Source organism: Leuciscus leuciscus, assembly GCF_965113295.1.
Source record: "Leuciscus leuciscus genome assembly, chromosome: 24".
NCBI classification, from domain to species: Eukaryota; Metazoa; Chordata; class Actinopteri; order Cypriniformes; family Leuciscidae; genus Leuciscus; species Leuciscus leuciscus.
The window spans coordinates 8,407,615-8,521,232 of NC_138723.1; the positions used below are offsets into that span (position 1 = coordinate 8,407,615).

At 38.8% G+C, this 113,618-nt stretch overlaps 1 protein-coding gene across 3 annotated transcripts; it reads left to right on the top strand.

Annotated features, from left to right (window-relative positions):
- The first annotated feature begins 15,590 nt into the window (after positions 1-15,590).
- On the top strand, positions 15,591-103,288 carry adamts6 (ADAM metallopeptidase with thrombospondin type 1 motif, 6). Of its 3 annotated transcripts, XM_082157415.1 has the most exons (26): positions 15,591-16,029; positions 16,268-16,513; positions 17,649-18,048; positions 20,979-21,343; positions 25,927-26,095; positions 26,319-26,536; positions 26,669-26,752; positions 27,799-27,944; positions 37,114-37,157; positions 41,567-41,672; positions 43,360-43,506; positions 48,943-49,084; positions 58,431-58,538; positions 63,322-63,467; positions 66,978-67,041; positions 71,876-71,978; positions 73,862-73,995; positions 77,090-77,213; positions 80,000-80,080; positions 83,294-83,457; positions 84,707-84,845; positions 87,192-87,321; positions 90,455-90,659; positions 90,750-90,926; positions 95,800-95,956; positions 99,154-103,288. In XM_082157415.1, exons 3-26 carry the CDS (start codon positions 17,961-17,963, stop codon positions 99,261-99,263), a joined length of 3,351 nt encoding a protein of 1,116 aa, XP_082013541.1. In that variant the 5' UTR covers positions 15,591-16,029; positions 16,268-16,513; positions 17,649-17,960; the 3' UTR covers positions 99,264-103,288. The 3 variants fall into 3 exon arrangements, with proteins under 3 accessions (XP_082013541.1, XP_082013542.1, XP_082013543.1); XM_082157416.1 differs by lacking the exon at positions 16,268-16,513; XM_082157417.1 differs by lacking the exons at positions 15,591-16,029; positions 16,268-16,513; positions 17,649-18,048; positions 20,979-21,343; positions 25,927-26,095 and having other exon boundaries at positions 26,469-26,536; positions 26,664-26,752.
- Positions 103,289-113,618: the final 10,330 nt, after the last annotated feature.

Consider the following 113,618-nt stretch of genomic DNA (forward strand, 5'->3'; position numbering starts at 1 on the left):
TAACACCGATTTTATCATCACTGCATTGGTTACCTATAAAGTTCCGTATTAATTACAAGGTATTGCTACTGACTTATAAAGCCCTAAACGGCTTAGCTCCAGTCTATTTAACGGATCTTCTATCGCCCTATAATCCATCGCGCTCTTTGAGATCACTAAATTCAAGGCTTTTGGTCATACCTAGGATATCCAGAACCACCAAAGGAGGGAGAGCATTTTCACATTTGGCTCCAAAACTCTGGAATAGTCTTCCTGATACTGTTCGTTGCTCAGACTCGCTCTCCCAGTTTAAAACTAGATTAAAGTCGCATCTCTTCAGCCAGGCATTCATATAATCCCACAGTTCAAACTACAATCCGGCCTCTATCCAATGCCAGAGGAGAACTGGCCCCCGACTGAGCCTGGGTTCTCCCAAGGTTTTTTTTCTCCATTAAGGCACCTGATGGAGTTTTAGGACACCATTAGGTCACTTGATGGAGTTTTTCGGTTCCTTGCCACTGTTGCCTTTGGCTTGCTCAGTTGGGGATATTTTGGGGATATTTAATTTAATTTTATCAATCAATAAATTCCTCTTGAAACAAACTTTGTTGTATTATTTTAATTTAATACTGTGAAGCTGCTTTGATGCAATCTGTATTGTGAAAAGCGCTATACAAATAAACTTGACTTGACTTGACTATAAAAACGGGAGTGTGACGTCATGATTGACAGCTTCTCTGAGTGAAATAATCAATAAGGCACCAACAAACTTTTTGGCGGATTTTTGGGAGGAGATTGGAGCTTCAACTTTAATGTCTATATTTCCATAACTGTTTGACACCGACATAATGAGTTGTTCTGCAATAAACTGTACTAACAGTTTCTACGAGAGTGTGGGCGGGACCTTGATCTTGACGCGCAGACTCGGGTCCCGTGTTCACTACTACGCAGAATCAGGGTAGGGTTGCACCATTACGGGTTGTACGTTTTTCCTTAAATTGGAACGTAAAGTCCACACTAGAGGAAAAAGTATGTAAAAAAATAATCTTGCATCACAATAAGTGTATTGTGATTGTCAAAACATTTTAGTAACTAAACTGAATTTTATTAGGTTTAGTGACAACATGTTACAATGTTTATATGGTACAATTTCTGGTAAGCTACGTTTTTTTTTATTATTGCTTGAAACAAATTTCAGGATTTCAATTCAGTTCAATTCTTGTGATTTGATTTAATATTGACTAATTTGGATAAATATTAGGTACACAAGATAGGCATACATTTTTCTCAAGAAAAAAAATCTCACCTAATGCTGTAAACATACTCTATCCTTATCAGCTGGTAGTATTATTTAAGGTTAAAATAATGTGTTTTTTATTATAATAACAACTTTATTTAATGATATAAGTAAAAATATAATAAATATGTAATATAGTACACATATTTAGCTAAATACTCTCTATAGCTCTTTTTTTCTAGCCAACTAACATGCTATGTATAGCCTATATTATGGTCATCAAATGGCTTTCCTGGGGTAAATGTTATGTGACATAATTGTTCTCCAGCTGTTTTATTGACCCTTTCCACGGTTGAAAAACACTGATTGATCGATATTATGTATGATGAACATACATTTCGGTAAGTTGTACTGTTTCTTTTAACATTGTTCATTCGTGTTTATTTACTATTAGCTAGAAGAGATGATCGGTTCACGTGCCGCTAGGGATCTGTCACGTCACATTTACAAACGCCAAAACGGTCTTTATTGTTTGAATTTCGTAATAAAATTGACAGAATCTGAGAGCTGAGATTTTTTTATATCATAACTAACCTGCTCTGTCTAGTCTGTCGGTCTCCGTGTCCTCTTTGCTTCGCGATTTTTCTGTGCGTGAGAAAATGGATGTGTGGCGTGAGAGCGTGTGAAAAGTGTTAATTGAGTGAGTCTCACGGTGAATGCATGAGAGTTGGCAGCTCTGTAGTGCTCTGTAGCTTTATATCCAAACAGACTAGGTTGTTAAAGCTTGCTTCTATGCATGCGCGAGTACGTGTTACGGTGATGAAGTTATATGCTTGCATGTTAAACTCCTGCATCTCCTCTAGTAAAGTAATCTATGTTGTTAAACAAATCTTTATCTTGCCGCTCGTCATTCAACAGTTACAAATAAAAACACTTATGTTATTCATGATTAAGTGTCGTATTTAATGGAAACATATTTTTACTGTTAGTTAAGTGAGGCAAAAGAAGTTAGAATGAAGGATAAACTCAAATTCACAGCATTTAAACAACTTCTGCTCGCGTATTTAAAGCGTATATCAAATCCATTCAGCCGATCTCCGGGTCTGGCGGTAGCACTTTTAGCATAGCTTAACATAGATCATTGAATCTGATTAGACCGTTAGCATCTCTCTCAAAAAATGACCAAAGAGTTTCGATATTTTTCCTATTTAAAACTTGACTCTTCTGTAGTTATTAATTAGTGTACTAAGACTTACGGAAAATGAAAAGTTGCGGTTTTCTAGGCCGATATGGCTAGGAAATGAAGCTAGCGCAAGTTCTGCCAGGAAGACTCAATCGTTCGCGTCATTAATTACCTCCTCATCTATCCAATTATATCACTTACTGTAGCTTAAAAGGGCAGCGCTTACACATGTCTGAGTTCGCAGATGCTGTCACTCCAGTACCTCCATCCTCCCCGCCTCCACCAAGATGGGATCTTTCCTCCAACTCCTCTACTCAACCAAGCTGGGTCCTCCCTCTATCAACCCCAACACCATCAGTCAGGCTATCCCTTCCATCCCGAAGACTTCAGATGTCTTTTTCCTCCATCCACCCCACCACCACCAGATGGCCCCTTTCCTTACTCCGCCGGGGGGTGAGCGGCGCCCCCGCCTTCGTCTTCAGGCGGGACTCGCAGATTCAGTACCCTCTGAATGCGAGTTATGAACGGGGCCTACGCCAAAGAACCTGATTGCTTGCTGAGCTCCTAAATAAATGTTATTGTTACAGTATTAATTCTCCCGAGTCTTTCTGGTAGAACTATACACTCATTCCTGCGTAATAATCAAGGAACTTTGCTACCGTACCATGGGTGCAGCAGGCGTAATGATATATTGCAGCATCACATTGGAAGTTACCTAGCTGGGGACTATTTTCAGGCGCTGCGTAATATCATTGTGCTTGCTGCACCCATGGTATGGCAGCAAAGTTCCTTGATTATTACGCAGGAATGAGAGTAGAGCCCGACCGATATATCGGTAGGCTGATATTAGGCATTTTCCAAACTATCGGTATCGGCATTTATAATGGCTGATAAATTAATATTTAAAAAAATGAAATAAAAACGGACGAAACACGACGACGACACACATGCATTATATTGCATTGCATATAATGTGTGCTGGTCAACTACGGTAGTCTAAAATTAAGAAACCCCTAGAAAACAGTAAAAAATTTAATTAAATAAAAACATAGGAACATTGTGTACAATTAAGATAGGCTACTTAATTTATTATTCCAATATCCAAATATGATACTAAATACCACAGGGAAAGGGGCTTCTATTTGTGACGTGCTGTCTTTGCATTTGAACATTGCACATTTTAAACAGGACACGCATTAGCTGAATAAATGTTAGCCAATACAAACATATTTATAGAAAACAGCTGTCAATGAATAGACAGGAGTCCAATAATAGCATAACGAATCACTTATTCTAAAAAGAATATCAAGTATAAGTTAGACGAATCCGACATATTGGGCTGTGTTAACAGTAAAACGTCCGTCATTTAACGAATTTTAAAAACACGGATGGATAATACAAAATGCTTTGACATTTTGACAGAAAAAAACCAAGCAAGAACAAAATTTAAACTTAGCTCGTCAATTTTCATTTTACAATTACCTTTTTGTGAGAGAGAGCTCGTGCAGCACTGATACAACGGTACTTTTTAATCCATAAGTAACTAACGCGCTAGTTTTCATACAAAATAAATATGTAACATAATTAGGTACTTTAGTTATAATTAAGACAATAACGTAACACATGAAGGCTACGTTTCTCAACACGGAGAATGAATAAATAAACGTCTGTTTCTCCAGACTCGCGCTTTTCAGCAATCCACAAATCACATCACTTTCATAAGCACTAAGCCATAGCGATTTCAAATTTATTAAAGGTCCCATGACATGCTACTTTTTGTAGGCTTTAATATAGTCCTTAGTGGTCCTTAGTACTGTATCTGAAATCTCTTTCCAAAAATTCAGCCTCGGTGCAGAATTATAGCCACTACAAGCAAGTCCCAGAATGAGCTTCCTTCAGACGGGCCGTTTCGGTGTCTGTAGCTTTAAATACTAATGAGGAGGAGAAAGGCAGCGCAAGGTGGAGGGTGGGTGTGGCCTTGACCATCTTGCGGCAACGGTACCATGCATGTTTGTTTATGTTGGATATATTGCAATGGCACGAAGACACGCAGTCGTTCAAGCATTTCAGTTTGACCCAGAATCTGATCCAGATGGAGAAGAAACTGATGAAGAAGTTGCAACTCAGCGGCTCCAGCAGGACGTTTCCGAATGGTTAGTTTAAAATATTATGTCTGGATACGGTACTTTTTTCGGATGGTTTACAGTTATCATCATGTAGCTAACGCTAACCTACTGTTGCCTTTTCATGAGAGATCTGTAACGTCTGTCATTTATCTTATTACAATTACGCCATATAACCAACAGGGAAACGGTTATCCAAATAACAAAGAAATGTACAACACTCGCATTACAGTATGTGTAACTTGATGCTGTCTATCTTTACATTAGCGCAAGTAACTGCATAGCTGCATAGCTAATGTGACAGGGAGACACAGCCTACGTGTAAGAAGCTAGGTAACCATAAACAGTAAAGCAACACACTTATATATAATTTGTTGACTTGGTCGACGTTGACCCGACGTTCAGCAAGCCCAGCTCTGTATTGACCATTCGATGTTCATTTGTACATCCAATTATTGAGCAATTATTATGCTTCGCTCGCTCAAAAGCCATGATATCTCTCGTGGACAAACTAAGATCGCGCGCGCGCGCATTCTACTTCCTAGCTCATTTTCTCATGGGCGAGAAATATTCTCTGGGCGGGCAAAGCAGAGAAAGGGGAGGTAACATTTCTCCTTATGACATCATAAGGAGGAGATTCAAGATCAGCCCGGTTGAGCCTCCATTTTCTCAAAGGCAGAGAAAGATAGCAAAAGCTCGATTTACACCGATTAAAAATTTTAGAAACTTGGGGACCATATACAGGCTAGGGGAACTCATATTAATGTTAAAAAACCTCAGAAAGTGGAAATTTCATGTCATGGGACCTTTAAGATTTATTGTTCAGCGTTACTTGAGCATTTTATTATTTGCATGGCTGAATGATGTCCTCCTCTTTTCTGTGACCATGAATAACGGAGTATTTTAAGATAATCCATGCGATCTGTGTGATCATCGAATCCATAAGATTAAGTTAACTCAATACAATCAACGTTCCACATCCACCCCAGGCCGTTTACCTTCAGGAGGCAGAAGTACTGTGACTACTGTACTGTCCTCGCTTATGAAATCAGTCAGACGGCGGGCCGCGGGAGTGGAAGAGGGATCGAGCGGGATTCTTTATTGGTGTCGATTTTCAGTCTCTTTTTACTGTCTTTTTACCGCTTGCTATTTGGGGAATGAACCCAGCGATATGATTGGTCGAACTCTTCTTCTGTACTGTCCTCGCTTATGAAATCAGTCAGACGGCGGGTCGTGGGAGTGGAAGAGGGATCGAGCGGGATTCTTTATTGGTGTCGATTTTCAGTCTCTTTTTACTGTCTTTTTACCGCTTGCTATTTGGGGAATGAACCCAGCGCTATGATTGGTCGAACTCTTCTTCTTTTGCTGTTGTTTGATTTGAGGACTGCGCGTGAACAGAGGCGTCACCAGGATTTTGCGTAGTTTAGAGTGACAAATCGTACCAGCGTACTTTGAAGTCAAAATGCGTATCCGTTGCATGCGTACAGGTTGGCAGGTCTGCTGTATTTATAACTAGCATCATGTAGCTCCAGTCCCTGCATTGCAAAACGTAACAAGATGTAACTATAGAAAAGTCAAGTTTTTAATAGGAAAAATATCGAAACTCTTTGGTCATTTTTTTGACAGAGATGCTAACAGTCTAATCAGATTCAATGATATATGCTAAGCTATGCTAAGTGCTACGCCAGACCCGGAGATTGGCTGAATGTAATCGAAAATGGTAAAACGGTAAAAGTTTAACTCTAGGGGAGTTGGAAAATAAGCCTATTTCCAAAAAAAAGTTGGACAACGGAATAAAGTACAGGGGCACGTTCAAGTTCAAAATGCTGTGCAACGTTTTGCTACGGTTTCCGGGTTGAACGTCATGTTTCCTGGAAACGGCGTGCACCGGGGTTTGAGATACGTTTTCTCTTGTTTGGTGGGTGTGTCAGAACTGCAGTCCAATCAGCAGCAACATGTAGCACGCGGTATTAAAGTGAACTCGCACATTGTGTTCAAGGAAAGTAATTTACAAATGTGTTCGATGCAGCTATGCAACAACTGAGGATATTAGAAGACATGTTTGTCATAAGTTTTATTGTAAAAATATAGGATATCAACATAATGATGTAGTTTTTTATATTTTTAGCTTCATTGCAAGTGTTTGACATTTGGTATAGAAATAAACAATGGTAATTAAGTGCTTTTCCTAAAAATGAGAAAGAAAATACAGGGTGTTAAAACAGTATGAACTAAAAATAAAGTCAGTATGTGAGGCTAAATAGATGTGTTTTAGTCTGATTTAGGTAAGATGTGTGCTTCCATTTCAGTTTCAGCAATCCCTTCACTCGATTGGGATGTTCTCTTTTGTTCTGGGCGGCAAGTGCAGTAACTGTAACATCGGGCATATTTTGTAGTATTAAACACATATTTATGTGGTTCATCAGGCTCCGAAAATTCTTCACAAAGAACACAAAGAATGGCCTTCTCAGCTGCCATAGTTGCAACTCTTGCGTCATCAGAACAGTGTTCAACGCATCACCGTTTCTGTTTAAAAAACGTTGTGAAAGCGTTTTGTCGGGGTTAGTTACAAACTAGCTAGTAACGTTAGTTACTAAGCCTTTAGTGTGGACTTTACGTTCCAATTTAATAAAGAACTTACGAACGGCTGGTGCAACCCTACCCAGGTCCCGAATCAGCGCCATAGACCAACGCTACTTTTGCGTCATCGAAGGGTAACGCCCCTTTTTGGGGGAAAACAAACGGATTCCCCTGAGAACTGGACTCGCTCGCTCTAGACCTGCAAAGTTTCTTGATAGCAAAAATCGCACAAACATACACTCTCTTTGGACTATTCAGACATCTACCACTATCTCGTGGAATCACCAAGTAAGTAGCCTATTTTTTTTTTTTGTCATTAACACACTCACAGTATGACAAACTAGACGATGAGGCCATGTCAAGAGGAGTCGGTGGTTTACTTGGATCATATTTCACTTGATTTAAGCTATTGACAGTTTTGTTGTCGACTAGCTATAACTTACTAGTTAGAAAGACGAAGCTGCTAGCAGCTAACTTACGTGATTAACGTTAGCTCTCACTAGGCACGCTACCTAGGCTGTTAACTGATTTTACTGTTGAAATAGTGGCAGGCTAGGACTAAAGTGGACTTGGCTGGTTTCTGCTTGTGTCTAGAAAGTGCTAGGACTTTGAAAGTTGTAAAAAGGTTTACAGTGTACGGCAAAATATGTATGGGACATGTTTTTCATTGTCTCTACCCCACTTAAGGTACGGACTATTTATGTTTTTAGCCTCTGACATGATTGTTCTGATTATAGTGTTTGAGGGTTTCTTACTAGTAAAGCTAGTCGACAACAAAACTGTCAATAGCTTAAACCAAGTGAAATATGATCCAAGTAAACCACCGACTCCTCTTGACATGGCCTCATCGTCTAGTTTGTCATACTGTGAGTGTGTTAATGACAAAAAAAATAGGCTAACGTTACTTACTTGGTGATTCCACGAGATAGTGGTAGATGTCTGAATAGTCCATATTTGGCCACTGCGTGGGGTCGTTAATCCAGGTTTCGACCATTTCAAAGGGACACCCCCTATCCAGTAGCTTCTTTAAATACCGCTCACGGTCCTCGGCCGGCAAAGAGAATGTTTGTGCCATTTTTGCTATCAAGAAACTTTGCAGGTCTAGAGCGAGCGAGTTCTGTTCTCAGGGGAATCCGTTTGTCTTCCCCCAAAAAGGGGCGTTACCCTTGGATGACGCAAAAGTAGCGTTGGTCTATGTTGGACTTTAGCGACTTCAGGGGGGGAGTCCAAGATGGCATCCTGCTAACTTAACTTTCGTCGAGCTCTGCTGACAATCTTTAATAACGGCATAAATATCACTCCTTATAGTTACTTTTATGCAAAATCACCCACATCTATATTTCTGCTTTCTCTGACACTCGAAATATGAAGTCGTCCGCTGACAAAAGGAAAGATATGTTGCGTGTTTCGCGGCAATCTGACAAGATGGACTTTCACAACTATGTGACGGTGGAAGAAACTCTGCCTGGGGCCAGAACACCACTTCCAGATAGCCCAGCTAAACCTCCATCCAAGAAGGGCAAAGCAGATGATGATATCTCCTCTGTTGTTTCGACGCTCTCCAACTTGATTAATACTCGCTCTGACACCTTAGAGAAAATGGTGAGTGAAAATGCCCTAAAAATTGAAGGTTTAAAAAAAACAGTGGACTTTGTATGTGCTGAACTAAACGACATCAAAGGCCAAGTCAGTCACGTTGAGAAAAGATTGAACACTGAAGAGAAGAAGATGGGATTCTGTGAACAACGTCTCACTGACTTGGAAAGATACTCCCGTCGCTGGAATCTACGATTACACGGTGTTACTGAGAAGGAAAGAGAGGATGTAAGAGCGGAATCCATCCGTATCTGTGAAGCCACTTTCCCTGAGGGAAGAAGCAGCCTAGCTGACAAAATCGATACAGTTCATCGCATTGGAAGGAGGCTCCAGAATAATTCACGACCGCGATCGATCATCATTCAATTTTCTTCGCGAGTTACGAGAGACGGAGTGTGGAAGGCAGCGAGGACGTCGGAGTTTCTTCGTGCCAATCAACTTCGCTTCACTGAGGATCTCATCGCGACTGATCGAGAAAGAAGACATCTGCTTTGGCCTGCTGTAGATAAGGCTCGAAAGGAGGGAAAGAAAGCTCACTTCATTGGAGGTCGCGCCTTTGTTGATGGATCTGAAATTTATCCACCTTAAGCATGGTAAACCAGTTTATTTTTAGTGGGTGTAACATTTCATTTTAAGAAAGCTCACTAACTTGATTGACTGAGTTCATGCCGAAGATTTACCCGACACTGTTAGTCAGCTACTGATGCACTTTTTTTCCCTTGAGGGGTTCTACTACTGGTATTTTTGTTCTATCTCTTGTTCTGTTCTTTTGAATGTCTATTTCAATTGTTTCTCTCAATGCCAGGGGGTTGCGTGACAATGTAAAGCGCAAAGCGTTGTTTTTGTATGCTAAGTCTTTTAAAACTGACTTTTGTTTTTTCCAGGAGTCTCACTCTGTTTCCAATGACATTTCTTTTTGGAAAAGCCAATGGGGCAATGAGGTTTGGATGGCTCATGGTTCAGAACATTCTGCTGGTGTTATGATAGTGAAAAACCATTTTGCAGGTTCAGTGTTACAGAGTTATATAGATCCTATGGGACACTTTCTTATTTTGGTAATTTGTATTAATAATATATTTGTTTTATTGGTAAACATTTATGGGTATAATACCTCTAGAGAAAATGACTTGTTACTTGATGAGATAGGAGACAAAATTTTATTATGGTCTAATAAATTTCCTGATGCTGTAAAGTTTCCAAATACTAAATCTTATACATGGGGTAACAAGAATCGCTCAAGACTTTCTCGTTTAGATTATTGGCTTGTACCATATTCTTTCAAAGATTATAATGTTTCGGTTAGTATTCTTCCCTCTCCCTTAACGGATCACCACACTATTCTTCTTTCTACTCCTCTATCCACAGGACACTCAAATATAAATTCCAGAGCCTCTTACTGGAAAATGAATTCATCTGTACTTAAGCATGATGATTTGAAAAAAAGAATTTCCTTTCTGATTCGATATTACTGGGTGAAAGCTTCTTCGGAAAAAAAATTCAGCTTAAATTGGGACTTGTTAAAATATGAAGTCGGAATGTGTATTAGACATTTTAGCAGCAATTTGGCAAAACAGAGAAGGTATGAAGAAAAGAAGGTCATATCAAAGATCATAACACTTCAGAGCAAAATTCAGGTAAGCTTATCGGAAACTGATCTATCAGAACTTGCAGAGCTCCAATCTAAATTAGACAATATTTATAAATACAAAGCTGAAGGCTCTTATGTTCGTTCAAGGAGGAAATGGCTAGAACAAGGTGAACAGAGCTCTGCTTATTTTTTTAGAATGGAAAAACACAACTCTAGGAATCTTTCTATTAGTTCTCTGCAAATCAATGGCATTTTGACAGATAATTCTAAGGATATTGCATCTTTTTGTAGTAACTTCTATTCAAAACTATATAAGTCTAATTACTGTAAGGACTCAGCCTCCCTTTTTTTTCAGTCATTAAAGGAGGTTAAATCAATATCTAAAGATGAGCAGCTTGCCTGTGATAAAACTATAACTATTACTGAAGTAATTGAGGGGATTGAGGGCCTTAAAAATAACAAATCTCCTGGAACCGATGGCCTAACGGCCGAGTTTTATAAAAGCTTTGCTGAAGAATTGGCACCATTCCTGCTAAAGATGTTTTTGGTGAGTATTCAGTCAGAAACTTTGCCTTCTAGCTTAACTCAAGGGCTTTTAACTCTGATACCTAAACCTAAAAAAGATACAACATTGATAGATAATTGGCGACCCATCTGTCTTCTTAATAACGATTATAAAATATTAGCTTGGGCTTTGGCCAAAAGACTTAAAAGTGTTCTGAGTTCAGTTATTGATGAGACTCAATCAGGATTTATGCCAAAAAGACATATAGCAAACAATATCCGACTTGTTCTAGATTTATTAGACTATAGCGAATTAGTTGATGATGACAGTCTTATTCTTTTTGTAGATTTTTACAAAGCTTTTGACTCTCTTGAACACAAGTTTATTTTTCTAGCTCTCCAAAAGCTTGGGTTTGGTGATCCATTCTGCAAGTTTATAAGAACTCTTTATAATAATGCCAACTGTTCCATCAACCTTAAATCGGGTACCTCGCCTAGATTTCAACTGTCAAGAGGAGTCCGTCAGGGCTGCCCTGTATCCCCTTATTTATTTCTTGTGGCTGCACAACTTCTTTCTTCCTTTCTTCTGAGTACTCATCTGCAAGGTATTACTATTGCCAACAAACATATTCTTATTAGTCAGCTAGCTGACGACACTACCCTGTTCTTAAAAGACGAACTACAGATTCCGATTGCAATCCAACACATTAAATTTTTCTCTAAACCTTCCGGTTTAAACTTAAATCTTAATAAATGTGAGTTGCTAGCTATTAAAACCTGTCCTTCTCTCTCTCTTTACGGTATTCCAGTTAAGTCACAGGTGACCTATCTGGGTATATCCATATGTAAGGATGACAAAGTTAGATGTAGACTGAACTTTGACCCAGTTGTTGAGAAAGCTAAAAGGAAATTCAATTCATGGTTACAGAGAGATTTATCTCTGAGAGGACGAACTCTTATTGCTAAAGCTGAGGGTATCTCAAGAATGACTTACCCTGCTCTCTCCTTATATGTGGATAAAGCTGCATGTGCAGATATTGATAGAATGCTATTTGATTTTCTGTGGAAGCATAAGAGGCACTATATTAAAAAGTCTGTGGTTATTAATAATTATGAATGTGGTGGTCTAAACTTTCTAGATTTTACTTCTTTAAATAATACTTTCAAGATAAATTGGTTAAAACAGTATTTAACTAACCCTGATTCATTCTGGAATACTCTTCCTAGTCTTGTTTTCTCTAAGGTGGGTGGTCTCCCTTTCCTATTGTTATGTAATTACAATATCACCAAATTGCCCCTTAAATTGTCAAATTTTCATAAACAAGCGCTTTTGGCCTGGCACCTAATTTATAAACACAATTTTAGTCCTCACCGGTACTTTATTTGGAATAATTGTGATATTATCTATAAAAATAAGTCGTTGTTTTTCCAAAACTGGGTTAAGAATAATTTTATTTTGGTTTCTCAATTAATTAATTCTGATGGATACCTGTATTCATATTCAGAGTTTTTGAACAAGTACAATATACCTGTCACTCCACGAGAGTTTGCTATTGTAATGGATGCCATCCCTTATGGAGCAATAACTCTTCTCAGAGACTCAGCTAGATCCCAGATTTCTTTATCAGTTGCTCATCCTTTTGATACAACGATTGGAAATATTTGTTTTTTATCTAACTCTTGTAGTCGGAACAGAAAAATTAGACAGCTATTTCAAAATGAGATTGTTTCTCTCCCATACATTGTGTCGTACTGGAATGGCCAGTTTGTCAATATTCCATGGAAGAAAGTGTGGACTTTGTCATCTAAATATTTAATAACCAATAAGGTTAAGGATGTGTCTTACAAATTACTTCATCTTTTTTATCCTGTGAAGCTTTACTTAAAAAAGATGTTTCCTGATATTGACACTTTATGTTCTTTTTGTGGTGCTGAACACGAATCCATTTCTCATCTCTTCTGGGAATGCACATATACAAGTCTGTTCTGGAAGGATTTTTGTATCTTTGTTCGCTCATTTTCATCACAGAGCTTTTCTTTGTTATACAAAGATGTTTTATTTGGTCAGCACAACTTTGTTAAAGATGTAAAGGACCAATATTTTTTGATAAACCTGTTTATTTTTCTAGCAAAATTTTTTTTACACAAATGTAAATTTCAGGATGCTAAGCCCTACTTTTTTATTTTCTATAAGGAACTTAAATCCTACCTGGACACTCTCAGTACATCCAGCAATTCCAAAGCCCTTAAAACTGTCTCACTGTGTCATTTGCATAACATTCTCCTGACTATATAATTTGTAGCTGTACTCGCAATTGTATTTACCCCTGGCATTGATTTTGTACGTTCTTAGCAATAAAAAAAAAAAAAAAAGTGAAAAAAAAAAAAAAAAAAAAAAAAAAACTTTAGCGACTTCACTTTTCACCAGTGGAAGACAGTGAAGGGACGTCGTCCATATTTTTTACAGTCTATGATACATAGTAATATGAGTGCACCGTCTTTGTATATTTAGGTTTTAGAACAATCCTTAACGTTTTATAAGTACTAAATCATTTAAAAGTAATTCAAGTGTAACGTTAATTAACCGGTCTCTGTTACCTGGCTTGTCCACCGTAACTGTGCTGGTTCTCTTTCGACGGGGGAACTGCTAACTTCGGCCGCTACTCTTCGTTTCACAACCTGCCCATAAACAAAACAGTGCACATTTCTGACAACATATTTTAACATCCAAGGTAATTATATTCTGTGTCTTTAGGAAAAGAAGTTATTTGTTTTATGCAAGAGATTAGGCGTTTCCATCACGCGAAAAGGCCGATGCGACAGTCGTTTAGGATAGGTGACTGACGTTCCTATGTTGCTTCGCATAAAATAAAACGATTAACAACACACTACCGATTTTATAGATTTAATAAAACATACACACACACCAGTGTTTTACCGTAGAAATGGAGCAATTCGGCGGAAATGAGAACTGCTCTCTGAGGAGGAGGATGAAAAAAGCCTGCACGCAGAAACTGAACCGTTGGGTTTACTACGTCAGATGATCGTGGGGGAGGGGGGCGTTTGTGGCCTTCACGCTATAATCGGACATTTCCTACTTCCCACTTCTGAAGTCGTGATTACGCGTTCGCCGCATTCCAGTGCTTTGTTGTCGGAAAGAACAGGATTATAATATGGAGGACACCAGGTTTATTCGTGCCTATTTATTGAGGAAATCGTTTAAAAGCCTAAATTATATTTAGCGTCTCATTCATTGAAAACCACAAACATTGAATTTCAGTCAAATACCCAAGGCTATTTTTGCTGTGTATAGTATAATACATACTATATTATTATATATTTATCCTTGCAGTACTTTAAGGACAAGAAAAGGTGATGTAGCTGTTGTGAAAAAATAATAATAATAAAAAAAATTGCAAAGAACAGCAGTCACAGCAGCAATCGTTCACCCCAATGATGTTTGCCCATCTCGGGAACATTGGGTATATCCCCGAACTTCCCAGGGGTAAATACTACTTGAGAGACAATTTTTAACTAGGAAACTCGTATTATTTATTATTGTGCTATTTACAAAGCCACACAATTTTTGGTTTTGTTTTTTAGAGAAGAGCTCGCACCGCTGAGTGTCAATTCTTAAATTCTATCCACAATTGGTGATGTGAAATTCAATGCTTTATTTCGCATATGCATAGTAGCCTACTAATTTCATATGATTAATAAACTATCATTGAATAAGTATGCTACCGTAAAAAAAAGTATAGGCCTATGGGGTGGAAAGAGCACATAATGCAGAATCATTCCTAATGAACCTTTCCCTTATTTATCATATAAAAACATGAAAAATAAGTAAGAAAGAAACTTCAGTTTAGTTTAAAAATAAATTAGCCTATTAAAAACATTCTAAAAAGGATATGTTGAAGGAAATTCAGATAGTTCTAGTAGATTAATCTGTGAACTCCAAATAGTAACAACCATAAATGTATACTATTTTTTCCTGAGACTATAAATTCGTATTATTGGATGTGTAGGCTATTATTAGCCATAGACTGTATTAGCCCAGTAAATCATCGCACCGTCACATGGTCACCACGCGGCGTCGCTGCAAACTAAGCAACAATTCCCTCTCAGCGTTCAAATATCCAACGGTGCTAGTAAATGCACATGAAACACCAGTCCTTTTCTTCCGAACACTTTATTTATTATATTATATTTTTTATATTATAGATATAGATAATGATAATGATAATAATATGCATGTAGCCTATTTATTTTTGATTTAATGTCTCCGTGTGCCACTGTTGTATTAAAGGCTATGTCTGGAAAAAGAAGACACCTGCACTTTAGTTAATCATGATTTTGCTTTTATTGTCATTCATTGCGAATTAAACATCACGATATAGCTACATAAAAACAACCTCGACGATCAAAAATGAACCAGGCTTGACTTTGCAAACCTAACCCATTGGGCTATAGTGTCAGTAACATGTGTGTGTGAATTTGAAATGTGCTTAATTGTAATTTATTGTGAAAATAATGTCGTAATGCAAAATAAATAAATGATCAACATATGACTCCGATTCGGAATTTGACTTAAATTTGTTATATTCATCCGACGTGTTCTTGATAGGTTTGAATGTTAAGCATATAGATGTTTGTTAATCATTAACTGATTAGAAAAGTTCTCGTGCACTATATTCACTTGACTATCCGAATGAGCGCGCGCGCACCGGGCACATCTGCAGTGACGTCATGTCGATCCTCCCAGTCTCCGTCCTCGCGCTGCCAGTGTGTGAGTTTGAGTTTGAGTGCTGGCTCAGATCCGCGCACAGTATTAAAGACTGCAAGTCTCCTGCATGCGCACCGGTTCAATGTGCATTACTGTTATTATTCATCTCTGGTGAATCAAAGATCACGAGACCAAACAATAAGCCATCACACACGCTGGAAACTTGAACAGTTAAACATTTGCTGAGTTACACAAACTTATTCAACAACTTTTTCATATTTTGGAGATGGGTGCATGGAGTTTTTTTTTCATTGCATTGCTGATGCAGTGAGTTCATGAAGAGCTTTTTTTTTTTGGTGCTGTACAAGGACACAACTACATTTGTTGGCATGAGAGGTAGAGAATGGCTTGAAGCGAAACGAGAGATTTGCTGAAGAATGCACTGAAGTGGATTCAAGTGAAGATTTCTACTGTCTGCATGTGTTCAACAACAAACAAAAAAAGATGAAGACGGTAACTATCATTTTTTACGGTCTTTCAGACAGGAAGGATAGTCTGGGCATTCCCAGTGGAGTTTAAATTGAAAATGTCAATATAACGGAGTCTGTTTTTAATAGTAACCCTTTGTAACTGCTTTATCTCAAGCGACGACATTAATGACTACTTTATCAAGCAATAAAAAAGAAACAAAATAGAGTCCCTTGGTGCACATTTGTAGTCCTCTGACTGGGCTTGTGTGTTTTTATTTCAGCGGTCAGTGTAATAGTGTTGGGCTGTTGCCAGCTGTCTGGGTCAGACACGTTTTAGACTCGAGCTGCTGTCTGAAGGAAGCCGCTTTATTAAACTCATGAATGTTCGTCTGCACAGTAACTGCCGCTTCTGCTGCGATAGTAAGAAATACACGCAAAAGGAGGTGATATACAGGATATATCTGTTGGAACTGGACGACTCTTATGCTGGATGTTCGAGAGAAAAGCCGGCATTTGATGTTCATCCGGTGAGTTACTTCTTGAGCTGCTTTACTATTATCACATAGAGCTATAAAACATTGAGTCTAGCAATGGTACTGTACTACAGTCATGCTTGTGCTTTATTATGATAGATTGATAGATAGACAGACAGATAGACATAGATAGATAGATAGATAGATAGATAGATAGATAGATAGATAGATAGATTGATAGATTGACAGACAGACTCATGTCGTTCCAAAACTGAATGACTTTCTTTCTTCTGTGGAACATAAAAAATGTCTCATTCTTTGTTCTGTTGGTAAACTGTTTGGTTAACATTCTTCAAAATATCTTCTAAAAAATGCATACAGGTTTGGAATGACATGAGTGTTAGTAAATGTTGACAGAATATACATTTTTTTGGGTGAACTATCCCTTTAAGTCACACTTTGAAAAAGTGTAATTTTGTGTCAGAAATAACAATTTAAAAATCAAATAAATAATAAAATAGAAATACGCTGTTCAAAATGAAAATATTTTGGCACTTTCTGGATGTCAGTAGTTAGCGGATCATGTTCCGCACCTGTGGTTTCTCTGATAGGACGCCTGTGTGAACTTGAGAACTGGCTTCATACATCCACTAAATCAGCTTGAGACCAGATGATAGTACTGCAACACTGCAAAAAAAACAAAACAAAAAAAACCAACTCAGAAACCTTAGATTAGTTCTGTTAAAAGCTCTAACAGCATTCGAGTGTAGATGACACTTTATTTCATACTTCGTACATTAAATAAATACGTGTGGGTCCCATTTACACATCAACAAATGTTGCAAAGTTCAAACCGGCTGGTGAAACTTCAGTCTGATCATCCAGTCATGTTATTTGTAACAGGTTTTCATGCCTTAAATCGGAAACAGGCAGGGTAGCTAATAGTCAAGTGCAGGTGTGAAAATGATAACCTGAAGTTACGGCATCCCACTCAACACCTATGAGCTCACCATTATGTGTGTGTGTGTGTGTGTGATCAAACCTGTTCAAGTCCAGATGTTACAGCTGCGGAATTGCAATCTGCTCTTGATGTTTGATGAGACACAGTTGAAACTTTTCTTCATTTTGTAAGATTAGAAACTGGCAATTTTCCACTGACAAGGTTTTTTCCACTCTCATTCATTTCCAGGCAAACAAATGGATCGTTCGGGACAAGCTCCTAATATAGATCTGCTGCTCTGGAATAACATGAAGAGAGTTCTTATGGACTCTTGCCCTGCTCATGGCTGACAAAAGTGCAGGCACAAGTCCTTCCTAGAGACTTCACCTTTAGGAAGACTTTTAAACCTGGGATTAAGTGTGAACTGAGATTCGAATGTGTCGAGGATGCTTGTCATGGATATGTTATGGTGCGAAGCTGGATTGATCATATCGCTTTAATCCACTTGTAGCCTGCCCTGACCCCCCTACCCCCACACCCATGTCAGATCTTCCCTAAATTATGGAACTTTTTTGGAAGACGCTGACTTGGATATTTAGCCTGGTCTTGGCCGCTGCTGAAGCTCAGATCCTTTCATACAACTCTCAAGGTAAGTTTAACAGAAAGTGATGTCTGTAACTGTAACAGCTGATATCATACCAGTTCTGAAAATTCACCAGACAAGCCATAACTCATTTCTGCTTACAATGATGTCATAAGGACACTTTAAGCTCTACCCAGAGGAAACTTTTATTGCTCACTTATGTTTCATGGAAAGTATCAAGCTTGTCTCAGGTGATTCTCCTAAACTTCCTGAAGAGATATTGAGACAATCATTGACATACAGCAAAAGTGTGGGTTGAATAACTCAGATGATATGATCTTTGAAGAAGTTCATGAGCAATATTTGAGTTCATTTTGAACACTGTATGAGACATTTTTGAGATCTCCCCAAAAACTCTGCAGGAGAAAAATCAGAGAAGCCAAGATGCCTAGTAGAAACACATCTCATTTGTTTCTTTATTATATGAACAGATTAGTAAAATATCTCTTTATTATGTCATTTGTTTCTCTTAGACATCAGTGAGACAAAATAGAGAGCAAATGGAGTAATCCATTTGGAGTAAACCCCTCAGTAATCTCACTATTCTTCTTGAGTATCAAAAGAGATCTCAACAATGTCTCAAACTGTGCTCAGATTTGCCAGTCCAGAGGGAAATTGTATTGCTCTTGCATAGCATCAGATGTAACTAGCACCTTAACACCTTTATCTCAGGTGTTGCTCCTGAAAAACATTTACTCCCGGTTTCACAGACAAGGCTTAAACCTAGTTTGAGACTAAAATGCATGTTTGAGCTGTTTTAACTGAAAGCAACTTGCACTGATATATCTTAAAATATGTCAATGCCATTGTTTTGTCTTAAGATGCACACCAGTAATGTTTTAATGTTTATAAAAAAAATTTTTTTTTTTTAAGGCTTAGTCCTGGCTTAATCTAAGCCCCATCTATAAAACCAGGTCTAAGAGAAATGTCATGAAAAGAGTTGAGACATCTGACTTTCAGCTAATCAAATTTGACCCTAGTTTGAGACAATGTTGTTCTACTCTGAAATGACAAGAGGCGACATGTGAAACGAGACATATGTGAGATTACTGGGAGAGAAATCTAAACACAAAAGTCTCCATTTGGTCTCTTTGAATATCACTGCTGTGAAGGAGAAACAACTGAGACATTAAAGAAATGTCTGCAGTCAAATTTCAGATATTCAGACATTTCTCATCAAATTCTTCAAAGACCAAATTACTTTATAATATCCACATTCATTTATGTCTATTTTTATTTCTCTAAAGCAGTGGTTCTCAACTGGTTTGGCCTTGGGACCCACATTTTCCCATGGCCATTATGGCACGACCCAAATTTTTAGGAATTTGAACCAACTAGCTAATTTATTTATCAGAAATGCATACACACAAGTGCTGTCCCACTTTACTCAACATAGGCTATGTTTCACTAACAGTGATGAATAAACAGTATTATAAGGTAAGGCAGCAACCCCAAACTAGTTAGTAAGTTAATGTTAATAAAACATATGGACACTGATTCTAATGAATAGAATGAACACCATACCTGGATACAAATCCTTCCCAGCTTACAAACGATGTACCACTTACAGTACTCTTTGGTAATTTTGGTAGTTGACAAAGAAACTACGACACTGTATGCTCTTAATTTTGACTGCAAAAACTCATTCTGTGTGAATTGGCCCTGACAAGTTACAAAAATAACATTAGAATACAGACACTGACATATAGCCTGACATATTTCAGATAGTAAAACAGGACAATGCAAGAAGCCGGTCAGTGGAACGGAAAAGAACCTGCAAGGTGTAGACTTTTTTTTTAAAGGCCCCCTGAAATCAAAATGTACGTTTTTTTAGCTTTTAATATGAATATGTAAGCCTTAAGGGTTATGAATAAGCTGGTGTGTTCTAAAACAATGACAGAATTTGCATTTAGGAGATATAAGCATTCAAAACTTACAGTCTCTCACTTCCGCTAAAATGGATCAGAGATTTTTATGACATCATTGCGGACTTCAGCTTCTCGTCACATCTTCTGTCCAATCAAATGCTCTCGAGAATCTAAAGCTCCGCCCCCTATGCTATAAATACCACCTGGCCAAAGCGACCGTTGACACGTCACGGAGCAATATGGGTTGGAGATGTGTGTTTGTTTGCTCAAACGTTCAAGTTTTATTCCATTTTCCAACTGTATGTTGGTTAAGAATGAAATGGCTAGAATTTATTCACACCTGAATCCAACGTATCATCAGTGCTCGGATTCGCTTCCATGGTGCTGTCAAGTACGACTTGCAGTCTGTGAGGTAAACTAAACGCTTTTGGCTATTTGAAAAGGGGGAGGAGCCATTCAATATGTCCCGCCTTAGCTTCCTGTTTCAGTGGAAATTGCGTCAACACATCATGCAAAGTTGCGCGTTTCAAGGCACTTCAGTGGGCCTTTAAGGTTTAACTTTTTTCTTAACTTGAGCACCTTGTTTTTAGTACACCGTGTCATGCACGAGACACTGCAAAAGACACGAGCACAACGGTCAAACGCCCCCGTCTAGTGCGGAACAATGGAATAGTAGCACAGTCATATGGAAAACCGTGTTCCGTCTGACAGAAAATCAAAGCCTTTGCAGAAGAGTGAACAGCATTCACGGCACGCACACCTTTCAAAATAAAAGTACGGTTTGTTGTTGTTTCTTTGACTACACACTCGGCGACCCACCCAAAACGGTCTTGTGACCCACTTAGCAGTTGAGAAACACTGCTCTAGAGGATTTTTAGGAAACAAAGTTGTTACACTTAGAAACTCACAGAAGCTGTGAAAGATCAACCTCTAAGCAATTAAACCTTCCTCTGAACACACCTGCCACTTACAGTGCTGAAATTGCTTGTTGATTTTTGGTTTCCCATGATTACCCTCCTTTGTTTTGCTCACTGTTATCTGCTTCACTTTATTACCCAAAACCAAAAGCGGAATTCCTGTCCACGCTGGAGCACTATCAGCTGACAGTCCCAGTGCGGGTGGATGAGAGGGGCCAGTTCATGAGTTACACTGTGAAGCATTACAGGCCCGGTCGGCGGAGACGTGGACTGGACCAGGCTGAGCTGGACCACACTGAGACCAGGCTTTTTTACAAACTCTCCGCCTACGGCAAGCACTTTCACCTGAATCTGACTCTCAACCCCAATCTGGTTTCTAAACATTTCACAGTAGAGTACTGGGGCAAAGACGGACTAGACTGGCAGCATTCAGTGGTCGATAACTGCCACTATGTTGGATATCTACTGGATCAATATAGCACTACAAAAGTGGCATTGAGCAACTGCAAAGGCTTGGTGAGTACAGCAGATTTTGAAAATCTTCATGCTTTTGGCTGTATGAGAAGGTAAGTATGCTGTTTTTCTCCAAAATACCTCAGGAAAAGGCACACTGTTTTCTGCATAAAAGAACAGATTGGAAATTGTACATTCACACAGGGATATGAAAGCATGCTGGCCAATGACATGTGGAATATGCATTGCATTTTATTGCCCACATATCTAAAGATCTTCAGCTGAAGTGTTTACTTCCTCAAAGGGCCCCATATTTGCTGACTTAGCCTTTTTTTTTTTATGTGACTGATATGCTGTCCTTACTGTGGATGGTTATTTCTAAACCCACGAGAATAGGTGCTATTACTTTTAGTGATTGAACTTATGAGCTTCATCTGACAAAAATGCTTTATTTTGCACTAAGAACATCTAGAAAAAGTAACCGCAATACAACGACTCAGAATACCTTAATAACTGCGAAGCAAAAATATAGTTATAGTCGAAGTGTGTAATTTCTGCAAAAGTAAAGGTTGTTGTCAACCAGGTTTCCTGAACACTCTGCTGTTTGTTGGACAAATCGATAATCCCGCCCAACCCTCACGGCATTGGTTCAGTTGCTATACAGGGAAGCTGATTCCCTTTCTTGGGAATCAACCTACAAATGGCTTCTTTGTTGTCTATTAAGCCTATTAAGCTCAGATAGGAGACAGGATTTTAACATTGAAAAATGTAGTTCATTGTCCCTGTCAATGTCTTGCTCAGCAGTTTAACTCCAGAGCTTCAGGCCAGCGTCCAAAGTGAGTCAGCGTGTCTATATCACATTAATAAAGCTTAGGCAGCTTCGAGAAACTCATGCCTCATGTTTGACTAACACAAGAGAGAGAGAGAGCTTAAAGCACCTTGTCTGTGTTGCTGCCAGAGTTCTTATCTATGTCCCTGTCTCTGTGTACACGGCTGCTTCTGCTCACTGTTAAAGTGACTGCTGAGTGACAGCAAAATATTAGCTTAGCTGTCTCTCTGCATCGGGCTTGAATCCCTCTTGCACCTGCAAGCCCGTTGCCAGCTGATTCCTATCTCACGCTGAGCATTTCATCTGGAGGGGACTTTGACGTTGCTTGACTAAACCACGCTCTACACGGTTGCTGTGAAACGTGGCTTCCTGTGATGCGATGTGATTATTGAAATGTTAGATCATGGCTCTGACTAGTATAAACTAGTTTTACATTTCAAATTGCCCTAACAACTAACTTCTGTAGGAAATTTTTTTGCCCATACAGTGAAAGTCGGTGGGGTCCGAAACAATATTGGACCCCATTGACCTCCATTGTATGGACAAATAAAAAACATTCAGACATTTTTCAAAAGATCATCTTTTTCCAAAGAAAGTAATATAGGTTTGGAACAACATTGAACTTTAGCTTTAACACGGCTACCTTAACGCAGTTACCTTTATCTACTTTTCCAAAATGGTGGCTTGACTGTAGTTTAAATACTTTAAATTATGAGTAGCTTGTATCTTGGCAGGCTTCAGTTTTAAAGTAGCTTCCCCAGCATTGGAACTTAGATATTTGTGCATGTTGTGTCTTTAACTTGACAAGAGACTGAGGGGAAAATTCCCAAGCGAGCCGGCCCTGTGCAATTACCTTAAACTGGTGTGTTCATGTGGGAGGACAGGCCTCGATATTGGATTCCACCCTGGTATCAGCAGCACCCTCGCATAAATCTATGAGAATTTAGAGTGGCTCTGCTGGTCCTGAGGCATTTCCTGCAGTCACTGTGTCTGCGTGCAAACACAAAACCTTCTCCCTAAACCACTCTGCAGACCTATAGTTTCAGGAGATCAGTACATAGCCAAGCCTGTAGAGAGTTTTACCTGAACCCCTGAGTTGGACATCGCAAGAGATAAAAAAAAAAAGATGATTTAAACAAGTTTCAATACACCTCAGGATCTCGCGGCAGCATTTGTGACGTAGTGTTGAGTACCACAGCAAATAATTTTCTGTTCCTTAGTTTGCTAAAAACATCTCAATGGCAGTGGTTTGGCTGACACACGACCCCCGGGAAGCATCCGACCTGTTTGCTGCTCATGGGCATTCGGTTTTCGTCCAATTTTGTGGGCAAATCACTAATAGCTTTTGACTACTAATGACTCACAGATTGGTTGATGGCACCACAAGAACAAGCAGAGGCTTTCAGCAGTAACTAATCGGACCTAGAAATTAAAAAAATAAAAGTCGGTTTTAAGCTTTAAAGGTTGGGTAGGCTTTTTTTTATAAAGACTTTTCATTATACTGGTTGAAACTCTTCCCATCCTTATAGCAATCAATAATAGAAGTGGTCTAAATATAAAAAAAATTATACGTATTCTGTGGAAGTCTCAGGACCAAAAAATGTTGGTCCAATGTATCTCCATTCCTCCGCGCACCTGCTCACGCAGTCATCACACGTCAGTGCAGAGTTGTAGACAGACGTCAGACACAGAGCACCGCAAACGAACAGCAGCCGTGTTTATAGTTCCTCCTGAACCAAAACGATGAGCTTATGCTGGGTTCACGCCATGTCATAACCGTAATTACGAGACGGCAACCCTTGACGTTCTACCCGGAGCTGTTCATGTCCTCAGACTCGGATTAATGCGTTTCTATGTCAACACTATCAATGCCGAAATGAATATGCAGCAGTCAGATGGTACAAATCAGCGATCTAAGATGTTTACATTCATTATTGTAATGTTATGTGCTTTGAGACATGAGGTAATCTAACACGTCTCATGAGGCTTTGCAGACGCTGCTATGTTCGTTCATGTGTTTTGAAGGAGGCGTGGCTTTGGAGACGCTCTGAAGGGAGGGTGTGATCTCATACATCTCATGCATCTTAAAGCTAGCTGGCTATTGCTAGCCTTTCCTACATTCCTACCCTACCTTTAAGAGACCAAAAAATGGTTACTGGTTAAACGTCTGCTAAATTGACTTGCAAAAGCAAAGCACATTTTGTCAAAAAGGAGTTATTGACCAAAATCGGGCCTCTTAGATTATGATCTGTCCCGTTACGGACTGTTTTTGCTCATTTACACTTAGTTTGCGAGGAATCAAAAATATAGAAAAGCAATTTTTCTCACAATCAGTGTTGGTGTAGTTACTGTGTTTTGGCTCTATAGAATTTGCAAACAGAATGATAGTTACAGCATCTACCAGCATTGGCTCTCTGCTGATGCTAACAGGCTAACTAGTAAAAAACAAGCAAAAAGTGTTTACAGTAATGCACTTACTATGAAAGCCTATGAGAAAAGACATTGCAGAGAGATGTGCTGTTAAATCTTCCTTTCTTTTTCATTTTTTCGTTTTTTATTGGTGGTCTGTTGGCTGAGTTCCCTGTGTTTGTAAAGGTTAAAACTTCTGCACTAGTCTTATGCTAACACTTTTGTTTTGTCTGTAGACAAACTTTCAAAATTGTGTATATTTTAACATTTATTCTGGTCTATTGTCTTGCCCCATAGATTTCCGTTGTAAGTCACTTGTAAACATGATGTTCATTCACATCTGCTGTCAATAGAGTTTAGAGATTGTTTTAAGACATACCAGCCATCCATCTTTCCATTTCACGTTTTTGGCCACATAAAAGAGTCCTATATGACCACAACCAGTTAATTAATCTAATATCATGCATCACAACTGATCTCATGTAAGTTTGATCTTTCCCAATGGCTGGGATCAAAACTCATTCTGAAAGTAAAAGCAAACTTAATGTTCCACTTCATTAAATCATCCACAAAAGTTTTAGCTTGTAGTCCTTGAGAAATTCCAATCATCTGTGCTTTATCAGGTTCGTAATATTAGCTTTTTCCCCATAATTCCCCTTTAGTTAGAATGGAGAACGATACAGTTGCAATGATGCTAAGATGTTAAATTATTATTGTTGCAGCCAAAAGTACTGGCTCACTTGACTTAATAAATCGAGATCTCTGCATTGCCTCAGTCATTTTATTGAAACCAAAAATGGAAAAACAATCCTTTGAATGCCTCAGCAGTTTTCGCCGTGCATCACACAGCATACGGCTTATATCAACTGTGCTTTTGTTTTGCGTGTGCAGCGTTTGCTATTTCTTTGTAAAGATTTAATTGGTCTCATTGTGGAGTTTTACAGACTTGGAGAACATGCCAGAGCTTTTTTTCTTCTTCTTTTTCTATAAACACATTTCTGAGGCACTTTTTGAATTTATGTTAAATTGGGGGTGATCAAGGGCGCAGATCTGTGTGCTTTGGTTCGAGTCCAGGTAATTACGGTGTTGTTCTTTATGTAATTGGTGGTTTTGAGTGATTTATCTCGTTGATTTGTATTGTGGCATGTTTTTGCATTTGCTTGCAATGCTGAATGATATGAAATCACTTGAAATAATACGAGTTATAATTATCTGCGTTCTGGTATAATCTAAAGAGACTATTTGTAGAGATGATAAGCATGTGATGCAGCCATTAAAATGCTTTCTTTTTTTTTTTTTTTACAACCTTGTCCGTGACATTGCAGATGGAATATTTCAAATCTTGTCAATGAACAGATTTCCCTGTGTGCTTTTGGTGTAACCTATAATTTTCTCTTTTCTTATCAAGCATGGTGTCATAACCACAGAGGACGAGCAATATTTAATAGAGCCATTAAAAAATATATCCAGAAATTTCAGTGATGTCAACCACGAAGGACAACCACATGTTATTTATAAAAAGACTTCCATTCCCTCTCCACAAGAGCCAAGCGAGGAGTTCAGCTGTGGTGTTTCAGGTTGGTAAACCTCCATTTGGCCACATTGTGACATAAACAGCTATTGATAGCAGTTTAGGAAATGATGGTCAGTGGTTCAGGTTTTGGCTGGAAGTCTCTGCAAACAGCCTCGTTGAGTGAAGATCTACTCTAAAGTTCAGCTGAACCTCATTTTTACTAACAACTGAACTGCTAATTAATCATTTTTTTTTATGAAAATGTGAGTCATATTTGTTTTCTCCAGACCTCACAATAAGCAGGACACCCTGCTACGATACCAACCCTGAAGAGAACCCAACGTACCCAGTCCCGGGCAGCGACAGCTCGACGGGTGGCCATCGCCAGCGCCGGTCCGTCAGTTCTGAACGCTTTGTGGAGACCCTAGTGGTGGCGGACAAAATGATGGTTGGCTACCACGGTCGCAAAGATATCGAACACTACATCCTGTCCGTAATGAATATTGTAAGTTTGGTCCTGCTTTTCTCATGCGTGTTTGTCTCAAATGCATGTTCAAATGCCTTTTTAAGGGACCATCGGAAGAACTCGAACAGCATTTGGCTGACTTTGTGTCTTTTCTTCTTTTCTGGAGGTCAGGTTGCCAAACTTTACCGTGATGCCAGTCTTGGAAACGTTGTGAACATTATTGTAACCCGACTGATTGTTCTGACAGAAGATCAGGTCAGTGTTTTTAATGTGATGGAGAAGTTTTATGCTAATGTGATTCAGAAGTCTTAAAGGGACAGTTCACCCAAAATGTAAATTCTGTCAGTGTTTACTCAACCTCATTTTGTTCCAAACCTGTATGACTTACTTTCTTTTTTGGAATACAAAAGATGATATTTTAAAGAACATTCATCTGTCTGAAAATCAATGGGGTCTAATGTTGTTTTGGACCCCATTGACTTTCATTGTATGGATAAAAAACGACAATACAATTGTCATTTTTGTGTATTTTATTTTCAGAAAAACGAAAGTCATACAGGTTTGGAATAACATGAGGATGACCAAATTTTCAGTTTTGGGGTGAAATATCCCTTTAACTTTTTTTTGCACTGTTCTGCAAAAACAAACCATTTAAACAGTTTACAGCTGCATTTTGGTTTTGCAAAAGGTCATTGTTTTTCAGCAGCACTTCCCAAGACTAGGCTAGGTGACATTTTCTCCCTAGGCTCACGCACATGCATTACTATTCCTCGTTCTTGTCTTTTGTCTGCATTAGCATTAAATGAGTGTGAGCTCAGAGTATTTTTAGAAGCTTAGAAACACACCTCACAGTAGTCTGCTGTTTTATTGGCCTGAACAAGACAGATGGAATCATGAATCGTCGGACCACTTTTAAACATAAAAGTTATTCGAACAGATATGCCTAGACATTGTCCCACAGGGAAACTTTGTAAAAGATTTTGCATTAATATCTTTAATGAAAGAGCCAGGGTGTTTGACTATGTTTTTTTTTTTTCGTTTTTTTGTTCTCGGAAGAGTCAAATAACTCTTCTCAGACTGGGAAACCAACCAAAAGATCCAACTACCACAAAGATGATGTCATTAGAGCTACAATTCACATTGTACCAGCCAAATAATATATATAATATATTATATAAAATAACAACTCAACAAACTGAAGCATCCTTTGTTATATTGTGACTTCATTTCAAAATGCAGTGGGTCAGATTGTGTCGTCTTAAACAAAGTTTGATATGTTACATTGGTGTTCTATGTTGCAGCTCAACTTGGAGATAAACCACCATGCAGACAAATCTCTAGACAGCTTCTGTAAATGGCAGAAATCCATTCTTTCTCATCAGGGGGATGGAAACAGTATCCCAGAGAATGGGATCGCCCATCACGACAATGCTGTTCTCATTACAAGGTCGGTTACTATTATTTCCATCTGATTTTAGGGGTAGTTAATGATTGGGGTTGGGAATATGGTTAGGCCTATGTTTGTTTGAAAGGAATGTTCTTCCAGGACCCAGATGGAAGACACCAACACTTCATCTGTTTAAAATCATGTTTGATGACAAACATTCAATTAGCCAATATTTGATAGATTAGGTTTGTAAATCCTAAAGAATTTTACTACGTTATTCGTCTGATGAAAGTGCAAATACTTCACTTTCATACTTCACATGGTAAAATGATTACATTTGATATTCAGCCTGATTTTAGTATTTTGCTGAAGCAGAACTAGTTAAAGAAGACCGAATATGCTCTTATGCATGTTCAATGTCTGTTGAATGTGTGTAATGTTGCTGTTTGAGCATGAAAAAGCTCTGCTAAGTTATAAAGCACAAAGTCTCTCCAAAGGCAGTTATTCTCTATATCAATGTCACTGTTTCTGAACTCCCTGAAACGCCTCATTGTATTCTTGAGTTTTCTTCCAGAACACTTTACAATATTAACTCATTTAAATAATTACCACCCACAGCATATGAAAATTTAAAGGGAGGAGGCCTGGTTGAGTTAGTAGTGTGTTGAAACTTGTGATGAGTAAGGGGTATGGATTTTCCCAAACATACTTGTAGCAGATGACCAATCACAACACACTGATCCAGCCGACCAATTAGACCACATTGTGCTTTTCAGAGGAGGGGATTCATAGAAACAGGAACTAAACTGAGCCTTACTGACAGACTGGGAAGAGAGGTTCTGCATCAATGGAGAATATGTGAAAAATAAATGTTTTTTGAACAGTCAAGCATGAAAATCTATTCTAGTAGAGCCCAAAAACAAAGACTTTGTAAAAGGGCATAATAGTAGGTCCCATTTAAGAACTAAATTGTCATTACAGTTGTTTCCACAAAACCCAAGCCAACAAAACATGTTAACGTCTCATTGAAAATTGACTGGAGGTTGTCTTTTTTACTTCCTCTACGGATTTTCCTTTGAGTCAGTCTATGTTGTTAAATTCATTATGTTTATCCAGAAGCCAAAAACGCCTTACAGTAGTTTGTTTCAGTGATTAGTTTGTGGGCGATCAATCTGTTAAATGGCAGACAGCTCTGCGATTTTAACATTTTTTACCAACTTCCTCAATTTAGCTCAAATTAGAGAAGAAAGGCTTGTTTTAGGGCTAGCTGACATTTTGGCATTCAAGTTTGACAGTTTGTACTGGAAACATATATTGGGTGGGTCATTTACAACTGAGACTAAACTGGTTATTAATGTCATTGTTAATTGCTGTTCACTGGTGCATGACTGTGTGGTTTGGACAGGTGTGAGCCTTGACGCTGTCAGCTGATACTGTAGACGTCACTCCTTGAGCAGAGGTTATTGGATATTTCTATTTATACATATAATTTGTTTAACTTCGTAGTGTTTTGCTAAACACGTAGAGGCCAAACACCTTTTTGAATTGACTGAAACAGGCGGTGTGTCTAACGCTAGTCTACAGAAAGTTTCATTTTAGGTTTATTCTTCTGAACAGACAGAAATCTGCCAAAGTACGCCGGGCGGTAAACAACTAGCCGTTGTCCTGATAATTTCTGGCAGACTGGTTTTGAGTCTGGCAAACAAATGCTACTGGTTCGCCGCTATAAAAGGATTTCGTTCTGAATTAAGTGCAGCTTTAAACTTTAGTCAGAGGTTTTCTTTTAGAAAAAAAGGCTTGTGTTGTCTTATACTACATGTGGTGGAGGAATTGACATTTCATACTTCAGTTAAATATAAATGACTCCAAAGTTCATATTGTATTCTTTGGATCTACAGCTATTGTTTTATGAGATCTGTTCTGATTATTTGAGGCTTTACTCAAGAAAATGAACAATAGTTGAAGTGAAACAGTGAATAGCTATTAAATCCAAAGCCGAGAATGTTCATTAGCCCACCTCCCGGGACCCAGGAATGGACTTTTGTCCACTGTAGTGGACATTATATTTTAGTGAATTTCTCTGACATCATACATGTCACATGACACATCCTGGGTGTCCTGTAAAGAGCACATTCAGGACTTTTCAGAGACACCAAATGTTTCACAGTTTCACCATGAAAACAACTTCTCCTTGGTCTTTAAAAATGTCTGACATTAATTTAGTAATCAAATGTAGGAAATATGATAATATATTGTAATTATAATTTAAATCGGACTACTTTTCAAATTGTATTTCATAAACCAAAATCTCAGGAAAATGTTATGGGGTTTCAAATAAAAAAATTACTTTCTGTTACAGAACAGGGCGTTGATTTCATACGTGTCCACTGTAGAGGACATCAGGACTTAAATCATGTTTATCAGGCATTTTGGGAGACACAACAAGTGAATATGGAAATAAATTATACATCAATATTCCTATGAAATATTAAATATTATTATTAAAATGTTGCTAATTATTACTCCAATTATTACACTTCTTTTTTCATTAAATGTTGCTCCAAGAACACATTAATGTGCATATTAGATACAGTGTATAGATACATTGCATTGAATGGGAATATTAATTTATGGCCATTTTACCCACATATTGCATGAAGTAAAATGGTGTATCAATTCATTCCATTATATCTTTCATAACATAATAGAGAATCATCTTTCATCTTTCAAAAATCCTGAAACCCCAAAATTTATTGGTGATTGAAAAAAAAAAAATCCCATTGTTTTTGCCTATACATATAATTTCATGTCATTTTATTTTTTAAACAACTTAGTCCTGGTGTCCACTACAGAGGACATAGCATAACGTATGAATCAAACATTATTTTTCAAAAATGTTTTTTTACCATTTGTTTCTTGTGCTCTAAACAATGTGATGACATGAAGAAAAAAAAACTAAATTCAAAAAAAAATTTTTTCTGGGTCTCAGATATATAGACATGCAGATTTTGTTGTTGTCTCCAACTCCAATCTATTTAGTTTTTTATAGTCTGAACAGAAAAACCACTTGTTCACAAACTCGATCCAGACCACATTGATATGTGGTTTGCAATCTGTCTGACTGAATGTTCAAATTGGAGTTCTTTAAAGAAAAAAGAAATATATTTATTTATTTAAAATAAAGTATTTTTTCATCACTCTACATTCTTGCTGTTGTGGATTATGTGAGATTAATTTGTAATTACGTTGTGAATGAGTGACTGAGTCAGTGATTTTTGGACCCAGCTGCATACGGTTATATGCATATGCATATGAGCGAAGTGTCATGATAGACATGAGAACATTTTCAGTGTCAGCTACTGTTCTATTAGAAAATCATTTGACATACATCAACTACACTGTATGAATGAACAGATCAGATTTCATCAGCTGTAAAATGACAGTGTAGTCAGTCCTAGAATGGATTTGAAAAACAAATCTGATTTATGAGCCTTATTTACGCAAAGGCTAATGTGCTGATCTGCTTGTGTGGTCAGTGTATTATTGAGTACCCCTGCAGCGATGTGATTTTATGACTATAGCAGAGCTTCATTTGGAGACATTTATATGGGGTGAATTCATATATGACTAATAATAGCCTGGAGGAGAGCTTAACAATCAGAGTGATGTTCCCTCGAAAGCCTGTTAAAGTAAACACAGGATACCATACAACGTAATGACTCTACATATTAGCTCTCTAGCCAGTTGTGATTATTTGTTTATGTTTGGTGAAAGTCAGCATCACAACTTGTGTTCTTGGAACATTAATAGCTTACTGTAGTTCTAACTAGTCATGCAACAATAGTTTATGAATTTTACTAAAATGATTATAGTTGCAACTTACTGTACAATGTTTACTACAATTTCAAAATGTTACATGTTCTGTTTGTGTTTGGACTTCCTGTGTTCATTTGTTCTTTTCCCGCCACTCCTTAGTTGCCATGGACACATTAATCAGTCATTGTCTCGTTAGTCTTGTCAGCTGTTTCTTTGATTAGGTCCCTGTGTATTTAAGCCCTGTGTTTTGTATTTTGTATTGGCCTGGTTGTTCTGTCCCGTGTGAGAGGTTTCCTAGTATTTTGAGTATTTCTGTAAGTTTGAGTTTATGATTAATAAAGACTGCTGCATATAGATCCTGTTTCCTAATTGCTGCAATCAGACCCGTAACAGAAAAGTTGCAATAGTTTATAAAGTTTACTAAAATTGTGGTAGTTTATGCTGCTGTAGTTTATGATTGTGATAGTTACAATAGTTTATGAAATGTACTATATTTAACTAAAATATCACTGTATGTAAACAACCACAATATCATATTTCAAGTAAACTTTGTAAACTGCTGCAACTCTCGCAATTTTTTGTAACTTTGTAAGTTGTTAAAATCCCGCTGTAGTCAATTTTATCCCTTAAACTCATCAAAATTACATATTTAAACGTTTTTCCTTAAAAAAAAAAAATGTCTTCATGCCTTAAAATAGCTTGAATGTAACTCTACACCCTTGCCTCATTTAGTATACGTGGTTCTATGAATATGCAAATGAGCCCCACCTCCACTCACTCGCACCAGCTCAGAGATCCACTCGTTGACAATCACATGTTGACCAGGGGTGCGTTTCCCAAAAGCATCGTTGGCTAACTATGTTCGCAAGTTCCATCGTTATCAGCATAGATCAACGAGTCTGTGTTTCCCGAAACCATCGTTCCAACGAACATTCGCAAAAAGCATCGCAAAATTGTGTGGGTGGAACGACAGCTCTCGACCTGTGGTTAGAAGCATAGTTTCTAGTTTGCATGACATGTGGACTTAATAAATCCTTATCTTGAGCCAAATAAGCAAACTGACATTCAGTACAACCTGTGTCTTTAATTTAGAATATATAAAAAATTAATTTACGTCTTTTAGTTTGTCAAGAGATTTAAAGCACCGTTTTTGAAGAGTGCGCATGTGTGAACGTGCTCGACTATGTAAGAACGAGCCTATGATTGAATCTGGAAATTAAGCAAAATAACTGAGAAAAATTAGAAATAGTTCTCAAATGCCAAGTCTGTAATTTATATCAAAACAACTAGCGTTAATTCGATCTCAAACAGTTTCATTAAAATAAGTTATTACTCCTCCACATGCGTGACATCATTAACCAACGTGGTTGAACGACCAATTTGCGACAATATGGTTTCGGGAAACAGTCGTGACTAGCTAGTTGATTTCTTCAACGATGCATCGGACTACGGTAGTTAAGCAGCGGGTAACGTCGTTGTTCGGGATAACGCACCCCTGATTGGTTACAAGGTAGTTTGTCAGAAACACCATCAAACCGTGTTTTTGAGACTGTCTTTGGTTCACTGCAGTTTTAAGGAGAAAATACTCAGCAATGGTGTAGACTTATGAATTTACACATGGTTTGTCTTAATTAAAAAACAAAAAAAAACAAAAAAAAACATAGACATATAAACAACATTAAAAGCTTGATTTTCACCACAGGGGGACTTTAAAATTATCTTAATTTTAGTATTACCGTAACTATCACACTTTTAAAAAGTTTGTTAATAAACGCAAGAATCCTATTTATAGTAAATCTCTAAACTATTGTAGCTATTACAATTTTAATAAATGTCGCAAACTATCACAATTTTAAACGTAAACTTTATGCAACAATTTTAGTTGCAACTTTCACAATTGCAGCAACATACAACATTCCTCATATAGCACACTTTGTGATATTCACTATGTAGTTTGGTCATATATGAAGTTTGTAGCTTGTATGAAGTTTACAAGAGAATTATTGTTTTATAGGTAATTACTAAACGTGTTCATTTCCATAGTTTACAAAGTGTCCTAAAGTTCCAGTAGTTTGTAATTTGCCACATTTGCTGCAGCATCGCTGCGGGTGCATGAGGAAGAAATATTAGCAGGATAAAGACCACATCATCCTGACGGACGGTCCATTCTGACCTCTCCGGCGATGTTTTTCCAGTCCTAGACTTTTGGCCGGAGCATGACGGCGAGATGCAATATTGCTTGTTTGGAACACGATCCGCTGTGAGAGCTGAGGGAAATTAAAGTAACTAAATCAAAATAAATCGATGTCCAAATGAGGCCAGCTTCATGAGACAGTACCTAATGCTGGTGAGTTTGCTCTGCTCGGGGAGTCGTGGGATGAGGAGGGAGCCACTAAAATTGAATTTGCATTGTCCTCGGATTTCTAATACATTAAAAGCCTGTCTTCAAGGCAGAGACCTTGTTCATCATTCCTTGTGGATGCTGTGTATGACATTGCTTTTTTATTATTATTGAATTATCAGTACAGTATATACATCAATTAGACATCAAGCGAAACAGTGGGTCAGTCACACACACACATTTAGTCTTCCATCTAATTTACTCTGATGTTTAGTATGCTGTTTTGTTTGAATTAACAGATAAGAGTTTAATAATTTAATAATGTATTAGTTATACATACAGCTTTAGCAATCTGATGTCATGCTAATGTTATGTAGTTTATTATCAGGCATGTACCACCATTACAACACTGTTATAGCGGGTTGAGTACAGGACTGAATATTCCGGGTTCAGTACAAGTTCAATCGACCGTATTTGTGGCATAATGTTAGATTACCATAGAAATTTTTACTCATCTTTCATTTTCTTATAAAAAAAAAAAGAGAATTAAGTTTACAGTCATGCACTTACAATGGAAGTGAAAGGGGCCATTTTATGGAGGGTTTAAATGCAGAAATGTGAAGCTTAAGATTGTATGAAGTCACTTAGATTTAATTATTCTGTTAAAACTTGTGCATTTAAGCTTGCCAATTTAAACGGTCATTTTATAGGTTTAGATGTTAGATTGTAAGTTGTAAGATTGAATATAACTTTACACAGAAGAGGTTAATAAGAGATTTAATAAGAGATGCACATAATTTTATTGTGGCTCTACTATTGAAACACTAACAAATTGGCTCCATTTACATCCATTGTAGTTTCCTCAAGAGGGACAAGTTGAAATTACACAGCATTATGACATAAATGATACTTGAAATCACAGAGCTTGTTGAGGAACTTACAATGATAAAAAAACAAACAAAAAAAACCTATAAATTTACACTGAAGAAAGGTTCTGAGCAATATCTAGCGGCCAGACTTATCATAGAGACTTATGGGTGGGCTCTTTCGACTTGGCTAAGTAAGTTACCACCTAGCAACTGCACAGCACGGCAACAGCCACTCACAACACCTTAGTAATTGCATAGCAACGCCCTGGCAACCACTCACAACACCTTAGTATTGTGCAAGAATGTTTTGCATGGGCAAGTACCACTCACATTTTCTTAAGAAATTGTGATCAAGTTTATATGAGCATGATCTCACAGTAAATAAAAAAAATTCACAATTTATAATTTGTTTAAGAAGCGTATTACTTGCTTATAAACTGTGCAAAGGAGCACAAAGAAACCCTTGTTTTGATTATTTATTTTTTTGGCTGCAATATTCCAGTATGATTTTCCAGATTCAAAGATCTTTTGGCTCCTCTGACCCTTTTCAGCTGCCACAGTAAACAGAGCACATGGATATCTTCAGATCGACACCAAAATAGAAGGCCGATAGGAACTTTCCAACTACCAGTCTGACTGAATACGTGCATAACGTCTGCGCCCCCAACCCAAGCCCCTGACGCAAAACACAAAGCTTCTAAGATAGTTTAATATGATTCAGATCAGGCACTGCGTCTTTCCTCTGCGCTGAGGACAATGTCAAACAAAGCCTGGCTGCCTGCCTTTGGCAATACTCAACAGCCCAAACTGCTTGTGATATTTTTCAGGAGGTGTTAAATGCCCCATTTGGGGAATAAGAAAATATTTGGCATTCTTTCATATAGGCCTGCCGTCGAAATCGTCAGCCGACTGATGACAAGTCCCATTGGGGAAAAGAAAGGGTTTGGGCTACAAAATAAACAACAACAACAACACACACAAAAAAGAAAACTAAGGGAAGAATCACAAACAGATGTTAAGTTATAATGGATGCTGTCAATAAAATGTGGGAAATAGATTTTGAATATTTGGCATTAAGGTGCGGTCATATTTGCATATTTGCATAAAATGTCCATTTTCTGTTGTCATTAGTGTAGTGATATATAAAGCACAGCACACACAGAAGACACTGTCAGATCGAGCTGCTTTCTGTTGACCAGTGTGGCATTGTGTGACCAACTTGAAATTGAGCGAAATCCTCAGGAGGACATTTTTTCAGCCACCTGAGGAAAACAAACATGGCAGCGTGCATCGGATGACCGTGTTTCATTGATATATTAACATTATTGTACTTATATGCCCTATAAACGTTTATCGTGGTACTTCTGTGATAATTTGTGTGTCTGTGATATAAAATAAAGAAATACTACAGAAATTAAAGTAATCAAATGTAAAATAACACTGGATAGTCTTCATTGTAAAAATTAAATACAGATTAATGCTTAAAATTAGTTACAAAACTAAGTTAAAATTAGTTTAAAAAGCAGCGAGTGATTTTCTTTGTCTTTTGTTCTTTGATTAATATGACAGACGGCAGCAGATTTATTAGTCACTTTAAGAGTTTATGCACAGATCCAATATACTGTTACACGACATGCGTTATCTTTCTCAACTAATTAGGTTCCAAAACTGACTGTGTTTAACTGAATACTGAGTGAGTGAGGGGAGGCTGGTGTGTGAGGAGAATGCTCAGCTGACGTTATTGCCTGTGCCGATGGCAACAAAATGGACCGGCTCAGAATCGGTAAGACGTGAGACTGACCGACCGGTTATCGGTCCGGGCCGATCATGTGGAAAATAGGCCGATTCCGGTCCCTGGCCGTTCGATCGGTGCAACTCTAGTTACGGACATGAACCATAATCGCATAATGGGCAAATGCGTTGTGCTAATACTTATGATTTTCACAAGGCAGATGATAAAATGGGCGAAAAAATTTGTGGACTTTGTAGCATAGGAGTGTCCTGGGTCATATCTACGGGAACAGAATATCATAGAAGTCAAATCATATCACCCAGAACACCTTAGCAACCCCATTCGAACTCTCTGGCCAGCGAGTTTTGCACGGGCAAACACCATTCATGTTTTCTTCACAAGTTACCGCATGGAGAACCAATGAATTTCTGTCATCTAAAGACCTCACTTTTGATTTCTTTTCTCTCTTAGGTATGACATCTGCACCTATAAGAACAAACCCTGCGGTACTCTCGGTAAGTACCCGAAATGAATCCTAAAACCAAATATTCTTCGATTTAAACATACGCTACTAAACGCCAAATGCTACATGCTTTGTTTTAATGGTGTAACAAATAATTCTGCGTGAGTTTTGAGAAAGACTTCACTGCCCTGTCTTTATTGAGCTGCTTGGCTCACGTTGAGCTCAAACATGGCTCAATGCCTGCCTGCCTCTACAGACACCGCTGTCTCTTGTTTCATTTCCTAACATTCCCACTTCTGTCTGCTATGGGACGGAGGTGTTTACCCCTCCCCTGTGCAAGCCAAAAAAGAAAAGGAGTGAAGAAAATGAGACTATACAATACATAACAGAGAACAACATGATAAAAGAAGAATTAACAGTTTAAAGAAGTCGGGATAACTGAGGAAAAAGCAAACACCCTAAATGGTCTGTCAAAGCCTTGTCTTATCTGAACCAGCCTCCTCCAGGGCTGAACCGTATATCTTAGAAGTAATATTGTGACTCCAGGGGTGGTTTGACAGATTGACCGCATTCGTCACATTCCCCGGGTCCCTTTAATTGCCCTGGCATCTGCTCTGCTTCCTTGCTGCCCCCCCCTCCTCTTTCTCCACCTCCATCTCCACTTCAACACCCCCCACTCACCCAGAGGCATCACCATGATCTCGGGTCAACGTGTTGCCCTCTGGGGGTCATCGCAGAGTGGGGATAATACCAACGCGACCCTCGGCTTAGGAAAATAAGCCCCACCAGTGTGCTTTCGAGTCAGCCTGGGCCCACTAACCCTCTATATCCTGTATCGCTTTCCTTTTTTACCCTTCTTGCCTCCAGTCGGTGTCTTATTAGCCTTTGATTTGCATGTCCGCTCTTGTTTGGGCCTCTGGATAAGGAAGATAAAGAGGCCAGAAGTGCTTTGTTGGAGCGATGGCTCCCAAACAGTCACAAGCCTCCCTTGGTATCCCATATTAGGATTCAATATCTTTAATAATATTTTGCCCACCGGGAGGTCAGGTTTAGACCTTTTCAATACTCTTTTGTTATATTGTCAACTTTAAAGGAGTAGTTCAGCCTCATGCCATTCCAAATCTCTATTACTTTCTTTTGTTCACCTTTTCTCTGTGGAACAGGGTTCAGACGTGCTTTCTTTCTTTCTTTCTTTCTTCAGTTAATACATCTTTAATATAGCATGATTTTAATTTCTGAATTAAAATTATTTTTGATATTTATCGAGAAGCATAAAGTGAAACAAAACTGCTTATTGATATTTAAACAGCCCACTTGGTGCGAACAATAATGTCATGTGGTGCAACCAATTTGCAGGAAACAGTATTATAAAAAAAATACGGTAACACTTTATTTACCTTGTCTTTGTTACATGTACTTACCATACTAATAACAGTAAAATATGCATAATTACATGCAACTAACCCTCAACCAAATCCTAATCCTACCCTGACCCTATATGAAGTACATTATTTAATTAACATTACTCTGTACTTAAATGTATTACAACACTGTAACACTGACACCTTAAAATAAAGTGTAACCAAAAATAACCCTGAAGACTGTTAAATTATTACATAATTTGACCATTTTTATGAACACTGTACAAAAAAAGTTGCTGTCTTAAATAAAGTACAATATAAAGTACAAGTACAAATAAAGTACAACTTGGATGTTTAAGCCATTTCATCTTAAATTACATTAAACTGACTTAAAAATATTTTGAATCTGAAATTGTTGAATATTTGGAAATTGCAACTTATTTTGATGAGTTAAAGCAATATAAAAACATATGTTGTAATAACATATTGATCATATAATTTTTTACAGTGAATTATTATTTAAGGCACGGTTAGTTCAGGTTGTAAAATGTCATGTGGTTCGACTCCACAAAACCTAATGATGTTTATGAATTCATTATACTTGTAAAACATACTTTTTTGAATATCATGATTAAAATGTGTACACTTACATGTATTGCAAAGTGTAAAGAATATGTTATTACTGTTTACTCATTAAACTGAAGAAAATGGTAGAAACTTTTTTTTTACTTAAAACCATATGAAACCAACAGGAATACAAAGAATGCATGTCGAAGAACTTGGCATACATGTTTTAAACTTTTCCATATACAATGAAAACATTGTGTCAAGCCATAACACAAAAAGGACAAAAAAGCAGCACAAAAGTATCATAAGATGAGTCTATACAACTTGTGGTAAACATCCATAGTCATATATGAGGGTCAGACCGGAATTTAAGTTATTCACAGATAATTTTCCAACATGGCTCTTAAATTTGAAATGAACCTGTGCATTTTCAAACTTCAAGACGTGTTAAGACCCCAAACACCCTTGGTTCTCACGTCTCGCAATGGATGTGACACAAAAATGAAAATTGACATTTACTTATTGTTCTTTTAGTTCTTGCGCAGAACCTATTTAATATTATTAGCCCCCAAAAGTAGGCACTTTTACCTTTAAAGGATCAAGGTCTCCTTGTTGATTTCAGTTTGCAAAGATAAACTACTCACCACATGTTTGATCCAATCAGAGGCCAGAGCAGGCTACAGTACATAGATCTTGGATGGTCCTCCATACATCTACCTTTAGGGTTTTGTGTGTTTTTTTCTCACCAATCACCAACAGATGTAATCTGGTGAGAATTGTTCTTCTCTCCCAGGCTGGGCAGAGGGGGAAAAAAGAACTAAGAGACACCTGGATTTTGCAAAAGCCCATTTCCCCACTTCATAGCTTCAAGGGAACCCCCTCCCCTTAACAGAAGCAGCTGGCTTTGAGACTTGAAGACTCAATCTTTGCTCCATCTTCTTCTATGTCAGGAAGAAACATCTGATGTGTTTTGTAAGACATGATGTTAAATTAAGACTTCTTTAGGACAATTAAAAGAATAATTAGTTAATTCTTATTGCTTAAAAAATATGGAATATAGTGCACAAGTCGTATGGCCTACTGTTATGATAATTTTGTGGTTGGATTCTTTTTGATGTTTGAAAGCCCCAATAATTGCACTTGCGTGGAAAAGAGCTACCAATATTTCTCTGAATTTCTACATTTTTCAATTTTGAGTGAAGTAAAAGTATTTTTATTTGAAGTATTTGTAGTATTTCACAGTATCATCACAATTAAGCTGCCAGATTTTTGTGGTGAAGCCAATCCCAGAACAAACACAGTGGAAAAAAATAATAGGAGAAAAAATAACTCATAAATATACTTTCAGCAAATTCATTCTTTAATATTAAATATCTAAAATGTATACAGATAAAACATTGCTTAATCTAATTAAAATTGACTATGTTGCCCAAAATTAGGTTTTGTGCGTGTGTGTGTGTGTGCGTGCGTGCACGCGTGTGTGTGTGTGTGTGTGTTTCTATGTTTACTAGAGTAATATGTTGTTTAGGTTAGGTTATCAACATCTTAACCAAAACCTCTATTTAAATGAATTGTGAGTCGAGTCTCCACTGTACTTCGCATAATGTTGTTTGAATGACTTACGAGTTGCTGTCTATGGAGAGTGTTTTAAATCAGTCAATTATGATGTTACATTTCAGTTATCGTGTATGTAGTCAGAGGACAGAAAGACTTGAAAGTTTTATGAGATTAAGTGCCCTATGCCAGTGCTGCCACACAGAGGTGGCTTGCTACAAAAGTTACAACATAAAAACAGAGTAGATTTAATGTTTCCTTCATTCCATACACATTAAATAACAGGCCTGTTTATTTATGGCAAGGAAAATGACAGTGCAGCATAACGCTTAAAGTACAAACCTCTCAGAAAGCCAAGTCCCTGTAGGCTGGGGACCAAAACACTGTCAGTAGTAAATTTCAGCTTATGTCAGTTTTGCGCTAATATCCAAAAATTGTCAACTAAATCTCATTTGGAACAAAACAAACTTAACAGGATTAAGAAAACAATGATTTCTTTGTCTCTTGAAACCTTGAATAATAAAAACATCTATATTTTTTGGGGGGCGCAAAGTGAAATGTTTTCTTGAATTCTGAGCTCTGGCTTGCATTACTAGGTGGTCCCTTGTTACCAGATGTAGAATTTATAAATCTAACCCCCTTGTCTAGACATTTTCCAGCTACAACATCAGTTGTTTTTTTATTTAATCGTCTAGCCGTCAGTGTTGACCCACCCCCTAGTGATTTAAAAAAACTTTCGCATAAACTTTTCACCAGCTTCAGGTTCAGTGGTTTCGTGGTTAATGTGAAGAATCTCATTTTATGGTGGTGACTCAGTGTAGCACTTCTACACCTTGACCTGACCTCATCTCTGTGTGTTTGTGTGTGTTTGTGTGTGTTGTGTGTGTGTGTGTGTGTGTGTGTGTGTGTGTGTGTGTGTGTGTGTGTGTGTGTGTGTGTGTGTGTGTGTGTGTGTGTGTATGTGTGTGTGTGTGGCCAGGTTTGGCGTCCGTAGCCGGAATGTGTGAGCCAGAGAGGAGCTGTAGTATTAATGAAGATATAGGCCTTGGCTCTGCCTTCACTATTGCACATGAGATCGGACACAAGTAAGTATATTTTCTCTTTCTATTTGTCTCTGTGTTCTGGCTGACCATTTGTGACAGTAATATCAGCCAGACATACATTGTAATGTTAATTGTTGTTAATTAGTAGTGTTTGCTAAGGCAAACATCTGTTTCTATTGTTCACAAAGTAATTGAACCTTAAATCGTCTTGTTTACAGTGAGTTTATACATTTTGTGGTCTTTTTTGGTTGTTGTTGCCGTTTTCATCCATAGAATCAAAAACCTAGGAGAGGAAATAATTGGGAGATATATACAAGAATGTTGCAAGCCAGATTGAAACTCATTTTTCCTGCATAAGCACAACGACTCAGTGTTTTAATTCAAATAATGACATTTTCTAAAAGAAAACCTAAAAAGTATTTTGATGTAATCTTCTGTTTTTATTCTTGGTAAAGAAAAGTATTCATTTAAAAAAACTTTTATTTGCCAAATGAAGTTCATGTGGTGCAAACATGCAGATACATGGAGACCCTCATGACTGAGTCAAAGCCAACAAATCTCTTAAAATGTCAGAGAATTTTACTTTCTATGACAAGGCACAGTTTATTCAGGCTGTAAAGGGTCATGTGGTGTGAAAAACTTTTCTTGATATGTATAAATGAATAAATGTAATGATATTTGTAAAAAATATATACTTTTTATACTTAAAAAAATATATATGTAAACACTTTTTTTGAAAATAATGATTAAGATGCGTTCAGGGTGTAAAGTGAACCCTTTTTTCTAAAGATTGTTTGGATAGTAGGATATTTGTGTTTGGATTGGTTTTATTGTGTATATTCCTCAAGCCAAAATGCAAAGCATGTACTGCCTGCACACACATATTTATGCAAATGACAGTCTGAACAAATGAACCCTATCCTGAAAGCTTAGAAAAATAACCATGATCTATTGGTCTACGTAGCTTTTCGGCTAAGTTCAGCGAGATTGCAATTTCCTCTATTATGTCTTGCGTCTGCTTCTGTTGTGGATCAGTTGTAAAAATAGCCGCTACTTCTTGTGGGGAAGGTTCCTGCACTGATTTATATTGAGAGTAGAGTGAAATGTCATAAATGTGCGCCTTAAAAAAACACAGAGGAATTGTGTTAGAGGGGTTGTTATATGCATTAGAGACTGATTTTGGATTTTGGATAGACCCCGGCCGGCAACGAAAGCTTCGAGGTCTTGCTGTAAGGTGATCTAACTTTTTCATACAATATCCAGACAGATATGTAAGGGAACAAAATTTGCACGGCTCAAATGATGTATTTGTGGAGTTGCCGGCAAGGAATGTGGCTGAATGCTTCAGCAGTCTTGTACACCGATGGCCCGTGAGCAGATGAAAGCAGCTTGGAGGAAGGGAAAAAGCAGGCCAGGTTCATTAAGAGATGACTGTCCAATTGAGGTCTGCTCAAACGTGTAATTATTGATTGACAGCCCGGGATCAGGGTGGTGATTACAACTTTCGCCCTCCTCCAGAGCTCCAGACAGCCCCTGGCCTTTGACCCATCTGTGCTCTTCTCACAGCTGTTACCGAGTCAGAAAAAGCCTCTCCTCTCTTTACAGCTTAGCTGAAGGAGATGTCCTCCGCTCCTGATCTTTCAGAGCTGCCCAAGCTTGTTGCTTGTTTGCGGGGTGGGCCTTGTGATTGACATGATCCATCAAAGCTCATGATCCGCTTGTCTCGCAGTTTCGGCATGAACCACGATGGGATCGGGAACTCCTGCGGGACCAAAGGTCACGAGACAGCCAAGCTGATGGCGGCCCATATCACAGCCAACACCAACCCCTTCTCCTGGTCAACCTGCAGCAAGGATTATATCACCAGCTTTTTGGAGTAAGTGAAAAGATTTGAAGAATGCTTCTTTTGTCGGTAATGCTCAAGATTTTATGATCTAAATTTTGGCGGTCTTCAAGGGTCCAATTTGATCGGAAACCTTGAGAACTGAGCGGGTTCGAAAACTTTGACAATAGGGAAGAAAAGACTTTTGCAACTTCCGTTTCATGCCAACTTTAAATAAATGTGCTTTTACCGAATTGACCCGAGAAGACCCAAATTCCTTTAAAATATTCCAACTTTCCATTATTTTTTTCGTGCATTCAACGATGTTTTATTATTTCAAATAAATACATATTAAAAAATTCTATGACAATGTTATTATCCCTCTTCTTTGTTCCCTCTCAGTTTTTGCTTCTATATGTAAATTACTAAACCCTCCTGGATACTGGTGTATGCAGCAGCATTTAATTCAAACTGCAAATCTGCAATACCTGATGCATTTAAGAGAATGCATGCTGGGATTTGCTTAATATTAACATCAAAGGGGACCTATTATGCCCCTTTTTCCAAGATGCAATATAAGTCTCAGGTGTCCCCAGAATCTGTCTGTGAAGTTTCAGCTCAAAATACCCCACAGATTAATCATTACGTCTCCTGTAAATGCCAATTTTTGAGTGGAAGGAAAAACATTTTTGTTTTCGTGCATGTATCTTTAAATGCAAATGAACTGCTGCTCCCCGCCCCACTTTCCAGAAGAGGACGGCGCCTTTACAGCTTGTGCCTCGGACACTCTGCCTAAAACAAAACATCTGTTTAGTTTCGATTATAATCTCTATTGCTGTCATGGTCACGTGACATTGTAGTTCTTCATCGTCATGAAAGTTTATTATCTGCATGCGTTTTAAAACCTATCTGTCTAAACTTCTGATATATGGTTCTCTGAGCGCACACATGCGAAGCTCAAGCACAGAAACCTGGATGTCAGACAGCGCGTCCTATGAGTATTAAACAAATTTGTCTTTCACGTCTTATTGCACTTAAACTGTCAAATACACACAAGGTTATGTCAAAAACACACAAAGTTCACATGAACACAGTTGGTGATGTAACAGATAAACATGGCGGACTGTGTACAGACCACTCAGGGGAGGACCTAAGGTAATAGGGCAGATTCCGTCAGTTAATAATCAGTTTACCTTGATTATCTTTTCATAATCGTTGGAAGCCGAAAATCAATTATGACTAATCGCACATCCCTAGTTTAGAGTATGCAGATAGATTATTTTTATGCTTTTACTCTTTATTTTCCCACTAATGCATTATGCCACTTTACAATTGGGAAAATTGTGAATTTATTTTTTATAACCACATAAATGCGCTCGATTTGAAAGAGAGTCTGTTCAAGGCTAGACGAGAGCGTGGTTGATCTGTAGTAGGCAGTTATAGGCAGGACTCTGAATTGTTAGCCTAACGTAAGACGAAAGGAAAGAATAGTGGTTGCCATGGCTGTCAAAAAGTTTTCCTGGTGAATGACCTCATGGAAGAAGATTAACATCACAGCCATCAGAAGCTTTATCATCGTGTGCCAACTTCCCACACAAACACAAAGAAACGCTGCTCTGTTGGTTTGGGATGAACTCCCTGTTGTATAATCACACCGTGTCATCTGTGACCATTTTGGATTGAGGTTGAATACTTACCTTCCTTTTTTGGATTTGCTTAGCACCGAGCAATTCTATCAATAATGGGCCTTCTCTAAGATCTCAGGTTGATGTAATCTTTGGCAGTAAAACAGCTTTGCTATGATAATGCTAGTCTATTTCCGCAACATCCCCATCTAGCAGATTGGGTCTTTTCTCGCCAGAAACCGGTGTGCTTGGCTGTAGATTCCGACTTGTTTCAGTGTACTTGTTTGTACATGTACAGTAGGAACTTTCAATAAAGAAAGAGGCTTTTGAAAAATGCCTACTCTTTGCAGTAGTCATTATTACTGTTAGACTGATCTATCGAACAAATATGCTCATTTTGAGATCGGCATTGGCCAATAAACATGCTTTTTGGCCGATTGAACATGAATCATGTCAGTTCCAAAGTATATAATAAACATAAACTTTCATTTCTCAAATATTTAAAATAATTTTAATGAAAAATGTTGAGTAAAAATTGTCAAATAAGCATTTCATTGGATTAGCCACCATGTTCTTGGACAAGTTAATATCGCTTATCTTAAATTAGAGGCCCCGTTTACACCTGGTATTAATGCGTTTTGGTTGATCGGATCACAAGTAGACGACGGAGACACATTCCCATTTGTACCTGGTGTTTTAATCTGTCTCTTTTGTCCACTTTCAACCAATTCTGTCCTGGTTTCTTCTAGAGGAAGGTCTATGGGCAGGTAAATGTATGGGCTTTTTCAGATCTTTCGATCTAATGGACGAAATAAGCTCGCACAATTTACTTATGAACGCACCCGGAGATGACAGGAAAACATACAGAGAGCAGCAGAGTGAGTGTGTGTTAGAAATCAGAAATGGTGAGAGAACATTGTGCTTGGGTTTGTTTTTCATCTTCAAACCAAACTTGGGTCTCCAGTCGACAAAGTTTAAATCCTGTCTGGCTAGCGCACTTCCTGTAATGTTTACTCATTAGGTCAGCAGGCGGAGAGTAGGCGTCTTTTGTGGCTGTTTGAACACATTCGACCACATGAGGTTCTACACTACGAAAGCAATCCAGTCAAATACGTTTTCAACTACCTCTGGAAGTGGTCAAAACGTTTTAGACCCGTTTACATCTGTATTTAGCGCCGTCTACTTGCGATCCGATTGACCAAAACGCATCTTAATAACAGGTGTAAACAGGGCCTTAGACACAACATGGCCAGTTATTTTGTCTATTTTTGCTTTGCCAAAGAAAATTATTCCAAATTAAGATAAAGCAGGATCAACCATTGCGTGTCATCGAACAAGAAAAACGGACACAAACATACAAACGGTAAAGTGTTTTATACTAGACATCAGTGCTCTTGGAATGCTGCTTGTCCAATGAGATTAATAGAGGACCAGAACTAACTGTTATCTATCTTATCACTAGCTTAACATTTTTCGATATCGATCAAACACTAGGTAAAACGATTGCCATTTTTTTTGTAATTTCCTATTCAACTATTTGTTTTTGTGCTGAAATATTGTAAATAGTTAGTCATTAAGTTTTCTTTCATTGCTGGCATATGTGCTCGCTGTAATGAGTTTACCCAAGGAAGTTTTGTTGACATGTCAAATAAACAGGTCCATTTTTAAAGTGACCATTTTTGTCTTTCTCTAAAAAAAAATAAACAGTCTTTGTTTGTGTATTCCAATACAAGAGGACATATTCAGACTTGTCTTTCTCCCCAGCGAGGGGATTATTCTTCCAAAACACATGGGAAAAAATAGAAAACTAAGGGAATGAAACCAAATACAACATTGGTTACCCCCAGGCTAGAGCTCATGTGTTTCTTTCCTTTCCAATGTATTTGGTTTAGTTTTTAATTAGATTAGACTTCCAGTATTGTGGTGGGAAGCCAGATATCCCTGTTTCACCTAATGCTTCCTCTAAAAATGCACTTCAGAAACCAGATCCATGGATGTTTTTTTTAGACATCTAGATATATTTTTGACTGCCTTTTTGTCAATGTAATGTATGATTTTATCAACCACATTATTTAACTATTTTATTATATTAAGCTTACACTAAAGTAGGGGAAATCAGGGCTTCCATTAACCGATGTTATGCGACTAAAACTTGTTTGTTTTTTTCTCGCGCGATAAGTCATTCCAAAAATCATTGCAATGGATGTTAGTTGGTTTACGTATATCTCTCAGCCACCGCACTGCCCCTTATACTTAGGAGCGGCACATATGAGGTGTTTCTCCCTCCTATCTGCTTCAAGGTCTTGATAAATTGTGGCATTTCTTTGTTGTTTAGAATCCAGTATTACCGTAATACTTTTGTCTTTTATGAGTTTAACGAAGAACTCGTTCAAGAAGAACAGCGCCATCTACGCCAGGCGACCTGTAAATGTGCAAAAACCACCTCATGTCAGCGTAAAAACCTTTTTGCGATATATGGGAGTTTTTGCTAAATTTATGTGGTTTCATTGGGCGCATTTTCAATTTGCGCAATTTGGTAATGGAAACGCGGCTAATGAAACCTGCCATTACACAACCATTCATTAAAAAATAGTTCACAAAAAATAAAAGTGTGCAAGGTAACAAAAATATCAAACTATTTTACCATCAAATGTATAAAAATGACGAATACAGCATGTAAAACATGTAAATATGCTTATGGTATAAATGATAAAAAAATATATATGTTGTTGAAATTAAAGTTTAGAGAAAGCTAAATTCAGAAATTATTCTGATTTAAGAACTAGGCTAAGGCCCAGTGCACACTAGCTCCGGCCCTCTATACATGAAAACAAATAGTTATAATTTAAGTTTTAAAGCCACTCCTTTCCATTTTTCCATCTTCAGACCAATAAAAGTGCGAGTTAGAGACGTATTCCATGTAGAAAGTGTCTGAAAATGTAATGGCATACTGTCAGAGGGCGAGTGTGTCTTGGCTGATGCAATGTAAACTCGCTCTCTTCAGAGGCAATGTTGCTTTTAGCAGCGCACGGTGGGGTGGTTGGTTAACATGCTTTAGGTTGCGCGTTCAGTTGCAGCAATCATGCGAATGCCAGACAGGACCTAGAATAGAGCTGCCTGCTCTCCAGCATATGAAATGTTAGCGTTTATGTTGTTAGCGAGCCCACTGTTCCCTCAGAGAGAAGGAGAGCGTATTCCGCGGCATGCTGCTGGCAAAGCGAGCGGGATAATAATTGGCTGTTTTATTCCGGCGGACAGCAGCAGCGTGGGGCGGACACGTCTCTCAGCCGCTTGCACACGCCAGGGAGGGGGGAAAAGCGTCCGTAACAGGGACGCCGAGAATAAAACAAGATCCACTTCTGAACCCAGAATAAACACAGTCCAGCAAAACATGCACTGTCTGGCCTCTTCTTGGGCTTTATTTTTTTACTTTGTTCGCTGCAGACGGAGCAGTGGCCCTCTTTTTTTGAGGGTTTCTTGGGAGCGTTCATATTTCTAGCTGACTAAACAGACTAAACACAACTCTTGACTTGGACGCGTGACCTCCGGTACCTTCTGCGTTTTTTTTGCTCCTTCAGTCTCTTTCGTCATTTTATTGGCTCTTCAAAGGATTCCATAGGCGCATTGCAGTACCATATAAGTCCAAATCTCAGCCTTTTATGGCCACTGTTTGTCATTCATGTCCTCCCCTCATTTTGCTTTCTGCAGTTTCCAGGTTTCTCACTTGCTAATTCCCATTAACAATACACCTTCCCATTTCGTTTCATCTGAGCTTTTGGCATGAGACACTTTTTTTCCTCTTGTTGGTCACAAATGAAACCTCTGTAGAGGAGCCAATCCCATTGAAGGTTTGTTTTTTTGACAGCTCAGGTCGGGGAACATGTCTGGACAATGAGCCTCTGAAACGAGACTTCCTGTACCCCACTGTGGCTCCAGGGCAGGTGTACGATGCAGATGAGCAGTGTCGTTTCCAGTATGGTGCCTCCTCCCGTCAGTGCAAATATGGGGTAAGAAGGCTGCAACACACTTTCATGCTCTGGGAATGTCGTTCTTACATGGTGACTTTTATTAGCTCAGAGACAAAGAATTTTGGGCATTTTGGGGTCAGAAAATGAGACAGTTTGGATTAAATCAGGATTTTTTAAATAACAATATGGCTTTAATCATAAATTATTCATAAAAAGAGAAAAAAAATTAATGTAAGTGTGAAATATTTTTGCCACTAGTGTCACCAATGGAATTGCAAAAATAATACCTGTTTTCAGACAGGTTTCCGAAACTCATGCCATTGGTTGAGACAATGTTGCTGTGTCGGACTGGTCTTTATACAGACGGAGCAACAAATACATTTTTTACAGACTTTTTTTCTAAACATCCGCACACATATCAGCAACCAAAAATGAACTATCATAGCAGCAAGCACAATTGTTCTGTAGTTGCTTAACCCTCAAAACCATAAATGTTTCGCCAATCATTATTACATATTCGGGTCTTTAACAATCCGGATCTGTATAAAACTCTCCTAATATTTGAGTAACAATTACAGAACAGTAAAATAAAGCATAATTTGTTACCTTTTGAGCTCGGAAGGGTTCAGTTTGAGCAGATCCTTACCATCATCACTGTCCTCGTCAGAGCTCATTTCCCAGTACATTCAGCATCTGGCTAATATTCGCAATCTCAAACATATTCTCAAAACTATCATTTTCAACATCTTAAAAATCAAAATGAATATATCGCTGACAGCTTCTTCACCAGATCCACCATAAAGTGTCAGTGACACTAATATTGTTGAGCCATTTAAAGTTTTGCTGATGATCCTTCCTATTCTTTTGTTTTCTGCCTGCGGTAACTGTGAGTGAAACGTCACTTCATCATTGTGTATCAGACATTGCCAGCTTGTGGAGTAAAGATGAATTCCTCATATTCAGTCATCAAAGATTCAATTATTGTTGTGCAGAAAAAATATACTTACACTGCTACACACCTCGGGTCGTTAGCGACCCTATACAGTTTTGTACAAAAAATGAATAGGAAAACGGGCATTCTTTTATAATTGTATTTTTTTTTTTCCTGTTATATTGTTTAGAATTAATTTATTGAGGAATACTAAGAAGGTTAATGTCTAACTTTAAAAAATGAATGAGGAGGAGGGTAGTGAATGACGTCCCAGGTTAAAATTCAAGAGAAAGTTGATGACATTTTTGAATTATGTACATAATGCGGTAGATGTTGGATTTTTTAAACACTGCAGAAATGTTGTTCTGACATTTTTAGAAATACTAAAAGCTGTATTCCGTAACTTTTGGGTTAAAAATTATCCAAAATAAATTTTTGAGCAAGTACATAACCAGCCAGGGTTCAAAACTATCTGCTTGTCTTAGCTCGATTCAAAACGCTAAGCTTGTAATAATGTTTTTAATTCCAGTGGTACTGGTGGATTTCCGTGGGAATTCGAGCATGTCTTTGCGTCATTACTTCACATCTGTACCTATAAAGAAGGAGTCCCGGCTAGTAGGCTATATTGCGTGAGGATGTTGGAGGTGTAGATTTATAGCCTTTTCTCACTGCACTTGATATAAACGTATCAATTTTATGGCGGATCCAGAAAGGTTCAAATGACAATCACCCGTGACAACTGGAGATTCAGCCGTTGTAAAATGCAAAAGACTTCAGACTTCAGAGTGGCTACAGAAAAAAAAGAGACTGCAACCGGCCCATGCGAAAAAACAAGGATAAATATCGGAAGGGCATTAAATGTAGTCACACAATGCTGATGTTGTTAACATTGACAATTTGAGAACAAAGTATAATTTGAACGGTTTGACGTGATATGATAAGCGATCATTAGATTTAATCGGCGCAATTTACTGCAATGCTTTTTTCCCCTTAGTTGGTCAGAACAAAAGTTGATGTTACTTACTTGCTCAAATGACATTTTCCGGGGGAAAATTATTATGTTGGTCATACTTCCAAAAAGTAGAATCTGTGATTCTGAATGACAGTATCCACACCGGCGCGTTGACTGACAGCCGCACATTCTCCTCAAAACACAACCCACGTAAAGTTGATAATTCCGCGAATAACTGCAATTGCAGATTTCGATCAGAGATGGCGACAAAGAGGAAAAACTACGGACTGCAGCTTTAAAGGAACACTTCGACTTTTTGGGACTTTAGCTTATTCACCGTATCCCTCAGAGTTAGATTAGTCCATACATACCTTTTTCATCTCCGTGCGTGCTTTAAGTCTGTTTGACGCACCCACCGCTAGCCTAGCTTAGCACAAAGACTGGATGTAAATGGCTACAGCTAGCATACTAATCCCAATAAGTGACAAAATAATGCCAACATTTTCCTATTTACATGTTGTGATTTGTATAGTCACAGTGTGTACAAATAGCAAGGTCATATGAAACACAGACATTTTTTAAACGTTTAAATACTGGGAACTATTTTCTCAGAAGGCGAAGCACTGCTACTTGGGCGGAGTGATGAGCGCAGCACCCGAGAAGCGCCGTGGTTATGGAGCAGAGTTCGCTCAGAGTTGGAGTAATAGAGTCAGCAATTACTAGATTGTAAATGCAAAGTTTACAATCATGGGTGTTCGCTGTATTGTAAAGAGCTGTGACAATAAACAGGGGAATTCCAAACAAAAACGCTGACCTGATGAATCAATGGCTATTGCTCTGGATATAGATCCAAACACACCTGTAGACATCATCAAGGACTATCGCGTTTGCTCAGAACATTTCACTAGGACGACTATTTAGAAAAAATGGAATTTGCCACACGGACCATGAAACGTGTGCTGAAGGATAACGTTCCGGCCATCCCATCGATAGTAAAGACAGGACAAAGTGGATCACCTGCGGCTGCGGTAAGTGTTCCGTTATGATTTTAGATGACTAGCCTACTGTTACAGTGCCATTAGCTAACGTTAACGTTAGATGTAGGCCTAATGTAACCTTCGTGACACTATTACATGAATAGGGTGCTCACTACTATTACAGTTGTTCCCGGGCTCCATGTATCCCCTGTAATGTTAGTATTGTGTTGTCACAAACGCGCTCTATCGCCCCAGTAACAAATAAGCGGCGCTAAAGGTAACTTTCAGGACTGAAGCGTTCAACTTGCTAATGAATAGGAGGGGGTATGGGCAGTTTTCATTTTTGAGAAACAGTGACCTTGTTTGCGAAATAGTAGTCTACTCCCGTTCTGATTCTCCCCTCGATCTCAGTTTGTTCAGCATTGTCTATCAGCTTCCAAAGTTTGTAACTCCTCGTCTGTGTATTCTGGCTCAAAACGATATGGTTCTGGATCTTGGTTTGATACCAAATAAAAATCCTCTGACAATTCCTCAAAGTCAGCCATGATCACGAATCACATTCGCTACTAGCTAGTTAGTCACGTTGGTTTTGTTGACGGTACGGTGCTTCTCGGGCGCTGCGCTCATCACTCCGCCCAAGTAGCAGTGCTTCGCCTTCTGAGAAAATAGTTCCCAGTATTTAAACGTTTAAAAAATGTCTGTGTCTCATATGACCTTGTTATTTGTACACACTGTGACTATACAAATCACAACATGTAAATAGGAAAATGTTGGCGTTATTTTGTCACTTATTGGGATTAGTATGCTAGCTGTAGCCATTTACATCCAGTCTTTGTGCTAAGCTAGGCTAGCGGTGGGTGCGTCAAACAGACTTAAAGCACGCACGGAGATGAAAAAGGTATGTATGGACTTATCTAACTCTGGGGGATACGGTGAATAAGCTAAAGTCCCAAAAAGTCGAAATGTTCCTTTAAGTTAAATATTTGGTTGTTGTGGTAAATATCCCAAATCGATGCCAACAATGGGTGAAGTCTGTTTGTAAGCAGTTTATGGACTTGATGAATTTTGGTATTTTTATTGTCTTTGAAAGGCTTCATTCAAATGTACAGATTGCATTATTTTAAAAGCTGGTTTTGTTTTCATCATTAAAACACATTATATTGACATTTTGAGTCTATTTAAAGAAACTTACCAAGTAGATGTTTTCAAAACATTTCAAAAGCATTTGTTTGGATTACTTTTTTAGGTGCTGTTTCAAGAACCTTTAAAATATGTTACTGAGACATCACCTAACTGCAACCAATGCAATGAAGCGAAAAGCGCTAAATATTCAATGTAAATACGAATTTTTGTCCTAACCAAGTGTGCTTTGCTAGAAAATGCCAGGACACAGAGTAATATAATGTGAACACATCAGATATTTGCTACATTCTTGATGCTTTACCTGTGAGGTCAGAACCTGCTGCATATGTATTAAATCCAAGAGCTGATTTTAATAACACTGGACGATTCAGAAGGCGGTTTGGACATAGAGAGCAAGACAGCTACTTAAAGAGCTCTGAGGAGACATGAAGCCGGAGGTCAAGCAGTTATTTTTACCACTGACCCAGAGGAGACTAGCCAAAGGACATGATTTGTTCAGCAGGCAACATTACAAGAAGAGCTCTCTGATGTACAGAGCAGTGAGGGGGAAAACGTGCTGTGAGTGAGTGCTGTGGTGTCTCATTTGGACTTGTAAAGAATATATCGAGTTTAAGTTTTTGTAACACTTGCCCTGATTGTGGAGAACTTTTGGAAGCTTTAAGAAACACAGGTGATAGCAATCAGCTGAGATTATTTTCACTTCCTTTGAGGGCTAGAAGGGAGGCTGCCAAGTTGATACTCTCTTGTAGTATGTCACATGATGCCATTCATGTTGTCGAAATTAAAGATTGTTGTTTTATCAGCACCTGAAACGAGCTTTGCCGAGGACCGTTTGAAGTCGGGCCACATATCTTTCAGAGAAAGTCCATACTTGAGGTTTGTTTCTTTTCCTGCCGAATCCCCAGACTTTTGGAAATGATAATGATTTTACCCAAAGAATAACAAACTTAAGCAAATAAACTGACACAGGGGGGAAAAAAGAGCTTGAAGCAAGCCAGGAAAATTAATGATCAATAAGAGATGGCGCTCTGCTTAGTACAAATATGCGGCTTTGCTTTCTACACCAGAAAAGAATTAAATTACCCGAGATTACAGAGTTCTTTTGTTTCATTGAGAGATATATCCGACAGTGGATGAACGCATGCCAAAAAGAGAACCCTGTAATTTCTCTCTTAAGCTCATAACTGTGGTATAGATCAGCATGGAAGACGGTCATGTAAAGAAAAAAAGTCTTGCATTCCCTTGGCTCAAGTTTAATACAGCGTGTAGTGTTAGTGGATTCTGACAATCTTTTTTTTTCTGCCAACCATCTGTTTTATACATGCCTTTGGAGAATTATAACCACACCAGCGAACCAGAGGTTTGAATTTGGTTTGGAAAAACTGTTACGGAGAGATAAACACACACCCAGGGGGGTGGACGAAAAATTCGAAACCTAAAAATATATTAATATCAAAGTCCTAATAAGGTGCACAACCACCTTTTGCCTTCAATCCTTCTTGGAATGCTGTCATACACATCCTGAATGGCGTGGAAAAAAAACATTGAACCTATTGTGTTTTTAGGACAAAGGCAGTGGAAATCTATTTCTTAATCAGATCAGTGGTGTTTGGATCTAGTGACTAGGGAGGATGTGGGAGGCATTAGACTTTATCTTTCTGTTTATTTAACCATCAATTAATTAGCATTGCATATGGGGAGATTATCACCATGGAATATGGGAACATCATAAAAAAATATTTAGTGGCAGTGGAGAGCACCTAGTATGGTAAAGTGGGTTCGGCAATTTCAACGTTACTGGGTCATATTGACGCTGGAGGCTGGATATGGACGTGTAAACTTGTGACAACTTTTATGCTGATGTCACCCATGTTTTGCATATGATGTCATAACATTTCCTCACTTCAAGACATTAAATAATTGTATCGTTTTTGTGGTATGTTCAACTTCAGCTGGTTATTTGACTATTTGACCTCTTTGCATGGGTGGTTAATGAACTCAAACATCATACACATATGTGATTAATCAGATATATGCACAGCATATGCATAATATTACATTATATCTTGCACCTGACTCAGCTGTCATATACATTGATGTTAGTCAATTTTACTCTTTTAGTAGTTTTACTAGAATGCCATCCATGTCAAATTCATACCAGAAGTGGCTCTGAAAATTCTAAAAAAGTTTGATAGTAATTACTTTGGTCTTAGTGAAGTAGGCCAATTTTTATGCTACCCTGCACTCTCAGTTTAAGCCCGTCAGTGCCTGAGTCTTGCTGGTCAAGCCTACCCCTCTGACCCTCTCAGCATGAGCATCTTGAATGAGCCAGCAGGAAACCTTATTAAAACCAGCTGCAGAGGTGGAGCTTTTGCAACCTGAGAGTGGCAGTTTGCTGCTTTATTTAATCTGGATGGGCTGGCCAGCTGAGTCTTATTTACTGACCTGGGGTCAGTGGCGGTGCTCCCTATCATAAGTCTTTTTCATGGGGGCACTTGTCTGTCCTGTAAATCCTGTGAAGTTCAAGCTTTAAAGGGACTTTGTGCACTTTATTGGGAAATACAATGCAGGGTTCTACAAAGCTACACTTGTATACGGAGAGCTTTTTATCTTCCTATGTTCAAACTTCAGGCCCCAGCATAGTTCCTTCAGAGCGCATGGAAGTTAGCCCTTTGGTACATTTGTCAGCTACTTATAAGGGAGTTCTCGCAATTCATCCTCACTATGCCAATCCTTTTTTTACCCTTTTCCAGCTGTGATGTGCTAAGTTCGTTATGTACATTTTAGGGAGTCCTACTGATTTTGAAACTTAACTTGATGAGCAACAAAACGTCTTCTAAAAAAGCTTAGATACTTACATTAACAAAACTTTGGCTAAATTTTGCATGCAAAAGAAGGTCCATTGTCCATGAAGCACCGCTTACTGATCACTTCCAAACCAAGCAGCTTTATATTGGTAAATGCTGTGAATTTGAGCCATATACAGTGAATTATGGGTAGGGCTGTCAACGTTAATGCATTAACGCATTCAATTAACTCAAAATTCTTAACGTGTTAAAAAAATGTATGCAAATAACGCATTTAACGTCAAAACATCCCACCGCTGTATGGCCAGATGATGAGCAAACTACATTTCCCGGCTTGATAAAGCAAACCAGCGTCTTGCTAGTAAAGTTTTGATGGATGAGGATTGCAATCGAGGTAAAAACGATTGCGGTGACATACATGAGTCGTACAGTAAGCATCCGTGAGTCCATTATATGAATGCGCGCTCTCGATGCACTGATGGCACATTGTATTTACGCACAGACACATTTCACTACATTCAGGTTGTTTCCACGCACATTCAGGTTAATGTTTTGATTTGTCATGTGTATGTTGCTGTGTTTAGTAATTCTGAATTGATCTGTGTACTGTAGTTGGTATTGCAGTCAGGTTATTGGATTTTTTTTATTTATTTTTTTATCTCCATGTGGTCCTGTTCTGTATTTCAAGCAAAAGGATACGATTAATCACAATTAAAATGTTTAATCTATTGACAGCTCTATTTATGGGTAAAAGCAAGTCTGTCAGGTGGTAATATTCCTTTGGCCATTATCCAAGCTTCTCTGCTCCGGGACAAGGAAAGTCCTGGCCTTTACAACCTTCCTCCCTTCCTTGCGGGCCAGGCATTAGCCACATGAGGTCTAAGAGCAGAGCACTAAGGTTAAGCTAGGTAAATTTCTTTTTATTTGACACAGCCCATAGGGAATACTTGCCTAAGGAGAACGTTTTAAACTGCGACCTTGGCTTGGCCCACCTCTACCTCCAGAGGGAGCATATACGTGAACTGCTAGAAATATTGTTTCTCACTATCCTTGACCCTAAATACTCAACCCCTAGGGAACCGCAGGGAAGCTTCAGCTCTACTATCCCAAAGCAATTGGGGAAAGTGCTCTCACCCTGCCTGGACTTGTCCAGGATCCAAAGACTCCCAGTACTCGATAAGGTGCCCAGTAAAAAGAAGGGATGCTATATGGCACATGTTGGGTTGGAACGGTTCACAAAATCCTCGGTACGGTTTGTATCACGGCTCTGTGGTCACGGTTTTTGGTTAGATTCGGTATACATTGTTAATGTTTTTTTTTTCCTTTTTAACACTTTAGAAATACCATACATCAGCATAAAATATATAGCCTCCTAATATTTAGCCACCATTTACAGTATTTAAAAATAAGTTATTCTCAAAGTCATGTAATAAAAAACTGAAAGAATGAGGCAGCTTGATCTTAGGAATAGACACATTATTGTGACACTGACAATCATAAATTAAATCTGTGGGATTCTGATACAGCAAGGCTTTTCATTTATTTGTAAAAAAGTTTACAACTGTTGGCCTTAAACTAATTGTAGCTGAGAACAAAAAAACGTATTGTCAAATTTAAAGAATAGGCTTTCTTGTCACTGTCAGTGCCTACATTTATTACAGTGTTGTTTAAATGCTTCGGGTAGTAGAATTTGTTCTTTCCTACCCGACTTTCTCTTTCTTTCGCTGTCAGTTGACACACTGGGGTGATGTCTCCGCAGATAAGCTAACATATTGGAAGTGTTACCATTAGCATAAGCAACACGTGTTGCACAGTGCTTACAAACTGTTGTGGTTTTATCCAACATGTTCTAACCGCCGCCCTCGTCATATGTAGCACTAAATCCAAAATGATCCCACACAGTAGACCGAAACGATACTGTCGGTGCCTCGTGAAGTTGACCTGCTGCACTGCAGCACTCGACACTCCTAACATTGGCCTCCGTGCCAAATGATAAAAAACAAGTTACGCTGCGCTTGGCCGGACCCGAACAATACACACGTGTCTCGAACCTTGACAAGTGAATTGAACAGTTCAGATTATTTTCATGAACCGTTCCACCCGTAGCACATGCTTCAGACGCCATCACCAATCCCGCTGATGGCGTTCCCCATAGTGTCAATCCAAGATTCAGTGTTGAGTTCCACTATGAAAGGGAACTGTTTTTGCTTGCTGTATAACGCATAATTTGTCAAATGTCAAATCAGATTTTGTCCAATCAAATTCTTTTTAGAATAAGTATGTCTCCTCCACGAAAACCGCCTGCCACTGACTAGCAAGTAGCATGTTCATGTAGCAGTGACGTGACTACAGCCTATTGGCTATTAAAAGGGGGAGTATCCTTTCAGTATGCCCCACCCAAACATTTTGTTTCAATAGGTATGTCAACGCAAGAAAGAAGCGATTTCATTGGGTCTCTAAAAAGCCTGCTGGGGAAGCCAGCCCACTGCACAATGCTAATCTTGTTTCCATTTTTTTCTGGTCTCTCTTGGAAATTGATATATTCTGACCAACTTGCTTTTGCCTTCTTTCCTAGGAAGTGTGTAGAGAGCTCTGGTGCCTTAGCAAAAGTAATCGCTGTGTCACCAACAGTATCCCAGCCGCAGAAGGAACCCTGTGCCAGACCAGCACCATTGAAAAGGGGGTAAGTCAGTGTGCCATACGGGGAAAACTTTATGCAATGGGAAAGGTTATGAAATGGCAGGTAATGGGAAACGGACTCCTCATGGCTCCGGGTATGGCGTCTGGCCATGCTCTCATTGTACCAGATATGGGAATAAGAAAGCCTATTCCCAGTGTTCACTCATGCAAGCAGCGTTTGGGTCATCAGTTTTCTGCCGGGCCAGGTTAGAGAGACAGTTTTAACAAAGATTAGGGTGGCCATTGTCCTCGCTCGTAGGATGGCTCAGGAGGAAGAATGGAAGAGGACCACGAGCTGTCGATCTTTGTTACCATTCGCTCAATGGATCTATTTACTGCCAAGCTCTTGTGCGTTGTCTTGGACAAGCAGCGAGTCCCAGGTTGAGCCGCTGTTTTTTTTTAGCGGGTGGCGTACTTATGTCTGCCCCTGGCTGGGTCAGCATCAAAGGAATACGAATGTCAGCCATTTCTCACCCAGCGTGTAATGGAGTGGAGGCCCTGCCAGCTCCAGAAAGACGAGAAATGGAAAGGCAGAGAAAAAGGAGTGACCACACATGCTACTGAATGTGCTTTCCACCATCAGCACTGATAATGAATTTGTCACATCGTAAAGAATGGCTGTCGAACACTGCAGGAAGCACAATGCCAAAAAGCCGCCCATTATAAGGCAGAATTCATTCTTGATCTGCTACTTAGGACTCTCTTCCCCTTCTTTTTCATGTGATGTGACAACATGAAATAAAAATTTACTCTACTTGCTTTCTTAACAAATGCCCTCATTTATCAGTGCATATTATAATTTGTATCAAATAAAAAAAATTCACAATCTTTTAGTAATAAATAATATATGTAATAGTGATATATAATATACTTTTAGTGAGATACTAGCCAATTAGTCTCGCGTAGCCAGACCTTCAGACTGACGACAGAAGGTCTGGACTCTATCGCAGCTTTCATTGGCCAAGGACAGCCCAAGATAATAAACCGGCGTGCATTTAATCAATTATTAATTCAGGAACATTGTGCAAGTTTACTGCAACACTGGAGCCGCGAACTTCACATACTTTTGAAAATTCAGCATTTAGTTGATCCTAGTTAGCGCTCATTCTCACAGGTGTAAGCACTATAGTGTTCTTCTTCCATGAGGGGGTTTGGCATCACGCCATTAGTTTCCAGGCGGACCATTAAAGAACATCACACACGTCTCAAAGACATTCATCCAACTAGATGACGAAAATCGAAAAGTGTTTACAGTTAAATGTGCTATAGGCATCAGATGTTCAGCCAACTGTCTGAAGTTGTCTCTGAGTTGAGTCTAATGGAAGTTGAGTCTGAGGCTGAGACTACTAGCCAATAAACCAACCAATGACCATCCATTTGGATTTTATCTGCATCAGCCAACAATCATGTCCACTGGGCAGATTATTAAAAAATGTGTGACTCTTATATCAGTTCCATAATCTGCTGACTGGCATGTCAAATTATAATAAACAATTTCTGTATTCAAAATGTACCCCTTACTGCACACCCCCCATTTTGGCAAGTGTGGCATAAATGACATACCTGAAATAAAAAGGTTGCTGCTCACAAGTCATTCTGAATAATCAACATATATTTAGAAAGTCAACACTTGACAGTTTACAGTTCAAGACTCAGAATTACTCACACTGTTATTAATATGGAGATATATAAGCTCAAACATTAAAAACAAAAATAAAAATATTAAGAATATAATTTTTTAATGTATAAAAATATGTTGAACAACAATAATCTGGGGCCATCTGCGATTTTTGCACGTGAAGGGGTTACATTTAAATGAATACAATTTAAAATATGAATCAAAATTAATTATTTTATTTTGTACATTTTAAACATTCAATAATCTGCTGAAAGTCTTGTCAAATTATAACAATTTATATATTCAAAGTAAATATTTTTTACTTCAAAATACTTTACTTTCAAAGCATGCATATGATACAGTACCTTAAAATGATGCTGACGGAGGCAGCTCACTAGGCTTCAGAACAGAGCGTCTGTTAGATAAGACATTCTTTAAGAGGTTATTTTGGACCTGCGTGCTAGTGTCTTAGCACACTACCCTGATTTCAGACACTGGTAGCTGAGGACACAGCCTTTCCCTTGCCAAGTTCTTCCTGTCTGTGAACGAAAGAAATAAATAGAGTCTGAGAACAAGAACAACCATCCAGACAGAGGGAGAGAGTGAGAAAGAGACAGAACTTAACCTACTGACACAGTTGCACAGTGACGACAGTTTCCAGCGTCTCCAATCCTTGTCCTCGTGTCCCCTGGGTTGGATGGATTATGAGGTAGAGTGTTGAGAAGATTTCACGTGGTCCTGACGCATTACAATGCCTTGAGTCTGTTTTTATTCTGGAGTAGATTCAGATTAGGGACAGTAGGTGAATGCGCTGTTTACACGATACAAGATTTGGCCAAGAGATTTCTCTCAAATGACAGCTGCAGTTAACTTATTGGACATACTAATTACAATCATAACTGTAATAATGAGCATGGGAATGCTCATGGATTAATATTTTGTCAGAGGAAATGGACCAATAATAGGTACTAATAAAAATACAAAAAAAAAAAAAAAATGTTTTAAAGAATGTTTCACTCAAAAATGTTGTCATTATTTACTACTTGTATTTCAAGATGCATTTCACCAGATGAACAATGGCAAATGGCATTGGAGTTAATAACATAAGAGTGTCCACAATAAATAAATGGAAAAAATCATTTTAAAATCTATCTTAAGACACATATGTGTGTTTTTTTGTTTTTTCGAAATCTACTCTTGGTATTCATGTTGGTCTCTGATCTGATTTTTCTATTTGCAAAAAAAAGTTCATGATGTTTTATTACAATTTAAAATGTCATGTTGTGTAACCATCAAGTAAAAAGAACGTTTTCCATATATCTTTAAATAAATATCATTACAATTTTGAAAAAAAAAATCATGTCATTTGACCCATATGTCGTATCAATCATGAAATACCAGTTTGAATATCCAGAAATGCCATTTCAGTAGATTTTGTATTGACATTTGTAGAATTTGTAGAATTTTTCTGTTGAAATGCAGTGTCAATTCATAGACACCGATCCCAAAATGGCCGACCACGCGTGTAAAATCATGAGATATACTCCATATTCTCATTGTAACCAATTATAAAACTGACTGAAATTCGGGAACGCTTGTCCTTTCAGTTTTTTTGTTTTTTTGTTTTTTATACATTGATAAATTGCATTTGAAGTCATTGGCCCGAACCCAGAGTACTCCCCCGTATAACTGGCTAGTCAAGTCAAGTCACCTTCATTTATATAGCCCTTTTAACAATATGGACTGTTTAAAAGCAGTTTTACCGTGATAATAGGAAATTAAAGTAACAGAGATTGTTTTGGCTTTACAGCAGCTCTACAATAAAGTTATTGTCCAGCTAAAGTTAGTTTTGATCCGTTGCAACAGAAAACCCTTAACCCGCACCGGCCCGCTCATTCGCACAACAGTGCCTGGTGGCTTGAGAAAGCAAAACTTGAAATAAGTTCCAATGTGCAAGCCTTAAAAAAAAAAAAAATAAAAAAAATAATATATATATATATATATATATATATATATAATTTATATATTTATTTATTTTTCTCTCTCTGCGCAAGCTTTAAAAACACAAACCGGTGAAAACGCTGACGGCGTGCACATGTGTATTACGTGTTTAGTCTATAGGTATGCGCGTTTGAATATATATGTGCGCAGGCGTGTAGTCTTTCTTTACAAATTGACCTAAACAAATTACTTGTCTGGCCTTAAAAATTTATAATACAGAATTATCGCTTCCAAGCAGCCATGTGACCCGGAACTATTTTGACAATGTTTTATTTGTACAGAGGTAAAGGGAAGGGAAGGAGGCTTTCACAGGGGAGAGACTAGTTGACACTTCAGGACTGCGTTGTCGTCGTGTCCAGGTGCAGGTCCTTCATCAGATCTGGATCCGGCGGACTGCGGTAAACCTCGGGACAAACAGAGGGACTAATATTAGCGTAGACGCCATCCTTCTTATGATGTAACAAGTACATCAGGATTTATGAGGAGTGTTCCCGGTTCCGGCTGACCTAATCTATGCAGCCTAACAATGAATTATAGAAGTTTATAATGTGTTGTGTATGCTAGGTCAAAGAGATGTGTTTTTAGTCTGTGCTGCTTGGAAACGTCTGGGGTTGAAGCTTTATTTTTCGTTAATTTAGCCACTGTTTCAAGTAAATACCTAGGGTTTTGTTTATTTTCTTTTAATAGGGTTGAAAAACAAGCAGATCTAGCAGTTTTAAGGCCTCTCTGTATGCAATCGTGCTCTCTTTCCATGAAATGTGAAAAAACTGTAGTTTTTTTTTTCTTCCAATTGCACTCCATTTTTCTGGCTGCTCTCTTAAGGGCCCGAGTGTGCTCGTTGTACCACAGCGTTGGACTATTTTCTTTAATCTTCTTTAAGCGCAAAGGAACAACTGTGTCTAAAGTGCTGGAAAAGAGAGTCAAAAGTTTCTGTCGCAACAAGCTGGGAACCAGCTGAGAGTGAAGAATGAATAAAGATGTGTTTATTTTTTGTGTATGTGCACTTGCAAGTTTCCAATAAAAAAAAGAAAGAAAGATGGGGGTTGTGGGTGGTATGGGTTGTGGTCACTCACCGGCAGAAACATAAGTCAATGGTTTCAATAGATTTTAGAGCTATGACAGAGGGGAACATTTTAGAAGAACTAATTTCTCCATATCTGTGTGTTAGTGGTGTTATCAGGGTGAATGTGTGGCGTTTGGGACATGGCCGCAGAGCGTGGACGGAAGCTGGGGACCTTGGACAACCTGGGGCGAGTGCAGTCGTACCTGCGGTGGTGGCGTCTCCTCGTCCATGCGACATTGTGACAGCCCAGCGTAAGTAGGCAAAGTAAGCCAGAACAAAGCTGAACAGGTCCCTATTTGGTCCATCTCACTACTGCTCACACTAGCCTCATTACTGTCTCACCTTTCTGCACAAAGATGTGCGCAATTCAGTTCAATTCAAGCGAAATCCAGTCATTTTAATAGGAATCCACACAATGTTGAATTTTACTTCAGGGCGAAAGACTTCGATTTGCAAAGTTGGTTGGTTAAATTCGCTGTGTTGGCCAACAGAAAGCTGCTTGATTTGAAAGTGATGTCTGTGTGACTTGTGCTTCATATGTCACTACACTATCTATTACCATTTCAGTCATATCCGACTCTTGGTGATTCTATGGCCATCTCTTGCCATACACGAGAGACTGTCCATGCATTTTCTTGGCAATGATTTTTCCCAACCCTTCCCATTACATGGCTTCGGACTCACACAAACACGCATTCACACCTACGGGCAATTTAGCGTGGGGGGTGGCGCAATGGATAAGACACATGCCTTTGGTGTGAGAGACCCGGGTTCGAATCCACTGTGAGACACCAATGTGTCCCTGAGCAAGACACTTAACCCCTAGTTGCTCCAGAGGCGTGCGACCTCTGACATATATAGCAATTGTAAGTCGCTTTGTATAAAAGCGTCAGCTAAATGAATAAATGTAAAATGTAAAATGTGATTGCAGTACCAGTTTTGGCCACAATCTTACATACAGTTCCTTTAATTAATTGCTCAATGTAAATAGTTGCATTTATTTGATCAAGGTACTGTAAAATTTGTAATATTTTGAAATATTACAATTTAAAAGATCTGTTTTCTATTTTAAAATATTTAAAATGCAATTTATAAGAACCAGCATATTAGAATAATTTCTGAAGGATCATGTGACACTGAAGACTGGAGTGATGATGCTGAAAATTCAGCTTTGATCACAAAAATAAATTACATTTTAAAATGTATTCAAATAGAAAACAGTTATTTTAATTTGTAATGTTTCACAATATTACTCTATTTTTTACTCTATTACTCTATTCTAGTATTTTTGATCAAATAAATGCAGAGCATAAGCGACTTCTTTCAAAAACAATAAAAAAAAAAATGTATTTAAACTGCAGAAAATGTGTAGCAATCCCAGGCACTGTATTAAAAAATGGTTTTAATATTTTACTAAAATATTAAATGTTGCAATGTTGAGAAAACCCTTACTCAATTTGTCAAGCAAAAGGTACTGATTTTTTAGTTTAGAATTTTGCCGGGTTTTTTCCTTGCCAGTTTCTGCAAACTTTTCATAGGTAGCCACAGGAGCTCAAAATAGGTTTGTATGTAGATGGAGTTTAGGTTTCATTCCCGGTGGTTGCGGAAATGTCTATCCTCACACTCTCGCTGCAGACAGTGGCGGGAGTGTGGCCGGTGTAATATGTAACACCTGTGTAAGATGATCGGCCCTTAAAACCTGGCTACCCGAGAGAAAGGAAACCCAAGCACTTCAAGCCAAGCTGCCCTGGAAAGCATTCATTAAGAGTGGCCCTGAGAAAACAGCACAACCAGCCGCTCTTTGTGCCAGACGGCACGTAGGGAGGAAGAGGAAGATGGTCAGAATCACCTAAGGCTTGGCAAACCTCATTACGCTGCCCTCAAGGGTTAAAATGACCTGCTGAGAAATGGCCAAACAGCTTAGCTGTTCACTGAGAGAGACCTGGATACATATATCAAGTATTTATAAGGCAATGAGGAAAAAGTGCATACTGCCCTGCTGGTCATAACAACCTGAACAGACACTGGAGATAGTACAAATGTCTTGAGCTCTCTGTCAAACAAACACAAATGGAAACTGCTTTTCATATTTGCTTGCGGGTTGAAGAGTTTTCTGAATTTCCATTTATGGAACTGAAGTCAACCTTGATAGAATACGTGGATACTCAAGGGGCTTATTAGGGGCCCGGTTATTAATTATGGGGATTATTGTTTATAGAATTGGAAATCACTGGCCTGAGGGGCATCTTGCTCTTGAACAATGGAACTCCATGTAAGGCTGAAATCGTCACGGTTCTGCAAGAGAGAGAGAGAGAGAGAGGACCCAGACGCAGAATGAGCAGTGGTGATGTTTTATTGACATGACTGTAGACAGGGCTCAGCAAGGAGAGTGAGGCAGCACCAGGTGGGATGATGGTGAGGAAGACAAGGCAGGAACACAAGGAACCAAAGACTTGATGATCTCTTCGATGTAGCACCAGTCTTGCTGCCAGGCAGAGGCTCACAGAGCCAGAGGCTTGACACTTGAGAAACAGACTGAGACTGCTACTCCGGTCTAGAGAACACAAGACTCACAATGAACAAGACAAGACACAACAAGATAAAGCAAGACAAGAGAGAAGATCATAAATGAAACAAGGGGCAAACTAAAACCTGATGTAAATAACTATGGCTAGATAAACAAAAGAAAAGAAATGAAATAACAGATTTTTTCTGATTCTACTTTGTAACATGTAAGATCCAGTTAAACGATAGTCTGGATTGGATATATTTCAAGATGAAGTGCATAACTATTGTGCTACATAACTATATAAAAAATCTGTGGCAATATAGACCTAGTTTGGTGCAAATCACAATAAATCATGAATTATATTTAAAGATTCATAGCCTGCGAGAAAAAAAAAATCCACATTAAATCCAAAATGGCTCCGTTGGGCGGAGCTAATGATTTTAATTTGGAAAGTTCCCCAGCTTGATGAAAACAACATGTATAGAGTTTGGTAACTGTAGGTAAAATTGACCACACAACAACAGTCAAAAGGGGGCGCTACAGATGTGTATTACAATATACAGGTCAATTAGTGATTATGGGTGACATCACAAAAATGTATTTTATTGTAGGGGTCAAATAGTTTGACAAATGAAAATTATTTTGGTTAAATTTTGTCAGATGGGTCTCTATGATGTTTCACACCAAATTTCATATGAATTGATCAAACAGCCTCAGGGTAGTAAAAAAAGGCATGATTGAAAAATTCGAAATGACGGTGCTGTTTCTAATTTAAAATGTTTTAAATGATTGTTTTCAAACAGGTTTACCTGCTATTTCTACTGCCCTAGCAGTGTTTTCACTCTATGAGAAGTTAACCTATGAATGACTTACTTAAATTTGTCTTCGCACGTTGAATTTGGATAGAAGGAAGTATTTTAATGTTGAAAAAAATGACACATTATCTCTAAACTGATCTGATCAGCACAAAAGAGCAAAGTCAACCCAGATCTGAAATATGGCTTTGTGTGTGATCTGATGACCCAATCTGATCTTTAGGACACTAAACTTCAATCTGGAAAAATATGCTTGTGTGTGAGTGCTGCATGTAGAGATTGTGGTTACTAGACCATTTGCCTTCCTCTGTAAAAGCAAATGCAGTACAGATGCTGTCCGGTGTTGATTGGAATGGTGTGTGGATGCATTTTTTACATTGATTCCTTGTCTCTCATGATGGTACCTCATGAGTCTTTTTTTATTCAAACTCTTTCAGGCCGACTGGCGGAGGGAAGTACTGTCTCGGAGAAAGGAAGCGCTACAGATCGTGCAACACTGACGTGAGTTTTTGTAACATTGACGTGAGGCTGCAATCTGCATGATATTGATTTATGCTTAGAATTTTTTAGTTTTAGTTTTTTGGAATATTTAGAATTTCCCAGTATTAGCTGCACAATCCATATATTTTCATGTCAAATTAAAAAAAATGTACAATTAAAAAAATTTGTACTTTAAAAATGGATTATGGTGAGCATAATTTTTAAATTCAAATCTTCCCCCCACCCCCTTAATCTATTTCAAGGTGGTGTTTTTCTTAAATAAAAATGGTTTTATTCATAATTTTTTATATAAATAGCTTTAGTGCTCATGTGTTTTAGCTTCGAGGTTTTCTAGATTCTAGTCTAAATCTAAAAATGCCATTCCATTCACAGATTTGTGACTTTTCTCTTCTGGTGACCTAATGTTGGACTTTTCATTTTCATTTCAAATGCTCTCTAGAATGAGCAGATAATCATGGTTTTAGGACTGACTATTTTAGAAAAATGGAAAAAAGGGGCAAGCCTTTCAATATGTCCCGTCCAGACTTCATGATTCATAGGAAACGTCATTACAGGACTTTATGGGGTTTTTAAGGTGAAAATTGAGCTTGTTAGGCATCCTTTCTACCACAAATCTTAAAAATAACAGTTAAACACAAGCAACGAATGTGTACTTTGGAAAACAAACAGCACCCCCTTGCACTGAAAATGAAAGTATCTTGTCCAACACAAACGTGTTGTGGATATGGACTATTGGTGACATTTGGTCAGATTTGGGGAGCTTTAGACAGCAGCCCGGCGCTGATTCAGCGCTTATAAAACAACAACCCCATCACAGATGTATTGTAATTGGTTCTTTGACCTCCTGGAATCAAATGAATCTTTTTGAAGGAGACAACCAAGGGTTGAACACCACTCTCTGGCTGTTTATGTGGGGCATTCCAATGTCTGGATTTATTATGGCTGTGGCTTTGAAATTATTAAGTCATTGAGGATACGGCCCCCCTATGGCTCTGGTTCCAGCCACGGCCATTGTTCAGTACCAAGCAAAGGTCTGCTATCATTTGTTCTACTTTTCAAAACAAAGAGCTAATCCGCATCCCTTCACTCACTGCTGACTCCATGATCCGCCAGTTTACATGGAGACTAGGGTTAATAACAATGTTGCGATGGAAAGAGGCCAAGTCGAGTCGCATATTAAAGTTTAATTGGCTTTAGGGCAATAATGTTTAAATAACAATGTGAGTTCATTACACAATGCACATAAATTATTTGTTTGTTTTTTAGAGAGGGGATTTTTTTTCTTTAATTACAAGAGGCAAAAAGACATATTAGTTTGATTTATAAAAAACAGTAAAACAGTCATATTTTATATAGTGAAATATTAAAACACTTTAAAATAACTGTTTTCTATTTTAATATATTTTAAAATGTAATTTATTTCTATGATCAATGCTGAATATTACGCATCATTACTCAAGTCTTCAGTGTCACATGATCTTTCAGAAATCATTCTAATTTAATGAATTGATGCTCAAGAAACATTTATTATTGTTGTCTATGTTGAAAACAGTTGTGTAGCTTCACATTTTTGTGGAATCCGTGATACATTATTTTTACTCAATATACTTTGATGAATAGAAAGTTCAAAAGAACAGCATTTATTTGCAATAGAAATCTTTTGCACCCATGTAAAAGTCTTTACTGTCACTTTTAATCTATTTAATGCATCCTTGCTGAATAAAAGTATTAATTTATTTTAAAACAAATCTTACTGACTCCTAAGTTTTAAATGGTAGTTTGTGCTATATTCCTGTGACTACTGTCTCGGTTACTATTGTAACCTCAGTTCCCTGATGGAGGGAACAAGACGTGGTGTTGAATGCTGACACTATGGGTCACACTTGGGAGCCCTGTTACTTCAGAAAAGGCCAATTAGAATTGGCGAGAGGAATTTGCATGTGCCACTCCCCCATACATACGGGCACAAAAGGAGCTGGCGTGCATCCACTTATTTAGGTTTGTGCTTAGGAGCCGAGAGTGTGTCCCGGCCATTCAGAGGATAGTACAGCATTGTGGCAAGTGGGACGCCACGTCTTGTTCCCTCAATCAGGGAACGGAAGTTACAATAGTAACCAAGATGTTATAGAAAATGACACAACTGCTGATCTGAGTTACAAGGTGGTCGGAAAACCCCTGTGTGCTGGGTAACAAGTGCACTAGCGACATCATAACCTACCCTGCGCCCCATGTAAGCCGTGTATTTTTTTGTATCCATCGGGGACTGAAGGACAGTACTTGCAATGAGAATAGGTCGCTTCAGCCAGACTTCCTTGACCTTTTCTGGGAAGCACACCAGTTAGCTAATAGACTCCACTTCAGAGAATAGGCCTGCCTCGTAGAGGGGGCTCTAGTCTGAGTGATGGTGTCTATCACTGTTGGTGATAGCCCACTCCCGTCCAGGTGCCAGATGTGGAGGTTCCAGAGGTCTGGGCGCAGGTGCCAAATTGTGCCCCGTCCTTCCTCAGGGGGATTTGCCAGGGAGGGGCTGTCGTCAGGAGCCTGAGCTCCAAGAACCAAGTCCGGGTAGGCCAGTACGGCGCAACCAACAGGACCCCTTCTTTGTCTTCCTTGACTTTGCATGTCTGTGCAAGCAGGCTCACTTGGGGAAATGCATATTTGCACAGACCCTGGTGCCAGCTATGTGCCAGTGTGTCCGTGCCAAGGGAGGCCTCAGTCAAGGAATACCTCAGAGGGCAATTGGAGCATTCCTGGGAAGCGAACAGATCTACCTGTGCTTCAATGAATCAACTCTAGATCAGCTGTACCGCCTAGGGCTCCACTCTCTTTGGAGCATCAATTGCCGTGACAGCATGTCTGTTGCACGATTTAGCTCACCTGGCGGTTTTGTATGAAACCGTCGGCGTGTTGTCTGTCCAGACCAACACGTGCTCGTCTTGGATCAATGGCTGAGACCTCCGCAGGGCCAGCAATACCACCAGCAACTTGAGGCAATTGATATGCCAGCATTGACAAGGTCCTGTCCAGGAACTTGAGGCTGCCCACCTGTTGCATTCAGCTGCCCAGCCCATCTTGGACGCATCTGTTTCCATCCCGAGAAAACAGATGCTCTGCACTGACTAGAGCTTACTCTTTTCTCAGTTGACCTGAAGTCCCAATCAACTGAGGTGTTTGAGCACCAGGTCCCTGTCTGTGCACAATAGATCTCAAGAGTGAACTAGTATCAGCCAGTCGTCGAGATAATTGAGAATGCCCACTTCGCTTAACGAGGCAAGGGCGGCCTCTGGGACTTTTGGGAAGACGCGAGGAGACAGGGACAGCCCAAAAGGTAGGACCTTGTACTGATATGCCTGATCCAAGAAGGCGAACTGAAGAAACGGTCTGTGCCGAGGAAAGGTCGAGACATGAGAGGATGCGTCCTTCAGGTCTATCGCCACAAACCAATCATGTTGGTGAACGCATGTCAGAATGTGTTTCTGAGTCAATATCTTTAACCGGAGCCTGTGCAAGGCCCGATTCAAAACTCACAGGTCTAGGAATGGTCGTAACCCACTGCCTTTCTTCAGTACGATGAAGTAAGGGCTGTAGAAACCCTTCTCCATCTCAGGTGGAGGGACGATCTCTTTTGCGTCCTTCGCCAATAGGACTGCAATTTCCGCATGCAGGAAAGGGGTGTCTTTTCCTGCCACTGAGGTAAAGAGGACGCCATTGAACCGGGGCAGGCATCTGGCAAACTGAATCGCATAGTCAAGTATGATTGTCCTGATAAGCCAGCGTGACAGGTTGGGAAAGTTTAGACAGGCTCCCAAACTCCGCACGAGTGGCACCAGAGGAGCAATCATGTTTGACATATGGTGGGGCGGCGCAGCACAGCATTGGCCTCCAAGCTGTGTGTCCCAATTCTGTGGCTGTAGTCGTACTGGAACACCTACCTTGCTCTGCAAACCCCAACTGGAACTGGCGGGTGAAGAAGCTTTGCGTCCTCTAAACACGCTACAGTGACCTGTGTGGGGTTTTGTGTGTGCTGCGACCAAACATTAGGAGGTGAGGGGCTCACCTCCATCACGTCCGGTCTGCAGGCTTTGTGACCCAGGAGTCTGTTCTTTCTCTGAAAAGGTGGCAAAACAAAAACAAGAGGAAACCAAGGATTCTCCACCCAGCCCTCCTCCAGGCGAAGGAGCGTGGAGACCTCCTTAATCCAGGACCTAATCCATGTCTTCAACCGGATTCAAACACGTTTTTGGGTGCCTCAGTGAGCACAGTTGGTTGTGTTATAAGTTCAAACTGCATTAAAACACTCTGAAACTACTTAAGAAATATTGTCAAATAAAACTCAGAAGAATGAGACATGTGAGAAAAAAGTCACACAGAGACTGAGTAGTTTGAAGGGGTTGAATAGTTGAGAATGGAGTAAAGGCACACTGGTCAACCATATCAAGAGCTCTGCGCATCAGCCTGTGTGGGACATAAATAGCCATTACTCCAAATGAACCATGAACTTTTTTGTGCAACCATATCTGGAGTTTACCAGAAAGGGTTAATATCAAAATTAAAGATAATATGGCTGGCTCTATTTCCCACATAACTCTGGCCACCTCAAAAAAATCATATACCTATGGTGATATAGTGGTGGTAGCACCATGCTATAGGACTTTTCATCTCCAGTGACTGCTGGGAATCTCTGACACTATTTAATATTGTTCAGTGTATGATTTGTAATTGAATAAAATTAAAGTATTATAAATACTTTGTAAGATAATATAATATACATGAGAGTAAATGAGAGTACCATCTGAATGCTTTTACAAGGCCTCAACGGATCATTCATTTGCAGGCTTGTCCAGCAGGATCACGTGACTTTAGGGAGAAGCAGTGTGCCGATTTTGACAACATGCCTTTCCGTGGGAAGTACTACAACTGGAAGCCATACACTGGAGGTAAGTTCCCAGCCCGCAACACAGAACGACGGGCTACAGAGGGAGCCGCTCTCTCCCACAGCCTTCCCAAAGTCTGGGCTCCAGTGACTGTATACATACTGGCTTGCTGTGTGTACCCTGCTAACACCAACACTGTGAAAGTCTCTTTGATGGTCTGAAAATTCTTTAGATTCCAGATAGAACACCATGTATCGCTAGTCTCTCTCTCTCTCTCTCTCTCTCTCTCTCTCTCTGTGTGTGTGTGTGTTTACATGTGTGTTTATGTGGGTGTGTTTGGGTAAACTTGTAAGGACCAAATCCCCACAAGGATAGTTAAACCTGAGATTACCTACATTGTGAGGACCGCTGGCTGGAAATTGATTAATAAACATAATAAATTGTGTGTTTTTGAAAAAAATGTATGCAGAACATTTTGTGTGATGGGCACGTTTAGGGGTAGTGTAAGGGGATAGAATATACAGTTTGTACAGTATAAAAACCATTACATCTATGGAGGTCCTCACAAGTATAGCAAAACAAACATGAGTGTGTGTGCGTGTGTGTGTGTGTGTGTTTCTTGACTGTGTACGTACACAAGTCTCTCAGAGCGGTCAAATCTGCAAAAGAATGAGTGACGATTAGGCCTATCAATTTAATTAGTTCACTCAAAAGGATAATTCTGTCATGTCATACCAAACCTTTATGACTTTCTTCTGTGGAACAATAAAGAGGATAGTAAATGTATTTTTTTTTCTTTCTTTCTTTCTTTTTTCATACAATTAAAATCAATGGGGTCTAATGTTGTTTTGGACCCCATTGACTTTTATTGTATGGGCAAAATTTGGTGTTCCATAGGTAAATATATTTTTATTTTATATATTTTATTTAAAAAATTTTTTTTTATATATTTTTTTTATTTTTGGGTGAACTATCACATACATTAATTGCAAAAATAATTAGTAAAATAAAAAAATATATAAATATGAATTGAAATATATATGATCACACAATCAGGAGTGCAATATATATATATATATATATATATATATATATATATATATATATATATATATATATATATATATATATGTGATTTATTTGTTTAATTCACCAGCATGTAATACAATTACATTTTATAACAGTGAATATCAAACCTCAACCGACATCGGCCCAATCTTTTTTGTTTCATTGGGTTTTTCTCTGACACATTTTCTGACAGCTTTGAAAAAGTGCAGCCGGAAACCCAGTGGGAAGGGTGTATTTCTTGTTTACAACAAAATGGCCCGAACCCAATAAACAAAGAAAAACTGCGAGAGATCAAGAGGCATTTCCAAAACATTCTAACAGGAAGTTCACATTCGACTCAATCATCTCCTTATCTCACTGCCCTGTAATAAGCATTATCATTACCAATTGTTTGGCTCTTAAAACTCATTTTGGAGGTGAACTTCACTTGTAAAGTCTGCGATAACCTTTGTCGATGTCTCCATGATTTTTGTTGGCAGCTGTGTTAATCTCTCCCCGTGTCTGTGCAGTAATGATGTCAGGCAGAACATTCAGATTCCACTATGAGTAATGCCTCTCGTGTGCTTGAGTGCTTTGACTGGATTGTTAATATCAACAAAGGCATAAAAGAAAACCGTGGGCCCCGTCTGAGAGCCCTGGCTCGAGACAGTTGCAAGAAAAGCAGTCTGCGAATTACTTATCAATGCACTGGTGAGGCGAGAGGCTCTGTTATTCCTTATAGATTTTTGGTTTATCGTATGACATAAATCGTGGCCACCTCTTAGACACTTCTGGGGTGTAAAGGAGTTCTCGAGGACCTTGGGAACAATCAATAACCTGATAAAAAATCCCATTGGTGTTCGAGAGCTGTTTGACAATAAACTCGGCGTGTTTTTCAGGTGGAGTGAAACCGTGTGCTTTGAACTGTCTGGCTGAGGGCTACAACTTCTACACAGAACGTTCCCCTGCTGTCATCGACGGCACGCGCTGCCAGGCCGACTCGCTGGACATATGCATCAATGGAGAGTGCAAGGTGAGTCTACAGGCCAAATCTCACTCACAGTTTTTTTTTATGCTCTGAGAACTTTGTGTATGAGAGGTACCATATCATTTTATAGTGATAACTAGTGAATACTTCTACTCACTTAAAGCATGAGTGAGAAACAGCATTTTTGAGATGTAAATTGCATCTTGATACTTTACACAACCTTGTCATGATGGCAGAAGATCTGGTCTCTATAGCAGCTTTCCTTGGCCAAGGACTGTCTGACTGATATGTAAAACAACTAATCACAGTTCATTTTGTTTTGCGCCATGCTCAGAGATGTGAAAGTGTAAAGTCGATGTCCATACAATAACTTAATCATTTACTGCATCAATAGTGCATCAGATTTCAAAAAGACCTGTTTGAAGTTAGGTGGACACATGTAGACTTCATTCTGAGAATTACAGGCTTGGAAAATAATACACTTCTCATATCCCGTCGGCAAACAAGTTAAAATACCTCTTTTTGTTTCCACAAGTCAGCAACATAGTGTCGGCCCAGATCCGGCCCACATCTGGTGACACTATGTTGCTGTCTGGCCTCAAGCAAAAGACTCGGATGTCTTTTTAAAAAGTCTAAGCGGAATCTGGATCCGGAATCTGGAATCCAAGAATGCATACTTCTACAAAACCACAACAAACATTATATCATCCAGGCCTTTGGCATAATATTTTCAACACCCTATGGTATGATTGTGTTCATAACCACGCGACTCTCTGTCGCACAGTAGAGAAATTACCGTAAGAAAAGGAGAAGCTCGCAGGCAATCGGGGGGACGTGGAGGCAAAATGACAAAATAATTCATCAGTATGCTTACCAAAAGTTGCTCCTGCTCCTAGCTCATGGACACCTCCTACTCACGCTCTCCGTCTCTGCAAGATTCAAACTGGAATGATTCAGATTTCCCTTGGCACAGCTACTAGAAGACTTACAACTGTCAGACAGGTTGCTCACGTCACATCTATGTCGAAAAGCTCAGTTTGAGGCTGCGCAGTACGCTCAGCCATCAGGAAGAGAGTGCTTCTGATTGACTTCACTGGTCTCCGTTGAAGTCTATGGGGTCACTATGATGGGTTCGCTGTGTCCATTTCTTTTACTGTCTATAGTCGCTTCACTGCCATTCACAAATCCTGTCCTGTGCCCTCATGGGATAGTAAAGTGTCCACCGAATGCGCACTTCAGAATCCCGCCGGAAGAAGTAGGTCTTTTCCCCTACTGTTTTTTGAATTCTATGTATTCTGACATTCTTGTCTTTTGGCGTACTGTTTTTCACATACTGTATGGTAGGGAAGTATTTGATTTCAGATGCAGCACAAGTCAATATATAATTTACAGTGAAAAATGTAAATTGACATTCCCAGAATTCCTCAATCTTCAGAAACGTGCAGAGTGACTTTTTCCTAGTATACAGTATTTCATAGAATAGATTTCTATTTTCATGCAGCTCTTGTGGCCTAAAATGTTGCATTATCTTTGTTTATCAGATACTAACGGTCTCAGACGAAAAGTCTACAGAACGTAGCCAATCGCTAACGCAGAACAATGAAGCCTAAATAAAGGCTGCTGTTGAAAGGGCTGGCCCTCTTATCAGGACAGTACAGTTTTGAATCTAATTGTGTTTTTAAAAAGGCGGGTAAACCGCTCGAGAATTATATTTAATTCGCTTACAATATAATTTGTATAACAAACCAAATTGACGTAATAGTGCGACGCTTTGTTTATTTTAGGGTTAAAATTTTGAACTCTGTGTAGAAAAGATTTTGTCTGCAGTTTGGTATTTGTTAGTCTCACACATTGTTGTCCGCATCCTTGATTTATGTGGTTTAAGATACTATTTTAATTGATCCCCAAGGTTTCCTCTTTGATCTGATCTGGAGCGATGAAATCCACACAATGTTCTTTTAAACTCTAAGGAATCAATCTGTGCTGCACCCAACAACCTCTCATTGCCTTTTGGATCATAATAATAATGCAAGTAAAGGCCTGCACAGGGGCTTTACAGGGAATGTCCAAAACAAAATAAAACAGCAATCAATCTTATGTCTAGTCCAGTGATTCGCAACTGCTGGGTTACAACATAAAAAAATTGGTCACATGTTAGTTCTGAGCAGGGAAAAACATGTTAAATTGAAATAGTGAAATACAACACACCATGTGCTTTCATTGAAAGAAATTTGGTATAGGATTTACTTTAAAACAATTTGAACTGAAATTGTTAGTAAATTTCACAAATAATAAAGAAATTGCAAATAACACATTGATTTTTCTTTGACATTTTTCATTATGACATTTTAAAGTAGAAAGACTGAAATAGTATTTCAGTAATATTTGTTATATTGACAACATTTACTTAAAGTGAGCATTAGATGAAGGTAAAGGTAATCAAAACGTAAAACCAGGCAAAATGAGAATCTATTATCTAAAAAATTGGCTGATGACCGATATAGTACCAATGTGTTTCATATTTCTATTTAAAGCTTGCGTGTCCAGTCAGACTATGGTATTTTGGCACAAATTCACCTGTAATTTTGTAGAAGCCAGTCGAGTATAGATAAATGCCAACATGGACAGGTTGCGTGACATGCCCTCATGAACAAAATGTAAGATGAAAGAAAATTTGACGCAACATGGATAAACATGGTTTGTGCCGACCACAGTGTGCTTTGTGTGGTGAATTATTGGCTGCTGAGAGCAGAAAACCAACAAAATCCAATTGACATTTAGACATTTAGAAACAAAACACTAGAACTATAAATACTGTAACTCATGCTTCTGCTATTGTTTATGCACTTACAAAATTGTCAATTTTCATAATCAGCCTGTCATATCAACGAATTTCACTGTTTGATTTAAAGGACATTTTTATTTAATTTCGTACAATGCTGTAAATCATTTTGGTACTGTATTGATGTCCAGTGTGAAATCATGGTCCCGAAGCAAAACCAGAACCATTCGTCTTTTCGTGTCATATTCTGACTCGATACAGCTGTGCGAATGACATGTTATTCTTCGAATCAGACAGTCACGGTCTGAGAACGCGTCGACTGTGTTCCCCTGCACTGAAACCTGTGTGTCTTTCCAGCATGTTGGCTGTGATAACATCCTGGGCTCGGATGCCAAGGAGGACAGATGCCGTGTGTGCGGCGGGGACGGCAGCACGTGTGAGGTCACCGAAGGATTGTTCAACGATTCGCTACCCAGAGGAGGTCAGGAGGTCACTGATTATACACTCACAAATATCCCATATTCAGTATGCATTGTCATGATAATGTGTTACCAGGTACTTACTAGGTCTATCGAGTTGGTAAGTAGGTCGGTGGTTGGTGTAACACAAATATTGGATGGTTTGACCCCAGGCAGCATCTAACCATGAACCCCTTACGTAGGTGTTGGCTTGAAGCTCCACCAGAGATTTTAGTAGAATCTAATAGAAGTTAATCTTTCAATAATTTAATGACACATTTGCAATGTTCACAGTTCTCTGATGTCAGTTTACTCTTTTTCCCGCCATTGACGGAATCTTTTGAGATTATGTGTTTTCACTGTTATACGGTAGGGGGCGCTATTACGCATCTTCTGAAATAGTACAGAATCTCCTTATCAAAACACAGCCGAAATAGAAGCAGAAACAAGTGATAGTGTAAAATAACGCGATCATCAACATTAAACATCATATAAATCAAAACTGCAGAACGTTATTTTCGACCCAGGATGAGCTACAGGACTTTGACGCTTCGGGGGTGTTGATGGACTTGATCTACTCCATCTGTGTTTTGATCATCGTTCTGAATCCGATCTGGATTTAGTCTTGGACAAAAACAAAAAAACGATTTTTTCAGATTTGTGTTGAAACTTGCCCACATTTAAGTGTTGATAAAAAAAGAATGCTTGAATCTAGAATAAAATATGTTTTTGGTTTGAAAGCTGAGGCTTTGTTCCTTCTTTTGATATATTGTATGTTCTGATATTCATACAACAAAACATTCAGGGGGCCACGCAAGTTTTGTGAAATTGATTTTTAAAAAAGCTGGCTGGCAACTTTTTCCATAAACTCTGGCGTCGCAATAGTTAATGGTCACATGACATGTAAAGTGAAGTACATTATTATTATTTATTTTTTTAATTAGGTACGCATTTATTTAGACTTTAAGTGGACTCAAAAGTGTTTTAGGAACCCAATTAAAATAAAATAATAATTATTAGTATTATTATGTTTTACCTCTAATTACAAAAATGAAGACAGAAATATTACTGTTGTACTGTAAAATACAAATGAATATTTAATAAATATAATTATTTTATTTTACACTTAAAGTTACAAAACTAATATTTATGTCTTAAATATTTCACTTGAAAAACTGTAAACTTCTGTCCACAAAAATTTTGGAAATTTTGCAAATGTGTAAATAAAGTAAACCTAACGCAGGTTGAGTTCCCAAATGCATGCAGCGATGGAGTTCGATGCATTTACTGTCGCTCTTAAATGCTGAAAACAGTGGATCACAAGCTGCTCGTGCGCATGAACACAGTGCTGCGCTTAACTGTAAAATATGTGCCGCATCAGCATTTAAAGTTATTTAATTAAATCGCAGCCTTTGATTTCATAATCAGACTAAGCTATGTCAGGATCATCATGCAGCTCTATTTAGTTATTTAAATTTTACATGGGATATTATTCATTATTAGCTTTTCATCAATTCATGAACTTGCCTGTATTTCCGCTGTTTGGGAAACCCTGATCTAGGGGAACTGTCCCTGCCGTCAGTGTCTATGTTGCTTTGGATATTTGAAGTTTATAAAGCCTTTCAAACGCATAAAACAGTGTGGCGAAATCCACTGGAAATCACCACTGGAGCACGACGCAGACCGATCTCTCCCCTCAGAATCCCGTTCCACAGAGCGCGCCGCACGCCTGCCAAACGCGACAAGTTTTTAATCGCTTTCCACTAGAGAAATCCCACTTGAAGAAAGCACAGCACAAGCGAGTGGAGGAACGCATTGTCTTTTTGGCAGTGGCTCCTGTCAGGGGGCCAACGGGGTGCTTTGGCCAAGATCGACATTTTTCATGGAAATGCAGTGAGGTTTTTTCATCAGACAACCATGATAAAGCTTTTGTTTTTGGGTCAAGAAACAAGTTGTCAAAATAGAAGCGGTAACACAATATATGAGTATTAATTGCATCATCCAGTGAGAGAATCAATAAAACTTCTAATATTGCACGCATCGTCGGGCCGCATCCAAAAGTATTCTCTGTAGTAAGGGACTGTTTTCTCCTTTTAAGGTATAGCTGGTAAATCATCTGAAACTTTAAGGGGGAGTGAAGGGTACGGTGTAGATTCTTCTCTTGTAATGAATTTGCTGTTGCTAAGTTAGTTAGGTTTCCTTTGAGCATGCTGGGATTCTATTCAAATACAACTGTGTGCTCCGGGTCTGTTTAGTTTACACGAAACACTAGATACAACTAAGAATTTGCCATAAAGCTTTAAACAAGGACAAAATGAAGTAGTTCTTGAAAGTGAAAACGCAGGAAAAAAGAGACTTTTCAACAATGACAAAATGTATTCCTTAATTACGGTTAAGGAATCTGCAAAACTACACAGCTTTCAAAAAATGTCTTCAAAAGTCTTGACACTTAAAAGAACAACAAGAGATGATACACAGGGCAAAGACATCCACTGTAGCTGTGGATAAATTCAAAGAAAAAACTTCAGAGAGTTTTACAGTATGTCAATGCTAATTAAAGCACAACATGCTAATTTAAGAACCGTTGCTATAAGTATGAACACAAAATACATACAGTATGTTGGGCAGACAAGTCGATTAGGCGACCGCCATGGCCTAAATATAATGTCATTGTGGTTTGTGGCAACCATGATGCCAAAAAATGCTGCTAACACAAGATGTGCATGTATGTACATTCGCCATTCTATGAGTAAAATTCAGGTTTTGCTTTATTTTGTCATTTTTTAAAATTAAGATTTACATTTTGCAGGTTACATGGAGGTCGTCCAGATACCTAAAGGATCGGTTCATATTGAAATCAGGGAAGTGGCCGTGTCAAAGAACTACATTGGTGAGTGTTTGTATTTATCTTTTTGAAGCTTTGCTTATGATTGTTTAGAGCTGCACGATTAATCGTTAAAAGATCTCGATCTCGATTCAAAGTTGTCATGTGTAGGTTGAAATAGCTTCACAAACAATCTTTTGAACATGACAGTATGGTTGTGTGTACAAATATTCAAATTATCACAGAAATACTGGGATACAAGTTCAGATATAAACACTGATGTCTACGGTAGTGATCAAAATAGAGTAAATCACCTTTTGAAATTAACATGATGCTACAAATAAAGACTGTATTAATTACATTGTTACAACAGTAGGTGGCGACAAGTGATTGTTAAAAAAATTATTTATCATTGAATCATTAATTCATTCAAGAGATTCATTAAAAAAAATGCTGATTCATCCAGTAATGAAACAAGTGAAGTCAAGTCAAGTGAGTCATTGGGCCCTATTTTAACGATCTGAAACGCAAGTATCAAGCGCGAAACGCAAGTAACTTTGTAGGCGGGTCTTGGGCGCTGTTGCTATTATACCGGCGGGATAAATTACTCTTGCGCCCGACGCAAATCTAAAATGGGTTGGTCTGAAGTAGCTTCATTATTCATAGGTGTGGTTTGGACGTAACGTGAAATAAACCAATCAGAGCGACATCTCACATTCCCTTTAAGAGCAGGCGCGCTTGTTCTAAAGCGGATTCCTATTGTAACGGCGGATTTGCCAGGCGCGCGCCGGCAACGGTTCACAGCCGAGGAGACCGACATTCTCGTCACGGCCGTAAAACACAGAGAAGTGACGTTGTATGGGGATGGAGAAACACACCCAAATTAACTTTGGTTAAACAGGCGTATGATAATTTGGGTAAATGTGTAAGCTAGATGTATGCTTTTATAATAAACTATCTATCTATCTATCTATCTATCTATCTATCTATCGTAATAATGTATGATTTGCAAAAATGAAAACTGCTGCATCTGTGTGTAGATGAGAGAATCAAAGGGTATGCGCGTTGTGCACACGCTACATTGATTATGGCCAAGCATGCGCCCTTAAAATAGCATCTGAATAACATGCGCAACGCGCCACTGACTTTAAACTAGATTTTTTCGGTCAGTGGCGGAATTGTTTTCTAAACCTGTAAAATAGCATGAGGGAACGTTTGCGCCGGAACACGCCGCCTCTTTGCGCTGAACCGCCCCCGGGAGCGCAAGTGTATTTCTTAGTTAACCGACGTGCTTCTGTGGAGGGAAAAGTCCGCTGTGCGCGGGTGCAAAATAGGAATGATACATGCGTCGGTGTACAAAGTCAATTGTGCAGGGTGCAGGATAGGGCCCATTGAATCATTCATTCAAGAGATTTTTAAAAAAATTATTCATTCGAATTAATCAAACATTTTTACTTTATACTGCATCAGTTAACATTTTGTCAGATTCTCTATTAAATGCTGTGTTATTTTGTTTCGTTTGTTTGTTCAGAATTGTGATCTCTGTTTGAAACAATTCTCAATTTATCAATAATCGTGCCGCTCTACTGAGTACAAAAGTGGTGAAGTGGTTTGTTTTAAGCTTTGTTGTGGGTGTAAATCTGGTTCAATCTGACAGCCGTCTTCCCTCTCATGTTCATTCTCTTAAGATGGGTCTTTTGTCTTTTCCCAACCACAAGCTGAGTAAAACCATCATAGTTCCCAGCCATGTAACTAATTAAAACAATCAAACAAGAGGGTCCAATTAAGTTGTTTTGAGTGCAAACATAAATATAGCTAGTGTGTATGACAGCTTGTTGAGTTTTGTTGTCCATCATGTTGACGTGGAGGATTTTCTCGCCGTTTGAGAGGAATGTAAGTTGTCTGATGTTCTGGCACAGAAGTGGCTGACGTTAGCAACCCATTTAAGGAAATTGTAAAACACATTTTGTCACATGGCATGTTTGTGGAATACAAACACATAGCCCTGTTTAAAATGAGGATCTCAAATGTCTCACAAATATTTGGCTAATAATGAAAGCATGCTACAGAATTGGTTCATTGATGTTTAAAATCAGTAATTTCATTTCAATTGTACCTAAAACAACTGTCTTCTTATCTCTCTGGTAGGTTTTAGCCAACGTATATAACTGGCAGTTTGAGAGCATAACATTTTGTCATCATTTGCTCGCCCTTGTGTCTTTCCAAACCCATATGACTTTTATTCTTCCATGGAATACAAAAGGAAATGTTTTCAAGAATTTGTACACAACTCTTTCCTATATAATGAATGCATATGCATTTATATGAAAACTTGCCATGTCTCTTTCAGTTATGAGACCTGCAAGAACCAATTAGCATTTGGCATCATCGATCGATGTGTAACCTGTCACAACACACTAAGTTTAAAAATGTAAATTCTTGAATTTTTAGGTAAAAATAATTTGGATTTTAGTGTGTTTTCACACAAATCTATAATATTGCTTCTGAAGACTTGTGTACAAATCATATTTACTACACATATATATGATGCTTTTTGGAGCAAGTCTATACTTCAATTTATGGAAAAGGGCAGTTCAGACATTCTGCTAAATTTCCCTTTTTTTCTTCCATGGCGGAAAAAAAATAGAAAGTCAAATTTTCAGTTTTGTTTCAGTTAATTCACAATTGATGGTGTGCTATTTTTGCCTATTTTAACCAAATATTACTACCAAGATAATATTTGGCTACATTTTTGTACTCCATGATGGAGTGACTTGCCCATCATGTAGATGTAGTCATGTAGTCTTCATCTTCAATGTGAGTGTTATCCAATGAATGATTTATCAAAAGGACTGTTCATTTCTTTGTTTAAATCTTCAACAAAAAAAACACGGTGTACCTTTAGGAAAAATAAATGGTGCAAAAGTCCTTTTGAGCTGGAGTGAGTAAAAAAACACCTTGTTTTTCTACAATTTGGCCCAATCTCAATCAAGACGTTTTTCTACAATTATGCTTTGAGATGAGATCTTTGTTTTGACAACTGAGCAGTTATGGCATTTGTGAGGAAAGCAGACTTTCACCTGAACTTGGTAAGTTAGATCTACAAGCTGCACTGCGTCTGAAAGCGCGAGTGAAAATTGGCCATGACATCAGGAAGCCTGAGCCACTCTGTAAGACGATGCTCGTCATGTTGAAGAATGACAGCGATGACATCACCCTCTCAGCTTGGCAGCATCTCGCTCGTGTCGGGTTATTAACTGGTGCTCTCACTTGTCACAGCTTTGAAATCGGAGGGGGATGACTATTACATCAACGGAGCCTGGACCATCGACTGGCCCCGCAAATTTGACATCGCAGGAACAGCCTTCCACTACAAGAGGCCGACCGATGAACCCGAGTCGCTAGAAGCTCTAGGGGCCACCACTGAAATTCTGGTGGTTATGGTGAGTAGATCTAGATCCTTATATATTCTCTATAAGGAACACAGTACTCTCAGTAGTTCTAGTGTTTTAGAAGTATATGCCAGAGATGTGGCCTGGCAGGTCGTTCAGATGCTCAGAGACGCGCTGAAGCACTTATGTGATTTCAATCTAGCTTGTGTCATGTCCCTTTCCTCTCTGTTGGACCTGTAGTTTCCTGTTATCTCTCCACTTTACTTCAGTAAAAGTGACAAAAATCATTTTAAAATATGGCTATTTTACAACAATTCAGGCCTTTCCTCTGAGTTATTTTCAGTCAGTAAAAGCTCATGTAGTAAGGTCACAGTAGTGATACTGTAGAGCAGGCTTGTTTTGAATGCGCAGTTTGAAATTGTTTGGCTCCTTCTAAATAAAGTCCACATCTGTGTACAAACCTCACATGAACTCTAGCTAGCGGTTTCAGAGTTAACTGTTATATATGTTTGCACTAAAAACCTCTGTCTGGCCAAATGCGAGTGCTCATGGGCACATGTTTTAGCACGCGTGTGTGTGTGTTCATTCTGAAAAGCCCCGTCTCGGCAACCACAATCGCTTTCGCCTGGACAAAAAGTGCTGGAAATACCAGGATCTGGTCGCAGCACCGCTGGAAAACATACAAGTGGCCAATGCACCACAAGCCATTCCATTGTGGCCCACACTGGTTAACAGGGCTTTCCAATTTATAACACACACACACACACACACATGCATTTATAGCTCTCTGACTAAGTAATTCAGGAATAAAGCTGATGTGATATGCTAAATATGTGCTCGTTCAAGTTGAACTGAGGTTGGGCTCATCCAAAAAAATCTCCTCTTCCTAATGAATTGATTGCTCTATTCGATACATTTTTAAGACCTCAGTATTTGTCTTTTTGTCACTAATCCAAGACCAACTTCCTTTGCCAAAATCCTTGGTTAAGATCGTGGAGGTCTATAATACCTGGAGAATTCCCATTCATCTCAATGACAGTTGCTCGGCTGGCATATCCAGCCTTGGAAGGATGCAACCTGCACACAGGTGAATTTTTTCTAGTCTGAGCCAGTCAGGAATGATGTCACGACAACACTGAGTGGCTGATGCAACCACAAGAATGTGAACAGTCCCACCATAAAATACTCAAACATCCCATCTACTATAAATAATTGCAATTCGGGAACAAAACTAACCTCTTTGTTATGCCTGTATATTAGCAACAGAAAATAAACCCCTATTCCATTTTAAATGTTACAGGTGCTGCTACAGGAACAGAACCTGGGCATCCACTACAAGTTCAATGTGCCCATCCAGCGTACAGGAAGTGGGGACAATGAAGTGGGCTTCTCCTGGCACCATCTGCCCTGGTCTGAGTGCTCAGCAACATGTGCTGGAGGTACGAAAATCAGAAAAGACAGTTTGTTGCACCTGCTGATCAGTAATGAGAAAATGTGAAAAATAAATGGAAAGACTGGACGAAAACATGTTCTTGATAGTGTCCCCAGCAGGCTTCATAAGTAATTTAAAGGATTTTCGACTCGGACACGAAAGAATACATTTTGAATAATCTATTAGTTGTCTGTTCAGTTACAGTGAACAAGAACTGAGCTTTCAAGCTTCAAAAATGAGAGTTCATGAGAGAAGTAGCAAAGTCTGATTCTTGAACAACAGATCTTTTGAAGGAATCAGTTCATCCAGTTCACAAAACTGGTTGGAAAGATTCATTTGTGAATTGGACTGCTTTTCTTCATAATTATCAGCAAATAGGAACTTAAATTTGGGTATTTTGGTACTAAAAAGGTGGTATTTATGGCCCTGTTTGCACCTGGTATTAAGATACGTTTTAGTCTATCATATCACAAGTAGACGAGGGAGACACCTGGGGTTTTAATCTGTCTCTTTTGTCCACTTTTGACCACTTCTGTCCTGGTTTCTTCACGGAGAGAGTCTATGGGCTGGTAAATGTGTTGGCTTTTTCAGATCTTTCAAATTAATGGACGCTTGTGCAATTTACATATGAACACAAAACTTAGGTCCCGTCTAGCTAATACGCTTCCCATAATGTTTGCGCATTAGGTCAGTAAGCGGAGAGAAGATGGTCTTTTGTGGCTGTTCGAACACATTCGACCACATGAGCGTTTACACTACAAAAGCAATCCGTTCAAATGCGTTTTCAACTACCTCTGGAAGTGGCCTAAAGTGGACAAGCTCAAAACGTTTTAGACCCGTTTACACCTGTATTTTGTCGTCCAAATGTGATCAGATTGATGAAAACGATTCTTAATACTAGGTGTAACCACGGCCTTTGATACATTTATGGCACTTTTATGTCTTTTTTGAAGCTTGAAAGCTCTATTTTGCTTCGCTACATTTTTATAATGAAAAGCATTGGATTGGAAATGCATGCTGGTGTTTTCAGAGTCATCATTTCTTTATTAAAAAAAAAAAAATCCCCCAGAATGATAAAAATTTGTATTTTTATCTGACATATGACTATGGTTCACCAATTTGTGCCGCCAACAGACAAGTTGTGCAGGGAGCAGAAAGGCTGCCTCTTATTTCAACATCTGAATGTCGTAACCACATGTAAATGTGAGCCCTCACCTCAAATATGACCAGACTGTTCAGGCTCCTCCGAAATAAATGGCTTTCTTACAACAATAAATAGCTTTCCTCTCTCCTTTTTTCAGTTATGGCCATTGAAAACATTCAAAGCACTTGTTATATTTCACCAAAAAATGCAAACATCGCAGGCTAGTCCACTGAGGGTTTTCACAGAGCGCCGCGAACTCAACCTCATTCGTTGCTCAATTCATTTGAACACATTTTAGTTTATATGGAAATACCCCAGGGCAACACTTATGTCATTTGTGAAATTCTAGGTTATTAATACAACTCCCGGCTGTTCTGCTGGCAAGCCACACAGGGAGCATTTGAACACCAAGCGAACTGCCATAAAATTCAGCAATATTCTTTTTGAAATGATTTGTGATTCAGACACTTGGACTTGATTCCTGCTTTTTTTTTTTTTTTTACAAACTCCCATTAAATTTCAATGTTGCCGTCTTATTGTTTTGATCGTTATGTGCAACGAAGATAACGGTCTTACATCATGATGTCGTGAGATATTACATTTACCCCCTGGTCTGGTTTCAGTGAATCAAATCGGTACTAGTGAAATCTCTTATCTTGAAAGGGTTCATCGAGCTCCCACCGGAGTAGTTTGTTATTTCGGTTACCCAGTCAAGAATGCCGTACTGGCAGCTATTAGATCCACCTCACAAGGTGGCCTTGCGCGCTAGCCAAGCTTGGCATAAACCGGCTTAACTGGAGGCTAATGTCTTTCCTTATGGGCCCCAAAGAGTCCAATGGCCTCTAGTGCTAAGCATAGCGCACTACTCTGCCATTACTGTGGTAATGCTCACTTTTCACAACCAAGAGCCAAAGAAAAGATTGGCTTCTCTGTAAAAATCATTCACTAAGACACTCACTTCAACCGAGGCATTTACACACCTAGATATAATACGGAGGGAAAATTGATATCACCTCCGTGCCTCTATCCACACAGAGTGCTCTGTCAGCAAGCGGACCCCTAGAGAAGAGACACAGAGCTAGTTTAACCTCAGGGACCGATGCCGACCACACAGCGCTTTGCGCACGAGCTGCTGAAGTGCCGAAAACGATTGTGCAGCTGAAAGCGTGAGGCAGATGAATGAACTGATGTTTTATTGTCTTTTTGCAGGTTCGCAGAAGCAGGAGGTGGTGTGTAAAAGACTGGATGACAACTCCGTGGTCCAAAACAGCTACTGTGACTCGGACAGCAAACCACCAGGGAACCAGCGGCCCTGTAACACAGAGCCTTGCCCTCCCGAGTGAGTAGAGCAACTTTGAGGCGTATTGATTGGGGAAACAAAACAACAGAGATATATAAGTATCAGGGCTGTCGATTTAATGTGTTAATTTAAATTTAAATAAAAAAAATATATAATATATAAATAATATAATGTCTTATAATTTGATGCTTTTCTCATTTAACACAATAATGACTTTAAATTATCTTTTTGGGGTAATTTCTCAGCCCAAACAGATGTGATTAATTTGTGATTAAATAGGATAAAGGATAGCCTATTTATAACCATTACATCATGTACAACTGGAAAACTATTATTATTAATATTATTTTTTATTTATTTTTTGCAGTGGGACATTTTTTATGACAATTTGCACAATTGCCTTAAATTAATAAAATAAAAAAATCTCAATATTGTAATGATGAAATATCATTCTGCCAATTTGTATTTTTATTAAAATATATATATATATTATAACAGTATCAACTAAATTCAGTACAGTGAATACTATTATCGTATTACAAATGTACTTTACAATGCAGATAATATATTAATTATTGCATCATGGGAATGACAAAGAGAGCAAACTTCAAAGTTTGATTCCATTCATATGGAGGATATCAAACATGTTTAATATTTTGAGCTGATTTTAGAACACATAAGGTCTTCATTTGTCACGTTTCTGTGTGAGTTTGTTGTGTTCGTAATTATTTGAAAGTCTAGTAGTGTGTGATCCTCAGTCGTAGTGTATATGATGCCCAGTTTTTACTTTGTAACTATTTACAAAGTCGGCAAGTGTATGATGCCTTGTGTTTTAAAATGGGTTCAGTGTAGTGTATTCCAGCCTTAACCCGAACCCAAACACCTAACCCTAACTTATCAGTCTACTAATACAATGAGAGCTAGTTGACATGTAGTTGCAAAGTTACTTGTTTCCCCGATTTCACACACAAGGCTTAAGCTAGTCCCAGATTAAAATGCATGTTTTAACTGAAAGCAACTAGCACTGGCATATCTTAAAATAGATCAGTACCATTGTTTTGTGTCAACATGCAACCAGTAATGTTTTTTTTTGTTTTTTTTTCTAAGGCACGTTTATAAAAGCTACTTAAATGTCCTAATTGAACTAAGGCCTAATCCTGGCTTAATCTAAACCCTGTCTGTGAAACCGGGCCATAGTTAGTAGAATGTCTAAAGTGGACCATTGAAATAGTGTAACTAAAAATCTTAATTGTTATAAAAACAGGCTTCATTTATTTACATCATGCAAAAATCTAGTTTTTTTTTAAATCATTTTCCTTATATATAAATATATATAATTTTCCAAAAATGTGGTTTATAATGTGGTTTTGCTCTCTTTGTCAGCCTAGGATGAAACAATTATTTAAAAAATACAGAAATTGTATTCTGTTTTGATGAGTCTTATCATAATAGTACATAGCTGCTTAGCAATAAAAGTGCAAAGGCCCACAACCCGTAATGTTTCATTTGTCTTCATAGCACCCCCGACCATAAAGAGCTTCTTTGAAGACAGCTTAAAAACTAAGCAACATGATTTATTTCTTCATATGTTGCCTATTTTCATTTGGATTTTGGTGCCAAAATCCTAAAGGCATCCAAAAAAGTATGAGTGATCACCTGCGTTTAATTGTATTGGCTAGCAGAATCTATGAACCCTCAAGGGACAATATCCATAAACGTGTGTGGAGTATGCGTGTGTGCGGCGGCCAGACGCACTTAACACTCATTTTCAATGGGGCGAGCAGCTGAGCAAAGTTCACTTATGTCTGCAAATTTTAAATTGGAAGGAGGAATTAAATGGTTTTGGCCTCTGCACTCCTGCATCTTGCCAGTGGAGGGTTTAGTGAACCTGAACCCCAAGATGGGCATCGCTAATAACATCATCTAAAATCTATTTCCATCTCCACCTGATGTCAGAGGAATGCATTCTCTGGCCCAGAAAGGGTCGTAATGGTCATTTGAGAACACCCTGTTGTTTTTGGGGAGGTAATTTCTCTCTAATGATCTTGCAGATTATGACAGGTTTTATTTCATTATTAATTTATGTTCAGCTTTAATTTTATTTTACTTGTAGCGTTTCATAAGACACATAGTCCATGGCTTTATCAGAGCATCGCCAAGAGAATGCAAACAAACCACGCAGAACTTAATTCAGCCGTAACAAATGATAAAAAGACACGGTTATATAAAATGTCTGTATTCCACAGCCCAGCTAAAGTGTAGGAGTAGTTTTGCCAAAAACTAAGACAAATTGAATGCAAATTTGGAATTGTTGTTGCCATTGTGTGGAGTTCACAGGCGTTGAACCTTAACAAAGTGCATTTGCAGAGTCCAAAAACCAATTGAGAGTACTAATATGGTTTTGAGCAGTAAATACAATGGCGTTTCAGCCCATTTATGCCAAATGTTTCTCTTTTTGCTAATTTTAGGCCACTATGTGGCAAGGCATTATTTGCATTAAGCCCCTGAAGCTAATATATCAAAATCAAGATCTTGATGGATTTTTCAATGTTGCTTTTCACTGAGAGATTGTAAACGGAGCTGTGAGTGACAGTCACTGCAAAGACATATCTATTGATTTTATTGTGAAAAGAAGTTTGTGGTTGGTAAGAAAACAGTAAAAACAGTAAAGTTGTGAAGTATTATTACAGTTCAAAATAAATGTATTTGGTAACACTTTATTTTACAGTGTCCTTGTTACACGTTACATGTAGTTACTGTAATAACTATAAATTATGCATAATTACATGCAACTAACCCTAAACCACACCCCAATCCTAACCCTATAGTAATTACATGTAGTTATTTATTATTACACAGTACTTAAATGCATAATTACACTGTAACAAAGACATGGTTTTCTATTTGAAAAAAAAAAAGAAAAGTAAAAAAGAAACAGCATTTATTTGAAATAGAAATCTTTTGTCTTTACTGTCACTTCTGATAATTTTTTGGCATCCTTGCTTAATAAAAGGATTACTTTAAATAAAATAAAATATCTGAGGGGTAGCCTATATGCAATACATACTAAATATATATTTTGAGGAAATCACGCAAAATGTAGTTAAATATATTAATTTAATAATATAATAAATATTTACGGATGGAGAATTCCCATTTTGTGTGTTTTCAGGTGGTTTATTGGTGACTGGTCAGAATGTGGGAAAACCTGTGACGGAGGCATCCGAACACGCACTGTTTTGTGTATACGTAAAATCGACCCCACCGAGGAGGAGACCCTGCAGGACAGCCACTGTCTGACCCATCGACCAATAGAGCAAGAGTCCTGCAACAATCAGTCCTGCCCACCCCAGTGGGTGACGTTGGATTGGTCTGAGGTGACCTGATGTGTTCTTCATCTATAAAGTCTTCGGATAATCTTCTTGTGAAGTTGTTTTCATATTGTTGTGTTGTGTTTTTGTCTGTAGTGTACCCCAAAGTGTGGCCCTGGCTTCAAGCATCGTATTGTTCTGTGTAAAAGTAGCGACCTGACCAAAACCTTCCCACCAGCCCTCTGTTCGGACCATAACAAACCTCCGGTCCGGATCCGCTGCAGCCTTGGTCGCTGTCCGCCGCCACGCTGGATCCCTGGAGAATGGGGACAGGTATGAGGTCACTTCTGATCAACTTAATGCATCCTTGTTGAATAGAAGAAACAAATCTTACTGAGCCCAAACTTTTGAACGGTAGTGTATATGCTATACATCTGAATCTGAAAAATAAGCACTCTTATATTCAACTCCTCGCCTCCAAACATCTAGCCTCATTCTGGTATGTAATGGCCAGTTTTTTCGATCCAATCAAGTACCATCCTACTTAGAATATTGTTTCACTCCAATATACATCTCATATTATGGAAGTAAAATCAATGCGGTTTCATGTTGACTGTAAACTACAAGCAAATGCAGCCTTGTGTAAGTATTTGACGTGTCGTTAAGATTTAGAACAACTAAAGAAAGAGTATTTCTGTGCAAAACATGCGTAAAGTGTTTTAATACAGCATGAAAAAGACCATGTGTTTAGTTGACGTCAACAGAAGTTACACTCGTATGATAAACTAGAGCCTCCGGAAAGCCAGTGACGTGTGTTTCCGTGAGTGACAGCGAGTATAACAGCCCAAGAGTGTGTAAGTGGAGGTAATATCATCCAGATTGTTTGAAGTTTATCTCTGCGGTTGACAAGGTTTTCTGTCAGTGCCAAGAATATGTTTTTAAAAAGACAAAACATATCACTCTCAGACGGCCCTGTGGTTTCTCTCTTGAAAATAAGGATAGGATCAGGATAACTGTGGTGTCTTGTAGTAAATCTTTTTAAAAATGCTGTATAAACAAAATAATAATAATAATAATATCTTCCTCTTTACAGGTAGTATTCCAAAAGGGGAGAAAAAAATGTAGGGCAGTTGAAAAGGAGAGATTGAAAAATAGAAGTTTGCATCACCCTGGTTCCCTCAGCAAAAGCCCAATAGGTTTTTGGATTATTGCAGAACATAAGCTCTGTGACCAACAAAACTTCATGATTGTTACACATTTTGTTCATTGTTTTAATCTTCACAAATTAACAAAAATTTTGAAGCCTAAATACAATCACCAGAAATAAAAAGCTAAATGTAGGTGATAAACAAACTACACCACAGTCACATGACTTTAACATCACCATCAAGGTTCCAACAACTCTTTCAGTCTTTATTTAAATCTACAAGTTGGAAAGTTTAAGTAAGAATAATTTGCAAGGGCGTGATTATAAATGAGGTTGTGAAAGTGGACTAGTGAGTAGATGAGTTTACCTGTTCCAGTCCCAGACAACCTCTGTAGTCCCATTTAGCCACTTGTTAGCAACCGGCTTTTAAAAGACAAGTAAATTATAGTTACATTATTTTCTAATAATTCAACGGACTGGAATTAATTATTTTGCTTATACTACGGTAACCACATCTCAAGACATTGTTCTGATGTTGTATTTCAAGACATTTGTCAGGTTTTTGTCCTTAAAATGCTCTTATGTGTAGGACTAATTTCTTACGCATCTAATCCCACATCTCCGTTGCGAATTCCAAAACGTAACTTTAGAGCTAGAAACGGAGGCTTGAGCCATTGATAGCAGTCTAATGCAGTTATAGAGAGAGAGAGAGAGACAGAGAGAGAGACAGAGGGCCCTATCTTACACCCAGCACAATTGACTTTGTACACTGACGCATGTATCATTCCTATTTTGCACCCGCGCACAGCGGACTTTTCCCTCCACAGACGCACGTATGCTATTAAACTTGGGAATGAACTTGCGCTCCCGGGGGCGATGCAGCGAAAAGAGGAGGCGTGTTTCGGCGCAAACGTTCCCTGGTGCTATTTTGCAGGTTTAGAAAACAATTCCGCCACTGACCAGGAAAAACCTAGTCTTAAGTGGCGCGTTGCGCATGTTATTCATATGCTATTTTAAGGGCGCACGCTTGGCCATAATCAATGTAGCGTGTGCACAATGCACATACACTTTGATTCTCTCATCTACACAGAAGCAGCAGTTTTCATTTTTGCAAATCATACATTATTACAAGGAAAAATATTAACAGACGAGGAAACATCTTGTTGTGTCCATGAAGATGTGAAAAATAGGCATAAATCTAGCTTACACATGCGCCTGACAAATCCGCCGCTATAATAGCATTCCGCCATGGAACAAGCTCGCCTGCTCTTAAAGGGAATGTGAGATGTCGCTCTGATTGGTTTATTTCACGTTACGCCCAAACCACACCTATGAATAATGAAGCTACTTCAGACCAACCCCTTTTAGATTTGCGTCGGGCGCAAGAGTCATTTATCCCGCCGGTATAATAGCAACAGCGCCCAAGACCCGCCCACAAAGTTACTTGCGTTTCGCGCTTGATACTTGCGTTTCAGATCGTTAAAATAGGGCCCAGAGAGAGAGCCCAGACAGCAAGATAGTGTTGGCCCAGGATCTGGGCCGACACTATCTTGCTGTCTGTGAGAGAAAGAGAGAGAGAGATGAAGCTTGTGTGAATTACCTGAGTCTGTGCGTCTCTGAACTTAACTAATAAAGAACAACGGCGTTATATTACCTCGCCAGTGAGAAATGTCATGTAGCTTTTATGTTACTAAACTATTTTACTGATAAAATCGTCAGAGCAGCGCTGTCAACACCTTTCTGTGCAAGTGTGTGTCCGCACTGTGTGTGTGCATTTTGAGCGGGAGAAAGAGAGTATGTGCTTTCCATACATAATAAAATGTAATTTTGTGGCAAAAAAACATGGAAATAATTTGTCGTTTTTATCCTATTGTTTACTATATTTATTTGCTTGGTCAGTGTCGTTGTGGGTTTTGGTTCTTTTGCTGCTGTAATCTGTAAAGACCTTTGAAATAACTGAAATCATTTGGCGAAGTGATATGGAACTGTAATGCGGTCAAGACCTGCCTGGAACTACTTCAGCCATTCGTTTCCCTGAAAATAATTGCACACCTTAGATAGAATGTCCGACAGCCAATCAGATTCAAACATCCAACAGCCCTATAATATGATATAATATAATATAATATAATATAATATAATATAATATAATAGAGTTTTTTTTCTCACATCACCTATAGTATAAGCAACAATTAAGGTTACAAGAACAACAATAATTTAATGATCTGAAAAATATAACAAAAGTCTAGCTTTAACCATTTTCCCGAATGAAGTGACAACTACTGTAGTACGAGTTTCCCGCCATCCCATGATTCCTGCAATGAACTGAGTCTCTCATAATGGAGTGGCTGTTGAAGGGAGCCATGGGCCAAAAGGTCACTGGTTCAAATCCCACTTAAGGCCTTCACTGACATATCCCGTCTGTCAGGGACTCGTGCTCTAATAAAGTCTGTTTAATACAGAGGGGATGAAATGGGAAGGCTGCTGGAAACTCATCTGAGATGTCTGCACTCAAGTCCCGTGAGGTGTCCTTCACTGTTGGTCTTACACGTGTTTATGACTAAATCCACATAAGATCCTTGTCTTGGCATGCGTCGTCAGCGTTTCTGTGGCATTCGCACTAGGCGCTGCAGCACAGTGACTAATGAGCTAAATTTGTGTATTGGATTGGATTGCTAGGCAACTCTTTAGTTTTTCCATTGAATCACTGTGCTACATCATGGTAGGAGACTACTGGAATACATCTCAGTTTCACTTCAGACAGTCGCAATTTACTCCCTCCAGCAACGTGGAGAGCTCTAATGTAGAACAGCTGACAGTAGTCAGAGATTCAATTAAACTATTACAATGACATTCCACAAGTAGCTCTCGGTCCTTCGTTTTGGAGCACTGAGTTTGGGCCCGAATTCACAAGCGTGCCACGGACCGCCAGACAGACACCACACACAAAAATGCCTTAAAATCACTCACTCCAGACTAATTGGTTGGCTTCTTCTATATGCACACTAAAAAGTCAGCACTACAGAAGCTGCTAGTATAGTATTCTTCCATAGCAAACTGCTGATTACACCTAACTATATTAAAATATAGAATATTATATATATATTAGTAACTATGGTAATCATAATATTTTAGTATATTACAATGTAACATGTTAGTAATGATTTCCAGAAGCTTTAAATATCTTTAGCGTAAAGGTGGATCATATCAATATTGCTTTGTCCTGTTCGTCCTGTTTTTTTTTCTTTCATTTGTGTATTTTTCTCACAATTTCCATACACTTCACTGCACCGGTAGTTGTGTTGGCCATTGAGGCTAAATGCGGCAGTGATCGTGCATATAATTCATTTACAGAAGTCAGTGGGTTTTTAGAATTTCAAGGATATAGTAGATACATTTCTTGAGAGTTTGAGGGAAATCAGAGTAAAAGAAAGTAAAAGAGCGCCCTTGAGCACTTCAGAATTACATCTGATTTCAGATTTGCTACCTCGAAACGCTACGTAAATAAAAAACCAACCAATGTTGGTTGTGTTAAACATCATTCATATATCCCTTTTCCTGTTTAACTCAATGGTTCTTGGCTGGAAAGTAGACAAGACTTAATGTCTGTTGACAAATGGGTTGAAAATCCTGTTCTATTTACAATTTTGGGCCAGTTCCTGAAGTCTAACTTAACTGACTCGATGTGGCAAAGTGGCTTAAATGATTCATCTTAATTTTGCTTGTTATTTATACATCACACCTTATATTTCATCTCAAATATACTCTTCACTGTTGCTGCTGTCTTTAAAGTAACCAAGTACACTAACTTTTTGTTTTTTACAGTTGTGGTGAAGTGTAAATCAATTATATTATAATGTAATCAAATATAATAAAATTCAGTTGTAATGTACCATTTAAAACATTCATTTCTTTAATTATTTTAGACAAAATACAGAATTTTTATATAATCCATTTATCTGTTATCAGCCATAAACATGAAAATAAATGATCAGTTTATGGTTCTGAGATATGGATTACAGGCTGAATTTATGTCTCATTGCATGTTTGTTTTTACAGTGCTCTGCTCAGTGTGGACTAGGGCAGCAGATGCGGACGGTTCAGTGTCTGTCGTATACGGGACAGCCCTCCGCCGACTGTCCAGACTCACTACGGCCCAACACCATGCAGCAGTGTGAAAGCAAATGTGACGCTACACCCATCTCCAGTGGCGACGGTAAGTCAGTCGCCCTTCTGCTAATCCCATGAAAGAGCGGCGATGACGACTTTCGTATCAGCTGCATCTGGCTTTGATCATAGTGTTGACATTTACAAAGTTTGTGGCCTCTGTTTTCAATTTTGAATTAACAAAGGATTATATTGTTCTATTCTTGCCCGTTATTAACTACCTCTGTTTGGAATCGAGGCAGGACACTATTTAGACAATCCTGGATTCAATAAAAACTCCATGACCCTTGTGAGATGGATCCCTATTCAGATTCCTTCACTGGGGAAGCAGCGTTAGATTATCTCTCCTAATGGACTCTAATGGGATTAGTTGTATCCTAATCAACAGCAGTGACGGAATGTCTACTTTCATTGTCATCAGCCATGGCAGTTTAAAGACTCTAATAAGAGTCACAATAATTGCGATAGGGCCAGTTAGTGCGCTGCCACACTAATGCAGATGGCCGTCTGCCTGCGCTGTGAATCAGGTCGCTCTCTTTTACGCTTTAATTACTTTAAGAGGCTTGTGTCCAGGCCCTGAGTCATGGCCTCTTTTAAGGGAGAGTTTTGGTCTTGATGCAAAGGAAGTCTATTAGTTTTCCATGCAAGATCCTGTCTCCCTCCAGAGATGGTCTTATTATTGGGAGATACCAACCTCCACTGCTCTTCCAGAAGGAAAAATCATAACGGTCAACTTGGATCATGTATGCCTTGATGACCAATTACATTACAACCTTGACATCATTGAATTTCCGTCAGAGATGTGCGACATTCAATCACTGTTTGAGGATTCCATTGAAATGAATGAGAAGTGCCTACACTAAATCCTACCTGTTGCAAAATTGACAGTTACTAAAACTAGCAATTTCTTCAGGTATAAACTTTAAAAATAGGTCAATCCAAAATGTATGTTTAATGGGAAACATGTTGAAGATTACACAGAAGCTGTTTTCCAACAAAAGCAGTTTGTTCAGCATAGTGAAGCCTCTCCTCCATTGAGATCCATTCAAAATACGGCCACTTATTCTTATTTTTATTTTATTGCTAAACTTGGAGCCTTTGCCCCGCCTCCTGCAGAATAACCGGCTGTCCTTCATATTCACACAAATAATGTTCTCAAGCATGTTTATTTTATGTTACAGACACAACCTCAGGTACTATGATAAAATGCTCAAACAATTATTATGTTGAATAACATATCAGTTATTCAATGTGCATAACCATGTCCTTTTATAATAAGTTATGTGCCATAAAAACTTGCACTGGTTAATATGCAGGGTAAGTAGAATGTATATAATCAAAACTCTAAACTAATTAAGAAATTTTTTTTCTGTCAGTCTGCAAGCTAACCAATTAGCCAACTAGCTGTGCATAGGCCAAAGCAATTAGCCCTAAATTATTAGCCTGCTAGCTTATAAACTACTATTAGGCCCTGTTTACACCTGGTATTAAGATGCATTTTGTTCGATCGGATCACAATTGGACGACTAAATACGGGTGTAAACGGGATCTAAAACGTCCACTTTCGGCCACTTCCAGAAGTAGTCGAAGACGCATTCAACCGGATTGCTTTTGTAGTGTAAACACTCATGTGGTCGAATGTGTTCAAACAGCCACAAAAGACCATCTTCTCTCCGCCTACTGACCTAATGCATAAACATTATGGGGAGCCCACTAGCCAGACGAGATTTAAACTTTGTCGGCTGGAGATACAAGTTTGGTTTGAAGATGAAAAACGTATCAAGCACAATGTTCTCTCACCATTCCTGATTTCTAACACACACTCAAAGCATTCGGCTGGCCTTGCGTCTGTCAGAACAGAAACTAAAGCTGCTGCTCTCTGTGTGTTTTCCGGCGTCTCAGGGCGCATTCATATGTAAATTGCACACGCTTATTTTGTCCATTTGATGGAAAAATCTGAAAAAGCCCTGTCCATAGACCTTCCCCTTGAAGAAATCAGGACAGAAGGGGAAGTGGATAAGAGAGACAGATTAAAACATCAGGTGTAAACAGGAATGTGTCTCCCTCGTCTACTTGTGATCCGATCAACCAAAACACATCTTAATACCAGGTGTAAACAGGGCCAGAGCCTGCTAGCTTAGTATGCTGTTAACAGATTAGCCTGCAACCTTAGCATACCATTAACTCATTATCATTCTAGCTTAGTATATATGGCATATGCTACACTACCACTGCTTATTTGTTCAATTTACTATTCGTAGCTACCTCTGCTACAAAATGATATCTGGAAAGGCTAATTGGATTAGATAGTTATAACTTGTTACATTTTGAGACTACTTATTGGGGTACTAGAGGGATATAATCTTGCACAACAAAAATTACTTACTGGAAATTGATCATGCTGCATCTGATTAGGACACAATGTAAAGAGGTTAGAATAGACAGGAAATGAACATTAGCACAGGCCAAGCTGTAAAACATCCCTCTGACACTGTACCATCGTCCGGTGACGGGACAGTGAGATTTATATAGACCGCTAAATATCATCCCTGTGATGAAGACGACAAATTCTGAGTCTTTCCATTTGCGCTCCCTTTCACAAGTGTATTAAAACCCTGGACCGATTACCACCTGGATTCACACAGACATCTAAAATATGACTTGCATTCTAAGAACCCAAAAGGTTGTCCTCAGAGGAAATGCAAACATGCTATTGATTAAATGATAGGCAGGTCCATATTCCTTGGCGTTTTGAAAGCTATAGTTAATCCAAAATGAATAGTCTGTCATTATTAACTTGCCTCCATGTCGTTCTAAACCCATTTGTCTTTTTTCTTCCGTGGAACTCAAATGGTGAATGCTTGAAGTATATCCTGGCTACTTTGAAAAGATTTTGAGTGAATAGCAACTTCAATTGTAGTGTGTTTCTCACACAAATCCAATATATCATGGCTTTGTAAGTCTTGGAATACAGCGCACAAAAGTATGTCCTCGTATGGAGTACTTTTAAGATACCTTTATTCTGATTTTGGAGCTTGACAGTCCCAAATCAATTTAATCTTTTGTGTTCCACTAAGTTTGGAACAACATTTTGGAACGAGTAAATAATGACAGACTTTTAATTTTGGAGTGAATCATCCCTTTAACACAAGCCTAAAAGTTTCCCCTTTGTGGTTCCCCAGCATCGACCACTTTACTCACTCCTTCTCGTATCCTTTCTTATTCCACCTTTTTCTCTTCCCCTAGAGTGCAAAGACGTAAATAAGGTGGCATATTGCCCATTGGTGCTGAAGTTCAAGTTCTGCAGCCGTGCGTACTTCAGGCAGATGTGCTGCAAGACGTGCCAAGGACACTGACCCTGCGGAGAGAAGCAGAGACAGATGCTGCAACAAGGAAAGAGAGAGAAAACTGGCAGTGAGAAAAGCAGACCAGTGTTGGAGGAGTCAACACTGGGCATGGAGAAGGAAGCCTCTCTCTCTTGCTCATCAACACACACATAACTGCTTTTAGCCCTGTGGAACCCAAACCACTGCTCAGCACTGCGCTGACACCTGTTTTATTTTCACTTCTGTGAAGTGGGAATGTATAAAATGATCATTATTGTTGTTATTTTTATAATAATAATAATAATAATTGCTAAAGGTTATTATTATTATCAATGTCTTTCTGTTGTTATAATCCAAAGTGCTGGACACAACGCTCACAGAAGTAGCACGGCAGAGGTTTACTTCAAGGCGCCCATCTACAGGAGTTTGGGATGTTGGTATATCCCCTTGTCTCACATAAACACGCCTCCCACGGTTCTGTTTGCAACTCTGCATTCAGAGGCATTTGAAACGATGACGATTGCTCACGCTGGCAGCATCAGAGCAATTGGAAGTCATTTGTTTTAAATAAGAGTTGGCGATTTGAAGCAACATGAGCATCAGAGACTGACCGCAACCAACAATGGGAGTGCGAACACTGCCACTCACGTGATCTGCCACATGATAGGAACGTTTTCGAACAATGGACAGGACAGTGACTTGGTGACATGAACGCACGCCTCTTTAGGGTATAAATATGTTCACATTTTCCACTCAAATGATACTTTCCATCCCTAAAAACAAATAGGTATAGATCAGGGGTAGCCAACCCTGCTCTTGGAGTGCTACCTTTCAGCAGACTTAGTTTCAACACACCTGCCTGTAATTTTGCCCTCAACAAGCAGGGTTGGCTACCCCTGGTAGAGATTGAATTGACCTTTGATTTAAAAAATATATAGACTAGGAGTGTCCAATCCTGCTCCCTTCCTGGAGGACCACTGTCCTGCAGAGTTTAACTCCAACCTGCCCAATAAACTTGTCTGGAAGTTTCTAGCAATCCTGAATTCTTCAAATACTTGGTTCAGGAATGTTTAATTGTGGTAGGAGCTAAACTCTGCAGGACAGTGGCCCTCTATGAATAGAATTGGACACCCCTGGTATAGATGGTTAGAGCCTGTGTTGGTCAGCTCAACTGTTTATTTTTGTGGTTAAATGGAGTTACCCAATACTAGATATGCATGTGGTTTTTATTGAAATCAATAACTTGGAACTTCTATGTACTTTTACTCACTTGGCAGACACTTTTATCCAGAATGACTTGCATTGAATTCAAGGACTACAACCCTTGACCTCGGAGTTGTTAGCGGCAGGCTATATTAGTTGAGGAGCTTCTAAACTTGACAGCCCTGATTGTTACACTTTTGACAATAACTTTCTAAAATAACATTGAGACCCAAGGGCCAAAGACAAACAGGGTAGTGTGATTGGGTGCTGAATTTGTGCAGGAGAAATCTCAATTAGAGCTTCAGAGTCCAGATGTTCAGTTGTGCTAGTCACCTGTTTTACTGAGCTGAATCACATGACCACAGGCCAAAGAATTCCACCATTGTCTGACACTCGAACAAGGCCTGAAAATCAGATTAGTTCCAAAGGGACGTTTCTTCTGTTGTGTCTCTAGAATTATTGTGGATACCAGAGAGACATTAATTGCGATTCTGACGTGATTCTGCTTTATGGATCCGTATTTAGCTTTAAATTCTGGGGTTCTGACATCTATGCATATGTTCCGGGGCCCGCCGTATTCCAGACGCAATAATTCTCACATAAAATGCGTGCTGCAGCCACAATCCGCCACATTATCAGCAGTATACACAGACAATTCATCAGCATGGGATGACTTGCTTGGATATCTCCTGGTCTGTGATGCTGATGCATTAGTAGAGTTAAGCGAAGGGCCAGTGCCTGGGTAACCTGCCAGATCCGGTTTGCCATCGACTACCTCCAAAACACCTCCTCTTCCTCCTTCCCTGAGATCGCAGAGCTTCCAGCCCACACTCTTAAACCCTCCACACTCAATGGTGCTTTTCTTCCCTCAGTGGAGCACGGCTTGTTCCACTGCCCTTCTTCCGTTCATCTTTTGAGTGGGCGGCTCTTCTGGCCCCATGGTGCTGTAAGACCTTGATGCATTCTGGGTATGCGGTCTAAGCAGATGACAGAAAACCAAGAATACTTTAGCTCTGTTCCAAATTCTAGTGAACTTCCTACCTAGACCAGCTTTTTAAGGCATCATAGGTGCGTTCCTGATGTGAAGACTGTTCCAAAAAGTAAGCAGTTCCTTTTTAATGCGCTTTTAGGCAGAATAGCATATTTCCTTTGCAAAGGCAATACCAGAATGCATTGTGTTGATCTCAATGTAAAACATTGTAGATTGCAGACTAAGTGAGAAATATAAATATTTGACTTAATACTGAAGAGTATGAAAAATAGATAAAAATACAATTGAACCCAGTACTCATGTGCTGTGCATTTTTATGCTTGTTGGACTATTACGCATTAACTTAGCAACATGCTAACATTAAACTCTACTGGAATCAATTGTGAATCAAGTTTCCTGTGCACTTTACGAATGTTATTTATGTGGCAGAGTAGCGAACAGTGACTCTTGAACCTTGGCCCTCTCGCCAGCTTCCCTCATCGGGAAAAGAGTAAACTCGGCTTAAAATCATCCTAGCTTACTGTGTCCTCTTCTATAATACTGCATGTTACCTTTGACAAGAAATGCCACAAGCAAACATTTGAGTATGGCGAATAGCGCCAGCTATTTTATTAGTGGGGGGAGTTTTTGATCGTGTTCCTCAAAGCAGGCGGAACGCATCATACACTCAGTGATAACAAGCCCCACCCATTAAAAGGGACTATATGATTGGTCGATTTTCCTGTCAATTGAAATTTGTCTCTCATTGACTCACTAAGACATAGACAGAAAAGCAGCTCGCTGAGTTTTGGAACAGAGCTTAAGCATATTTTTTCTGTCTTTCCTTCCTTTCTGTTTTTTTACCTCACACTGGTTTAAGATCGTAAGTTAACATTCCACCAACTACATGTTGCTGTTTTCCACCATCCACGACTGAGTGACTTTACCTTGCTCTCTTAGCCAAGGGAACATCAAATTATAGAGCATTGGGGGACCTCAATCGTAGATCTCCCCTTTGTTATGGGACACAATTGATTATTGAAGTTTTGAGGAATTATGGGACAGTTTTATGTTTTTAATCATACAACCATTTTACTTTTGCTGCTGCTACTCTTTTGTAGCCACAAACAACATTAATTGGATATGTATTGTTATGAAATGTTTAAACTGGGATTATTCAAGAGTGAACCTTGAACAGCGGAACTGTAGGCCACACATGCCGAGCATCCAGATATTGTGCTTGGTAAAATCCTAAGGCTTGAAGTACAAGTTTACTGGCTTTGGGACACGGACTCTCAATAAGACACTCAATGAAACTGGTACTGATCGCTGTGAACTTGTGTCTTTGAATGTCACATTGTTTAACCTGTACCTATAGAAGAGAGTTTTGCATTTTTGTGAATAGTTGCTTACATTTTATATTCAGTATTATTAATGTTGGTACACTGTTACTAATTTTTTTCATTTGTAAATTATATGCTAATTTATTGCCATGTGTCACTTGTCTTATGTATGTTTCACTGCATGCAAACCAAACTCTAGTCTAGTGAAAACGATGCAGTGGAATAACACCCTTCACGATCTTGTTTTAGTAAAATGTGAGTTTGAATGTGTATTTTTTGCTACTAGGGCGCTCTTAAAATACGTCAGAATGCTTTTGTGTGAGTCAGTGAGTTTGAGTGTGCGTATGTCGGTATGGTATTACTGCACTGTTTCTCAAGGGCCAGTGCTCACAAAAATAATAATTATAATAAATAATGGTAAATGGTGTCAAAGGGTAAGCAAAAAAATATATTAACTTTAACATTCTCAGTCCTTTGGCTTGTACCCTTGGTGAATCCTACAACATGTAATGGATCCTGAATAAAATGACTTTAAAAGGGTTGTGTTTGCTTAGATGTTCTTTCCTGTGGTCTCCCACAAATGCCTAGTAATTCTAAATGAGTTTACTGCCGGAGAACAACAGGCTCATTCATTAAAGGGATAATTCTCCCAAAAAGGAAAATTCTTCCATCATTTACTCACCCTCATGTTGTTCCAAACCCTAATTGCTTTCTTTATGCCGTCGAACACACAAGAAGATATTGCTGAATGTCCAGAGTGTTCTGAATCTTTACTGACTTTTTTCTTTAAACCTTTCTTTAAAGTCGTTTAACTATCTGTGGATAAAGTTGCTATTGTTAGCATAGCATGTAATTACGACAACTACCTGCTAACAAGCCAAACCTTGACCACCTGAGGGAGACGGACTGGATTATTTTCTTTGCATTGCTTTATGGGATTGTATGCTGCTGAGAAATTTTCTGCGATTTCCACGTCCAGCGACTTCACTGATTGGAAGATCTCTCTCGTTAGGGTCATGGGTAGTGTAGTTCTTCACTGGGAATTCAAATATGACACTACAGAACAAATCAAACATGACACTCAACAGGAATATTTATCATCACTTATTAAAAACCTTTTTGAATACTTGATTCTGATTGGTCAGACTGACCATCCAGGTAACTAAGGGGCTGTTTACTTAACACCGTATTCAACTAAAACCTTTTATGCCTTTTAATGGCGTTTTGGGTGCCTGAAAACGCTTACTTTTGAAAAAGGGTTTCAAAGTGCAAGTTTTTGAAAACAGTCTCATTGTAAACAACAAAAACGTGAATCTCTGAAGACGATGATGTCATGCACATCTGTTTATGTGTTCAGTCTATAGTGTTTCATCGCCATCTAATGGCCGGGCAGCAGAATACAGCATTTTTAGTCGTTTTCGCGGATCCGTGTGAATGGGGATCGTTTTGACAATGGTGTCGTCTGTACGCAGAAAACTCAAAGGAAAAACTCAGTTTTAAGCATATCGTTGTCATGTAAACGTACCCTAAACTGGCACAACTTGTATGTCTCTCGTATCATTCCGCTGACTCGTACTGGTTTCATACAGTACAAACACAATGCCTCCATCTTGCATCTCAGTGAATATTGTAGTGAAAATGACCTCAGAGGACAGCATTAATATTACTTGTAATATTGTTAGTGTTCATCATGTTGCTCAGATGATTGTTTTGTACATTGTAATGGACATTTCAAATTTTTTTTGCTTGGCAGATATAATATAAAAGTACAATTATAAAACATCTTAAATCAACATTTTATATCAGTGTATTTATCCATTTATTTAGTGGGTAGCCATGTAACAAGGGAGGTAATACTTCATAAACAATATTGCAAGAATTACCATCTGATTGCACGTTATTCCTTAATCTCGTATTTCAAAAAGGTTTAGGAAAGTATACGTTATGGTAAAACGTTTCACTATGGACAAAATGAATGAATTTTTACTTCTGAAACCCAACTATTGCACTATTTGAACACTTATGCCCTACTTACCGTAATGCTATGAATTACTAGCAGCTCTGTTTTGTCTAAATCAACTACTTTTGAATTCCTGAAAAACTGCTTGGGCTTCTGTCTCGTTTACTTGGAAAAAGAGAGCGATCGAAACAGAGACTGAGAGAAGATTAAGAACGTCTTAGCAGCTGGCTGCAACTGTCAGCTACAATTCGGCTGTTTACATGTCGACTCTCAGCATAGCCACAACAAAGATGAAGCAAGACAGCAGAGACACTTGCCAAGAAACAATTCCATTCTTTATCTCTTTGTAAACTAAAGGGACAGGCTGAGATGTCAAAAGAAATAATGATATAGCATAACAGGGCAGCCCTATGTATGCATGGAAGCCAAAAACGGTTAAGTTGAAGCCTTTATGTTACAACTGCATACATGGATGTCAACACATTTCAGTCGATGGCAACAAGTTGTGAACAGCATTCGGTTTTGCGCCCCCAAGAGCCGTTCTCATTGTTAGCGTAAGGGGGATGTGCATAAGGCAATGGTGATCAAAGACATGCTGATGGCAAGATTGCACTCGCGTTTTTTACTTACCCAAAACAGATGTTTATCTTTGAAGGTTCTCAGAGAGGAACAAAGGCTTTGTTTACTCTGGAGTGGTTGAGCGTTTGCCTGAAAGTGCCTGACCTCGGGGGGTATGGTTTAATGCTGTCCCTATGTGGTCTTAATGAAGATTAGCCAGTGATTCATGATCACTGATCACTTCTTCATGATAGAGTGTTGAGGACGACAGACAAAACCAGCCTTCTGTATCACACTTATAATATTTGCACATCGGGATTATAACAGATTAGACAGACTAAACAAGCTTTCAGTTCTGGCACACGTGCTGAAGACTATAACAATGACAAATAACAATAGCTGTGTTCAAAAACCTAGTGAGCTGCCTACCCAAATTTAAAGGTAGGGGATCTTAACTCTAGCCCTCGAGATCCACTGTCCGGAAGAGTTTTGCTCCGACTCTAATCAAACACACCTGAACAAGCTAATCGACTCCTTCAGGATTATTAGAAAGCTATGGGCAGGTGAGATCCATCAGGATTGGAGCTAAAAAGAAAAGTGGATCTCGAGGGCCAGAGTTGAGAACCCCTGATTTAAGGTGTGTACCTGGCTGTCCGAAATTGCATAGTCTCCTGAGTAGGTACTTATTTTAATTAAGTAACTACTTCACGACTGCTAAAAAAGTATGTTCTATATCAGGGTTCCTCAAACTCGGTCCTGGAGGGCCGCTGTCCTAAAGAGTTTAGCTCCAACACTGATCAAACACACCTGAGCAAGCTAATCAATGTCTTCAGGATCACTAGAAACTCACAGCTAGGCGTGTTTAGCCCTATTCGCACGGGATTAGCATTACCCCTGGACCTCTGTAATTAAGAAATTACCCCCTGACGTCTGTGTTTTTGGTGGCTCATTCACACGGGCGAATAAATGTTCGTAATTCCCTCGAGTTTACGGACTTTACAGCGTGCGCCCACCCATTCACACTTCACTAGCTGAACGTGCTGAAACAAAGATCGCGCTGCAGTATTGCAATTCAAAAAAAAGAACTTATTTAAAACCAATTTATTAGAGAAATATATGATATATATTATAGAATATGATATTATTGTATAAATATATAATATATCTTCTTTTTCTTTTATTCTTTGTCAATATTTACAACAAGCCTGCCTGAAGAAGGTATTATAAATACCGAAACGTTGCAGTAGGCTTGTTTTTCTATTCATTTTATTTGGTTTATTTCATTTTATATCCTTTTTACTCTTTCACACTTTGTTTTCTTGAGATACTTACAGGATGGACGTCTTTAGAGGCCGTGTGAGACAAAGAAATGCTCCACGATACAGACTACTAAATTACACTAGCACAAAAAGTCCAAACTTTCCAAAAGAGCTTCCATGTTGCGCCAAAATACTTAATTCCATGACAATTTCCATGACAACGGTCCGAGTGGAGCTTCCGGATCACGTCTTTACTGTAGTTTGTTTTCTCTTTTGCAGCACTTCATAGTTTTTATTGGAGAAAAACTATAATCGGATTGGAGTAGAGCATATTGAGAGATTTTATTGTTAATATAGTTTTAATACAGACGTAAAATGGACTGTTAAACGGCCCATAATGGTTATTACGTTCTTTAGGAAACGATAGGCTCACAGAAAAACAGCCCAAATCACAGACATGGGGATTCGCACGGGACTGGTATTATCAGAGGACCCCCGTGTTGGCCGAAATACGGTAGGTAATTTTCGGGGGAATTTTTACAGACATCTTTACAGACATGGCAGATTCACACGGGATAAAAATCACAGACGACCTCTGCGATTATTACAAATTACCGAAGGTCCCTAGGTAATACTAATCCCGTGCGAATAGGGCTTTAGATCAGAGTTGGAGCTAAACTGTGCAGGACAGTGGCCCTCCAGGACCGAGTTTGAGGAACCCTGTTCTATATAGTATGAGTGTGCGTAGTGTGAATGTAATCCGAATTGTACTACATTCGCCATGTTGTCATTATCATGTGACCTACCAGAGTCTAAGTTGAAATTGACATATTGCTTTCAAATACTGTGTTCCTCAAAACAATAGCATTGATAACAATGGCCCAATTTAATTCTATTTTACCCAATTTGTGTGTGGTAAGTATTTTTGTGCATATTAGTATATTGTGTCGTTAGCTTAGCAACTTGTTAATTGTATTGGAATCATTTGAAACGAATCTCCTGTGCACTTCACATGGAAAAAACGTAATCTACGTAACGCCCGGAGTCACAGCCTTTGAAGAGATCCAATTCAGTCATTTGTGAGGTTTCGTTTTATGTAGGTTGCTCAGCACGCCAAATTAAAAGTCAGTTTTAAGGTGTGACACATCAAGCCAACAAAGAACTAGCATTGACAAAAGTAGACTGTGTTGTCGCCTCGCATCATCTGCATCCAAGTCAAAAAGTTACGCTTGAACCCACCGCAAAAACTACAGCCAACGGCCAATCAACACGTACATTATGTTCCTGCATGAGAGGAAATACCAGCAGGTGCCAGGAGTCTGTCTCTGTCATTCAAAAAGGGAATCAGAACCAGTGCCAAAGGTGCAACACACACCATCAATTCTGGGATTCTACTGATCCAGCATTGTAGCCCATTACAGGCAGAGAGAAAATATCAGCACAAGTGCTTTCCAAGAACAGGGGCTTCACTGAGGTGGGAACTCATTAGCACATCATAGGCAGTTTTGATAAAAAGGTGTGAATGAGAACCAGAAAGTAACAACCCAATGAGGATTCTTCTTTAAATAGATAGTTAATTATAGAGACTGATAACATATGTTAGCATTATTCATAATGGAATATAAAATGCATGAGTTCACCCAAAAATGGACACTGTCATCATTCAAGTCGTTTCAAACCTGAATAATATATATTATATAACATGAATTTCTTTCTTCTGTGGGATACAAAAGAAGATCTTTTTTGTCCAAACCATTAATAAAAAGTCAATAGGGTTGAAATGCTTTGCTTTGGACCCCATTGACTTTTTTACTGTTTAGACAAAAATAGTTAAAACAAATAATTTTGTGTTCTGCAGTGCATAAAAGGAAGTCATACAACAGGAATGCCATGAGGGTAAATTATGACAGAATTTTCATTTTTGGGTGAACTATCGCTTTAAGTTCTCCAGTCTTATTTTCCTTCAGCTCGACGGATGCTATCGGCATCATGCTGGTGTCCCGATGATATCAATCAAGTCAAGTCACCTTTATTTATATAGTGCTTTTAACAATATAGATTGTTTTTAAAGCAGCTTTACAGTGATAATAGGAAATTACAGTAACAGAGATTATTTTGGCTTTACAGCAGCTCTAGAATAAAGTTATTGTTCAGCTAAAGTCAGTTTTGATTGATTCACTTCCGTTGCAAAGATCATTAGTTATTAACTTAGGGGGCGCTAACACGTCACCGTTCCAACAGAAAACCCTTAACGCGCTCCGGCCTGCTCATCCGCACAACAACAGTGCCTGGTGGCTCGAGAATGCAAACCTTGAAATAGATTCCAATGTGCAAGCCTTGAACTTTTTGGAAAAAAAGGTTATCTCTGCGCAAACCTCAAAAACGCAAATCCGTGAAAACGCAGACGGCGTGCACATGCGCATCACGTGTTTAGTCTATAGGTATGCACGTTTGAATATATATGTGCGCAGGCGTGTAGTCTTTCTTTACAAATCAACCCTCAACAAACTGCTTGTCTGGCCTTAAAAATGTATAATAAAGAATTATGTATCGCTTCCGAGTAGCCATGTGAACCCGGAATTATCCCGACAACGTTTTATCTGTACAGAGGTAAAGGGAAGGGAAGGAGGCCTTCACAGGGGAGAGACTAGTTGGCACTTCAGGACTGCGTTGTCATTGTGTCCAGGCGCAGGTCCTTCATCAGATCTGGATACGGCCTGGATCCGGCGGACTGCGGTAAACCTCGGGATAAACAGAGAGACTAATATTAGCGTAGACGCCATCCTTCTTATGATGTAACAAGTACATCAGGATTTATGAGGAGTGTTCCCGGTTCCAGCTGACCTAATCTATGCAGCCTAACAATGAATTCTAAAAGTCTATAATGTGTTACAGTATGTGTATGCTAGGTCAAAGAGATGTGTTTTTAGTCTAGATTTGAACTGACAGAGTGTGTCTGCTACCCGGACACTGTTATTCAAGAAAGATGCACAGTGCTATAACTTCCACAAATCCAGATCCACATGGGGTCACGTGCACTTGTAAGCACTAAATGGCACACGGGAACATGTCTGGGACCCTTTTAGAGAATTACGGTAGACGTGCTTCAAAGAATTTTGGCTCTACTTGAACAACAGTTTTCCAGATAAATCACGCAGGGCTGGTTTTGATCTGTGGCACCAAAAAGCCCCGAGCTCATGTAGTCTGCTTCTGTAAAGAGATACAGGGGCAGATATGACGTGGGGGAAAATAAACCCAGACTATACTGTAGCTTCATGATCTACAAGGCTTCAGCTGTTAATGAATCAGATGCACTAGAAGCTGATATGATGAGGTGTGGGAAATAACAGCCAAATGAAAAACAGCTCTTCGCCAGGAACAAGAATCGCCAGCCAGATTTCCCAGACCCATTAAGAGCATCTCAAGTGTTCTGACAGAACTTGGTTTGAACAAACAGGCTTCCACCAACACCCCAGATGGTGTTGCTGGACACACAGCACCCATGCTGGAGGCATGTCATGGAGGAATTCTGCCCTGAGGTTGGAGGGTCATATCATCAGCAACTGCTATCTGCTGAGCTCCTTCCAGAGGCTCTCCCAGGTTCGGATCCCAGCTCTTTTCCCACAGCTGACTGCCATATTGCAGCACTTTAGAGAAGATCAAAGCCAAATGGCTACTGAGCCGACAAGCTGGACAGCATCAGTCTTGCTTCACATTAACAGAGCATGCTCTTACCTTGCTTTCTCAACATACACCGGGAAACTCCATTTCATAAGTGGAACAAAAGAGTTCAGCACTCTAGTTAAAGGGATAGTTCACCTAAAATAAAAATTTCAGACCATTTTACTCCTTTTCAAACTAATACTGAACACAAAAAGTAGAATTCAAAGTTATGTCTGTTAAGCTCTAACAGAACAAAATTAGACCATATTACTATATTCCAATTCACAAACCATGTAATTATTCAATGTAGGCCCTTTCACTCCAAGAACGATAACTATAATACTTGTTGGAAGTATACTTGTAATATAATACAATATTGTTGGAATTACTTTCAGAATTTTTTTTCTTACTGATAAATAATCAAAACATTGACAACCAGAATCCATCCGACAGCAAGACTTCAAGTATTTAAAGTGGTAGATTGTATAATTGCAGAATGCACATATAATAAATAGAATGTTATTGTCTGTTGGTGTGGATGCTAATATAGTTGTGAGTTTAGTTATATTTGAACTTATCGCTCTTGGTGTCAATGGCCTCAACAGTCCCCTCTGCCAGAGATCTCAAATGAAATTTGCTTCTTAAATGGCACAAGTATGGATAATTTGTAGGGTTGGAAATTAATATAGGCTTGGGGTAAAAATGCAACCAAAACTAACAAAAATACCCCCAAACCTTCATGATGCCCCCTCTGTATGAGTGCTTGCAATCTAACAATCACAACTGAAATCCATTGGAAAGTACTTCAGGTAATCAAAGCTTCAAGTACTGATGACAAAGACACACGGATCCGCGAGAACAACTAAAAATGCTGTATTATGTTTGCCAGGCCAATAGTTGACGAGGTCAGAATTTGAATTATTTGGCAATGATAGAATCGGGCGTATGTAAACAAAGCTCCAACAAAGCCACAGAAGAACCGCTGCACGTCTGAACAGCACGCAGTGGTCTTTTGTAGATGAATCCACATTTTTACCAAATCAGTTGAGTGAATGATTCAATGACCCATTCATGAAGACAGTCACCTGCTAGTGGATATTTTATATTTATAGAAGGTTATAATGAAACATTAATTGTAAATGTAGTGTAAATGCATTCATGCCACCTCTGGGCTTATTTTAATTTAATTTACATTTATTAAAGGTTCTTTTAATAACGTTAGATATGCATCTTATGACCATTTATGTCAAATCAAGCAAAGTAGCCTAAATTGATTTGAGAGCTGCAAGTGGAATCAGATAGAGGAAGGATAGAAGAAGGCTTTCCTTTTTTTGTTGTTCATCAAGCTGGGTAAAAATCATTCTGAAAGTACGATATTGTTTCTCTGTTCCGTTATCATTCTATATTTAGAGTGATGAACTATATCTTTATTGTTATCATTACAGTTATCATCCTTGGTGTGAACAGCACTTTTCACTAAACAATTTCTTTGTTTATGTACAGTTTGAACTGCAGCATATTCCAGAATTAGAAAATCAGACATATAGACTATTTTTATAATACAGTTTTTGTATTCACCACTCACTTTCATTGTATGGAAAAGATCAGTCTACACGTTCTGCTTGCTAACTAACATGGCGAGATCCAAAAAAGTACACATGTGCATTGCAACCATCAGCTGTACTTGCAGGTCACCTTGATGTCTCTCATTTTTGATGATATGTTTTACTGACTTTGAGAAGAGTGCAGGTAAGTAGATTAACTGTACTGGAAATCAATAACCAATCACTTAGCCTGAAAGACACACGGTAAAAAAGGCCCGGAGAGGGTGAAGGACCCTAATGTCTTCCACTCTAAGCACATGCTGCTAATGGAACAGACGGGGACAGTATGAGATGAAGAGGACCTGTCGTCCTGCGCCCTCCTTACGCCTTTGCACTACTACTCGAACTCTTCAAAAGTAGACTGGGGATTTCTGAGAAACATTTAGACTACACTATGCCATTCTGTACGTGTTATCACATAAAACGTTTTCCGTTTTTAGTTGAAAATGGTGTCGTGTAAACAGCCCCTAAAGTCAGACCATTTCGTTTTTGCTTTGAATCTTGAAATTTCACAATCTAATTGAAATCAAAAACAACTGCTCATGCTTCATGTGTGTATAGCATCTTTGTTTGGATTGTGATTAAAATGCAGTGGTTGTCTCTAATTTCAAATGGCTACAGATATTTTTAGTTTAAGGCCAGTTTGCCTGTTATAGAGCAAATAAACAACAAATACATTTGCTTAAACAAAAGGGTTGAAAGTGGCAATCAGGATCGCCCAATTTGCTTGTAAAAAAATCTGAATCCGACATGTAAAATCATGATCGGTGCATCGCCAGAAAAGGAGAAAGTAAAACACATCTGGCATTAACAAATAAAAAAGCATTGAAAGCAGCTGACTGAAATCGATAAACTGCCATGTGGGAGTAAATATGGTTAGGTTTGATGTTAAAATGCCAATGTAAACGCTAAGCGGATTTTTGAACCACGCGAACCGAACTACAAGTGTGAACAGACCCTGAATCTATTGTGAAGTCCGTTTCCAAAACAAATGACTCAGCTCTTTTTTGTGAATAAGATTTGAATCAGTGTCATTAGCTGCCTCAAGTCTGAACAAAATGCTGTATCTGACCCAACATTTGACAAACCATACTTGTTGCATTACTAAAATATAGTGTGTTAGTTTGCAAAACAAACTGATCTTCCATTGTGAAAAAAAGGTCGCTGAGGAACCAGAGTGTTGTCGAGCGGTGGTGCCTATCCCTAGACTAAACAATGAACTGGAGAAGACAGTTGAGAAGCACTGCAGGGGGCTGGATGTGCCTGAGTGAACATGAACAAAAATGTGTGGAGAGAAGCTGGCAGTGTACAAATTAAGGTGTTTCTTTCACAGCCAATAGCAGATAAGCAACCAGTTGTTTCCTGACCATCAGCCTTTGACCCGGGGCTCGGTCCACTGCACGCAGGCTTACATACCGCTGAGGCTTTTCTGCCCCAGAGAACTGTGGGCCAAATGGTTCAAATGAGGGCTTGAAACCCTCTGACGAAGATCCTTGCATGATAGTTTCAGAAATCAAATCCCATAACATTTCTGGTATTGTGATTTCAAATTTATAAAAAAAAAATAAAAAATAAAAAAAAAAGACTTAATAGCCCAATTCCAAGTACTCATAATCTTGAAGAGACATCCACCAATCACAGAAGTGATGGAAATGTGTATGGCTGCAATAGAGATCAATTTTGACTTCCCACTCAAGTACCGTATATATTGATATATTTATATCACATTTTATACTCCATCACCGGCTAATATCCAATACTTAGCAAAATAGTTTATCATTCACAATGCTTCATGAGATCAGTGTTGTTATTGTTAATTACTTAA

What these genes read in the sequence shown, in the direction of transcription:
- adamts6 (XM_082157415.1), top strand. Translation starts at nt 17,961, where the DNA reads ATGGAACTTTTTTGGAAGACGCTGACTTGGATATTTAGCCTGGTCTTG. An exon ending in CGACATTGTGACAGCCCAGC is followed by an intron (nt 63,468 to 66,977) that starts GTAAGTAGGCAA and finishes AAACTCTTTCAG; the next exon opens with GCCGACTGGCGGAGGGAAGT. An exon ending in TCCCTGGAGAATGGGGACAG is followed by an intron (nt 90,927 to 95,799) that starts GTATGAGGTCAC and finishes TTGTTTTTACAG; the next exon opens with TGCTCTGCTCAGTGTGGACT.